This window comes from Danio aesculapii, chromosome 22, assembly GCF_903798145.1.
Source record: "Danio aesculapii chromosome 22, fDanAes4.1, whole genome shotgun sequence".
Lineage (NCBI taxonomy): Eukaryota > Metazoa > Chordata > Actinopteri > Cypriniformes > Danionidae > Danio > Danio aesculapii.
The window spans coordinates 14503134-14620633 of NC_079456.1; the positions used below are offsets into that span (position 1 = coordinate 14503134).

The 117500-nt window shown below is 35.5% G+C and overlaps 2 protein-coding genes across 4 annotated transcripts in view; one reads left to right on the plus strand and one right to left on the minus strand.

The window, feature by feature from the left end:
• s100b (S100 calcium binding protein, beta (neural)) overlaps positions 1-4032 on the minus strand; it is a 4267-nt gene extending 235 nt beyond the window's left edge. Inside the window, exons 1-3 of one of the 2 annotated variants that reach the window (XM_056448404.1) lie at positions 3965-4032; positions 3526-3694; positions 1-591 (exon numbers count right to left, since the gene is read on the minus strand). The exon at positions 1-591 is cut by the window's left edge and continues 235 nt beyond it. In XM_056448404.1, the coding sequence (XP_056304379.1) occupies positions 442-591; positions 3526-3663 (288 nt within the window). In that variant the 5' untranslated portion in view covers positions 3664-3694; positions 3965-4032 and the 3' untranslated portion in view covers positions 1-441. Of the gene's footprint in view, positions 592-3525; positions 3707-3964 lie in introns of both variants that reach the window. The other variant, XM_056448405.1, reaches the window with a different exon arrangement.
• Positions 4033-36466: 32434 nt separating this feature from the next.
• On the plus strand, positions 36467-90822 carry sh3bp4a (SH3-domain binding protein 4a). 2 transcript variants are annotated; one of them, XM_056448012.1, is made up of 5 exons: positions 36467-36560; positions 66262-66457; positions 66568-68930; positions 87408-87596; positions 89433-90822. In XM_056448012.1, exons 2-5 carry the CDS (start codon positions 66337-66339, stop codon positions 89655-89657), a joined length of 2898 nt encoding a protein of 965 aa, XP_056303987.1. In that variant the 5' UTR covers positions 36467-36560; positions 66262-66336; the 3' UTR covers positions 89658-90822. The 2 variants fall into 2 exon arrangements, with proteins under 2 accessions (XP_056303987.1, XP_056303988.1); XM_056448013.1 differs by having other exon boundaries at positions 66265-66457.
• The last annotated feature ends 26678 nt before the right edge of the window (positions 90823-117500 follow it).

A 117500-nucleotide genomic window follows, 5' to 3' on the forward strand; every position in this document is an offset into this window, starting at 1 on the left:
AGAGGAATAATTCGCTTTGGTGGGTCTTTTTAAAGCACAGTGTGATTTGTCTAAGGCCCCGGAACAATCCGACAAAAGTCAATAGCAGCCTAATAGTCTGAAGCTAATCAGAAAGAAAAAAAAAACATTTCACAATCAGCCTGGAATTGAAATGACAAGAGCACAACACCTGGATCCGCATTTCACTCGATGAGATTTATGATGGCCATGTCTTGGAACAAATGTCTAGGCAAAATAATAGAAGCATGCTTTGTAATAAATTACGAACTGGTTTTCGAGTCTAGCAGAAATAAGCTTAATTGTCAGACAAGCTGCATGTACATTCTGTCCAAACAAACAACAACAATAAAACAATTCTAATGCGATGTGAACAAAGTGAAGTTTACTGAAGAAATGTATTGAGACTCATTAAACTACGAAAACTACTTTCTTTATTTTGACTCATTCGTCTTCGTGGTGTTCGAAAAACTCATGGCAACAGATGGTGACCATGGTGACGAAGGTCATGAACTCCTGAAAATCACACTCCGAGTCGCCGTCGGTGTCCAAACTTTCCATCAAACTGTCCATTGTTGCTTGGTCTTTCACTTGCTGAGGGAGACAAACAGAGCAACCTTCAGAATTAAGAATATGGCTAATTCGCTTAGCTAAAAAAAAGTCAGTTTTCTGACACAAAAACTCAATTCTCTCAAAACTCAAAGTTATGGAACTCCCTGCCTTGGCAAATTTGCCAAGCAGACACTATTTCCCATCTTAAATCTCAGATAAAACTTTTTTGTTTAGCATAGCTTTTAATGATTTGCTGGTTTAATATCTTGTCTATTGCTTTTTACTGCTTATAATCTTATGATATGCTTGCAATGCACTGTAAGGTGTCCTTGAATGATTTGAAAGGCGCCTATAAATAAAAGGTATTATTATTATTATTATTATAAAATAAAGCTTTGATTGAAAATTATGTTTTCAGGAAGACGTGTGTGAAAAAAATTACTTCATTAAAAGTCATATATTCATGTTTATGCAGCTCCGTGATCGATGTTTCATTCGTCCACACTTTATTTCATTTTAATATACATTTATTATTATTATTATTATTATTTTAAAATACTTTGACTTTCTGACATTTGCTCACCCACTGTATTTATTATGTGAAGAAACGGTCTTTGTTCATTAACCATGATCAGAGCAGATTTGTGTACAATGGAAATAGTCGCAAACACAATAGATTTGTGTAGAAACTTAATTTTTTCCTGCACTTGACACAATTTTTTCATAATTACACACCAACTGACAAATAATTTGGCATAATTACAAACCAGGCAAGACAAAGTGAAGTTTATTTATAAACTAATTTCGAGAGGAGCACGTGATTATGACTGAACATGGCTGTTCCGGCATTAACTAATGCATGATTCACCAATCAGATAACTCACTATAAATAACTAGAGTTTCTTACTGCAGTTATCTTCGCCTTGAAGAATCCTGCCTTCCACCCCTACTCCTCCACCTTTCCCTTTATAGGGTGGCACAGTGGCCCAGTCGTTAGCACTGTTGCCTCACAGCAAGAACGTCACTGGTTCAAATCCTTAACAGGCCAGCTGTTGTTTCTGTGCAGAGTTTACATGTTCTTCCCGTGCTCGCATGGGTTTCCCCCGGGTTCTCCAGCTTCCTCCCACAGTCCAAAAACATGTGTCATAAGTAAATTGATCAGTCTAAATTAACACTATAGTCTAACTCTTAACCAGCAGTATATCTCTACAAAGCAAATTATGATCTGTCATCAGCTCTAAACAAAGGCGGGTGGAGTTCTCGAGACCTACCTGAGCTGAAACTCCCCTCTCGCCCTACATTTAGGAGAGAGCCCCGGGCTCAATGATCTTATGAGCTCAGGGGACAGCATGCCAAACAAGCTTTATAATCAATCATCAGCTAAGTGTGAACTCTTGAATTATAGTTTGGGGAAAACGAAATGTTTACCTCAGTAAAAAAGCAATGTTTCATCAATTCGCCCACATTCCGCTTCATGCATTTATTATTTTATATTTCATTTCAACTAGTTTTCATTTCAAAATTCAAATGGTTTGGCTTTCTATTTTATTATGAAAGAAAACATTCATTGTAGGGTCTCGTTTATTAACGATGATGACACTAAATTTGTGTACAATGGAAAGAGTCACAAACACCATATATTTGTGCAGAACTCTTTGTTTTTACATCTGACAAAATGCTTGCGTAAAACTGTGATTACAAATCAAGCATTCCTCATGTTTCAAGACAAAGTGTAGTGGAGAAAAAAAAGTTGACCTTAATAAAAGTCTTAAATTAAGCAGACACTTGATCAATTCAGTCCTTCCAAAATTTGCCAAAACACTCCTTGAATATTGTTTGTTTAGTATGTTATCTTGTTTCACTATCAAAATTTGTCCACCTAGTATAGAAACAGTAATTGTAGGGCGATATTCATTAAGGGCATAGTTCACCCCAAAATTAATCTTTATGAGTTTCTTTCCTCTATTAAACACAAAAGAAGGTATTTTGAAGAAAGATATAAACCTGTAACCATTGACTTCCATAGGTGGAAAAAACAAATACTATGGACGTCAATGGTTACAGGTTTTCAGCATTCTTTAAAATATCTTCTTTTGTGTTCACCAGAATGAGTAAACTTATAAAAGTTCTGAAACAACTTAAGGCTGAGGTGTTGACATTTTTATTTTTTTGGCTGAACTATCCCTTTAAGTAACAGATGTGTGTACTTTTTCTGTTGTAATCTGTCAAAATAAGTAATATTTTGACACAGATTTTCTTACGATTTACACATTTCAAGAGGAAGTGTACGGTGAAAAACAAAAAAAGTTTGCCCTAATAAAAGTAGAAAAATCAAGTGTGAGCGGATTCTTTAAGGGACTGATCACCCAAAACTTAACTTAAAATTTACTACCGTGGTTCTAAACTTTTACAAGCTTCTTTCTTCAGTTGAACACTACAAGTTAGATAAAAGAATAGTTAGACAACTTAAAGAATACTCTGACAACTTGACAATAGTTTGACAATTGAAGATAGTTCGAAGAATGTTGGAAAAAACTGTCATTGGCACCGATAATAGGAACAAAACATACTATGGAGTCAATGACATCCCCACAACATTCTTTAGTATATCTTTATACACACCCATTAAATCATTGCTTGAATATTATCTGTTCATTATTGTCCTTGTGTATATAGTATGTTTTTATAAATCAAACAGTTTGGCTTCAGTAATTTGTTCACGTTCTGGACGATTTTGTAAGGAAAAAAATCAAAGTCAAAGTCACCAAAGTCGTTCATTAAGCACAATCATAATAAATTTGTATGAATATTATACTTATTTAACACAAAAACAAAAGTTTATTAATATTTGTATGAATATTATACTTATTTAACACTCAAACAAAAGTTTTTTATAAACAGTTCTGACAATCACTTAATTATAAAACACATATTCCCAAGTTTTTAAAACAAAATGTAGTGTGACAAAAAAATTACCTCAGTGAGAGTCGGAAACTCATGCGTGAGCAGCTCCTTGAGTTCGCTCTTTTTTAATTTGTACTTGTCTCCTTCTTTCGACGAGTATTTGTGGAAGACTTCAATGATGGTTCCCAGGCAGTTCTCTAAGTCTGACATCTTAATGCACTGCAGCGGCGCTCGACGTTTCCTGGAATAATTACTAAAAATGTGAAAAATGTTTGATAGCAATTTCAAGCTGTTTAACTTTTTCCCCTCAAATGACTGCAAACAAGTTTAAGTGTCGGAGCAATTTTATAGACCATTAAGTTTCGTTCTTTCACTTTTGCAAACACATTTCTAGTCATTATGTCGTTTTTTTATTTATTTTTTGCAATTTCATCTGCAGTTTGGAAAAGCTTGGAGCAAAATAAGCTTTAAAAACATTGGAATGATGAATAAAAAAACGTAGTAGACTTACCAGCAGAGTTTGTCAGAAAGAGGCGATTCTGCGGAGGAAGATGAGAGTCCATTTATAGGTCTGAAAAGGAGGAGCTTGGAGATTTGAGATTCTGAGCTGTCAATAACTAGAGCTGACCAATCAGCATCTTACCTTGTTCTCACTCCACTAGACACACATTTAAAGTCCAATACAAAGGGATGAATATATTCACACACACACACACACACACACACAGAGTGTTACGCTGGTGACTTTTGCTAACATGCAATAACTATTACTGTATACTTTGTTTAATATTAGACTTTATATTCAGTGACTTTATTTTCCTTTCAGTTTTTTATTGTCCTTTCATGTTTTGTTTTCCAAAGTAATACCTTAAAGAAGCCAGTTCTGCACACCAAGGCTACATATATTTGACGGAAAACAGTAATGATTGTGAAATATTATTACAATTTTAAATAACAGTTTTCTTATTGAGTGTAGTTGCAAATTAAATTTATTCCTGTGATTCAAAGCTGAATTTCCATCATCATAACTCATCTTCAGTGTCACACGATCCTACAGAAATCCTTATGACTTGCTGTTCTGTTATGATCAGCTAGTACTATTACACAATCACTAATAGCGATTCTTATAATTATTAGTGCTGTTTTTTTTGTGTTTTTTTGTCTTCATAGTATTGTGGAAAATGTTATATATTTTACTTTTTAGGATACTTCAAAAAAAATTACGTTTAAAATAATGGCTTCTTATCGCACGTAAAACATTAACAAATCTGACTGTTTCCAAACAGGTTTATCCTTTTATTTCATTCAATCCTTTCGGTCTCCTCTTTTCAATACATACATTTATCTTTCTTGTCCTCTCACTTCAGGCTATAAGTAGGATATAAGAGTTCATATGCAAAAACATAACTCATATATTATTAATATTCAAATATTTAGTACTTATTCATTTAAAAAAATCTAATTTTTTATGTTTTTTTCCAAATGTATTGTTCACATTGTTTTCACCTATTTTAACAACTTTCTTTAATAATTAAAAACTTTGTTTTACGTTAAATGTATTTAGCAGCTTGTTCAGAAATATCATATTAAGTGTTTTTATTGTTTCTACAACACTTTTTTTTTATGATTCATTGTCTTTTCAATCGTCTTTTCCAAAGACATCCTTTTATATATACATAACTTTTGTCTTGTCCTCTCGCTTTAAGTAAAAAGAGTTATTTGCAAAAAAAAAGCAGCTCTGATTTATGAAAAATAGCTCTGTTTTTATTCATTTTCAAAAATCATCTTTTTTATTTATTCAAAATATAGTTTTTCGCGTTTGCTAATAAACTCTTCATATATTCATACTCTTCATCTACTCATATATTCATTTTTCTCTTTCTATTCTGATATGCAAAACATAACTTTTTAGTTAAGTCAGAAAGTGTGTTTCTGTATAATAAGTTACATTTGATGATCAGTTTATTGTTGTTTTTCAGTTTCAGAAACTTAAGCCTTGTATTGTGATGTTTCAAAGTAATCCTCTTTTCTATACCGTAATCTGGTTTTATGGCCATAAGAATGTATATGCTGTTTTTTCTTCTTCTTTCTCTTCTGCTTTTGATCTTTCCTGAAGTTCTGTTGCCCATAATCGCACACAAGTGTTTTGTTGTCAAGCGTCTCGGTGGACGACAATGGTGTGTTTGAGAGGAAGTGAGTGGTGTGGCATATTAATCAGACGATCCTTTTCTGTTATGGAATTGGCCAGACGTGTGTCCTAAACACCAGCGGACTATTAAACAGCTCTGACACTGAGACAAACACTGACTCACACACACACACACACACACACACACACACACACACACACACACACACACACACACACACACACACACACACACACACACACTATTCTGAAGGATGTTCTTTATATTTTCATGGACTTTTACCTTACACTGCTGGGTTCCACACAATCGATTTGTGTTGGGACAACATAAAGGAATTAAGTTAACTTATTAGATTGTTACAAATTTAAGTGGGTTGAACATAAAACAATTAAGTTGTCCTAAAAAAAACTCAAGAATTGTGTTGTTTCGGCTTAATTTATATAAGTGGTTTGAACAAACAGCAAGCGTCATTTTTTGTGTATGTATTCTTCTATTTTTGAGTGTATATATTATTCTATTCTATTATATATTCTTTAAAATACTTATTTCTTTTAACACTACTAATAATATTACAAGTCACAATAATAATCATAATAATAATGAATTTGAATATGAATAATGAATATTTCTTTTGTTCAATGCATATGTTCGTTGACTGAATAAATAATGATAATTATTATTATTATTATAGTAATTGCTTTTTAAATGTATTATTAATTATGGTATCTATAAATTTGATGTATGTGTTAATATATATTGCACAAAAATCAGCCAATATAATAATATATAGAATTTTATTGTTAATAATAATAGGCTATTAACAATATGGGTATCGCTTTAATTTGATGGTCCCTTTAACACATTTTGTAGAATTTAAATTGAATTGCATCTACATGCCAACTAATTGTCAATAGATTATTAGTAGAATGTTAGGTTGGGGTAAGGGTTAGGATTAGTGTAAATTAACAGGTACTTGCAAAGTATCTTATAGTCAGTTTTTGTCTGTTGAAGGAGCAGTATAACTCTTAGATATTAGGCAGACAGTCTACTAATACTCAAATGAGAAGCTATTGGCATGTAGTTGCAATGCAAATTTTGGTTAACAAAATGTGCAATAGGGACCATCAAAATAAAGTCTTACCATTATATATTGTATATATAACAGGCAATAACTATCTGATCAAACAACTGAAATTATTATTTGTACTATTATCGAATTCTATATTTCATATACATTATATATTCATTGATTTAGAATTTTCATTCAAATCTGATTTTTATATTAATTACAAAAATATATTTTAAGTGTTTATTTACTCACCATCTGAATAACAACATATTTTAAATAATAATAATAACTGTAATTGCTTTATAAAGGTATTATAATGTGAAATTAATGGTAATATAAATGTAAAATATTACATAAATTTATCTGAATAATAATATTATCAGTATATATATATATATATATATATATATATATATATATATATATATATATATATATATATATATATATATATATATATATATATATATATATATATATACTGTTTAAGTCAGAATTATTAGCCCCCCTTTGAATTTATTTTTTCTTTTTTTAAATGATGTTTCCCAAATGATGTTTTACATATTTTCACAGTATGTCTGATAATATTTTTATTTATTAGTTTTATTTCGGCTAGAATAAAAGCTTTTAATTTTTTTTAAAATCTAAGGTCAAAATTATCTAACTTGCCTAGTTAATCTAATTAACCTAGTTAAGTCTTTAAATGTCACTTTAAGCTGTATAAAAGTGTCTTGAAAAATATCTAGTAAAATATTATTTACTGTCATCATGCCAAAGACAAAAGAAATCAGTTATTAGAGATGAGTTATTAAATCTATTATGTTTAGAAATATGTTGAAAAAAAATCCTCCGTTAAACAGAAATTGGGGGGGGGGCTAATAATTCTGACTTTAACTGCATATATATATATATATATATATATATATATATATATATATATATATATATATATATATATATATATATATATATTTTATTTATTTATTTTTTTTTTTATTGAATTATATTTTCAGTATTTAGCATTATTTTATCATGATGTTTTATATAGTTGCACTGTTTACACCTATTTCTCTATAATTCTCCAGAATGAGTGAAATCTACAGTCATGAACTCCATTATAAAATAGAGGAGGCTCACAGGAATGTGGTCACAGGGCGCTACGATCCTCCATCCCACTTTTTTCCTGGCGTTCGCCGGATGCTTGCCGGTTGTTGGAGAGTCGTTTTTTTTTTTCCGCCATAATAAATGTGTCTTTGTGGCCTGATCCGCGTGGCACAAGCAAACTGTTGTTGACGGCAAACACTGTGTCTAGTGTGGGTCTGCTGTCCTGACGGCCTCTCTCTGGGGTCAGATGCATTTACCAGCCGTCAACAGATCAATAATCCATCTCTCAATCCGTCTCTATATGTGCCGAGTGCAGATCTGTTCATCAGAGTGAGTGTCTGTTCCATCATCAGCACCGTTGTGTTGTCTGACCGTGATCAATCAATCATCTTCAGCTATACAGTGTGTGTTTGTTTGTTGGTTGGTTTCTTGCTGACTGGTAAATGTCCCCAAACAAATTAATTAAATTTAAGTTTGAATTAAATAGATAGGGCACGGTGGCGCAGTGGGTAGCGCTGTCGCCTCACTCACAGCAAGGTCACTGGTTCGAGCCTCAGCTCAGTTGGCGATTCTGTGTGGAGTTTGCATGTTCTCCCCATGTTTGCGTGGGTTTCCTCTAGGTGCTCCGGTTTCTCCTACAAGCCCAAAGACATGCTGTATAGACCATTTCAATGTGGTGATGCCATTGGCCCATGAACATTTCCTGCTTGTTATCCAACTACTTCATAACTGTAATAAAAGACAATTTAATCATAACTTAACGTTAAAACAGCTATCATAACATCATTTATTAATATATGGACATTTTAAAAAGTAAACCAGGAAATACATTAGAACCATTGTTATTGTTTACATGCTTCAAAATGGTCAGTAGGTGAATTGGGTAAGCTAAATTGTCCATAGTGTATGTGTGTGAATAAGAGTGTATGAGTGTTTCCCAGTGTTGGGTTGCGGCTGGAAGTGCATTCACTGCGTAAAACATGTGCTGGATAAGTTGGCGGTTCATTCCGCTGTGGCGACCCCATATTAATAAAGACACTCAGCTAAAAAGAAAATGAATGAATGAATTAAATTTATCTAAATTAAACATACAAAATGTATAGGTTAAATAACAAATTATTAAAATAATATATATGATGGCATAATATGAGGCACGTTTGTATTGTTGTTGTTTGTTTGTTTGCCTGGCAAATGTCCCCAAACTGTTGAATTAAATGTAGGTAAATTAAATATTAAACAAATAGTGAACATTTTAATTAATATGAGGCACTTTAATAGTTAAACTTAATATATTGTTATATTAAATTAATTTTAAATATATATTTAAAAAGCTTCAAAAATTGGTTAATATCTTTAACTTAATTTATTATCCTTATTATTAAATATGAATTATATGTAAATAGAAATTATAACTACTAAAAAATAGGACTAATTTAATGTAATTTAAATATAACATCAAATTAAATGCAAATAAAAATATTATAATTAAAATAGTAAATTAATAATAAGAGGCCAGTTAAAAATTATTGTAATGTTAAAACAAATGAAATGTAAAGATGTTTTTATATACTTTTATTGCAAAATTCATTTTGAAATTAATAATATTATATGAAGGATAGTTACAGCTAATTTAACTTGATTTACAATAAAACTATATTTCATTTAATATTAAATCAAAACAAATTTTATACATTAAAATGAATAAGAAATCATTTAGACGATAAAATAATAAAACAGCTAGACTAAAAACAAATGAACAAAATAATTTATAATTAACAGTTAATCATTATTTAATTTTGATATTAGTTCATATTTACATAAATGTTTTTTAAATACATTTATACATTTAATACTTTTAATAATAAATTAATATAATGAATTATAAATAAATAATAACAGTATAATAGCATTATTCTTTTAACGTAATAAAATTTGACAAATTCAAATTATATTATACTATATTATATTATATTGTATTATATTATATTGACGTTTTGAAATACATAACTATAATATTATATAATTTATCATCATCATTATCATTATTATTATTATTATTTATAGCATTAGTAGTAGTAGTTGTGGTGGTAGTGGTGGTAGTAATACCACCATGACACAAAATCATATGTGTGTGTTGTTTGTGTTTGTCGTAGTCTGGCTGTGAATAATCGCCTCTGTAAAATCGAGTGAATAAATGAGCTTTTGTAGCGTCTGGATTCTGGGCTCCAGCCACGCTCAGCATCACATGCTCTCATTGACTACTGTTGCCCTACTACTGATATCTGTAGTCAACATGCCGTTACTCACTGTAAAAATCTACAAGTTTACTGCAAAATATAAAATTTTTGTTTTAGTACTTGAAGAGCGTAAAGGAAGATTATGTCATATGCACCATTTCATTGGAGTGGGTCGAGCTAAAGATGTCTTGGTGCACATTTCTTGCTGTGATTGGTGGGATTTTAGACACAAGGCCTTAATTAAACAATAATTGGTTTGAAGGTAGGCTGATGTGTCAAAGATTTACAAGTGTAGATTAAGGAAATGGTTTGCTTATTTTCTAGTTATAGATTTTTAATAACGTTTTTAATATCACATATTTTAGTTAAAACATACTCCATTATTAAAATGACTAAACTTAAAATTGTAAAAATGTTATGGAGATAATTCATCCTACATTATTAAAATGACTAAACATAACATTTTAAAACTGTTATAGATATAATTCTTACTAAATTATTAAAATGACTAAACTTAAATTGTAAAAAACGTTATTGATATTATTAAATCAAGATATAAAATCTGTGGTTTTGTGGCTGATGTTTTGTTGCTGTAAGTGTCCATATGAATTTAAAAAAGTCAATTATCAAAATCTATTTGTATGTCTTTGAAATCGTGTGTTTATCTATTTAAAATTACATTATGAGCATGTTTAACCATGTTAAAAGGTTTTTAGCACTTCTGAATACAAAGCATTGGTAAAATGCTGTGTAAAATGAATACAAACGTCTGAAAACAGCAACGTTTAGCTATTTTATGCTAACAGATTGCTTCAAATGACAACATATTTAAATAAAACATGATTTTTGTTTTATTCTGTAAACATTCAAATTTATATTAAAATGTTGTCATGTAGCCTTTATTTCAGACCAATACAATTACAAACGAATAAAAATAACTACAATCTAAATGTGAAAAAACTGAGAATTTTCAATTGGTCTATTTTTTTCTTTTCTGCAATACATATGTTTCTCTGAACTCATTCATTTATTCATTTTCTTTTTGGCTCAGTCCCTTTATTAATCCAGGGTCGCCACAGCGGAATGAACCGCCAACTTATCCAGCACATGTTTTACGCAGCGGATGCCCTTTCAGCCGCCACCCATCTCTGGGAATTTCTGAACTTATTGAAACTAATATACAAAATTTAACAAAAATAATATGTTTTGCCAAACAAGTAGCACTAGATAACCAAAGTCAGTCAGTGCTAATTAGCCCATATCCTACAGTGTATAATGCTAATGTTTAAAAACAATTCATTTTGCTACCTCAGATAGTAAACAACGCGTTCTCTTCTAATTTTAACCGATAAGACTTTCACAGCAAAGCAGTAAGGAGGACCAAAGATTTACAAAGACAATTACGAGCTAACATTTCACCGCCTGACCTTCTGAACGTTGATGAGGGGAGTTTGTGTGTTCTGTTCGCGGGTGGTTGATCTGACGGGAAATTTAGTATGTTTGGCCACATTCCCTCGCGTCCGTTTATTGTGTGTGAGGCGCTGAAAGCAAGTGTTCAGGTGAACTTTTCTCTCCATACAAATCACCCAGCGAGACTCACTAGCCTTCCTGTCGCTTTGGCTGTTGCCGTTGGCGATGACCTGTTGCCGCGCTGCAGTGGCGGTTTTTCCCCGCCTCTCGCTGAGCCAGAAAGGTTCGCCAAACGCTGAGTCATAGCTGGAAACGCGCCACGGTAACGGACGAGGGCAGATCTCCGGCTGCTGTTGCTGAGATTCCCGGTTCCCCCATGCTCTGATGAAAAAAAAAAAAGTCGTCCGTTTTAATATGAAAAGCTTTTAAAAATATCAAAGGTTTACATTTGCTTCATCCGAATCTTAGTTGAAAAAAATGTATTGATATATGACCACAAGGGGGCATCGTCACTATAAACACAACCAAGCTCTTTGAAAACAGTCCAAAAAGAAAACTATCAAATATTTTTTTCCATTATTTTCCTCATTTACAGAAACCATTTATATAAGTTGTAATGGTTTTGGTGGAAGTGTTTGTTTTATTCTTTAATGGCCCTTTAAGGTCTCTATGTTGTTGTTGTTGTTGTTGTTGTTTTGGCCTTTTTAACTATAGGTTGCATTTAAAAGGAATATTTAACCCAAAAATTTAAAATTCTGTCATCATTTGACTTGTTCCAAATCAGTTTGACTTTTTTCTTTCTGTTGAATGCTAAAGAAGATATTTTGAAGAATGTTGGAAACCGGTAACCATTGACTTCCATATTTGTTGTTCGTATTATTAAAGTCAACGGTAAATGGGTAACAAACACAACAGAAGATATAATGAAGAATGCTGGAAAGCAGTAATCATTGATTTCCATAGTATTTGTTGTTTGTACAAAAGCATGTTTCCACATTCTTCAAAATATCTTCCTTTGTGTTCAACAAAACAAAGCCGCTCATTTTTGAGTGAACTATCCTTAATTAAATCTAAATGGAATACGTCCTAAAACACATTACAAGCCATTAAATCCATGTACTTGTAAATTGATTACTGGTTAAAATTGATTAAATTGGTGGTTTTGATTTTTTTTATTAGAATTTGTTGTGGAAACCCTTAATTAAAATGTATTTTATGTTCTTTTTTGTGTCAATGTCTTAAAATATATTAATGTGCTGTTTGACAGCAATTACTCAGTTATTTAGGCTTTTTGATCGTCTACAATACTTGAGATAAACCACAAGGTGGCAGACTTGGCTTTTTTTCTTTTTTTTTTTTTCTGAATGCTGTGCAGGGTTAAGCACATGTCTGTCTGGACACGTAGGATACTAATCTGACCCGTATTTCCTACCTGTTGTGTTTCGTCTGGTCTGCTTCCACAGATAAACCATTCAGGCAGCAGAATCTATAAGCCATTTAACGTTGTAAAAGAAGCTGCCGCGTGGGAAGTCGTATCTATTACCGCGCGGAAATCACATGACCTGCCTAATGAGGGAAAATGGTGTCAATGTTTTTGGTGGTCATTATATTTTTTCTTTTAATTGTGTGTTATATTTATATAATGTAATAGCATTAAGTTAAAATTAATTTAATATTAAAATTATTAACATAATTATTTAAAGCATGACTAAAATGTATTTTTTTATTTATTTATTTTAGTTTTACAGCCAATTTAGCTTTGGATTGAATGTTAACATCATTCATATCTGTTTTTAAAAGATGTTTAAACTTATCTAAATAGCAGTTGTACTGTGACATAAAAGCTTTTTTTTCTGTAAAATTTGAGCATTTGCAGGTAACTAGCAATAATCTTAAATTATTTTTTTCGTATACATAGCTAATGATAAAAAACAAACAAACAAAAAAAAAAAACTGATGAAGCAAATGCTACAATGCTCTTTCCTATTTAGCAGAAAAAAAATCACCATTAGCAAGCACTAACTTAGCTACATTTTCAGATTTCTGTTGTTTTCAAAAAGTCATTGGCAAGTTTTGTCAAACATTCTGCGCTACCGGGGCAGTTCAACACTAAGCTTGCTGAGGTAAATATTCTCAACCAATTTTTTTTACATAACTGCTTAGGGTCAGAGTAGTTGGCTAAGTTTTATTACTAGCTTGTGCAGCGTTTTCAGCTAGAAGTGCTTAGCTTGACAAGATACCGCTTCCTCACCATTGGTTGATGTTAGCAAGGCTAGCTAGCTATAAGGTTTGCTATAACACAGGCTATATTTCACGTACCAGGTGTAATGGCATGCTGCTATAAAAATGAAATGAGAAATAGGAAATCGCTTGCTAGGTTCATGCTCTTGTTATTTTGAGGCCCTTAATATTCGTCCAGAGCTGCTGGGTCGATTGGCAGCACAATAGCCGGATCAATATCTGGCCCCGTTGTGCTACTTAAGGACGAGAGGTTTGAGCTATAGCATAGAATTGGTTTGGCATAGAATCAGGGGTCATATATTTGTAAACGGTCTTTATCCAAGTCAGTCACCTGCTGTGGTAATTAGAAACGGAAGACACACTTAGCGCTCTCAACTTCCCCGAGATTAACAGGTGAAGTTCAGCAAGAATCTGTCAGCGCAAACAAACACAGATGCTAACACATGGTCATCCATAATTAGCAGTGCTGTCGTTACAGTTTCACAAAACTGCAAAATTTAATGTGTTTTCATAGCAACTACATTATGCCAGCTAACATTTCTTGCTGACAGCAGCTAGAATCAAGCTGTGTACTATTTGGACATTTACCCTCCTAGACTTTGTCTCATTATCTTCCCGTAGTAAACAGGCTTTGCAAACTGGCAAAAGTAACACAGGCGCGGTAATTAAATTGGATTAAGTGGATTATGTGGCCCCTGTGATGAATTGGCAGCCTGTCGCAGTTTGGCTCCCGAAAACAGTTTGGCCTGTCCTCGCCTTACCATGTCAATCTGCACAAACCATACACAGACACAAGAACATTTTGTATGACCTTGTACTGGAACATAAACATCTCCACATAAGTGATTTTTGAAGGTATAAAGTAATTAAAAATAGTATATAATAATAATAATATACTATTAAGATATATTACTGTTTATTGTTATATATTATTACATGTTGAATATGATTGTTGATTTAGTTAAACATGATTACTAATAATCAAAATAAACATTGTTTCATACATGTTTATTTCATTATTATATTTACTATTCATTATTTATAAAAATGTATTATTACAACTATTAATAAAAAGTACAATGTAATAATAATAATAATTACAATAAACATTTTCTGATGAAACTGTCAAGTAAAATAAATACAATATATTCATACATTCATACCTTTATAAATTAATTAATCATTTTATTTATCTTATTAATTACAAATATTGTATTATTATAAAGTAATTGTATTAGTAGGTATAATGTAATCCAGTTTAAAATATATATTTTAAATGATATAACATGGGATAATTATATATTAATTATTATTTCATATAAATAATTAGTCGTTACTAATATTTAAAAAATGACATAAGCATTATTATTATAATAATAATTATTATTATTATTAGCATTAATAATACTAATACTACTACTACTAATAAAAAAAACGAATTATTATTATTATTATTATTATTGTTGTTGTTGTTGTAAGACCCTAAGCTGTGACATTGCGGCGCAGCCCAATGACTGCAGCCGTGTCTGGGTCAGAGGGCTGGGGCATATGTCAGCCACTCTTCCTGTAATTGGCAAGGACAGGAATAGTAAATCCAGGTCAGCAGGTCGCTGTAGTGTGGGGTCAGTTTTCTGGACAGACATAAGCGCTTTAGCCAGATCTCAACTCACTGGGACCTGCACTGCTCTCCCACTCACTCACACACAACACAACGTAAACATCACACCTACACAAATCAGCTCTGCACCCCATTAGTTGAGGTTAATGCTAATAAAGCTGATGTTTAGGATCAGATATCATACATAAAGATCTACGGTTTAATGCTAAAACAATATACTGAATATTAATAAGACTTTGGCAATTGATGAAAATATACAGAAAACCTTATTCAACACATAATCTAGGCTACATAGTGCTAACATGCTAATCTGAACCTAGCATAGGCACATCCCTACTGAAAAAAACAGCTTAAACCAGCCTAGGCTGGTTTGCTGGTTTTAGCTGGTCAACCAGCCTGGTTTTAGAGGGGTTTTGGCCATTTCCAGGCTGGTTTCCAGCCTGGTCCTAGCTGGTCAGGCTGGGAGATGACCAGCCAAAACCAGCTATGTCCAGCATAAACCAGGCTAGTCAAGCTAGTTTTAGATGGTTTTAGATGGTCATTTTCCAGCCTGACCAGCTAAGACCAGGCTGGAAATAGCTGGAAACCAGCTTGGAAATGGCCAAAACCCCTCTAAAACCATGCTCGTCAACCAGCCAACCAGCCTAGGCTGGTTTAAGCTGGATTTTTCAGCAGGGATTGTGGAGTAGAGTGTGGACATTATAATCTGAATTTAGTCTAGTTAGTAGGCTTTATTATGTGTTACAAAGTGCTAGCATGCTAATCGGAATATAGTGCAGGCAAAACCCCTTTTTAGAGAGTATGTTAACAATAATTACTAATTAGTCTGAATTTACCCTACTCAACAAATCAACTACAGAGTGCTAATATGCTAATTCAAACCTAGACAGACATCACATGCAGCATAGTCAGTATATTATGTGTGGAATGGAGTGCTAGCATTCTAATCTAAATTTACCACTGGCTAAACACCATCCATAGATATATACACTAGATATCGTATACAGACCCTGAGCATGCGTCAATAGCACCGCCACATTTGTACAGTGCTCCCAGGACAAATGTCATTCAACCGCACTAGTCAAGACAGTGTTACTACATGAAGATGGACTTTAGCGCTGTCTACGGGTGTAGTAACGAGCAAACAAGTACAAAGGTAGAACCTTTCTTTGGTATGATTTAGTTTTATACGTTTTTGTATGTTATGAACTTTTGTGCTAAACGGGTAACATTATTGATGACAATACAGTCACTTACTGCATTCACCATTAGGCAAAGTAGCACCAACTCGCACTAAATACTCGGCTTATGCTAGTTTTGTTGAATCAAATCAGCAAACAATGCAAAAGAAACATGACAACGAGATGCTGCGGTGCCAGATACTTGTATTATTGTGGCTAAGTAAATGGGTCGTTCATAATGGAAATTCGTTCACAAACGAATCACTCCCTCCGTCAGTATGAGAAGTGAAATCAGGAGAGGATTTCAGGCATTCAGATTTCGTGTTTCAGGACACGGATTAGATAAAATTTAACAGGGAGGGTGGATAGTACATTTCCATACACACAAACACAAGCTTTTTGTCAGGAATGCCTGTGTGATCAAAAAATAATAATAATTTTCTTAATTAAAAAAAAAATAAAAAATTGCATACTGACCTCTGGGAAAACTTCCGATCATAGATATATGTGTATATCTCTCGCTCTGGATGGTCACAGTCCTCCACTGCAGCTGGGTCCCGCATTCATTTCAAAGGAGCGCTACCCTGTACTAAAATGGAGGCTCTATTGATGCATTCCTTCCAATAGACAACAACAGGGTAAGCAACATCTAATGTATATATCTATGAACACCATATAGGAGTGATAGTATCTATGTTAGTCTGAATTGACCCTATTATACACATCATTTATGCAACAGAGTGCTAATATGATCAACTGAACCTAGCATAGGCATACATCACCTATAAGCTAAAGAGTGCTGATTGTCTGAATTTAGCTTAGTCTGTGTATTATCTGTGTTAAATGCTAATCAGAACATGGCACCTTGATTATTATTACACAAAATGAGAGTTTAATTATCGGACTAGAAAATAGCAACTTTTAATTTTCTGTCAGTCTTACTATAAGATGTAACTAAGTCTCAAGCTTTATAGGAGAAATATCAATCTCTTTGGTCATTTTTGAGAAAGATGCTAATGGTTTAATCTAATTAAATGATTTATGCTAAGCTAAAAGAGCTCCCAGCAAACCGTGAGTTTGACTGAATGGATAAAATGGAACAACATGAGGGTGAGTAAATAATGTTAAACTTTCATTTCTTAATACTGTATACTTGGTTTCTGCAGTGAAGTGGACATGTTCAGGCATGTTTGGTCTCATGATGAGTTCAAATTCTTGTTCTAATTGCAAATGTGGAAACAGTTCAAGAATGCTTAATGCTTTAATTCACCAGTACTTTATTTCAGCCATGGAAACTATATCAAAACATAGGCGTAATTTATTATTTAGCAGCAAAATATCTTGAGATGGAGCCAGAAGCCCGCAGAAAGGACTTCCATTACCTCAGAGGTATTAACACTGAACACTGCACCCGAAGCACCACAGAAAAACAACTCATTTGTTTCGAAATTGGTTCTGAAGGGAACACGATTCATTAAAGGATTGTTTGGAGGGCAGATGAGGTTTTTTTTTTTTTGGTTTGTTTGTTTTTATTATTCATCTCAGGCTTTTCAATTACCGTTCCCAATTTCAGAAAAACAAAGACAAACTAAATAAAGAAAAGTGCGTTATTATCAGCCAGCCATAAAGTGAATATTATCTAATGCAGGATGCTGACAGGATGTCATAAAAAAGAAAATGAATCGCAATTTCCCATTTATGCGTGTATTTTATATAATTATTATGTATTTGTTTTTTTTGTTTGTTTACATTGTTTATATGTAAGTGTGTACCTATAGTTTGTGATTTTTAATTTGCTCTATTATCTCTATTAATTTCCTTATTAATGTCTTTTCTTCTGTTGTTAATGGTTGTTATTATTATGGTTTATATTTGTAATATGGCTACAGTGTAAAATAAAAAAATACATTAAAAAAAGAAAATTAATCGCAATTGATAATAAATGTGGTCATAGCCATATTCATTTTCTTTTTAATTATATATATATATATATATATATATATATATATATATATATATATATATATATATATATATATATATATATATATATATATATACAGTGCATACGGAAAATATTCGTAAAGCTTCACTTTACAGCCTTATTCCAAAATGGATTAAATTTATTTATTTCCTCAAAATTCTACACACAATACCCCATAATGACAGTGTGAAAATTTATAAAAAAAAAAAAGTGTGTATATATATATATATATATATATATATATATATATATATATATATATATATATATATATATATATATATATATATATATATATATATACACACACATATAAAAGAATTTATTACATTTAAGTATTTATATTCTATATATAATACAATAACAATGTAACATTAACAAGAGTATCGTGTTACCATTAGTTAATGTACTATGAACTCACACATTAACAATTACACAACAATTACAATTACACAATTAACTGTATTTTTGCTAACTAACGTTAATAAAGGTAAATGCATGCTTTAAAAAACATATTTTTCATTGTCATTTAAGTTTAACAAATCCATCTATTAACAAATAATGTATTTATTATGTATATTTTTACCAAACCAACAAGGATTAGGCCTAAATGTCATTAAACTGCCTCTATTTTAGCATTTAGCAAATTAGGGGTGTAATACCTACGGATATAAACCTAAGTAGAATAAAAACAAACATCCATTGCTAACACAGACAGTAAATTGTGTGTAGTATCATAGTGTAAGCTGAAGATTTAACCTGCGACCTGCTTGTTCTCATTTGGCTTCATTTTCTTTTAGCTAAACTCGCTAAGTGCTGTGCTAATAACAGGGTTTTAATGTGGCTGTTATGTTTGTTTAATGACTCGTCGTAAAGTGTGCGAAATGGCCCGGTGACACCTTTTCTGCCGGAGTTCACTGTCCAAAATCTTGACGGGTTGCCAAAGCCGCAGTGAAGGAAATTTGCCTCGTAAGACAAAATGTTGCTAACTTCATCATAATTGCAGCTTTAATGTTTCCCATATTTTAGTCACGTAATGAAATTATTGATGGTTAATAAAGTCATAAAGCGTGGGATGAAGATGTATCATAGTGAGTGTCGGAGTGCAGGAAAATGCACCATAACTTTATATTATTAGCCTTTAATCTTGAATCAGGCCTGCGCGCAGATGCACAAACATACACATGCTTCTTTCTATTTTAATCACAATGAGTGTGATGTAACTGTAGCAGATGGCTGGATTCTCTTTATTTGTAAGCTCAGTCGCCTAAACAGCAAGATTAGTGTGTAGTCTTAGCAAAATAAACTGTTTGCATGTATTTAATATCTATTTAAATATCATACATCCAGAGTTATTATATTATGTGTATATATATGTGTGTGTGTGTGTGTATATATATATATATATATATATATATATATATATATATATATATATATATATATATATATATATATATATATATATATATATATATGTATATATATATATATATATATATGTATATATTTAATTTGATTTATTTTTACTTGAGATCATGCCCATTTCTTATAGTATCTTTTATTTTATGATGTTAGATTTGTTATTTTAATTTTTTTTATTTACCTTTATTTTTATGTAAACCTTCATTGTCGTTTTTATTGTATATATTATTATTTTATTTTTAAAAATTCTAAGTATTATTTTTACTTTGTTTTTTAAAGTCAAAATAAAGTCAAAGCCTGCAATAAACCAAAAATATCCTCCACAGAATAGCTCATTCTCTGTCCTATTCTTCTTCTCTCTCGATCAGAAAAGACACACCAGTGTCTCACCGTGTGTCTGCCAGAGCTGTCAGTAAGGTCTGTTTTATCAGGTCACATTGTCATGGGTTATGGATGTTCCTGACAGGACGGGATGTTTCGTCTCTATGTCTCTCCATCTCCCTCTCCCTCTCTCTCTCTCTCTCTCTCTCTCTCTCTCTCTCTCTCTCTCTCTCTCTCTCTCTCTCTCTCTCTCTCTCTCTCTCTCTCTCTCTCTCTCTCTCTCTCTCTCTCTCTCTCGCTCTATCTGAAGTGTGTAGTGCTTTCTGAAGGGTTCTTCTCTCTGCATCTCCTGCTCTCAGGCCGCTTCGCACCATCAAACAGCTGATAAAACGCTCTACAGAGAGAAAGAAAGATGGATGACTTTGCCTGAAGCAAATGAAGCAGATAAACTGCAGGAAGTGCGAATAAATATCTGCACCTCAAATAAATATTGTTCTTAAATATTAAAATGCTACATTAAGGAAGCTATAACAAACGCTTGAGTGGGTTTTGGATTATAGTGGATAGTTTAAACGGTCTGTTGTCAGAATACATTAATAAACAACATCTAATGACGCTTCAGTAATCAAAATTTGAAAACCAGCAAGCAGGACAGTTTAATAATTTTGGAAGAATCCCAAATGTGTTTTACTAAATAAGTGTAATATTTCTGGAAAATGCTGGCTGTTTGCATTCGCATTCACCTTTATGGGAAATTAACAAACAAAATGGAAGTCTGCATGATTAGACAGCCAAAGAAAACGTGTAATGTCTGTAATTTTTATTTAACTAACTAACTAAACAAATAAAAACTTTGAAAATGTAGTCCTCTATTACATTTTGGAACGGTATATATACACAGTTGAAGTCAGAATTATTAGCCCCCCTGAATTATTAGCCCCCCTGTTTATTTTTTCCCCAATTTTTTTTAAATGAGAAGATTTTTTTTAACACATTTCTAAACATAATAGTTTGAATAACTCATTTCTAATAACTGATTTATTCTATATTTGCCATGATGACAGTATATAATATTTGACTAGATATTTTCAAGACACTTCTATACAGCTTAAAGTGACATTCAATGGCTTAACTAGGTTAATTAGGTTAACTAGGCAGGTTAGGATAATTAGGAAAGTTATTGTATAACGATGGTTTGTTCTGTAGGCTATTGAAAAAAATATATAGCTTAAAGGGGCTAATAATTTTGACCTTAAAATGGTTTTTACATTTTTTTGCTTTTATTCTAGCCAAAATAAAACCAAATAAGACTTTCTCCAAAAGAAAAATTATTATCAGACATACTGTGAAAATTTCCTTTCTCTGTTAAACATCACTTGGGAAATATTTAAAAAAAGAAAGAAAATTCAAAGGGGGGCTATTAATTCTGACTTCAACTGTATATTGAGACAATCCAACATATTTAAGAACCTTTAAAAAATGTAGTACTTTTATATTTTGTAAATTTTGGCTAATCAGGTAACCAACTGGATCCTACTAGTTATATTTTGAACCTCCTTTAGTGACTAATATATTTTAAATATTCCGTATTTCACTTTTTAATCATATTTATCTCTTTGTTTATGTTTTTTACAGCAGTGATCTGTAAGTACTTGACTGTCTAACAGTCAGCAGATGGACTCAGCATGTGGAAATCATCTGGGCCCCACACATACACACACAATGCACTGATCGGAAGAGCTTTTGTCATCCAGTAATTGTTGCCATCTTCAGTCTCTGTCACTGAGTCGCTCTGGTCACTGATTTGAGTCTCCTTAAAGTGCTGGGTCTAAGAAATAGCCAACATCAAGGAAATGGTTATAGATTAGTTTGAAATTCTTTAGTCAAACAGGTTCGCCTAACATTTGCTGATGTTATTAAGACTCAAAGGTACAATGTTATGTTTTTTGTAGCAGAAAGTGGATAAACAAGCAGGCTAGTTAGTTAGCATTATGCTAATCTAGCTGTTCTGAGACCAGCTTTACTGTTTCATCAAAACCTTTGGCTTGAGAAACACATAAAAGACAGCATGTCGATAGATTAGCTGTACAAGTCTGCTTCACTGTTTGCCTGTTCAAAAACACTTCACCTTGATGTTTTGTAGATTAAAAACTGCTTTTCCAAGTCTCTTTTTGTATCTGTAGTAGTTAAACCAGAAGGCTAATCTGATTATCAGGGGATGCCACAACAGAATGAACTGTTCTGGCATATGGTTTAAGCAGGGGATGCCCTTCCAGCTGCAACCCAGTACTGGGAAACACCCATACACACTCATGCACACATATACACTACGGCCAATTTAGCTTATTCAATTCACCTATACCTCATGTATACTGTGGGGGAAACGGAGCACCCAGAGGATACTCATGCCAACACGGGGAGAACATGCAAACTCCACACAGAAATGCCAACTGACCCAAACAAGACTCAAACCAGCAACCTTGTTGCTGTGAGGCGACGGTGCTAACCACTGAGCCACCGTCCTGCCCGGCTAATCAGTTAGCTTTCTGCTATTTCATGTTATTTCCCAGTAATAATTTATATAGAGTTAAAATTGTATTTCTGGCCAGCCTTTGTAGCATTGGTTGTTAAAACAGCAGCTAGAGTTAGCCAATTCAACAGGTTGAAACCAGCTTTAGCAACACACAAATGTAAATGAACCTTCATTAGCTTGTTCAAACTTTTTCACTTAGATGTTTTCTGTAGTACATTGAAAAATGCTAATCTCAGTGGTCAGCGGCAGCTGAACTGAGAACAGCGTTATGTCTTCAACTTCAATTCAATTCAATTGCCCTTTGATATTTTCAACCCAGGCTCATTATTGATATGTACCCCCGTATACATTTCTGAATAACGTGAAATACATCCCAGGAGGTACGTTTTTTTGCTGTTTTTGTTTTCACGAATCCACTTGAGGCTGTGTATGCTTTTGAGATTTCAAATTTCTCTCATGAATGCCATTCGCGCCTGCTTTTCTTGTGTAAATCAACCAGAGGCCGCTGTCAACTGACTAACTGACCGACTAAAGGCTGATTTATACTTCTGCGTCAAGCGCACGCGTATGCTACGGTGCAGCCTACGCGTGGACGCATAGCCCTCGCCGTGGCCGTCGGCGTTGCTGACGCGCACCTCTCAAAAAACTTAACTACACGTCGCAACAGCGCATAGAGCAAGGTCTGTGATTGGTCAGCTTGGTAGCGCTGACGAGTGTGGGCGGGACGAGAGCCGCGCGAGTCCGTTGGGGCGAGTATTTACAAGTGTCGAGTCCCGTAAAGGAGCTCCAGATAAAAAGTCCGCCAGTTTCCGCCTCAAAATGAGCAAGTTTGAACCACTTGTACATTAAGGAAGCGTTCAGAAAAAACAAAACACCAGCGAAGAAACTTGACACAGAGAAACATAAACACCTCACTTCCAACTAGCATTTCGGAAGTGTTATTGCAGAGCAACAGAAACTGCACAGAAGTATAAATGCACAGCTACGCGCGTTGCATGTGCCTGGGTCACGCCGATCACTTTACGCAGAAGTATAAACCAGGCTTAACTGATCCCCCCCACCCGCTCCCTTTCCTAAATCCAGGGCTTAATTTGTGCTGGAACAAGCCGGATCCGGATTTGGCACCTCATTTTACTGATCCCCTCCTCACACGCCCAGCGTGACTCTTCCTCAACTCCCCAACCCTCTTCATTTTTGTCCGTGACACCCCTCAGTTACTTTTCTCTCCTCTGGTAACATGCTGAATCTGTAACCCCAATCTCTTCCAGGACCTTGCAATTTACAAATTAAGCACTGCCTAAACCCAACCGATAGTGTTTTCAAAAGCACCAACTGACCAGAAAACCCCCTTCCCTAAACCCAACCGACACTGTTTTTTACAGCATGATTTTTACCACATTTTCAGATCCAACCACATTCTCACCCTGTTATTACTTGATTATTTATTTTTTGCCTTTTGTTTTACCTGCTTTCTGAAACTGTTCTTTGCCAGACTCAAACCCCATCGTCATGGTCAACTCCTCTCTGCATCTTAAGTCCGTCGACATATGTGGCAAGCTACTGTGAAAACTGGTAACAGCGGAAATGCCGTCCTACAGGGGTAAGTGGTCAGCTGCCAGCGCAAAAAGAAACAGAAGCCGTCAGTGACATCATACCACCCCGTAGCGTTCGTTTTGAAGACTAAATGCATCCATACATTTGGTAGCTCTGGCTACATAATTCGGCCTCTCCAGAAATGTATACAGGGGTACGTTTATACAATGAGCCTGTGTTGCCAACAAAGGCTCATTCTGAAAACATAGCCCTATATACATTTCTGGAGATTGTGAATTATGTAGCCTGAAGTACATATAGCTACAGTACATATAGTACATATACGCTACGGGGCAGTATGATGCCGTTCCTTTTCGTGCTTTTTAAATTTGTTGGTTGGGTTTATGGCAGTGTGAGAATCGGTGCTTTTGAAAACACTATTGGTTGGGTTTAGAAAAAACTGCAAAAAAAAAAGGTACCTCCTGGGACATATTTAACGTTCTCCAGAAACGTATATAGAGGTATGTTTTCAGAATGAGCCTGGGTTGTCTGAATCTGTGTTATATTTAAATACTATAACCAATCCTACACTGTAAAAAAAATCTGTAATTTTACAGTTTATTTTTTACGGGGTGCCGGACATAAAATAAAATAACAGCCGTTAAATTACAGAAATTTACCAGAAATTCAAATTTCAGAAAATTTCTGTAATTTAATGTGTGTTATTTTACAGTAAATTTCTGTAGTTTAACAGCAGCCAAAAACAAACCCTAAAATTACAGATTTTGTTTTACAGTGTATCTAAGGATTTTTTGCATTCTCAGGAATAAAGGTACAAAAGCTGGTAATACCTTTTCAAATGGTACATTATTGTACCTAATGACCTGTTTCCACTCGGTACAGTAAAATATGGTACACATTTATTTCCATGAGCACATGTTTTGAACAGAACAAATTTTGTTTTGTGCTTTAAAAACATAAATAAAGGTTTTAAACACTTACTAATTTATATAATATATAGAAATTTAGAGGCATGTGAGGCATTTTTATGGTTTTATGCGTAGTATTATATATGTCCATGTATTTAACCCTTTGAGCACATCTAGGTTACTAAGGGTTAACAGAGCATTATTTTATTTTGAAGGCGATTAAATTATTGGTGGGGACATTTCAGTAATTGGTATTGGTATTGGTGGGGACACATCCCCTCTGTCCATGCTAAATCTACACCCTATATGTGTATATATAAATGCATATAAATGTGTAGAAAGCATAAGGGGTACCACTTCCTCTCTGTATTTGCACATGATTGCCACAGATCTTCATTTGAAATAAAGAGTTCATTATGATGCAAATGATGCAAAATGTAAACAGCCTATACATCTTTATTCTTCAAGATTGACTTTAATTGCATTGTTCTGGGATACACAATATACTGTTGGCAGTGGAAATGCAAGACTGATTGGGGTGAGCCATACTGAACTGTACTGTACTGTACTGTACTAACCGAACAATACCGCTCAATGGAAACAAATTATAAAGGGTCTTGCTTAAAAATGTACATATTAGTACTTAAAAAGTACAAGGGTCTACGTTTTAGAAAGTAACTTTATTGCATTTCTGAGATTGTATGTGATAGCAATTTTATTAAAATTTGTTCTGACTCATACAAGAATTCATATAAAGAAACCCTAACCCCTACCTCTAACCCTATAGAGAATTGAGTCTCTAGTGTTATTTATTCTGAACATGTGTCGCTTTTGCAGCTTCATTTCAGTTAGCAAATTGTTAGGCAGTAGACAGCAAGGTGGCATATTGGGGCTTAAAAAAGAGCTGAAGCCTCACACCAGACTCTGATTTCTGAGTAAAAACTGCCTATTTAGTATAAAAAATGCTGCAGGGTTGAAATGCATTGTGGAAGCTGGGGAATGAACATGCTGATTTATTCGATTGCTCTCAGTGCCATTTCATTTCCCTTTGTCAGAGAGGCACACACACTTCTGACAGATACAAGCCTTCGTTCCAGTGGCCGAGACTTCATAAAAACACAGGGAAAAAGGCTCAATACAGAACAGCCAGTATATTAGCATCATCTTAACTCAAGCAATCCTGGGATAGCTTTAAAGGTTTATATAATTAGATTTTCTTTTATAGTTAGCAATTTGTGGTACTTTAAATGTAGTTGTCTACTTCAAACCCAAAAACCATCCAGAATGTAATCGATTTCCGTCAAGTGTGATGTTTGACTTGAAATGTTTAGAAAATAAAAATCAATCTCTGGTTATCAGATTATATACTTTAGATCCATTGGCCTCAAGCTGGGAAGCTGCATGAAAACATTGATGGCTTTGTGTTCTCCTTTTGCATTTGTGATGTGCGTTGACATTTTGAAAGCTTCCTGGGAGGTGCAAACTCTCGGCGGAAGCAAGGTTATAGTGAAATATAAATAAATAACGGAGTTATTGTTGTAGATAGATCTACAGGGCAGTCTGCATGGTGTGTCCTTGAAGCTAAAAAGCAATGATTTGAAGTACTTTCTTTACCTTTAACCACCCAAACTCCAGGCTTTCAGATTGACTAGCCTAGCCTAGGAGTGATTTACCTCAGCTAAGATGTTGGCAGAACCACCCGCAGTTCTTTGGTGCGTAAAAAGATCGCTTCATCAAGCTAAAACAGTGGCCACAAAGCTGCTCTAAACATGCGGAGCCTGAGCCTCTTGTTCAATCTGTTGGCTAATTAGCGCTCGGGTCGCTATTTGTCCAGGGACGTTCAAAAGACCATTGACTGCCATGGCAACGTGAATATGTCATGATACAGGGCCTTTGTCTCTTTGCTGAAGCGTCAGTGGGACTGTCTCAATCCTAATTAGATACAGGGAGGACTAAGATGCAACTTTAGATTTGGAGTTGAGTGAGAGTGTAAGCCCTGAACACACATTAAATGGAGTTAAAAATAGCTAAATGCTTCACGGCTGTTTCACAACATATGTTATGGGCTAATTTTCAACTCACACCTTTTAATAAGGTGTCAAAACACATTAAAAATGAGCAGGCCATATGGCTGGTTTTAGATCAGTTTTACATTAGTGTAATGCTTTCTCGATTATGGTTTTTACAAAATTAGTGACTTGAAAATGCAGTTTGGATTGTGAAAAGAATATCAAGATGAAACGGGATGATTATCTATTATCCTGATTGATTAGCATAGTGCTAATTGATAATCTGGATTAAAAAAAGTAACCAGAAATAGTTTTGATTCTATAAGCAATAGATTTAGGCTAATTTCACTGGATCTCCTTACTTCCCAATGACATTTTTTTTAAAAGATTCTGATCCTAAAGATAAATTTAGATTTAAGTAAGTTAGTTAAGTTAAGTTCATACTGTAAATTGACCTACATACTTCTAAAATATTGTATGTTTTGATTTGGATAACTTTTTTACCAAGATTTAAATTATTATATTATTAGGTAACATATTTATTTGAGCATGCGATTGGAGAACGACCACATGTCTGACTAATTGCTGCCTAAAATAATTTATTTAATCTCATTTTATTATTTTTAACGTGATATATTTATTAATACTGGAAATGTTATTACTTAAAATGTAGGGAAGCACCTTACCAAAGTCCCTTTAAGGCAAGTCATTTCACTCGGCGGCCATCTTTGAAACGCCTCTCAGGCAGTATGCTCGGGCATTCTATTTGAATGGGGAAACATCAAATTCTCCAAAATTGCTTGCTTATGATTGAATTACATTTTAGGGATCACCAATGAAATTAAACAACAAGCGCCTCTTTAGCTTCAGTTCTAAACGAATGTCCAAATCACACAAAATCTGCAGAAACTCACGTCTAGTCTAAGCCCCTCCCCAAGAGTATCGTCAGTCTATAGCGATCGCTGATTGGCTCCTGTACTAGATGGCGGGCTTTTTTACCATATAGCGATCGCTGATTGTCTCCTGTACTAGAAGATGGGCTTTTTTTCACCATATAGCGATCGCTGATTGTCTCCTGTACTAGAAGATGGGCTTTTTTCACCATATAGCGATCGATGATTGGCTCCTGTACTAGTAGGCGAGGCTTTATTCGCCATATTGACAATTACACTTTTCCCTATTCAAAAAGATACGAGTGACACGTCTTGTGTATTCTATAATGTTTGACCTTACTCTCTGCTTTGGGATTGTAGAAAAAGATATGACAGCTCATAGATGGCCTTATTTGGAACATCACTATATACTTTATATTCATTTATACACACACTCAGGCACATAGGAAAGCCATTTCTCTCTCTTTTTTTTTTCTTCCTTTTAATAGCGGCCAGACATAACACTCTGTTCACCATGTGTGCCATGCCACACACATCTTTTTTGAACAACACCCACTACAACTAAGCAGCCCTGGATCTGTTTAAATTGTTAATTACAATCCCTTGCATCATTGTGTTGTGAGCGCATGTGCGTGCGCACCCTAGGTTTTTAATGTTAACAGAGCTGGAAATGGTTCAAACCTTTGACAGGAGCTGCCCACTGTGACATGTTTTACAGATTACTCTGGCTGTGGAAAAATTTCCAACCCCAACACATTACATTGTTAACTGACCTAAATGTTGCCATGAGATCTCCTAAGAGTCAAATTATAGTCATTTTATTCTGAAATGCCTTTGCATACTGTCAAAATTCTCACGTTTAGTGTTTATTTTGCAGCCAGGTGTGTCAACGCGTAACCGCACCACCATCACTGCTTGACCTCGGAGCTCAAATAGACGTCCAGATAAGGATGTGGCCGCCTGAATACCCCTGTGTGTTTCCCATAGTTCAGTTCCCAGACAGAAAAACCTCTGAGTCAATGCCTGAGAATGCAGAGCGGCCACTGAAACTACTGCCGTCTGCACAAATGCCCTCTGTTTGGCGATAGATGCAGATAATAACAACAGTAACAGCTTGAACCTTTCTCGCTGGTTTACAGATACAGCACATACCTTTAGCAGAACGTACTGAGTTAAATACAAGATGTGATGTGCTGCCAGTAACCACAGAAAATCCTTTCAACTCCTCCCTCGGTTTGAAAAACAAACCGTCATGTTTACATTCATCCGCGGATAATGGAAGTCAGAGATATGTTGCTAGTGATTTCAGGTAAATTATTCTCCATATAAAACTGTGAAAGTTAGCTTTTTTGATGCAGTAATCTTAGCATGCGTTCTCTACTGTGACGTTTAATATGATTTGCTTCTAGTAGTGAACAAACATTTGTTTAAAGGCAAATTTTGTCATGAGTTATTCAAATTCAGAAGAATCCAGCATTGCATTTGGACCCCATTGCGAATCATTAGCATGTTATTATGCTAGCAATGCAGCTCTCTGCATTATTTGATAATTAGCTTGTAATGAACTTAGAAAACATTCATTTAAATCGATAGTTCACTCAAAACGAATACTCTGTTATGATTTATTCACAGTCAAACTCAATGGGGTTCAACATTGTACCCCACTGTGAAACATTAGCATGTTGTTATGCTAACAATGCAGCTCACTACTGTAATACCTGATAGTTAGCATGCAGTGAATGTTGAAAACACTTGTTTAAATGCAAATTTTTGTCATGATTTAATCACAGTCAAGCCCAAGGGAGTGCAATGTTGTCGTTGGACCCCTTTGTGATACATTAGCGTGTTGCTATGCTAACAATGCAACTCTTAATTAACAATAAGCTTCTAGTGAACTTTTTCGTAACCCAAAATTAAAACGTCATTATTATTTATTCAAACTTCATTGCATAATGTGGCATAATTCCATTAGCATTCCGTTATGCTGAGAATGCAGCTCTCTACTTTAATATTTGATCATTTGCTTATAGTGAACCTAGAAACTATATTGAAAAGGCAGATCACCTAAAATGTATATTCTATAATGATTTATTCGCATTTAAAGCTTTACAGAAATGACATTAGGGTTAGTGAATAATGATTGTTTGGCTAACTGTCCTTTTTAAGACCAACAAAAGATAAATACAGTGTAGCTAATCTCATGCATTTGAACTTTTATATTTAGCAGCTAATTCATATTAATTTGTATGATCTCATTCATAGGCTACATTTTAGTATTTGCTCATACCCAATGAAAGGTAGGGTTATATGGAGCCAGATCAGTCTCAAAAATAACACATTTACAAAATAAAATTTATACACCCACAGCCCAATTCACATGTACAAAATCCAATTTGTAAATTCAAAACACAGTTCATAAACACACAAAAATTGGATTTGTTTAGAACTCAAGAATTGGATTTGTGTATTTATGAATTGTTTTGAATTTAAGAACTAGATTTGTGTATTTATGAATTGTGTTTTGAATTCAAGAATTGGATTTATGTATTTACGAATTGTTTTAAATTTAAGAATTAGATTTGTGTATTTATGAATTGTGTTTTGAATTCAAGAATTGGATTTGTGTATTTAAGAATTGCGTTTTGAATTTAAGAATTAGATTTGTTTGTTTATGAATTGTGTTTTAAATTACAAATTGGATTTTGTATATGTAAATTGTGCTGTACATGTATGAATTTTATTTTGTAAACAGGTTATTTTTGAGGCTGATCTGGCTCCATAGGGGTTAGGAGTGGAGTTTGAGGACACGCCTCTTTTTAAAAAAAATTCTGTTAAGTTATATGAATTTGTATGAATTAGCCACGTTTATGACATGAATTATTTATGTTTCCTCGTGAGATCAAGCTGGATAAATACCAAAATAGACTCATTCTGAAAATGTAGCCCTATATACATTTCTGTAGATCGCGAATTATAGCCAGAGCTATGTATGGCTGCATTTCATCCTTAAAACGAACGATACTGGGCGGTATGATGCCGTTCCTTGTCTCGCTTACCAGCTAACCGCTTACCTCCATATGGACGGTTTTCTCGCTGTGACCAGTTTGTCCAGTACACTGTAAAAAAAATTTGATCACAACATATGTTTTTAGGTCATTGTAACTTATGAAACTAAGTTATTCATGTTCAAACCTAATTTTATAAGTTACACAGGTTGTTTTAAGTCAGTTTAACATAATTTAAATTCAATGGACTCCTAAGGTTAATTTGATTCAGCTAAAAAATTTAAGGCAACCAGGATTTTTTACAGTGTAGCTCGACACGTACATCGACGGAATTGAGATGCAGAGCAGAGTTAACCGTGACAACGGGGTTCGAGTCCAGTGAAGAACGGTTCCAGAAAGCACTATTGGTTGGGTTTAGGAAAGGGGGTAGGCGGGTCAATCAGTGCTTTTGAAAACACTATTGGTTGAGTTTAGGGAAGCAGGAGGGTGGGGGGATCGGTTGATTGGTCACTCAGTCGGTCAGTTGACAGCGACTTCTGGTGGATTTACGCAAGAACAGCAGGCGCAAATGGCTCTTGCAAGAGAAATTTAAGATCTAAAAAAGCGTACACAGCGGCCTCTGGTGTATTTGTGAAAACAAAAATTGCAAAAAAATGTAGCTCCTGGGACATATTTTGCTCTCTCCAAAAATGTATATAGGGGTACATAATTATTACAGGAGCCCATAATAGTTATTATGCATTTGTATCCGCTTGCGCACTACATATTTACATAGCATCTGCATCGTGGCGTTGACATAAAGCTTACACTGAAGCTGTTATACAAACACATTTGGCGTGCCATATATTTTTTCATTCATGCGCATACACCTCAGGCTAAAACTCAGAATAAGAGTAAACAGGCCTGTGCGGAGACCTTACAAATGTCAACAAAAGGACGCATTCCCAAATAATGAGTTCTCCGCTTGCATGGCTCTATGCTTATTCCACACAACCTTTAAAACCAAACGGCTGCTTGCGAGTCTGCTTTTGGTTATGTTTCCCTTCAAAAGCCATCCTCTGAGAGCGAACTCTTCCTCAAACTTTGACATCATGTCAGGGAGGCTAATGAACTGTGTAGTATCTCTTCATGCGTAACGACGGGTGTCTGTCAAGCCAACCCACAACTCAAATGTTTGATCCTCGTCTGAACAAAGTGCATCACTGTCTATCTAATCATTTTATTTCGTTCATTTGCACCAAAAGAAGGTGGGATTTTTGGCACATGCACTGTGAAAGCACATATCATGTTGCGTTTCATGTTTTTCAATGCATTTTCTCCCTCTCTCGCAAAAAAAAACACCCTCTGGAGAATGCGGGGCATGATGCTCGCAGTGAAGAGGAGGCTCTTTGTTGTAGTCTCAAAGATAGCTGTGGCTCTCCGTTCCGTCTCTTGAAAATATTATCAAATTATTCCACAGGCCCCTTGAGCGTCACCCCACAGACCCCTCGCATATTTGTAAATATAAAGGTTTTGTTTTTTGGTAGCATTCTGAAACTTCACACTCCTAACCGTAGGCTTTTTGTCTCGTAGTGGGTTTTTAACTTTCTTTATCTCTCTCGCAAACACACACTGATGCACAATTCGCAATAACATACCATTAGTTAATGTATTTAGTGTTACGTAATCATGGTTAATGTTCATTTCAACATTAAAAGTTGTGGTCCACTACGATATCAAATTTTAAACTTTAGTTCATGTGTAATGTAGCTGTGTGAACATAAACAACATATCTGAATGTAATACGCTCAAACCTCAATGCAAAGGGAGACATTTGCTGCGTCCCAATTTTCACACTATCCGTCCTAAATAGTATTTGAAAGTAGAATTGGTATGTCCCAAATTGTAGTATGTTGAAAAGAGTATGCCAAAGGTTCCCGTATGGTTTACTATTTCCGGTTAAAACTCGAAGTGTAGAAGCGTCCATACTCTAACCTCTGATATTGCCCACAATACATTGCGCGTGGACGTGAATTCGATTAGAACTACAAACGCGGGTGAAAAGTGTACAAACTACAAACATGATGGATGCGTGAGACCAACCGTCAAGTAGAGAGGCTTCGGTAAAGATGTTTGTATGACTGTTGATTAATATCTAGCCCACTGGAACATATTTTAATCATATTTTCTGTGTTATATTTCATCTGCAACAACAATACAGAACTTATATGAAGACATGTTTGGACATTAACATCTGAATGCAGAATTATCCAAAGACCTGAGGAGATTTCTCTGCATGAAACACTCGTGAATGGGAGATTAACCTGCTGCTTCTCCAATAAGGTAGGGAATTAAATATAAAAGAAATGTGGATAATGTGTGGATGATTGACAGGGCTCATAACTAAACAACACAACGATCTGCTACCATGGAAATAGTATGTCCCAAAAACTAAGTATGCGAATTGGGATGCAGCAATTGGCTTTTAAAGAGTTAGCTTAGCAAAGCCTACAGCGAACGAATTTGGGGACTACAAAAAAATACATTGGCACTAATGAGATCACAAATGTTACAGGTTACGGGCATTCACTGCGCACACACCTCGCACAGCACAGCATTTTACAAAGGACAGCTTTCACAATTGGTCACAGTTAAGTACTGAATTCAGCCAACGATAAAAGAAGAAGCTGTGGATTGTGAGCCACAACCTGTCAGTACTTCTTTTTGTTAAAATGTATATCTTACGTGCATGGTTTCTAGCGTTCATTGTAGGCTACGTTGTAGTAAGGGCGTAAACCAGCATATAAACAACCAGAAACACGGTTTGTCACTAGCAATTATTGTTAGCAATTTAGCTCATGCCTGCCAACGTTTGTGACCAAATTTCCTAAGAACGGGGGGTGTGGGGGGTTTGGTGTGGTGGTCTCTGAGTAACAAAGTTGAGAACCAGGGGGATGGATGGGCTGCAGGCATAAGGGGTGTTATGTTTTCGGCCAGCGGCGATCAAATGCTACTACCAAAATTGAGCAGCACTACCTACTGTGCTACTGCGTCGCCTACACATTATCAAATAGAGAATTAATTGTAAAGTGTTACATCATTTCAGCAATAAAAACATGCTTTTATTAGCAGATTGTGTACAACATTTATGAGCTGCATATCAATTTCTTAGTACACTAGCGTATCTTTTACCTTGATGGCTCTGATATACAGCAGTTTTGTCCTTCAACTGAGGTAAAAAAAAAAAAAGTTGAAATAGGTTACCTTTGCTGTGGTGTATCCCAATGCTGCCCATGTTGTTGGCAACAGAGTTTATGAATATTTTAAATGTTGTGCACTTTCTTCTCAAAACACGCAGCAAAAATGACAGCATGAGAACAAAAGAGCTAGAAATACATCAGATCGAGGTTGATATGTTTGCTCAAATTCTGCAATTTGACAGTCATGTCATGTTTACTTGTGTTACTTGTTGTCTTTTACTTAATAGATTACATAACGAAAGCAGTTTAACAGTGTTATTTACAATGTTGCTTTCGAGAACAGTAAGATTCAAGTACAAGTACAGATTCAAGTACAGATTCAAATGCTACTATTAGCTCTCCAGTGTGCTTATCTATTTACTTGACCATGACAGACGGAACTGAAGAAATGAACAAGATTTCCTCATCAAAAAGGTGGTACCTCGAAGCCACCTGTTATGCAATCTTCATAGAACAATAATAAGTAGCCAGGAAAGTGGAAAATTTGCTTTCGATCTCCTGAAATAAACTCCAGAGATACGCTGTTTTAGTTGTATTTCATACAAAATATCTTCACACCAGTGTGTTCTTTGGTTTTGCTTGAATATGGGGCCTTAAACACCTGAAACATACTCCAAACTGAATAATTAAACCCCACTGTGAATCAGTAGCATGTTGCTATTCAATTCAATTCAATTTGTTTATTGTCATGTGCACAGTAAGGAAACAAGTTACCCTGTACAATGAAATTCTTAATTGCCATCCACAGTGAAGTATAATATACACATCATACACATATAACAATGAAATGTGTATATATATAAATATCTATGAATGTAAACAATATATAATAGTGATTGTGGAGTAATGTAAACAATGGCACTTATTATGCAAAAAGTGCCTACTGCCTAGTGCAATTAACTTATGTGCAAACAACAGTATAATGGCTGGAGCAGATTGAGTGCAATTGTATGCATTAGAAATGCATTGCTATATATATGCTATATATTCAGCTCTCTACTGTAATATTTATTAGTATTGAACCTAAAAACTTGTTTGTTTAAATGCAAATTTTGTTATGATTTATTCAGTCAAAATCAATGTACAGAATCCTTTGTGACACATTAGCATTTTACTAGGCTAACAATCTATTTCCCGACTCTATTTCATAATTAACTTGTAGTGAACTTATAAATCATTAGTTAAAGTTCACCCAAAATGAAAATGTTGTCATCATAATTTATTCAAAGTCAAACTTAGTTGGTATTTGGACCCCATTATGATAAAATATGGTAAATCATGGTAAAAATGAAGCTGTCCATTGTGTTAGAAGTCACCACCCTTTAAATTCCAGAAACAAACTGCAAACACACTTGTTTTGGCCTGTTTTTTGTTCAAAAATAATTCAACCTAAAATGTCCTAAAGGCTAAATAATTTTATTTTTTTAAGAGCTTTAAATTTATATAGCATGATCTGAAAACATGCACACTAGGCAAAATTTGACAATATAATATTCTTCATAATCTCTTCCATAAGCCTTTAACCAAAAAAAAAAAAAAAAAAAAAAAAAAAAACCTTTTCTTTTTTCCTCCCTCTCTGTAGCCTGTACATCTCTAAATGTCTGAAAGCTTGTTTTACCAGCACTTCTAATGATTATTTGTCATTTTATGATGAATTGCTTGTACTATTTCTCATTTGTAAGTCGCTTTGAATAGAAAAATCAGTTTTCTAATTATGTGTAAGTACTTTTAAATAATTAAAAAATAATAATACAAATATAGATTCTAAAAATTAGTCATTAACATAACAAAGTTTGGTATGATATTGCATTATATATTATTAGCTATATAATATATCACTTTAGAAATAAAATCAATCTGTGCTCAAGTTCATAAGTATGAAAGAGATGGAAAGCCTGATATGCTGGGGATAAAATTAATATCATCCCCATCAAATCATCACTCAGTCAAATTAATAATTGATTAGGCAAACTCTAGACGCCAGGGAAAAGTGATTTTCCTAGAGGCCCCCGCGATGACAGATGGCAAACCACCGGATTCCAGGCTCCGCCCATCACCCTCTTAAACCCCGCCCATCACTGTGACATCAGCCGCGCTCTTGGCCCCGCCCGGATGCGATGCGAGACGCGTTTTTGCCCAAGAGCCACAAAGGAGCACAAAGTGAAGTGAGCAACTCAACACTACAACTGCGGGGCTGCTTTGGATAAACATATCAGGAATGCAGAGGTGAGTTCATGCTATCCTTGCGCTTTTGTGTCTGTTCTTAATCCTCTAGGCTGCTTTAGAAAGGACTCGGATTATATTGGGAAACCTCCGAAATGTTTATGTTACAGTCTCGGTGTCAAGTAGAACATGCGTTTCTTCTAACATTTCATCGGCTTTCACAGCACTGAAGTTGTTGGGGATATCAGGTGAATTCAAGTGTTAAATGAATTAACTTGAAAGGGTGGATTATTAAAGCGTCGTGAATAATGTATATGGTTTTAAAATAGTACAATTAAACATGTTTTAGAACTAAGAATGATGCATTCAGTGAGTGAATGGACTTGTTTATTGGGAATTTATTGTCTTTTAATAGATTAAAGGTTTTATAATTCCCTTTGTCAACCCTCACTTATTTTTTGAGCGTGCGAATGAATAGATGTAGCCTATTCATGACTGTAATACGATATAAAATGTCTGTCTTTTTGAATATTTATAGTGGTTTGTCTAAGTGTGTCCCTTAAAGGGATAGTTCATTCAGAAATGAATATTTGCTGTTAATTTATACCCTCGCAGGACATCCATGATAGCTTTTCACTGAGGTAAAGTTTGCTTTATATTCGCATATTCAGACTTTCTCCTCAATAATATAATTTCAGAATTTTTTTTTGCCAAATTTAAATTGGGAAATCACATTAGCAGGCAATGACCATTAAAAGACATTGTTCACTGTCAGTTAAATAGTGCATAATGTTGTTTTGAAGTCATACTTGCATGCAATTTCAGACCGAATATTCAAATTTAGCATGGTAAACACTACTTTTTGGGACCGTGTCATGAGTTTTTACTGTTTAAAAATGAACGGATATGCAAATATATGAAACCATCTTTACCTCAGTTTGTTATTCTTAAGTAGAAAAGTAACAAAGATTAAGATTAATTTTAGTTGGAACTGTTGGGCTTTGATAATTCATAAAACATTAGTCCACGGCTAACGGCACATTGAGAATGAAAAAATGCTATACCAGCGACACAAATTTAATACTACTGGATCCTGACTGTACAGTAAGGTTTTGTGAGAAAAGCTGCTTCTTATTTACAACAATTAAAAAAAAGAAAACTTCAAAAAAAAAATAATAGTACTTTCACATGTTTTTATTTTTTGCTATACGAGCAATTCCATGCAAGTTTCAACCTTGCCATGAAAAAAAAAGTTTTCACCAAAACATGGAAACCGTTTAAGCGTTTTTTTTTGTGTGTGTGTGTAGGCTTGTATTTTACAGTACACTGTAAGAAAAAAATCTGTAATTTTACGGTTTATTTCCAGCAGCTCCGGCACCCCAGCTGCCAGAAATAAACCGTAAAATTACGAATTTATTTTACAGTGTACTTTAGAAATATAACAAACAATTCTATTTGATTTGATTTACCAAAGTCAAACAAGTGGCAATTTCACATCGGTCACATCCATAACGGAGAGACATCACGTTCATAACAAATCTTTTCCCTTATAAATACAAAAATGTCAAATAAAATAAATCCTGTTTGTTCTATTAACCTTATTCTTTAATGCGGAAGTGCACGCGTTTTTGCGATTGTTTTAGAACTTCCGATTCAGCTGCCTATGGGAGAAATGACTAGGAATAATAAACGGCAGAAAACGGTCAAACTACTTACTTTTACAAACAAGTGTTTGCATGACAATACAGACAAAGTAGAATAATATAATAAGTAAATAAGTTTGCAACACTAACGTTTAAAAATGAATGGAAGTGAACGAGACCGGAAGTTTCGAGCCAAAATGATTCAAATGGCTGCGCCCACTCGTACACGGAGAATAAGCTTAATAGAGAGACATAATTTGACCTTTTGATCAACATTATTACTTTTGATTTGTGCAGTTTAATTCACAGAATTTCTATAAAGTATGTTGTATACTGCAAATACTTTTTTGGTCACATCCAAAACAAATGTTTATTTTCCTCATTTAAAGTACAAAACATGTTTACAGATTGATATTTTTCTGGTCCCTTTACTCTGGTCAGTTGTTCTGTAAAATATAAACGGATGTTTCAGTTTATTGTGAACATATACTTTCTATGTGAACGTATGTTTTGAGTTTTTACTGCAAATGTCAAATGCATAACGCTGGAATTGCTTATACATCATTATTCGCCAAACTGTTGTCGAACATGTTAGAGAATTAATGTTCAATATCTTGCGCAGACTGATCATATAGCCAATCAGTCCATAATTTATCATCAAGATTTTATTTTAGCTGTACTTTTTATTTATTAATTAATGAATTTTTAGGGGTTTTTCACCTTTAATTTGAATAGTGAATAGGATAGTGGAGGTTACAGACAGGAAAGTATAGGGAGCAGAGAGAGGGGAAGGGTCGGCAAAGGACCTCGAGTCAGGAATCGAACTTGGGTTGCCGTGAGCACCATGGTGCTATATGTCGGCGCACTAACCACTAGGCTATTGGCACCGACTAGCTGTACTTTTTAACAATGTTATAAACCATCAAGTTTCTTTAAAGTTCTACCGAAGTACAAAAAAGATCACCAATATCTTGAATGGCCTGAGGGTGAATAAATTAAGCTTCCATTTTCAGTTTTTAGATACACACGCTGCAAATAATACATTCTTACTTAGAGTTTTTGCCTTTTTTTTTGTAGTCCAAATAGTAAGTTTATCTTTCTTACCTCAGTGGTATCATATTTTACTTGTTTAAAGGAAGAAATTAGTTAATTTTAAATATTTTTTTTGACGTAAAATGACAAAATGATTTGCTTGTCTAGAAAGTCAAAGTCAGCTTTGTTGTCAATTCAACCACATGTACTGGACACACAGAGAATCGAAATTGCATTACTCTCAGACCCTATAGGTGCCTAACATACAATATTAATTCAAACAGTTGAATTTTAAAAGAAATTACAATAAATACAATTACACACATAATATAATGTAAAAAATAAAAAATTGTAAACAAAATGCTTCTTGATTTAGGATTTTTGTATTAGAAACAAGACAACCTCTAAATAAGAAAAACCTGTTTGCTTGGCAAAAAGTCAAATTAAATTAATTCACACAGAGAATATCAACTACCATTCCTTTCTACTGAAAATGCAATGTATTTGATAACAATGGTTAATTTTAAGTCACTAAACTGCTGTAACTATGGTCACCATGGTGCATTTTCATTAGGAATGACTTGTTTTTTGCTTGACAGTTGGTTATTTGTTACCGTGGTTATCAGTGTTTGATAGTCGCGACCACCCCGGAGGTAATTTGAAACAGTGAGGAGGACATCCTATACATTCCCCCCTCCCTCTGCGCTCCTATTCCCAGCCGTCTATCGCCTCTCCTCGTCCTCCCTCCCTTTCCCACATTCCTTTCAGACTTTGAATGGAACCGGATTGACCTGTGGCATAACTCTGTCTCGTTTTTTTTTCCCCTACAAGACCTCAACCTCCCCCTGTTATATTAACAATTTATTTTCAAGTTACGTGGTGTTTTAAATATTCATGGCGTGGAGAACAAATGGCTGCTGCTACTTTACATCCCCCGCTGAACAAAAAACAAAAAGGTTGGTTTGTAATGGTTTTGATGGTTACGTTGGAAATTACATTGGGTTTTAATGGAATGGCTATAATGATTTCTTGTGGTCTCTGCAGATCATTTCTTGTCTTCTGTTGGTTGCACGTTAAAAGCAATAAGTCTTAATGGAATATGTCCCAAATATGCTGGCTTTAATGGTTAGAATTTTATGGGTTGTAATGCTTTTAATTGTAATTCATTCTGATAGTGTTCTGATGTTTTATTGATCTTTTTTACCCCAGCATATATTTGTGAGTGTGTTCGTGTTCGCTTGTGTATTTTAAATAACAAGGCTGTGTCACTTCCCTATAATAATGCTTTTATCATTGAATATAACAGTGGCTTCTTTTTCTAGGCTTGTTTGCAGTGAAACCACTTTTGTTGAGTCACAATGCGTTTGATTTAGATTTTTTATTTTCTCAGGGAATGTTCCAGATTCAATATAAAAGTAAACTCTGTCGGCAACCTGCTGTTTGTAACCACAGAGAAAAGGTCTTATTTGATTTTGGATGTTCTCTTTGGTTTGTAAATACAAATATATGATGCTTGCACAGTAACATGCTTGTAGCGTAACTAAAGATTTGCTACAAAACCATCATGAGCCTTCAACAGTTTCCTGAGAGTAAAATATAGATTTTTCTGCTACATTTATATTCAGTTAATTTCTGATATTTCATCAGATGTGTATAAAATCCACCTGTTTTTAATGCACATAGTAGTGTATTGCATAAAAATGCTTAATGGAAAGATCAAGATGCGCAAAGAACGCATGAACATAACTCTGTAGGATAAACTTTTTATCCGATGAGCAAAAATGCACATAAGTTATGAAACATATTTACTGAATAAATTCCAGAATGCACATAAAAAAGTGTTTATTGTTTTAACATATCATGTGGTAACAAAAATGGAAAACGATAGGTGTGTTTGACATGTACCATGGCTGCAGCTGGCAATCAACGAGATTAGCCAAGCGCAGGTGGGAGCGAAGTTGAAAATAAGTCCGTCAGGTCGGACAGTTTGTTTGCTGTAGTCAATTATAAAACAAAAGCTTTACATAAAAATAAAATCTATATTTTTTTATATTCTTATCTTATTAGCAAAATTTTATATACATAAATGTTACATTTTCAAACCAAAAACCTTTTTTTTTAATATTTTGCTTGCTGAAATGCAGTATTACTTTAATACAATTTATTTTACAAAAAATAAATTTGTAATTTATATAATCTTTTTTTTAATGTGTGATGTATATATCCCTTCTGTTTGGTTTTTTGTTTTTTTCTAATTGTTTTTTTTTCATGTTCTTTTATAATGTACTATGATTTGTATATTCTCACTTTTCTCTACAAACTATAGTTCATTTTCAACAAGGGAATTAACTATTTGAGTTGATATTTAATTATTCACTAAAAATGTCTAATTTAAATTGTTTATGGAGCTGAATACAGTAAATGGTCTGTAAAGTAAAAGGTCGAAAAATAAACCTGTGCAAATAAAAAAACGTTTATAATCAAATTATTTAACAATAAAGATGAATATTTGTAGTCTTTTAATAAACATAAGATGTACAAGATAGAGATGGCATAAAAAGTTAATTGTTTGTTTGGAAATTTGTGAGACAGAAGTTGTCCGAAAAGAAACTTGAAACTCATGTGGTGAATCCACCCAATCATGTAATATCGGTGTCGTCATCGTAGCTCCTGCAGTCACACTTCAAATGCTGCTCAGGCTAAGTCCGCCGGCTAATCTCAGAGCGCTGTCATAGTGCTTTGATGGCACATAATGTCACGTGGTGTCAATACAGCGTCAAGTCGGACACAATTTTTAACCAACATGCACTGCTTTAAGATCGGTCTGCACAGCGCTGCATGAAAGTCGAACACACCTATTAATAGACAAACCATCAGACCGACCACATTGCATTGTTTATCAGGAAGTAATATTGTTTTCTTTGACTCATTTGATGGGTCATAAAACATATTTGCAAATAAGTTCAGTTAGGATTTTTGATGTAAACAGCTATTGTCTGAGAAATTAGTTTTGCAAACTACTAAAAATTTCCTTTCGCTGCCATGTAAACGGTACCACGTCTATCTGGAAAAGATCAATTTTAATCCTCTTTACAACACAAACACTTATTTGTATTGTTACAATTTCCACTTTGGGGGTGGCACGTTGGCTCCTTGTTTAGCACTGTTATCTCACAGGTTTCCTCCAGGTGCTCCGGTTTTCCCCACAGACCAAAGACCTAGGCTATAAGTGAATTGGGTGAACACAATTGGCTTTAGTGTATGAGTGTGTGTATGGGTGTTTCCCAGTACTGGGTTGTGGCTGGAAGGGCATCCGCTGCGTAAAACTTATTCCAGAAGAGTTGGCGGTTCATTCCGCTGTAGCGACCCCTGATAAATCAGAGACTAAGCCAAAGGAAAATGAATGAATTTCCACTTTTCAGTATTATGTTTCCATTTGTCATTAGCATGTGGTCTGCTGAGAAGTATTTCACTTCCATCTGCTAACAACATGTCTTTGTCTCCCATGACCACTTGTTTTCAGATTTCATAGAGAACCCTTCCTTGTTGTTTTATCATGCTTCACAGCATCATTTTCACATGAGCACTCGATGCAACACATCAGAACAAATATGCTACTAAGACGCACTTGAATCAAAACAATAGATCTATTTGGAGCTCTTGACACCAGCTGTGATCAATCATGGTACGCCAAAGCGTGTTTATTTTTCCGCTTTTAGATCACATGCTCTCACATGCGAAAAGTGTTTCGGCAAAATAATGCATTTCTAAAAGATTATAGAAGATTATAAAAATCAATTCAAAACATTGACTGAACCAGAAACTTTGTGGCATGGAATTGCAGAGAAAATGGGACCCGGTGGTAAGGTTAATATTTTATTAAACTCCTAAGCATGATCGATGGTTTGTGTTTCCGGTGTAGTACCAAACTTTATCTTAATTTACTGTAGTATATCGTGCAGTCAAAGAGGTTGGGGAAAATGTGAGGACACATTCACAAGCGTAGGGGGGGGGGGGGAAGATAACCAGAAGGAGTGTTGTAGTGGGCAGGCTGCCAAAAAATGAATTTTTGTGGTCAGCGGCATCCCTTGAAGAGACATGAATTTGGCATATACAATCAATCACTTTGTTTTGGGTGTAAAAGCACAGTTTGCTGATGCCTTGGTTTTATCATGCCATGCTCCGTGTTAAAGGGCATTTGCGCAGCTTATGAGTGAGCAGGAAAGCTAATGAAAAGGATGGATGACAACAACTATTATGATTGTGATCTTTGTTTTGGAACAAAGCGACCAGAATATCTTATTTTCATGCACTTTCTTCCAACATGTCCCATATCAATCATCTGTTTCGTCAATAGACGAAGAGTAACCAGTCTTTTCTAGGAGTTTCAACTCCCACAACCACATGAGCATCTACACCATGAAAACGATTTGATCAAATGCGTTTCTGACAACCTCTGATGGTGGTCAGAAGGTGGACAAGTTCAAGATGTTTTAAGTGTCATTTACCCTAATGTGTTTTTGTTTTAAAATACATAAGATTTGTTATGGTTATGCCTAGTTTTCATGCTACTCTTCAACCCATGAGTGTCTTAAAAGGCAGTAAAGATCCTGTTTTCCTCTATACTCATCTAAGAGCCAATCACACAGCAGAAATGTGCAACAATGGTAATCTAAAAGTGTGTTTGAGAGATGTATCGAATTTTCAGCCACCAAAAATTTATCGGCCGAAAATACGTAACGCCATTTGGACCCTCTACTTTTTTGATAAAACTTGTATCGAAATATATATCGTTATTGTTCAATTCGGGAAAATAATTATTGAGATTGCGTTTTTGCTATGTCGCCCAGCCCTAGGTTAGTGTTGGTAAATGTTATCAGGTACTCATGGTCATGATGACAACTTTTAACATCTTAAATTTTCCATTTGAAACCTGTACAGCTATAACGTCTGATCAGTAAAAGTGATTTGCTAGAAAATATCAAATGTAAGTACATCATTCTACTATAAGAATCTTTAACATCTAAAGTCGAAAATAAAAGACCATCTAGATCAAATGTTTTGCCAATTGCGACAACATTTTACGCCAGCCTAAGTTCCATTTCAACCTAAGTTCCACAGAGTGTATCATTGATATATATATTTTTAAATGTGTTTATTTTAGTTTCCCCTCTTATTTAAAGCAGGTTTTTTTCTTCCATTGACCTCATCATATTCACTTCGTTGTATGCAACAGAATAATTTTTTTATTCCTAGAATTGCAACAGAAAGTGGCTGTAGATCCTTTCAATACAAAGCTCCTTCCGACTGGAACAATCTCCCTTCCTTTTTCAGATCAATTAAATCATTCTTTTTAGGGCTAATTTATTTTCTGTTTTGGAAACAACCTGCAAATGTTATTAATATTGGCTCCAATTTAAATGTTTATTATTTATTTGTATATCAATTTGTTTGTACTTTTGATTATATATTTTTTGTTTATATTGGCTTTAGATTGTGGGGAGTGTTTCCGGTGAATTGTACCGTTTGTTTGTTCGTTTGTTTGTTTTGTTAGTTGTATGTTTATGTGGTGTTGTACTCTGTTTGATTTATGAACTTTTTAGGGACCCCCTCGAAAATGAGATTCATCTCAAGAGGCTATTTCATTCAATAAATAAATTAAATTCAAATTCAGTTCAATTCAATTTTAGCATTCAAGAATCAACCCTAAAAACACCAAAACGAAACGATAGAACAGCCAACATGTTACGGATGCCATTCAAACCGCTTAACTTGTATCAAATCTCATACTTTCACAGAAATGCCCATCAGCTTAAAACAAAAAACACTCTTCCTATTATTTGCGTCTTGTCCACTATACATAAACCCCTGTTAGTCCAGCTTTGAACAGCAGTGTTAAAATCCCCCTCGAGTCAGATGACCATAGACTGTGAAAAAAAAGGCATAAAATGGCAGATCATTTTATGAGGATTTAATGTTTCAGACTTAGCCATCCAGAGAGATTACATTTGTAAGTAAACTGTGGCTTCTACAACGTTTATCCTGAGGCAACCAGGCCTGATCTAGAAACGCTTAACAACATCCAACTCCATTTCCACTGCTCTTCCCATCGCCCGCTCTTCCAATACGAGAGCAGCTATTATAGACATTCAGCCTTATGAGACTATATTTAAAGAAAGCCGCTAGTTTCAGTTGAGCTAAGGGTTAGCATTACTCTAAATAACCTAGAATTATACACTCTCTTTTGCTTTTGGTGTGTGTCGGGATGAGGGAGTGTATTGTTGATGGTATCAGTGGGTGTCTTGAGCCGGGATCAGGACCAAGACCTGGGCGGTTTGTTTTTGGGACTCAAAACATGAGACGCTGGACCGTCTGGGGCTCCAGATTAAGCCTGTTGTCTAACCATCTGATTCCTGGTGATTCATCGGCCGCAGATGTGTGTTTGTATAAACTAGCTTTCTTCATTTTTGTTCTAGCCATAGCTTGAAATGTGTTGAGAATTGCTCGTATTTTATATCCGAAATGTTTTTATTGGAGAAAAATAATGTTGAATTGGTATTTATTTAATGCACCATAAACTGAGTTTATTTAACATTTTTAAACCATTATGATCAGATTTAGTTGAATAAATGTAACTTTTCTAATCGCTTAAACTTATATCTGACTAATAATATTTAAAGAAGTTAAACTTTATATAGCTAAAATAAATAAGTTGGAACCTGATTAACTAAAGTAACAAATACATTTGTTATGATTTTTTGTTGTCTCAATCGGTAATATGTGAACTATACAATTAAATTAATTATTAAATAGTTTTTCGATTTTTATTTTTAATTTTTTAATTAATTTATTTATTTATTTTTTTTTTTTTTATATATATTGTCATGTGTGCTACCTAGTCCTGTCATGATGTCTATTTTTTGTTGTACGATATATCGCACCAAAATATATTGTGAAAAAGGATATTATTGTCATTTTTTGCCACTTATTATATACTGTAATGCGAGAGTGACAATATAATATTATCACAATGCAAGGACGCTCTTCCCAAGAACACCTAATATTTGATTCTTAAGAATGTTTAATTATAGTCATCTTAACAATTTAATAATTATGCATTGGAATCAGAATGTGAAAACACACACCCTAAATAAAGAAATAATAATAAATGTTTACAAAATAGTGCAAGGTAAAAAGTAACAGAGGCTGCGATATTGGCCACCAGATCTATTTTTAGTTGTCAGCCAGCCACATGAAAATATACTAAAGTAATTTATAGTAAATACTTTAGTGTTATTTAACCATACTGACACTGACACTTCCAATAGAGATAAAGATATTGCACAATCTGCTGAAATGTTGCAAGAATTGGTTTTTATGTATGGGCGATAAGGTATTGTTAGGATTTTATTGATTCCTTGTTCCGTTTCCATGTAAAAAATTTAACAAAATAAAAAGTAATTTAGGCTTTGTTAACGAGGAAATTCGGGTTCATTTTCATCAATCTGATCACAATTGGATGGGTAACACTTTACAATAAGGTTGTACATACTTTTTTTTCGACTTCAACACAAAAGATTATCAATGACGGAGTGTAAATCTGTAATTTCTTCGCTGTTTATGAATGAGCAAGTGGAGGAAATGTGCTGTTTAGTTTTACCTAAATGTATAAACAAACTAGCACCAAGCTGCTTGGCTACATGCCAAAAATTAAGCTTCATTCCCTCTAGGAGTGACTCGCAGCGGCAAAGCAACATGCGACCGTTCATTTCAATGGAGAGCGAGCAACTTCCGGCGACCTCAGTCTACACGAGTGACAGTGACTGCTGTATGTACCTAGAGAGACCTGCATTTGCAGCAGGTCACCACCCAGAGCGAAAGGCAGCTACAAAGTCACTGCTAGTCTGAATAACTTTACTTAAATGCACAACTCTTGTTGGTTGTACCCGGGATGCACAATGAATTTAACATGACGCATTCTTTTATTTCGATGTTTGGGAATCAACTGCAGATGCTTGGTCATGTTGGTAGCAACATGCTGCTTTCAACATGTTAGTTTAATGCAATGATTACACTTAGCTTTATTGTTTTTCACTACATGTAGCCTTTTAATTTGTTACAATGTCTATTTTTGTTCTTGGTGCAGTTACTTTCACGTGTCAAAGTTTCTAAATGGATCAAAATAGCTAAAACAAGTCTTGTGTGAGTAAACTCTCGTCACATTGGTCAGTTTCAGGGTTTATTTTCCAGTCCTGCTTATTTGAATTTATGGCAATTAAACATTAAGCGAAAAGCTGCGCTTTCATTTTGAATGGTTACACTTGCAGTGTATATAAATCAGAGGTAAGATTTCTCACACTTAGTTGGCTAGAATTATGCATTGTAGGCTTTATATTATGGAGAGAAGTGACTGCAGTTCAGTCAATTTTCCTAACAGATAAACAGCTCTCGTTAATGGTTCTGCATGCGTTCACTTTCGCTTTTAACATAAAACGCACATTTACCGGTAGGAATGACATCCGTCCAACTCATAAAGCTCTCTTCGTTTCAATCAAGCTGAGACGCACCTCCTTCAGGCAGTCTCGGGCTGATTGTTTTGGCGTGGATCTGAGCACGATTGCTGGTTTCACATATGCGAAACGAACTGCGCTAACTGGTGAAACGCACCAGCTTCCGAAACAAAAGCTTAGGTGTGAAAGCACCCTAAGTATTTGATTCCAGAATCGGTATCGATTGTCAATTGCCAACCCTAATGGCCGATATATATTGCATCACCAAAAATGATTGAGGTCGATATATTGATCATTGTGACAGGCCTAGTGCTGCCTATAGTGTAATGTATTCCATTAGAAAATGCTTAGAAGCTAATCCAATTGCAATGCAAAATGTATTAATGTTATCATTTATTTATATTATAATCATAATATGTTAAAATGATGTTGATTTAAGACTTTAGTATTATTTACATGCATACTGTCATGGACTGATTTTCTAAAAAAATTATTTATATATTCTTTATAATATGTAATTGTTAACAAACAATTTTTTGCTACATTTACATTTCATTAAACTTTGAGATGACATGTGGCATAAACAGTAAGATATTGTGTGTTGTTTGCATTCGGAAAAAAGTATCGTCTTCACCGTGGAATCACCTCAGCTGACTGACATGTGCTATCTATCTGCAGTTTGTCTGCGTTCTTTGCCGTTTCTGCTTCCTGTATTTGGCCTAGAGGAAGCTCCGGGTTATGAGTGAGATTCCTGTGCTGTTTATGTGCTATCAGCTGAGGAATGATATTAAATTCCAGTCGGTGGCGGCCAATTTCCAGATTTCTGGAGGGCTTCAGATACACACACACAACAGCAGGAGGCGGAGACGGGGAGCGACCCGAGCTACTCATCAGCCAAGCATTTCCTCTCTTTCTTTTTCTCTTTTCCTCTCTTGTCTTGCTTCTCTGTCTCTCCACTGCACTTCCTGTCATAGTTTGGCCATTTCCTGTTTTTGTAAACACCGTTGTTGTCCAGGAGAACGCCTGACCTTTCTCAAATACCTTGCTTATGTTTGTTTTTCTTATGCATAATATAATTCCTGGTATTTTTTTTTTGGTTGATATTTGAGCGAGTGGTCCAGTTCGCATTCCTAGCTCACTTCTCTTGGAAATTGGCCTATTTGATATTTGATTTGAGGCACAACACATTAGCTAATATCTGAAACAATACTATGATGCTAAACGTAAACTATAATGGCCTACATCACCGCTGTGACTTGTAAAACCAAATATGTTTGAGCATTTTGGATTTTTGCATATGTTTTGCATATGTTGCAATATCATATCCTGATTTGGGTTTATTTAGATGGTTTAGCTCATGTTGTGTTCATATTTTGGTCGAATCCTGACAAAGCTTGCTTGAAAGTGGACTCCAGATCCATGTTTTTAGCATTTTCAGTCAGCTTGTTTGGCGTACTCTTGAAGAATCACACCAGAGTTTGTTTGAAAGTACTGATAACCACATTTAAGGGTTCTTGGACAAATTTGGTGTGGTTCAGCTTGCAGTGTTCACACTTATTCAGATAATCCAACTATTCTAACAAAGAAATCCAGTTTACTACAGTTAAATATACACCACAGTTTGTTTGTAAGTAGACCGAGACCCTTTTCAAGCATTCTTGGTCCACTTGTTTGCTGCTTATGAAGTTTCTGATGGTAGAATTTACACTTCTTCAAATGAACCACGATAACAAAGTAAGCACATCAGGATTTGCTTGAAAGTGGACTTAATGCTGGATTCAAATCAAATATTTGTGCAAGTAGACTACATACATAGTTAAGCAAACAGAGGTGAGTTTCTGTCTGGCTGCAAGACTTTGCCAAAGTCTTCTGTGCAAGTTTAAAAAAAAAAGTTCTAAATTCTTTGGAGGTGAAAAACATCCCGCAAGTAATCTAGAGCAAGCGACATGATCACTGTGTTCTCTTCACATTTGGTGTGATCCCAGTTTAAGACCTACTTTTAAGTGTTGTTGGGTGTTATGTTAGTGTTCACACTTATTCAATTGAACCACGGTAGCATGTCAGTCGCTTAAGAATGGAAGTGAACTTTGGAAGCAGACTGAGACTCCTTTTTTTTTAGTCTACTTGTTTGGTGTGCACAAAGGTCCAGATGGTAGCATTCACACATATTCAAGTAAACCGCAGTAGCATGGAAGTCACATCAGAATTTGTTTGGATGCAGAAAAAGACCTCTCTTTTAATGTTTTTGGCCCTCTTTTTTTGGTGTACACCAAAGTTCGATTTGCAGCATTCAGACTTGTTCAGAGGAACAGCACTAAATAATCAGTAATAAATAAAAAAGAATCAGTTTGGTTTTATTTTTATTTTTTTTGCGTGTATTAATTTTGCAGATGCATTTATCCAAAGCAACTTAGTTAAAAAAGACTAAAATAAGTACTTCAAATCACTAGAGACCAGCAATATTTAGATTTCAGTACTGCACAAGGTTTTCTAGAAGTGTTTATAAGAAAGTGTATGGTGCATATGGAGAGGAAAGTAAAGTAGTGTTTTTTTTTTTCCTACAGGTTTTACCAGAGTTATTAACAGCGCATTTGCTCAAGCGTGTGTTTGAAAACAGATTAAGACCAATGTTTTCAGTAGCCTCAGTCTGTTTGATTGGATGGCAGCCAATCAAACACTTACTCAGGTAAATGGAGCAGTCACATCAGAATTAAATTGTAAGTGGGCACAGAAAGCCATCTTTAAGCATTCTTGGTCTACTTTATTGGTTGTCATCAACTAATAAAGTGCATTCATGCTTATTCAAATAAACCATACGCTTACTCAGATCAACCATACTGACAGAGCAATTACATCAGAATGAATCTAACCAAACCCAACCTGCAAAGTGTGAACGCGCCTGTAATCATGTTTTAGTAAACCAAACCAAAAGTTAGTCAGTTACTTGTCACTTTTGTGTACAGAGAAAGATGTCTTGTACTTAATTAGGTGAGTGACAGCTTTTGCTAACCACACTAATTATGTTTAAGCAGCATTTAATGAAGTGTTGCATAGTCGAAGCCACAGTGAGCAGACTCTGAAAGTCAGAGGTAAAGAATTCTGAAACATCGATATCGGAATGATTTTCATTTAATCAAAAGATCTATCCATTATCTTGCGGATTTCCATTTGTTATCTAGGCACAAAGGCCTAAAGGGAACGCATTGGTGTTTGAGGCAGACTGATATACACAGGCAAAGCACAATGCCTGTATTTGAGATGTAGGCTGTCTGATATCTGAGACGAAGAATCTTATTGGCTCCTACCGATCTGGAATTTGGCCAATTGGGTGCTTGATTCTGTCTGAATGACTGAGAGATTAAAGGGTCAACTTGAGCTTCATTAATGCTAGACTGAAAACACCATTTATTTTTGACTCTCTCACCCTGAGACACCCGGCTGAGTTGGAGTGTGCACATTTGTGTCAATCGATGTAGATTTCTTAGTGGTTGAACTGCACATAGCTTAATATTTTGATTTATCCTTTTTTTTTAAGGTTGATTGGCTATGGGATAAATGTTTATTTACTAGCATTACAATAATGTTACAGTATATAACATTAACATACATGTAATGAGTACCAGTAATGAGTACAAGTGCGATATGGCTGTATATTAGTGATGATATACAGCCACATAGCACTGCTACGAGTCTGATTTTGCGTTTATGCAACAGTTCGACGACATAATCGTGTGTATAAAAAAGAAAATCAAACATGGTAAGTCTAAAAATCCTTATGTATGAGGAACTACTTCCGCCATTCATTCACATCTGCAGCTGACGTCAGAACAGCAGAAATTGTTACTTCAGCGCTAGTATTTGAATGATTCTCTAGCGTAATATCTAAGGTGATGACAAATGGGTGATTTTTGCTGACATTTTAAGATTATGAAGCTGATCAGCATGAAATGCCCTCAGTCTACAGAGATATCTCCCAGTATTTCTCTGTTGCAATTGAGAAATCACAATAATTAACCCTGAAAAAGCCAAAGCAAAGCAAACACTACCAGTTTACTGTTGTGTTTGTGATAAAGAAAAATGCTAAACGCATGCGGGCGTCTCTTCTTTCTTTCTGTTTACTGAACTAGTCTGCAGTAACGAAAACAGAAGACGCATTAGAAACAAACAGATGGCCAACGAAAAAGTAACTCAGGGTTATGCAAAGAGTGACCAAGACAAAATACATACACACTACAGTTACTATGGTATAAATAGAGCACTACAACATACAAAATAGAGAGATCGACTTAGAAAGTCACCTACCAGTTTAATAATGATCAGCTGTATTTTAAAATTACACTGGGTTTTTCTTCCTCTAAGGGCCTGTTATGTGGTTTCTGTCACCATTTTGTGGATGGCGGCTGTATCTCCGAAATTATAAATATTTAAAATAGGCACTATCCTTATGAATAAACTGTAGTTGTTTAGATTGCACCTATGCATTCTTGCCTAAAAAGCCTCAAAAGTACATTATGTTGTCCAACAGCTGCGATATTTGTCAAAGTGTAGTAAGTTTATTGATCTGCTGTCACTCTCTGTGGGCGGAGTAATACAGAAGGGTGAGAAGGCTGTAGGAGTTCAGATATTGCAGAATATCACACGGTTATCATCCAATCAGATTCGAGAACCAGACAGAACTGGTGTGTGTGTATTTATATATAATTCAGTTTAAATTATTATTAATGTATATTGTTTTCAAATAATTGCTTTATTTAATATATGTAAAATATTTAAAACAGAAATAAAGAATTCAAATATTGCTGTTACAATTGCAGTTATATTTCATATAATTTGAAAATGATTAAAATGTTGCTAATTGTATAATATATTATTATTATTATTATTATTATTATTATTATTATTATTATAAATGACAAAATTATATATTTATGCTAAACTTTAAATATATTATTAATATGATAAATTAATAAATTATATTTATTTTAATTAATATATTAAAATCATCATAATAGATGTAAATATTTTAATATTTTTTAATGATTATTTAAAATATTTCTGAATTAAAATAAATCAATATTCTGCTTTTATTTAAATATCATCTATATGTAATGTGTATTACTTAATTTCCCGAGACACTTCATGTTTTCCTATCACAATATTGTGGTTGCATCATGAAATGGGGCGAATAAATCTCCATGCTTATGTGATGCAAGACCTGTGACGTGAAGACTGCACCACCCCAGTAACCAAACACACACAGTGACAAAATACACACACACATCCTGCGCATCAGGTTTTATTCAATTTCAGGCCACATTTAGTGTGTAATGTAAAATTTGATTCCACTGCACCATAAACATGTTAAATGATGAGCAGGGATGCTGGTTTACTGTCAGTGCTCGTCTCCAGAGAAGTCTGTCTGTGCATGTGTGCGTGTATGTGTGTGCGTGCACTATAATAATTAGGTTTGACTCCATGGTTTTTGCACGGGTTAGTCTCTGCAGGGATTCTCCTCCCTCCAAGGACTTCACTCTCTCTCAAATGCAGGTGAAAATTCTGAAAATAAATGATTACGCACTTGCTGAAGTGCTGAAATTGCATCCAGTAGGGGGTTTCATGTCAAACTACATACCAATAAAGCCAGAAACTATGCCAATACTCTATAAGCTAAAGGTATGCAAACGTAAACACCAGCAGTGTACATATATAACATTGTGTGTTCAGTTGTCCAACATCATAATTGTTGAAAAATGTTGATTAGACGTGAATTTTTGCTGACTGAACTTTAGATTTTTAGGGTGCACTCACTAGGCTACCCAAACTGTATCCAGGCGCATTTCCCGGTTCGTTTGACAAGTGTGAGTGCTCTGAATTGAACCCAGGCATGGTTCAGTTGGCCGGTGTCCTGTCGATTTGTCCTCCTTGTCAGATTGTTTTACCTCCCATTCCAAAAGTAGGTTGCATATTTTGATGACGCAATATGCTGCCCATCAGATTTTGCTAACAGTGTAAATTTTAATGTGGAGTTGTGTGTTATGAAGATGAAGTATCGCCCTAACCTACCTAATCCCTAACCCAAACCTCAGAACCATTTAAATACATTTTTGGTAGCATAATCTGATGGGTAGGATAAAATGTCAGGACACCGGCCCTGGCCCGGTTGGAAAAGGTGTGCCAGAGTGTGGTTCGGTTGGGCTTTGGCATTGTATGCTTGTAGTGCAAGTGCAAAGCGCACCTGGACCCGAAACTAAAGACAGAACATCACTTTTATGGGACTGTTTATATGGATTTAGTAATCATTTTTACTTTTCATTGAACGCAAACTGTTGTAGTTTATTAAAGATTCAAGCCCCTCTCTGCACCTTCAGCAAACTTCCTATTACGTGCAGCACGAGGACTTGGGTTATTTATGAGCGTCAAAAGTTGTGGATCTGTTCTGCAAAATATTTGACTGAGTGTCGCTGCATCCCAAACGACTAAAACGATATAACTAAAGAAATCTCCTCTTTGCTAAGCGAGAGCACTTCTCTTCCTGTTAAACTGAACAGTCGCATCGTCAACGATGTAAGCAAAGAGATTAGAATCACTAAGAGGCGACACTTAATAGAATTTTCCATTGCAACAGCAACAACCCTGTGATTCCGCCATTTTGGAGTGAAAGCGATTTAGCCGTCCATTGAATCTGATTGCTGTCGCGATGGCAAGCAGCTGCTTTTATTTTTTATTTATTTATTTAAAAAGCGTATTAAAGCTGAAATACAACCTGAAAAACGACAATACAACACGTACAATCAGAAGACTGGGAATCATCAGCACTTTTAATAGTTTCAAGAGTCCACACTTGTTTGGTGTGCTGTCCCGGGAGAGAGCCCTGAGCTCAGGGATGCTTTAGCCTCTTAGCATTAAGGTGGATTTATACTTTCCATAAAAAGTTACTATTACGTTACTTTTGAGTTACTTTGAGTTACTTTTTTTCTGTTTATAAATAGAGGAGCTCTGCAATGAACAACACACTGTATAACCTTCATTTACTTTTTAAAAAACATCCAAAAATGATTGTAGGATAAAGTTATTTTCAGAGAACTTCCTGACCCCAGAACTATACATGCCGTATATACAGATTAATTAAGGTTTAAAGCGATGTGTTTGCTATTTTTGTACTTTTTGTCTTATTAAAAAGTAAAACCATCACAGAAATGTAAGGCTTTGCCGTCTTCATTTCTGCCTGTTCCTGCATTGTCGTTAATTTTAATTTAGCAATTTATTTTTTAAAAGAGAATTCACCAAACAAAACTTAAATCAATTAAATTAACTTAAATATTATTACTTAATTGTCAAAAGTAATGTATTACTTTACTCGTTACTAAGAAAAGTAATATTTGTATAGAACTTGCGTTACTTGTAATGCATTACCCCCAACCCTGCATATTGCAGAAGGATTATCTCAATGCGCAAAACTGGATTATCGTATAAAAGATGTGTGAATAAAGCAGCGTTTCCATCCAATGAGTCAAAGCAAACAAAATCGTCACTTCCTGATTAACTGGCGCCAAATATCAACAGTAAAAACTGAATTTGCTGTGGTAGGAGAAGCTGCGTGAATCTTTTTTGCATTTAATAAATTACATACGTGAGACGTGGAGCATAGACACTCTTGATTCTGGAGGTCATTAATAATATAATAACACTAATACTGATGGTTTAAGGCATGTTAGAATGACCAAAACAACATTTCAGATGCTTTACAATGTGTTCAGCCTGATATTTTTATCATCACATGATCATTTAAACTTGACTTTTTTTTTTTATGCACATACTGGAATTTGTTCGGTAATAGTGTTTCCATTGCAGTTTAAGCGCATCTTTTCTTATAGAATAAAAAGTTTATCTTACTCAGCTATGCGCATATGTTTTTATGTGCATTTTCAAAATTAATGCTCATCTTGTCATTTCAATCAACTGTTTTTTATGCACATATCTAAAATGCACATAAAGAAAACGTAGCTAGTATCTACCAATTGAACCGAGTTCACATTTAAACCTCAAGGTTTCCATTTTGGACCTAAAAATATCTTTAAAATGCTTTCAGCCTAACAAATGACTTTTGGCATACCTACTGACAGCAGTGCAGTGGTGAAAGCTTGATTTCCGCCATGTTTGTACATTTTTACAACTTCTCCTTTCTCTGACTTTCTCCCTCAGGAATAGTACAAACCTAAAAAGCACACTCATCATCAGTTTCTTCAAGCACAATGCATTGTGTTTCATTATTAATGGGGATTCAGCATAAATTCAGTCTTTGTAATCCCCTAAACACCCCTGAGTCTTATGTTGGCAATGGAGGTAAATCTACACTGGCTTAAGTGGGACTCACCGGGGTTTATTTCTTTTTGTTGTTTTTCTGAAGATGGGACGAGGGTGAGCAATGTTAAAGCGAAGTCTTCATTGATATGTAGAGTGTTTCTTTGAAAGAAGGACTGACCTGACGCTAAACAACACAGTTCATTTATTCAGGACTTTGTTTAAGCCCCGACTAATCCAGACCTCCCGATAGGAATGAAATCTGGCATCGTTTGTCTTCTGCGTTTGATGGGGTGCATTTGGGAACGCAGTTTACTAGCCTTGAATTGTTTCTTTTTGCGTATTCATGTATGCAAATGGAATTCTGAGTGTAATTGAAACAGCAATATGATACCTTTTTTATTTGTACAGCTTTGGCACGATGAGCATGATGTGCTTGTACATGTGTCTAAAGATTGAATTTGGCTTGCAACATTTCTTAATTACATAAATAATTGATGGCGTTTTTTTTAATGGTTGATGTATGTTTTGGCATTTTTGTGTGGTTTTTTTTATTCATACTTACAATATATGTATGTGTGTGCGTAGTAATATTATTTTAACAGTAGTTTTATTCACATTAAATGTACAGTTAATCATTGATATACAAATATTAAGTAGAATATATCATTTTTTTGCTGCTTTAGACAATAAGTATATTTATAATTTGAGATGTATATTTTCAATTATTTACATGTTTATATTAATGTTATATTCAAAAAACATCCTCCCATTCATCCTCCTCTACATTCCATCCCATCCCACCCATCCTTCCATCCACCATTTCATCCATCCATTCCATCACTTAATCCATCGTTCCATCCCATCCATCCATCCCATCGTTCCACCCATCGTTCCACCCATCGTTCCATCCCATCCATCCATCCCATCATTCCATCCCATCTATCATCCATCCATTTTTCCGTCATCCATCAATTATTCCATCCATCACTCCATCCCATCCATCCATCCATGCTTCCATCCATCCGTCCCATCATTCCATCCCATCATTCCTTGCATTCATTCCATCCATTTTTTCATCATCCATCAATTATTCCATCCATCACTCCATCCCATCCATCCATCCATCCATCCATGCTTCCATCCATCCTTTACATCCCATCGTTCCATCCCATCATTCCTTACATTCATTCCATCCATCATTTCATCCATCCAACTATCCATCCATCCCATCATAACGTCACATCCCATCCTTCCATCCATCAATCCATCCTTTCATCCATCCATCCATCCTTCCATCATTCCATTCCATACTTCCTTTCATATATACTTCCATCATTCCATCCATCCATCCCATCATTCCATCAATCCTTAAATCACTCCTACCCATCCATCCATCCCATCATTCCATCCCATTATTCTATTCCATCCATCCATCCCATCATTCCATCAATCCTTTTATTACTCCTACCCATCCATCCATCCCATCATTCCATCCCATTATTTTATCCCATCCATCATTTCATTCCATCCCACCCATCCCATCATTTCTTCCATCCTTCAATCATTCCATCCCATACATCCATCCCATCCTTCTAGCATAGCCATCCCATCCATTCATCCTTCCATCCATCATTTCATCCCAGCATTCTGTCATTCTATTCCATCCATCCCATCATTCCATCCATCTGTCCCTCCCTCCATCCATCCTTCCTTCCTTTCTTTAGAAATTTAATTTTGATGCTCTTGTTAGTGCTTTGAGTCTGAGAAAAGTGCACTCTAAATAAAATGTATTATTATTATTATTATTATTATTATTATTATTATTATTTTACTAGAACCTTTTTAGGTAACATTTAAACTAGCATGAACATTTTTTTTAAACAAATGTTGCCCTTTCTAATTATGTAGTTGCTTGTTGCTCGTATCTTTTAATCATTCCTCTTCAGAAAGATCTAGTTCATTTCCGGGAAATATGTTTGACAAAGAGGCTTGTAATGTCAGACTCATTTGCGTTAGCTGAAACTTGTTAGGTAGAATGACCTATTCACGTAGAGACGATAAATGAAGCTGGTCATTTAATGGACTCCTGGAATTAGACTCTTATGGGCGCTTTGAAATATTATCCTCCACCCGCACCCCTCTGCACTTTACCTGAGTAAACCTTTTGTTTTAGAGTCGGTGGTGAGGTTTGGACTGGCAGGGCAGCGAAGGGTGAAATTGCTTTGTCCTCTAAATATGTCTGTATATACGAGATGGTCATATTTACCAAATGACGAGCAGTCGACGGAAATCCCACTCGCCTTATTCACCCAATTAGCTTGTCAAAGTAATATTAAACTCCTTCACATCATCATTGGACCTGATAATACAATTTTATACCCACAGGTCATAATGTGCCACATTATCTCCGTTATTGCACCAACGCCACATTTTGGAAATGTAATTATAATAATTCATTTGAAATGACAGGTGTTTTAACGTGCGGATCGGTCTGGATGTGGATGAAGCGACGTTTGAATTAATTAATTCCTCCAAACACTGGGTTTTATCTGCACAAAGCTGTCTGAAGGACGATGATTAAGGAGGAGTGCTTGAATTGAAACTCATGAGGTTTCCGCCGTGCTAACAATGTATCTGAGAGCATCTAAATTCCCCGGCCTCCAGCTTGAAGTGCTTTCGACTCATCTTCTGTGCCGCATCCGAGATGAGATGTTTTCATGTCTTATGGGACACCCGGGAGTCGTGGATTACCGGTGTTTCATGTTGTTGTAGACGGATGGCTAAAACATCTCTTTGGAGGATGGCACTGCATATGGGAATTGCAAGGTTATGGTTCCAGTTCCATTAAGAGTTCTTGTAGTATTTTGGATGTATTGTTTCTTTTAATGTTTCCAGCCATGTTGGGCATTTTGTAGAACTTTTAAGTGCATAGTTGACCCAAAAGTGAAATTCTTTGTGGAAAATGCTAACTTTAGCCTCATAGCATTGAAAACGCACATACCTACCTATAGGCATCCATAACCATGCCTCCTGAAGTCATGAACACACACCCAATAGATGACCATAGAGACTATTAACACTACATCATGAGTCATTCAATAGTGAGAGAAGTTTATAGCACTTTATAATACTACAATCCCAAATGTAAAATCCTTTTGGGAAAAACTGGACTATTTATAGTATAGCATGTTTTCTGTTGTGTAGCAAGCTAAACTTCTCCGTTTTAATATTATTGGTAACACTTTACAATACGGTTCATAAGTTAATGCTTTTACTAACATCAACTAATCATAAACAACACTTGTACAGCATTTATTAATCATAAATGAACATTTACTAATGCATTATTAACATCCAGGTCCATGCTTGTTAACATTAGTTAATGCACTGTGGGTTAACATGAACTAACATTGAGCAACTGTATTTTCATTAACTAAAGTTAACTAACATGAACAAATACTGTAGTAAATGTTTTGTTCATTGTTTGCTCATGTTAGTAAATGCGTTAATTAATATTAACCAATGAACTTTATTGTAAAGTGTGACCATATTATTTCTTGGATGCAAGGATTTTCACGATGATCATGTGGTTTGATCAGCTAACATCTATATGGAGATGAGCACTTTGTCTGATATGTGTAGTTGACACAGGTTGGCGGGGTACAAAAATTATTATTTTTTCAGTCATGTGTTTCTGATGACGAGCGAAATTCAGATGGAGGGCAGGGAGTAATGGTAAGTAACTAAATGGGAAAGACATAGGAAAGTCCGCATTTATTGCTCTTTATATCATATTTCCAAGGAGATATAATTAGAAAATAACCGCATATGTTGATCCTTATGTCATGAAGAGCGCTGTTTACTAAACTAAAATGTATTTGTCTGTCATCGAGGCGGTAGATGCTGTATAAGCTGTGTTGCATGAAAAAATACTATAGTAAATATTATAGTGTTTGGGAGCAAACTTTAAATAATTACTTGAACTAAACTATGGTAGTAATTATATTGTTGCAGTGTTATGACACTACTGTAGTAATAAACAAATTATTCTATTGGCTTCAGTTTCTATAATTAGACACAATAGCAATACATCACAGTTGTACACTAACTTTACAGTGTTTATCACAGTTTCTCTATTCTACAGTATTCAGTAGCGTTTATTAACAAAGAGTTGTACACATTACACCCTTTACTATGTGGTTCAAAAGCATGTTTATCATAGTTTTTTTTTCCCATGCGGATATCTTCAAGACCCGTAGACCCATATCTACATTAATATTTATTTATTTTTGTAAAGGAGAAACGGTGCACTACAATAATAACCGTTTAGTTTTGTTGCAAGCATAGTATTTTTTTTGTGTGTGTTTGGTCAATGAACTTGCCATCAACAAACATTTACCGCTGCTGCACAAATAGACGTTAACGTTACAGTTATTTATTCCACCAACACGCCAGTAAAGACTTGGATTATTGCAAAACAAGATGGAGATTTCATTGCAGAGATTACATGGGAGGGTACTTTATTTATATTCTCCTGGATTTTGTATAAGTGTGGTGGTGTTTGTATCAGATTTTTTTTTTTTAATATAAATTAACATATTATATAAAAACACATATCTAGGCCTGTATATAATCTATATTGGTGCTGTCAAATGATTTATCGCATTCAAAAACAGCTTGTACACATGGATGTATTGAATAAATGTTTCACATGCTGTCTTTTTTTCTGTGTTTCTTAAACTTTCCCGCTTTTTAAGCAAAGATTTTTGGAAGTCTATAAAAGCTGTCTGGCATTTTTTATTTTGCAAGATTTTAACAATTATAAAGTGATTCCTATGTAGAATAATCACTTCCTGCCCTCCATCTGAGTCTCGTGCGTCATCAGTAACATCATGTGACTGGACTGGATTAGCACAGAATGGAATGGTTAAGCAAACAGAACTGGTCAAACCGAAAGTGGAAAAGTGTTTCTGTCACTCTTTGTAAAGGGAACCAATCTACATAGGCTTAAAATACCAATTTAAAATATATTTCTACCTGTGTAAAAGAAATAATGCAACCATGTCGTCATCCATCAGAACTTTTGACCCCTGTAGTTGCCTTTTAGAACTGTGATCGTTTTTTTTTTTTTTTTTGTGGAAACAAGGGCTGTGGATGTTGGTATTTCAGGTTAACATAGTTTGCTTGCCATCATCACTGTCTCAGCACCACATTGCCACACTGATAGACAGTTTGGGTAGCATAATGTTCAGCCCGAACGATTTCACTAACTTTTTTTTTTGGTCATATGCCGTACCCAGAATATAAAAATACATAAAAATACATTCAGATCACTTGCTTTAATCATTACTATTGGAATGTGAAGATATATTGCAACTTTAACTTTGGCCATCTATAATGTCGGTGACTTTTTTTTTTTTTTCCATAAAGAAGGTTGTTGTGGTTCTTGGTGACTCAAGATCTAAGTGAGCTGCTACTTTTAATTTGGTGTATTCAATCATTTTCATCATTACAAAACTGACCTGGATGCATGAATGTATACATTTCTATAGTTAACCTTGTACCCAGACTGAATTAAATTGTGCCTTCTGTTATGCACACAGTCATATGCATATGAACATATGCTTTTAATTATATACCAAATCATGAGGTAGATCACAATGACAAAATTGCTGTTCAGCATTGCGAAAAGAATCATATGATACGAGTGTTCCAGCAACATATGTTTGTTGAATGCATATAATTGTTAATAGTCCATTGGGAGGAGGGATTTCCCACAAAGAACAAGTTAGAAAATAAGTGGAGAATCAGCTGATGAATTGAAAATGGTGCAAGTAATGTCGATTTGAGACTGTGGACTCAAGCAGACATGAGCTTTGTCTTCTTTATTGCTCAAACAAGAAATTATGGGACACTGGGAACTCATTGACTTTTTATTTATTTTTTTGATAACTGAAGAAATAAATTGCAATGACATTACAATGAAGGAAAAACCATACAAAATAGCTCAATAAAATAAATACGTGGCTACGGGTTTATGTGCCACATGCAAGATAAGGGTTATATCTTAAGGGACACCAGAGAGTCGTGGATTGCTAGTGTTTCATGTTGTAGATGGATGGTTTAAAGCATCTCTAACTGAATGTTACGCGGATGTGACTATATGGGAATTTCAAGGTTATGGTTCCAGTTCTATTAAGGATTTTTAGTACTTTTTATGAAGTATTGGGTGTTGTTTTTTTATTTTTCCATCAATGTTAGACCCACTTTTTTGAACTTTTTTTTCAGACTGAAAGATGAACTCCTATACCATACAGATTTACAGCTGATTTATACATCTGCATCAAGTAATCGGCATGACCCACGGCAGCTGCCTTGCGCGTAGCAATGTATTTATACTTCTGCATGCTGTTTGTGTTCCTCTGCAATAACACTTACGAAACATTAGCTGGCAGTAGGTTTTTGTGTTCTCTGTGTCATGTTTCTTCGGGGGTGTTTTGTTTTTTCTGAATGCTACCTTAATTTACAACTCGCTCATTCTGAGGTGGAAACCGGCGGACATGCAACAACTTTAATCATAAGGTTAAACACAAAACAAAAGTTTCCAACTAGAGCTAATTTACGGGACTCGACGCTTGTAAACACTTGCTCCAATGGGTTCGAATCCCCGCATCGTTGCGAAGTGTAATTACATTTTTTGAGAGGTGCGTCAACAATTGCTTTAGCCACTGTAAGGGCTATGTGACTGTGCTAAGGCTGCGGCGGAGCGTACAGTTGACACAGAAGGATAAATCAGCCTTTACAGTATTGCTAAACACTCATGATTACAGACATAAAAATAGTTGAAGAATCTGCTTCCTTATTCCAAAACACCTATATTGAAATAGAGGTTTGTGATAGACACAAAACATAATTTCTTTATTTTTCTATTTCTAACTATATTTTACTGCTGTTTTAAACTGAAAAGCCAGTGTTCAGCAAGACTCTGAAGTTGTCGGATCAGTGATTTAATAGCTTTATCACCAAAATCTGTGATAAGACACAAAAGGAAGGAATATAGCGGGATACAGAGGGATTATGGGAGGTAGACACTTGTCTTCAGTCATTGTAGTGCCCCAGGTGTCGTTATCAGAAACCATGATTACATCCTTGTCAGACCTCTAAGTTTCTAATCCATCAGTGCTCTTCTTTTGCCCCCTTATACCACCATTGACACATCCATCCATGCCAGTGATGGCTTTGTGAAGTATTAAATGGGATGTGGGTGCTGCTTGCATTGGAAGATCAATACACTGTAAAGGAACACTCCACTTTTTTGGAAATGGGTTCATTTAACAACTCCTCAAGAGTTAAACTGTTACCATCTTTGAATCCATTAAGTCCATCTGTTAGTCTGGCAGAAGCACTTTTAGCGTAGTTTAGCTTAGCATAAATCACTGAATCGGATTAGTTTTTATAATTTTCCTGTTTAAAGCTTGACACTTGTGTAGTTACATTGTGTACTAAGACCAATTTCAGGTGTAATAATCAAGAAACTTTGTTGCCATACCATTGCTGCAGCAGGTGCAATGATATTACTTAACCTGGTTTATACTTTTGCGTCGAGCGATCGGCGTGACCCACGGCGTCTGCCTTGAGCATTGCCATGCATTTATACTTCTGTGCGCTGTTTTGTTGCTCTGCAATAACACTTCCGAGACTAGCTGGAGGTAGGTTTTTATGTTCCGTGTGGAGTTTCTTTGCTGGTGTTTTGTTATTTCTGAACGCTACCTTAATGTACAAATGGCTAAAACTCCCTCATTTTGAGGCGGGAACCGGCAGACCTGCAACAACTTTAATCATAAAGTAAACACAAAACAAGAGTTTCTATCTGGAGCTCTTCATGGAATTCCACACTTGTAAACGGGTTCTCGCGGCTCTCTGTCCAGCCCACACTCTTCAGCGCTACCAAACCGACCAATCACAGAGCTTACGCTATGCATTGTTGCGACATGTAGTTACATTTTTTTGCGAGGTCAGCATCGTCCATGGCGAGGGGTATGCGACCTTGTAAAGGCTGCGCCGGACCATATACGTGCACTTGACACAGAAGTATAAATCAGCCTTGAGTGCGTTCATGCTGCATCCATGGTGTTCCATTGGTCTTCGTAAACCTTTTCTTTTGAGCATGTTGTTAATGGACACTTCAGATCCAATGATATATTCTAAGCGAAGTTAACGGTGCTCCTGCCAGACCCAGAGATTTTCTGAATGGATTAAAAAAATGGTTAAACTCAGCTGTGGGGAGCTCCCAACCTCAGATGATCCTGAAGGTGATCTTCAAAAAAAAGTGTTTCTTTAAAGTACTTCTCCAGGTCTTTATAGAACTGAGGGAGGTCAGTGCTGTAATTTTTACAGTTCATCAATTTCTGATGGATTGAATTATGAATAAAATAAAAGAATGAAGGAGATTTTTTTTTTCTTATAGGTTGGACTGAATGGAGTGAAAGCCAAGTGGTATTGCTGACCTAGTTTGGCATCTGTTAAAAGTAGATTAAAAGAAATGGACGTTTTAAAGGGAATGAATCCTTCCACCAGTCTTTTGTGTGAAAGGCTTTAAAAAACACACATGCCAAAGATGCTTAGCTCCCTTTGAAGGGTTCATTAAGCCTTTAAGTAACTGGCATGAAAGGTGCTTCAAAGGCCATCGTGTAAAGGAGACTTAAAAAAAAATTCACCTCCCAACTTTTCATTGCATTCGAAAAAGTACACTCTTGTGTCACTTCAACCCTTATTTTAACTTTTGTCCTGTAAATTGTAGAGCAGAAATTAAATTATTATCAGCTACTCTGCGTTATTTGGCCCTTTGGTTTTGTTTGATATTCCTTTCATGCTCCTGTGATTATTTAGTCCAACTAATTATAGCTTGTTTTACATATCTGTGTTGTTTTGCATGTCTGTCACGTCAGGACCAGATTAATAGTGCTCATCGTCTCAGACAGAAGTTGAGGCAATCATGCATGGAAATTGAGTCTGTTTCCTTCTCCCCCAAAGCCAAAGAGTTGCTCACCTTAAGAAATCATAAACCCCAATTGGAAAACTAGCATTTTTAATCCACAAGGTGAAAAAAATTTGATTGTTTTAAATAGACCTACAGGAATTTGAAAAAAATAAAATAAAAAAATGATTATTATAATTTTATTTTATTTAATTTTTTTCCCTTCTAATGGAACCACGCTGACACGAAGTAATGTATTCGCTTTTTGGATGGTATTTATTCATTTTCATCACCCAGTGGGTGTTTTAGTTGGTTTAATTGATGGAACCCCTGCTGCACCGTATGAATGCGATTTTTAGTTCAAGGTGTCCTTTGATATGCTTTGATATCTTCCTTTCAGATCCTAGCAAATCAAACGCTCTAACAGTGATAAAAGACAATTTCATCGGGATATTAGGTCTATAAATTCAGATCGTTTTACATTGCTGTTTCTATTTAGAATAGCTACCGTTTAAATTATATGAATTTATGTTGCAAATGACAAATATAAAAGTGATTTTTATTAGCTTGTTTGAGGTAGTGTGACATGCAGAGTGGAAACCGTGGAGGGATGTTGTTCTGTAAAGGCTTATGTATCTTTTAAAGACACTTTAAGTGCCTTTTTGTGCTGAAGGAAATTACAGTACATTTTATGGACACGCTGTTTACATCTGTCTTATTTCCAAGGGAAACAAAACATTCAAGATGAATAATGTAAGGGAAAGAGGAATTGGCGGTGTTAGCTGAAATGAAATGGTGTCTCGGAAGTGCAGAAACGCATTAAATTTTGATAAAAGACTGATGATGTTTGTGTTGTTGTTTGGAGTATAGTAAAATGTGAATGTGCAATAAATAAGTACATACATAAATAAATAGGTCAAGGGAAGGTCAAAGATTTAGCACATTCTTGTTTCAGAAGTCTCAATCATACAGAGAATAAAACACTATCTGAAATTTGCTTTTGTTTGACTTTAAAATGAAGTTTCCAACTTAAGATGACTTTTGCATAGCCTCTTCCAAGATAAATGAAAAATGTATAAACTGTAAAGATCTGGTAATCTCATGCATTACGTTTTGAATAACATCTAGTCCCCCTTTAGCTATATCACACCAATCTCTAGCTACAATCTTTCTGAAGAGTTTTGCTTTAATGATCCAATAATCTGATTGCAGCATGTCTTATTATTCTCAGTGCATCAAGCGTTTGTCCTGCTGCACAAAGCTAATCAAGATTGTCCCTGTCCTTTTTGTTTTCCCAGCAGGACAAAATGGAAATCTGCCAGTGTTTGATTATCAGGTTTGGAGGAATGGTGAAATAGCAAAACCGATGCAAGATGGCTGCCCACAGGATCAGAGTAACCAACAACAACAATGTGCTCCCTAGATGTAAATCAGAGGGCACTCTTATTGATATTGACGAGGGAGTGACTGAGGCCAGTCTCGTAGATGTCAAAGGTCAGTATATTGCACCGCTAATAAACCTACAGTACCTTTGATTTTGTTGTGCAATGTAAATCTCTATATCTGTATATCAGTAATTCATATAAATTTGTTTAATGTTACAGTGCCTTCTCCCAGTGCCTTGCGTTTGGCCCCCTCGACTTCGTTTGGGACTGCACGGGAAGTGGTTGCCATTAAGGATTACTGTCCATCCAGTTTTACCACCTTAAAGTTCTCCAAAGGGGATCATCTCTATGTGCTGGACACATCTGGAGGAGAATGGTGGTACGCCCACAACAACCGAGAGATGGGATACATTCCTTCAACATATGTCCAGCCGATAAACTACAGGAACTCATCTCTTAGTGACAGTGGAATGATTGACAATCTTGGGGACTGTTCGGAGGAGGGTGCAAAAGAGCTTGACCTGCTGGGGGAGTGGACTGGAGTGTCTCTGAAACCTTCCCTGCCTTATGACAACAACAACCCCTTCTCCATGCTGTCCTCAACCAACCCATTTTTAAATGGCTCTATGGATGATGTCCTCGATCAAAACAGCAACGAGAAGCCGAATCAGTGCAACAGCATGGATTTACTTTTCTTTGACTTGCCTTCAGCTCCTATCTCCACCACCAGCAACACAAAAGGTTACAGCAATAGTGGCTTTGATGGGACATCTACCAGCACTGATCTCGAAGCCTTGCAGATGCTTCGCAAGGACAATCCCTTTTTTCGGAGCAAGAGATCCTACAGTTTGTCAGAGTTATCAACCTTACAAGCTCAGTCAAATCCTCCATTGCCTTCATCTGGGTTTTTTACAGGACTTAAAGCTCCCTCACCAGAACAGTTTCAGAACAGAGAGGACTTCAGGACAGCGTGGCTAAACCACCGAAAGTTGGCACGATCTTGCCATGATCTTGAATCTCTTGGGCAGAACCCAGGCTGGGGTCAAACACAACCAGTAGAAACCAATATTGTTTGCAAGTTGGACAGCTGTGGAGGGGCAGTCCAGCTCCCAGATACGAATATAAGTATTCATGTTCCCGAAGGCCATGTTGCAGTAGGAGACACTCAGCAAATATCTATGAAGGCTCTACTAGATCCTCCCTTGGAGCTGAACAATGACAGATGCTCAACTGTCAGTCCAGTGGTTGAAATCAAACTGAGCAACATGGAGATAAAGTCATTCATTACCTTAGAGATGAAGGTATCAGTTATGACTAGGACGGAAAGTCCAATGGCGGAGATTGTGTGTGTGAGAAGTGATTGCAAAGAGGGTCCTTATTCTCCTGTTCCACAAGCTTACATTTATGGGGATACCATACAAGTTCAGCTGGACAACTTGGAGCCCTGCATGTATGTAGCAGTTGTTGTCCAGGCCAAACATGTTTCCTTCAGTTCAAATGTTTGGAATCAAATGGTGAAGAAAGTTACATTGGGCCTCTATGGGCCCAAACATATTCATCCATCTTTTAAAACTGTTGTGGCCATTTTTGGTCATGACTGTGCCCCTAAGACTCTTCTAGTAAGTGAGGTTGGGAAGCAAGCAAAATCTGCACCCCCTGTTTCCCTACAGCTGTGGGGAAAGCACCAGTTTGTACTTAGCAGACCTCAGGACTTGCTGATAGGCATGTATTCAAACATGTCGAACTACGAGGTCAAGGCAAATGATCAAGCTAGGGTTGTTCGTGGGTTTCAGATCAAACTAGGCAAGGTGAGCCGGCTCATCTACATGATTTCATCACGGAAAGCAGATGAGATTTCTGACTTCACGTTACGTGTCCAAGTAAAAGATGATCAGGATTGTATCCTCGCGCAATTTTGTGTTCAAACACCCCAGCCACCCCCTAAAACAGGAATGCGGAACAACGGGCAGAGGCGGTTCCTAAAGAAGAAGGAAGTTGATAAAATCATTTTGTCTCCTTTAGCAATCACCACCAAATACCCACAATTTCAGGAACGCTGCATTACCAACTTGAAATTTGGCAAACTGATCAAAACCGTTATCAGACAAACCAAGAATCAGTACTTGCTGGAATATAAAAAAGGGGATATTATCGCCATTCTCAGTGAGGAGAAGATTAAACTCAAAGGACAATTATGGACCAAAGAATGGTACATTGGATACTATCAGGGAAAGATTGGACTTGTGCATGTAAAAAATGTACTTGTGTTGGGAAAGGTTAAACCTATATACTTCTGTGGGCCAGACCTTACAACCACAATGCTGATGGAGCAAATTCTAAAGCCCTGCAAGTTTCTCACTTACATTTATGCCTCTGTGAGGACAATACTTATGGAAAATCTGGGAAACTGGCGAGCATTTGCTGATGCTCTGAACTACGTGAATCTTCCTTTGACGTATTTTTGCAGAGCAGAGCTGGATAGTGAACCCGAGAGAGTTGCCTCTGTGCTGGAGAAACTAAAGGAAGATTGCCTCAACATGGAGACCAAGGAGAAGAAATCTTTTCAGAAGGAACTAATGATGGTAAGCCTCCATGTGCATTAATTTGTCTGACCTGCGTATTGTGGTTATGTTTGCTTTCTGAATGCACTAGATCCTCTGTCCAAAATGGACAACTATTGGAAAATTGGTCACAAAGTACTTGATTTAAACCTCCTTTATGCAGTCCTGCTTATCTGTCTTTTCTCTTATTAATGCTTGGGGCTAATTCTGATGAGAGTGCACTTGCTCTTGTGAGCTGCTCTGTGCTGCCTTTCTTATCTGTACAGCTGTGGAAACCTGCAAGTACAGCAGCCAGAACCCTGCATGGTTTGCTCACTCTCTAACTGAAAGAAAGATTGTATTAGTTTTTTTTTTATCACTGGGCACAGGATGTTTAAGGCTGGTAATGTACAAGTTGCCTCCGTCTAATCTCTACAGTGTTCAGAAATACTAATTGTTCGGTGTCCTTTAAAGATTAGTTAATCTAAAAATGAAAGTTCTGTCATATTTTATTCATGTTGTAACTTAAATATATAGTGGTACTTGTGTGATGTTTTGGTATCAGTCTTCAGCCACTGTGATTAGATTAAAAAGAAAGTTGGATTAGACATTTAACATGAGTGGGTGAGTTGTGAACAAACAGCTTTAGTTCAAGGTGTTCTTTCCCACTATTGTGTTATTGTTAAGTTAGTATCTCAACATCACAGAAGTTGTGACGCCATTTTTACCTTGCATACACATTCTACTAGCATTACCGTATATCTCATTCATAAGTAATAAGTTTTATGCCCCACTTCTGCCAGCTCAGAATAAGTGGCGCACAGTGAAAGATAAATGTTATCGGTGGTTCAGGCTGAATAGTAAGAGAAAGGAAGGACGTTGTAATTTCAGTCTTATCTTTTTGCAAACGTTAGCTTTAACATCTTGTCTTGGATAAGCAACACAAATAAGCAACACATTTTAGGTGTTTTTGAAGGTCCAACTGGGGATGCTGGGTTGTTCCTGATATTAGTGTTAAAGCGATAGATCCCTGACAGGAGTCTTTGTTTTATTGTCCGCTACACAACAGCTTTTGTTGAAGTTAAATTATTCAAGACTCGAGTAGGTGGTAAGCGTCTTTTACAGGGTACAACACCTCAGCAATCATTCGCATCTCTTTCAGTGTGTTTCTGCTGGCTGAGAGGGAGCTTCATCTTTGTTTCCCTGCCGTGCTTCAAGTGGTGACACATTCATCAAGTGGAGATGAGGCTATTATTCCCAAGGCCTGACGTCAGAGGATAGTTGGTTGTCTTTTGTGGAAGAGAATCGATTTTGAAATTGCAGTCTGTAGTCCCTGATGGGCACACAGCCTCCCTCTTGCTATTATTTAGTGGTTTGTCATTTTGAGTTTGGTAATTACGGCCGATGATTTTTAGCCTGGTGACATTTGGAGCTGTGCAGACAATTGGATTGAAGAATTTTTGCAATGCGCCGAGTCTGACAGGCCAGCTATTAAGCTTAACGTAGCAATTTATAGGTCTCTCAAGCTAATACCCCCCTGTATTGTGATTTTTAACAATTTAGCATGCTGCCTCAATATCCTCACTTACTGTTAACGTTCCCCACACATGCAAATGTGCTTAGCCTAAATCCATAAATATGACTTTTCCTATTACATCAACTTTTGTCATGTCACAAATGGCAGCCTGCCACCTATACTCAGCAAGCTGTGCGTTTCCAAAGCTTGTTTAGTTGGTGGTTGGCAAGGCTTTCTGGAAGCTTCCAAAAGCTAAAAGAGCTTGGCAGCTGCCTCAGCCATATCTAAACACTCCTAAAATAAAACCAAACAGCAGGGGGGCACCCCAGGGCTGTCAGGCTAGTAAAGAAAAAGCTAAACTGAGCCATTTTAATGTGCTCGGTTTAAATATTTGGTGTATGCAGAACTGAGGTTATCGCCAGCTAACAGCAAGCCACCTGCTTTGGGTTTAGTGCAGTTGCTTTGTGTAAATGTCACTGTAGTGTTTTGTTGAAAGATAGCATATTTATATTGGTTTGTGCTAAAATTTACATGGGTGTTTGTGGAGTACTATAATCTCTAGCTGTTTCTGCAATCGATTAAGTGCATTTTATCTCAGGTTGCTGACAGCAAGCTGACAGTCTTGTGTCTCTGTCTGGTTCAAACTGGCTGTTTTTGCCCCCTAAGGGTTAAATAATGCATTTATAAGAGATTTCCGACAGCTCCTGCCTGAGGATTGCCTAAGCCCTGACATTTTTTTCCTCAAATAGCCTTGGAGTGGTCGGACACATTTTGCATGCTTCTTTAGAAATCAATGTGAAACACGACCTTCACCTCTCCCTGCCCTCTGGTAGCATACTTAAAATTAGATTATATTTCTGGGACTACTTGACCATAACTGCAACAATTGGTCTCATTTTACAGTCATTATTGTGAGTGGAAGTAGTGTATTGACATTTAATGTGGCCGCCCGCTACTGTATTCAAGACCATCATTGCTTTAGCTTTATTGCATTTCACAATGAAAAGCTGAAACCTCTCACCCTCTTTGTCTCTCACATACTCTCATTCTAATTTGCATACCATCTGTTCTAAATAGAATACAAGGTTAGAACTTGTGGATTCCAAATGATAGCATGTTAATATAAAATGGTATAACCAAGTAGATTGTCATAGTATGTTTCTTTGCATATGTTTTTATGTAAAGTTGCGTACAACTTCCGGAAATGATAAAGATAAATATGTGACTTTATAAAAACTTTAATAATATTAATAAAGCTGGGTAGCGAGATGCTATAATGTTTAGGATAGATTTAAGATGAATTTGAATGTTTATTCACACAGTTTTATTCGATTTTAGCTTAATGCTAACACATCATGCTAGTAATTTGTAAATATACATTTTTACATGTTTAATGTATAATGTTAAGAAATAATAAAAATAAAATAAAAATTTAGCTAGCTGTTAGAACACTAATGTAAACTTGGGCTGATATCGTTTGGGGTTATTTCCATACCGGTGCTAAATAGATACTTTTAAAATGATATCTGTGCCAAAACAGATTTTTTTTTGACAAAAAAATTTTAAGTATATGTTAAAGTATGCATCAAATCATATTGTATATATTTGAATTGCATTTAATATATTTCTTTAGATCATTTGTTTGTTGGCATGAATGCAAGATTTGCATTATGCAATTAGCATTACATTAGCTTACTACTAACCTGTAAAAAGGCTGTCATCAAAATCAGTGAGTGAGCTCTTTCTAGGGTTGGGGCTTGAGTCGAAACTGAGAACGTTAACATAGACACCAATACTCTGATTAGGGGTCTACATGTAAACAAAGATTTTTGATGACTTAATCCAACTAAAGTCATAACTGAGCTAAACATAAATCGAATTAAGACATGTGAAGTATGCATATTGTACTGACATTATTTAAGTGCAGTACAGACATGTAAACACCTTGGTCAAACTATTACTGTCATCTAGGGCGAAAAGACAGAAATAGTTTGAAATTAAACTAAACTAAACTGCAGTTAAAGTCAAAAACATAAAAATGAAACACCCAAAATTACATGAAACCCCGGAGGAAACATTAATAGCGTGGTGATGCAATGACATTTCAATAACGGTGCCAAAACAGAGGCTGAACTGATACTTTTGAGCCTTTTGAACTTTTTATTTGACAATTTTTTTTTAATCATTTTAATTGAACAGTATAAGTTTAAAGTATACATCAAATCATATTTTATATATTTGAATTGCATTTAATATATTTCTTTTGATCATTTGCAAGATTTGCATTATGCAATTAGCATTACATTAGCTTATTACTAACCTGTGGAAAGCCTGTCACCAAAATCAGTGAACTCTTTCTAGGGTTGGGGCTTGAGTCGTAACTGAGAACGTTTACATGGACACCAGTACTCTGATTTTAATACGATTAAGACTATATTCTGATTAACAGTTTACCATGTAAACATCGATTTTTGATGACTTAACTAAAGTCATAACTAAACTAAACCTAAATCAAATTATGACTTGTGAAGTATGCATATTTTTGCATTATTCAAGTGCAGTACATGCATGTAAACACCTTAGTCAAACTATTAACGAAAAGTCCTACATGACGGTAATAGTTTTAAACTAAACTAAACTGCAGTTAAAGTCAAAATTTTTTAAATGAAACACCCAAAATTATATGAAGCTCCAGACATTAATGGCGTGGTGACGCAACAACATTAATCGATCTATGTGCTATAACATGTACAATGAAATGATAAAAGGAACGTTCAAAAAGTACCTCATATCAAATTATTGTTTTATTCAGATTAAGGCAAATAATTAGATTACTCATGTCAATGTAAACGTAGTCACTTAAAGTGCGCGATGATGTTGCAAGTTGTCAAAAACAGTGCATTTGATTCCATATGTCCTCAAATGTTTCAGTTTGACATGTTTCCCACGCAACTTTTGTAAAGCATCTCCTGCACGTTGCTGTGGCAGAATCCGTGCTTGTAAAATATATCCATACTTTAGAACACTTACTTTTAGCAAATTTCATGAACTCGATCATGGGTGTTGATTAATCTGAAGGGAGTTGCGCAGCGGATGCGCTGTACTGCACGCTTTGGCTTCTATAAATTCCTAAGCAAAAAGAACAGATGCCTAACATCGCAGAGTTGTCCGTAACCCTCAAAGTTGTTTAGAATTAAATGTTTAGAGATGGAGTTATAATACGTACTAATCTGTGCCTTTTATGCACCCTTTGATGCTTCTTATGTCCTTGTCGCAAGACCAGTGGCATCAAAATTCATATGCTGATTCGGTCTGGTACATACCGGTTACATGGGTACCTAACCGTAATGTCAACATAGATGCTTATGTCCAAATTTTGTTATAAATGTGTACATAAGAGTAAACAAAGTTGTATAAAATCATTGTTCAGTATTGTTGAGTACACAATGTCTCATAGCTAAAAAGGGTTAGCATGTCCAATTAGCATTCATCACCCTAACCTTTTCACAACCACTTTCTGAGACTTTGACTTGTGCTAACCGCACCGCAACGTGATTGAATCCAAATCATTTACATTCATTGCTAAGATCCATCAAGGCCCTTCCTATTAAATAACATCTTACAACTGAGATCAAGCCGCTCTTGTCGACAGAGATCATTTGTTTCCCGGAGTTCCGTTTTTCCTCGGCACAGTCAGTTCTGACAGCAGACATTTGTTGTCAATTTATTTCCTGAACCCTGCAGTCTAGAAAGCACCTTTGCTTCGTGGCTCTCAGTCAGGACTGTCTGATCCGGCCGAGTTTTGTGGTGCCAGCGGTGGATGCTGGCAGGTATAATCTGTCTGATGATGGGGGGAAACCAGGTGATGGGAGGATGCCAAAGATAAATCTATAACTGCTGTGAGTCGTTTCCATTGCGTGATTGATGCCGTGATGGATCGCTCGGTAATTGAACGTTTGAGATATCTTGCCATCATTCCCTGAAATTAAACTTAATGGGAGGGAGTCAACTGGATCCGGAGGGCTCAGGAATGCTACAAATTCAGAGTTGCAGTGTGAAAATGACATATTAGGATATTATGTTATCACAGGTGCATGGAAAGCCTGAAATTGGTGTGGGAAATAAGTTCTGGAAATAGAAATTGTTGCTATTCTTGCCTTTTTGGGCATTACATTATCTGACTTGACAGTTTAAAAAATTCCCGATGATGATGATGATGATAATAATAATAATAATAATAATAATAATAATTATTATTATTATTATTATTATTATTATTATTATTATTATTATTATTATTATTATTACATTTATCTATTTGATTTAGTTTTTTTATTTTCTTGACCTTACCTAAACTTACTTGAGACTCTCTGGCAAAAGTCTAGTCACCCATCCAAGTTTTTAGGAACAACAAATAATAACTTGACTTCTAGTTGATCATTTGGTATCAGAAGTGGCTTATATGAAAGTCAAAGACCTCTAGATTATGGTTATTTTACCAAAATAAAATTAAATTGGATCATGCCTTGCCATTTTATTTAGTTAGGACTGTAAGGTCTGACTTTAATTAGACAAAAGTCTTGTCACTTAACAGAAATAATGTACAGCATAGAATATAACGTCAGAGTTCATCAATATTCTTTGGATTCATCTTTAATGACTCCTCCTTCATCTTACCCCAGACATGCTCAATAATGTTCATATTTGGTGACTGGGCTGGCCAATCCTGGAGCACCTTGACCTTCTTCGCTTTCAGGAACTTTGATGTGGAGGTTGAAATATGAGAAGGAGCGCTATCCTGCTGAAGATTTTGCCCACTGTGGTTTGTAATGTAATGGGCAGCACGAATGTCTTGATACCTCAGGCTGTTGATGTTGCCATCCATTTTGCAGATCCCCCATACTGAATGTAACCCCAAACCATGACTTTTCCTTCACCAATCTTGGGTCCATGCTGGTTCCAATAAGTCTTCTGCAGGATTTGTTATGATTGGGATGCAGTTAAACAGATGATTCAGCTAAAAAAAATCTACTTTCTGACACTTTCCAAATGATCAACTAGAAGTCAAGTTATTATTTGTTGGTCTTACAACTGGGATCAACGACCTTTTGTTAGGTAGTGTATTTGGAGAAGAGGTAAAGTGTTTAAAACATTACAGAATTTAAGTAATAATAATAATAATAATAATAATAATAATAATAATAATCTCTTTTATTATTTATTTTGTTCCCATTTTTCTAAATTCTCAATTTTGAGCTGATTTAGCCTTTTTCAATTTAGCGTGTAGTCTTTTTCAAAAGCTATCATTGATCTGCTTTTATATTTGGGATGTACTTGATTTAAATAAATAAAATACATAATTTTCAACACTATGAATCTTGTTACCGAAACTAAATTAGATTTTTAGTTAGATTCCTGCCTTGCATACCGTGTCTGACTTCTTTCTTTTGTTGCGTGGAAAGATATCCCTGTTTGCTCTCTGAATAAGTGATGGATTATCATTTTTGGCTAAACTATTTCTTCAATATGTTGGGCAGAATGCAGAACAAATCTGATATTATACATTCACCCGCAGAGAAGAAGAAAAAAAAATGCCTTCAACTAGAAAATAAACCTCCCCTCATTATTCTTCCACTGGTGAGAGAGAGAGAATATCCTTGACGGCTTTATTTTATTTGCTTTTACAGCTAAGAAAGAAGATCTTTGGTCTTCCTCCTACTCATCGGCTTCCCTTCCTCCCTGCTGTTTCTTTTCTTTCCATTTTTTTGCTTCACATCTCTATCTAAACTACCGAAATGCAGGAAGCCACAGCGGGCATCCAAAATAGTGGATGGGAGATGCCAGACTTTCTAAACTCACAGGTCAATTTCATCCGTCCTTCATTCCTGTCAGGTTGTCTCTGGGGAAAGCAGACACTTTTGCAATCCCATTTGAGAGCATGTCTTTTATAGTCAACCATTCAGCCACTGTTCCCACTCTCTTTATGGCTTTTCTCTCTTCTTTTTTTTAGAAATTGGAACTTTCCTGTAAAACCTGAAATTGGTTTGAAACTCGCTTTCAGGTCAGAAAGTCTGAGGAGAATTTCTGGTGCTTAAAGCAGTAGTTCACCCCAAACTGAACAATCAGTCATCATTTGGTCACCCTCAAGTGGTTTCAAAACATTTTGTTCTGTTTAACTTTGAATGTTAGAAAGAAAGAAAGAAAATCTGTGGAATTTGGGGAAACTGGTTCCTCCAAAATATCTGCGTTTATGTTGAGTAGGCCAAAGAAAATAAAATTCGTTTGGAACAAGTGCAAGGTGAACTAGAACCTAAAGTTTGCTGACAAACTTTGATGTTGGCTTAAGAAAAGTAAAAAGCCAGTAAGGGGGAGTTTGGTCCAATGTTAAGTCAATGGGATTTGAAGTCCTATGTTTTAAATGGACGTTTCTTCAACATTGTAAGTTTGCAAATTTGGGGCACTCTTGCACCCCAGGGATATAACTTACACCCCAGTTTAATATGTAGATTTACACAGCTCTTCAGTTGTGGAAGATCACAAAATTTGGTCCAATGTTAAGTCAATGGGATTTTTCTGAGTTTTCCGGGTCAGTTTCTACAAAAACCGAATGCCTGATCAGTTCGAAAACATATAGAAACTCTAGTAAGACTAGTCTAAAGGTCTGGCTGAAGTTTGGTGGTCATAGCATTAAAGCCCTAGGAGGAGATAGAGTATAGAAAAGGAATAGTTACACTTTATTTTGATGGTCCGTTTGTAGAATATAAGTTACATTGCATGTACATGCCAACTAATTCTCATTAGATTATAAGTAGACTGTTAAGGTAAGTTGACATGTACTTGCAGAGTTTCTTGTAGTCAGTTAAATGTCTGTTGAAGGAGCAGTATCAACCGATGTTAAGCAGACAGTCTACTAATACTCAAATGAACCATCAAAAAAGTGTTACCAAAGGAATAATAATAAGTTTAAGTAGCATAACTTGAGAAAGTCAACATAATAAATGGACAATTTCTTTTCTTTTTGTATGAACTAAACCTTTAAGCTGTTTAAAGGGAGTTGGAGTTAACAAACAGGGCTTAATATGTTTGGATTCACATGTTGGCTGTGCCTGCAGTTCAATGTATATTGGTGGTCTATTTTTATTTCAACCAGTATTTTTAGATCAGGAAAGGGATAGGTAGGGGGGGGTGTTACCTGGTTTCTGAAACCATCCTTTGCCGGATTCAAACCTCAGTTTACTCCGCTCATATTCCCAATATGGTGCCTTTTTCAGTGAGCTACCATTCGTTTTACACACAAAATGGAACCATATGTACCCACAAGCACATATTTATCAGTTCTCAAAAATTTAGCCCTGGGCGCATTTTCCCAATGTTGATCATGAATTGCAATAAACTGAACAAATTAATTGTGAAATCTTTAAATCATCTTTACAAATTCTGTATTTAACAGTCATTATTACTTTACTTTCATTGTAAAGTAAGACGTTATTTAATAGGAAGGGTCTTGATGAATCTTAGCAATGAATGTAAACGACTTGGATTCAATCACGTTGCGGTGCTCGTATGAGGGACTGAACGTATGTACATACAAATTATTTGAATATTAGCATTTAGCTAAAAAGAATGTTTTTATACAACTTTGTTTACTCTTATGTACACATTTATAACAAAATTTGGACATAAGCATCTATGTTGACATTACGGTTAGGTACCCATGTAACTGGTATGTACCGAATCAGCATAGGAATTTCGGTGCCTAACTTCGGTGACACTGACACTGGTATTGCGACAAGGATGTAAGAAATGTAGTAAATATGATTATTATTATTATTATTATTAAAGTCTTGTATACAATTGTAAATGAACCTTGTTAAATTTGATCTTTAAATGACGACAGATGTCTTGAGAAATACTATATGATATTTGTATGCATATTTCTTAATATCTGTCTTTAAATAAATACATTTTAGAGCTAAATTATGTTTGTGTTAGCATAAATATTTAATATGTATTCATTTACTAAATTATTTAAATAATCTTACCTCCCATATTTGCCATGCAAAACAACATCAATTCCAGTCATTTTCTCATTTCTATTTTCAACCCACTGACTGAGCTTGACATCTGCATTGTGATGTTTAAGAGCCTCTTTGACTTTTGATAACAGTGTGGTCGCAGCTCTAAGCCAGTTTATTTTAATGACGTTTACGTGAAACTCTGAAATTCACTCTATTCCTACCCCTGCCGACCGTTCCAGCTTCATTAAAATGGTAACATTCTGAACAGGTGGCCTCCGGAATGTTCAGTGTGTTCTAATTCCGGAACATTCCTTTGTGACGGACAGACTGAAGAATTCTGATCGAGCCGGAGGTCCCATTCCTTCACAATTCATCATTTTCTTTATTAACCAGGTAATTTTGGCCTGAAATGCTCTTGCTGCATTCCAAACTGCTCAGGATTTGACATTCCAGCGAGTCTGGAATCTGGAAAGGTATTCTGATGGGACAGTGTTTGCATTTTTTTTGAAGGCAGATTTTATCATAAGGATAGATAGAAAGGCAATTCGTTCGCTTCAGGTGAAATAAAAAAGGGGTTTCACTGAGGGGATTTGGGGAATGACTCCATAATTCAGAAAATACAGTGAACAGAAAGAATATCTGTCTACTGTATCTATCTATCTATCTATCTATCTATCTATCCATCTATCCATCTATCCATCTATCCATCTATCCATCTAAATAAATATCTAGTTTGCTGAAGTGGAGATTTATGGCTCAGTGTGGGAGAAAAAGCTAATTTTGAGAAAACAGGCTTTAAAAATAATCGATAAACCCTTAAAAGTGTGTTTTGGAGGTTTTATTTACTATAGTCTGATAAGAAAACCTAAACAACATTCTATGTTTTTGCCTGCAGTGTTTCATCTCAAGCATTTAACAGAATTTGAACGTTTATTTTTCCGTCTTTGTACCAAACGTTTCTATCAAAACAGCTTCTTTTCCTCATTTTCATGAGTTCTTGTACACCAGACTGCTTTATCAGTGGACTCTCTTTATGGTCTTGCCAGTAAAACAAACATTTTCAAGCGAAACGTCATTCTCATTGTTTATAGAGCTCGTTTCGGAAGGGCTTACGAAGATGAAAAAGTTCAGGAAGTGAATGCATAAATAAAAAATGGCTATTCGGAGGGCGGCATTTCACCAAACCATCTCTGGAAATAAACGCTTGACCCTGAGCTGACGAGACAGCATTCAAACAATAAATAAACCATCTATTTCAGAGCCAATTCTTTTCTTTCTGACTCCATTGGAGGCTCATTTGTGGAGGGAATTGCTATCAGTTGGTCTTTGACAAGTGGAAAGTCCATAATATTGCTGTTCAGATCTAAAAATGCTCCAAGTTTTCTCAGCGTATTTGGCAAAATCTGATTACTGGAGAAAAAAAGTATGGTTTCTGTTAATCAAAAGCATCATTCATCAAATTTGTAGTTTGACTCCCAATGGATGATTCTTTTGAACAAAATCTAAACACGGTGTATGCATTTATAGTTGGATTGCTAAGCAAATGAATATACACAAACATCACAAATGGAATGGTTATGTTTCCTAACAAATGGTTATTTTAGTAAATTCAACTCTATAATGTCATCTGATTCCTGAGCCAGTGATTCATATAAACTAGTTGTTAAGCGATTCAGAAACATACAATGCTGCTGATTTTTGATTTCCCGAATAAATGACTCTTTTGAACAGGATCTTTTTGATGAATTAAAAGACGTAATGTATATGATAGTCTAATTCTAAAGCAGATGAAATACAGCAAACACCTAATAAAAAGGACTTTTAGAGAATTCATAACCTACAACATGACTCCGGTGGTGCAGTAGGTAGTGCTGTCGCCTCGCTGCAAGAATGTCGCTGGTTCGAGCCTCGGCTGGGTCAGTTGGCGTTTCTGTGTGAAGTTTGCAGGTTCTCCCCTCGTTCGCGTGGATTTCCTCCGAGTGCTCCAGTTTCCCCCACAGTCCAAAGACAGGCACTATAGGTGAATTGGGTAGGCTAAATTGTCCGTAGTGTATGAGTGTGTATGGATGTTTCCCAGAGTTGGGTTGCAGCTGGAAGGGCATCCGCTGTGTAAAACAAATGCTGGATAAGTTGACGGTTCATTCCGCTGTGGCGACTCCAGATTAATAAAGGGACTACGCTGAAAAGAAAATGAATGAATGGACATGACTCCTGAAATGAACATTCTTATGAATCGATTTTTGTTTATCATGTCAAAAACTTACAGCAACCATCTTTAATTGTTTAATTCTTTAATCTGGATCTTTTTATGAATAAAACACAAAAACATATAAAAAAAAAATTATAGTTTGATTCTTGAGAGAGTGGCTCTTATTGACCCAGTTTTTAGTTAAAAACCAGAACTGATATGCCAAAGGTATGATTCTTATGGGGTGATTCTTTTTAGTGAATCAAAACACTAAACACTACCTGTGCAGTCTGACTGATGAACAAATGACTCTTTTGAGGCAATTGTTTTTAGTGAACCAAAACATGCAGGTCAAATCATGTAAATCATTCAGACTACTTGGGTAGTGTTGTATGTTTTGATTCACTCAAAATATTTACCTCAAAAGAGTCATTTGTTCATCAATCAGACTACACCGTAGTGCTGTACGTTTGGATTCATCAGAAAGAATCATCCCTTAAGCGTTACTTGGATATACCGGCCCCAGTGCTGTTTGGTTTATTAACTCAAACTGAACAGGTTAATAAGAGCCACTGTGTTTGATTCATGAGCAAATGACTCTTTAGTATTTATTTTTTATTTATATATATATTTTTTGTGAAATGTAGAGCTCTGACTGTGCAGTCTGATTGATGAACGAATGACTCTTTTTAAATGATTGTTTTGAGTGAATCAAAACACACAGCTGCAGGTGCGTAGTCTGATACTTAAACGACTCTTTGAGACAAATGACTTGAGTGAATCAAAGCACGCAGCTCAACCTGTGTACTCTCTTTAATGAGCAAACTACTCTCTGTCTAAATTTATTAATGAACTAATGGCTCTTTTGAGTCAATTATTCTTTAGTGAATCAAAACATCAAACCAGCTCTACCTCTAATCTGATTCATGAACAATTGACTCTTTTTAGGCAGAACAATTTTACTATATACAGCACTACCAGTTTAGACCAATTCATAAACAAACGACTCTTAAGCCAATTATTCTTTAGTGAATCAAAACACAACACTCTACCTGTAATTTGTTTCATGAACAAATGACTCTTTCAGGCAGAACAATTTTATATATACAGCACTACCAGTTTTGACCAATTCATAAACAAATGACTCTTTTGAGCCAATTATTCTTTAGGAAATCAAAACATCAAACCAGCCCTACCTGTAATCTGATTCATGAACAAATGACTCATTAGGCAGATCAAGTTTATATATACAGCACTACCCATTTATACCAATTCATAAACAAATGACTCTTTTGAGCCAATTATTTTTTTGTGAATCAAAACATCAATCCAGCTTTACCTATAATCTGATTCATGACCGAATGACTCTCTTAGGTAAATGTGTTTTATATATTATACACTACCAGTTTAGACCACTTCATAAACAAATGACTCTTTTGAGCCCGTTATTCTGTAGTGAATCAAAACATCAAACCAGCTCTACCTATAATCTGATTCATAAACAAATGGCTCTTTAGGCAGATTAATTTGATATATACAACACTACCAGTTTAGACCAATTCATAAACAAACAACTCTGAGCCAGTTATACTTTAATGAATCAAAACATACAGCTCTACCTACAATCTGATTCATGAACACATGACTCTTTTGAGCCAATTATTCTTTAGAGAATCAAAACAAACAGCTTTACAGGTATTTTTAATCTGATTCATGAACAAATGACTCTTATTAGGCAGATCAATTTAATATATACAGCACTGCCAGTTTAGAGCAATTCATAATTAAATGACTCTTTTGAGCCAATTAGTCTTCAGTCAATCAAAACCAAATACCAAGGCAGGTCATTTTGAGTGATTTCTACCGAATAACTCTTGGGAAATGGTTCATTTCAGTGAATAATAACACACAGCTCTTAGTTTGCGATATATGTCACAGAGGTTACGTTAACACAGGATATTTGCTGCCTTTTTTGTAAGTAATTATCAGAAAGACTCATTCGTCATCAGTTAAAGGTTATCTGGAGGTTGTTGTTAGCCGCAGTAATGCAACTCTGTGCATTTCTTGCGAACGTAAATGCGAGGTGAGCCTTCCAACAATAATAAATTACAAGGCCATTTGGCAAGAAAGGAAATTAGCAAGGGCTGTTCAGCCGAACGTATTTTTTCCCCCTTTAATGACTGTGACATTTCGCCATCTCATCCCAAATGTCAGAATCAGCAGACCTCTTTCTTCTGTCTGGCTGAAAGCGCAGAGGAGATCAGTCGGCGATCGGCCCGCAATCAAATTAAAGCGTGCAGAAAGAGACACGGACAGAGAAAGATGGAGAGGAAAAAAATAACAGAAGAAATGGAAATGGCTTTTCCCAGAATGGCAGAGTTTCATTCATTTGAATATAAGATTTGCATTCGGAGGTGTCTGATAGTGTTGCTGTAAATATGAGGCTGCCATCTCAAGAAAATGAATATATATATATATATATATATATATATATATATATATATATATATATATATATATATATATATATATATATATATGTATATATATATATGTATATATATATATATATATATGTATATATATATGTATATATATGTATATATATGTATATATATATATATGTATGTGTGTGTGTGTGCCTATATGTTGGTAACACAAGATTAAAAACTAAAAATACTTTTTTAATTAATTTTAATTTAGGTTTTTGTACATGCAAAGGAGGTATTTTTATATTATTATCTATTATTTATATTATTATCTATATATAAAGTGCATTACTGTCGCGTGTGTATTTGTGCGTGCGTGCGTGTGTGTGTGTGTGTGTATTATGTTAGTGAATTTAACACTATGTATCTAACATTTTTTGTATTTCTTAATTTTGTTGTGTTTGTTTTTATGAGTAAGATTTTATGTTTAATCGCTGGCTTAATGCACAAGTTTTTATTACAATGGTTTTGCAAACACGTTTTATACATGCATGCTGTATATGTGTATAATTGAGTACATAAATGAGCATAATTGAGTACACCCCATTTTGATAGTGAATATTTTTCTCCATTTCTCAGTTAATATAGGCAATGAATTTTGGTGCATTTGAACAAATCAGATTTATTTACGAAGAATGGACCCCAGACGCGGACATTCGAATGTTATTTTTTATGCAGCTATTCAGATGGCGCTTTCGGCGAGCGGCACATCCAGTGTGCGACCCCTTTTAGACTCTCCTGAAAAACTGAACTAAATGGAACTATTTAAACCATCTGGTGGCATTGTATTCGTACCACAATATATATTGCAGGGAAATAAAATATTGCAATATCAGATTTTTCTAATATCTTGCAGCTCTAATATAAACAGTTTTTGTTGTTGTTGTTGTCAATTTAGTTATATTTTCATTTAGTTAATCATGTAAATTTTCTTCAAAAATCCTTTTTTCATATACTTAAATATTTCTTAAGTGTCTCTCCTTTTGTCGCTGTTGTTTTTCTGAAAGTTTGTCATGTAGTTTTGGCCTCACCTAAGCTTTTCTGAAGTGGCTTCAATAAAGAATATTCCTGCATCTCTGGATTCAAACAATCCTCAGCGCTACAGCGGGAGAATAAATCTGAAATCCCCTCACAGCTTTATTGCTCTTTTGAAGTGATTCGCCGGAAGTTTCCGCCTCCCTCGTCTCTCTTATACACATCCAGCGTGTCATAAAGAAGAGGAAAGGAAGTCATTGACTTTATTTACCCATCAGGGGATGTTCTTGTGATTGTATACCTCTTCTCATCGCTCTGGGAATCTCCCTCAGCTCTGCTTCTGCTTTTCTTTCCTCATTTTTTTCCCTTTTGGGGTGGAGGGAGAAGAGAAGGGGATTACCAGACCCCAGGAGTCCCGGCTCGGTCCAGACATGCCTGTGTTTGCGAGGAAAAGGGGTCATTCGCTCACCTGTGGACTAGACTGCAGTTTCCTGACCTTGTGTATTTATCTTTTGAGCAGTTGTTGTTCATGACTTTGGTTTATTGTGGATTTGTTTTGAAACACATTTAGCTTTGCATTTTGCATTTAGCATTTAGCGCATTTAGCTTTGTTAAAGCACTTTCATTTGACGTCGGTTGGACGTGTTGTAACAAGTGGTTATTTGAGTTACTGCCTTTCCATCAGCTCAAACCAGTCTGGCCATTCTCCTCTGACCTCTGGCATCAACAAAGCATTTGCGCCCACAGAACAGCCGCTTACTGGACATTTTTTTTTTTCAGACCATTCTCTGTAAACCCTAGGGATGGTTGTGTGTGAAAATCCCTGTAGATCAGCAGTTTCTGAAATACTCAGACCAGCCCGTCTGGCACCAACAACCATGCCACATTCAAAGTCACTTAAATCACCTTTCTTCTCCATTCTGATGCTCGGTTTGAACTGCAGCAGATTGTCTTAAACATGTCTACATGTCCTTAATGCATTGAGTTGCTGCCATGTGATTGGCTGTTTAGAAATTTGAATTAATGGGCAGTTGTACCAGTGTACCTAATAAAGTGGCCGGTGAGTGTATATGGATGGATGGATAGATAGATGTTTCATGGTATATAACATCATATTAGAGTCTCAGAAATCACATCCTAATAACTCTACTAATATAACTCTCTAATGGTGTTATTATGAAATATAATGAAGATTTTATGCGAGGCCAGAGGGCAGCAGTAATGTTAATGGCATTGTTCGGGAAACATTAGATTAAACGAACTCAAACATTTAAGGCTGAATGTGATTTTTAATTACTAGCAAAACTGCAGGGCAGCATCTCAAACTGTGCTGTAAAAGTTCATTTTCAGCCATTTTCATTACCATTCAATGCACTCACAGGCCACATTATTAGGTTATTAGGTACACTGCAACAAATGCTCTTCTTACTCTGAGTTTTTGTCTCGTTTCTAGTGTAGTCAAATCTAGGCTAGTCAAATCTAGCCTGGTAAATACTTTAATCATGAAGCATTTTCTAGACATGTAATAAAATATTGTTTTGTTTTCAGAAATAATAGTTCGAAATTAAGTGAGTTTTTCCTTAAAACAAGCAAATGAATCTGCCAATGGGGTCAGTAAAATAATCTTATTTCAAACCAAGAAAACAAGGTTATTTTTCTTACGTCATTGTCAAGTAAATATGAACTGTTTAAGGAAAAGCCACTTCATTTTGACTTACTATTTAAACAAGATTAAAAACGATGCTTTTGTGATTTAAGATATATATATTTGGTCTAGAAGCAAGACAAAACTCTAAGAATTTTTTCTTAGGCAATTTCTTGCTAATGCCTGGTTTAACCTATAGACTGTAAAAGATATGGACATAATATACGTGACGTCACTCATCGGTTTCTGAAGAACCCAAAAGAAGCTACCAGTAGGCGTGGCCAACCATCGCCATTTTGTTCGCACGGCATCACACCAATCAGGGGATAATAAACATGGGCAAAGAGGCGGAGCATGAGCAGAGCTAGAGACACCTGCTACTATTATGCTTAGACAGGCTTTCCTATGGGAGAAATGCTTAAAACTTCATTACCTGCGACTCGTTTGTGTCTGACCACATGTTTGGTTGTATATAATATAAATAAAGTGTTTAGTCTTTTAAAAACACTTTTGTAATACATTAAGCCACTAAGCATTGTTCTTATGATGTTTTTCTACAGGAGGAAAACCCGAATTACTTCCAAACAATAGATATCTGCTCTATTATGGAGCCAGGACTAGCAGAATTTCGATGAATTGAAGTTTTAGTTACTTCCGTATTTGCTTCACGAGAGAAAGCGGGAGGTTGCCGCTTTGTTTAACCCCCTATTATCATAAGAACTGCCTTCGGCCCAATCTCAATTCTATTTATTTATCCCGTTCCACCTTGGCTCTTGAAATAGCTTGAAGGGGAAGGGCTTCAAATTTTACCCCTAAGAAAAGGAACACCACTATAACACCGGCACACATCATAAAATGTCATCGCGATCTCTTCTTTGAGATTGATGACAACACTGCTGTAGCTTTTCTAGTTGCTTTATTTTTTGGTATTTATCTTCAGGAAATGCACCGAAAGCAACGATATCATGTTATCATAACGATACAATGTGGCAATAAGATCGTAACTGTACTGTGCATTTACACCGTGGCCACATTCATCTATGTAAACACACAAAAACAACATTAGCAACGTTAACATTATACTAGACACTGTAAAAAAAGGTCCTTCCCAGCCACTAGACTTTTCCGAAAGGGTATTCGAGTATCAGATGTGTAAATATATTGTGGGACTGCTATCCATGAGTTATTATTAGGGATTATAGACAGTGAAATGTAGCAGGTTTTTTAAATGACGGTAAAACATGAACGCCATTATGAATGTATTAAAACATGTGCTTGTTTGTTGTAAAAATTTGTAATAATGACAAAAAGAATACAAATTTGTGCATCTCCTGACTTCCGTGTGCAGCCATTTTGCCATTGTAGATGGTGTATTTTGGAACATGTAGATGGAAATTTTCTTACCCCTTGAAACTGAAATTTTCCAGGAGCACACTCGAAACCAAAGGGTATCTAACCCTTCCCCTTAGCCCTACGCCTTCAAGCTAAAGAGAATTTGGACATTACCCCTTCACGTGAACGCACAAAACGAAGGGTAGGGGTAAGGGGTAGAATTGGGATTGGGCTTTTATTTCTTTGTAGCATCGATTCAACAAGCTGCTGGAAACACTTTTTATAAACACGTATTTTTAGTAATTATTATTCTGGAATGTAAATATGACATTTCTCTCTCTGTGTTTCTCATCCAGGCTCTTCTGAAAATGGACTGTCAGGGTTTGGTGGCACGGCTCATCATGGACTTTGTGCTACTGACGACGGCAGTTGAAGTGGCTCCTCGCTGGAGGGATCTCGCTGAAAAACTGGCCCATGTATCCAAGCAACAAATGGAGGCCTATGAGGCTCCACACAGAGATAAAACCGGCATGGTGGACAGTGAGGTGCGGACACAAATAGGACACTTTAAGGGGATAGATCACCTAGAAATGAAAGTGTTCTCACGATTTACTCGCTCTCAAGTGGTTGTAAACATTTGAGTTTCTATATTCTGTTGAACACAAAGGAAGATGTTCTGAAGAAAGCTGAAAATCTGGAAACACTGACTTCCATAGTAACAAATACTATTGATGTCAATGGTCACAGGTTTCCAGTTTTTTTTAAATATATTATTTAATGTTCTACAGAATAAAGAAAGTCAGACAGATTTTGAAGTGAAGGTTGAGTAAATTATGATGAATGTTCAGTTTTGGGTGAACAATCCCTTTAAAATGTTTATATTTTCCCCAAAATCCATTTTTCCCCACTTTAAATATTACCAATTGCATTTTAATACTTAAATAGAATTTCAGTAACATATGTAGAGATTAATTTATATTGTGAAACTTGTAATATTTAACATATTAAAAATTAATGCATTTTGTTTTAAATGAAATTCAGAAGTTTTTTTTATTATTATTATTATTCTGTTAGGGTTAGGGGAATTTTTGTGGATTTTTTTTTTTTTCATGGTGCAATTTCATTTTTATTTTAAAAAGTATGTCCAATTATATAAATTGAAAAACTTAAACATTTTTTTAAACCTTACATTAAAAGAGCTTTATTTATTTTTTTATACATATACAAAGTGAATTAATTCTGTATTTATAATATTCTTTATCAAAAATGGTGCTAATGATAATCAAATCTATGCATTAATTTAACTATTCTATTAAAATATTTTCAAATTCAAATTATTTTCTTTATTTTTAGTTAAAAAAACACTGTATAATATGTGGGTATGGAAAAAATAAAGAGACCACTAAAAATTATACGTTTTTCTGCGTTTACTTAGTTTATTTGGTGCTAAAAAGTCAATTGACATTTAACATTTTTCTTTTGAGTTAGGAAGTAATGTCATCAGTAGTAACAAAACAAATTGAGGTTTTACTCAAAAAAACGTAACTATAAAAAGTGAGTTACTTACTAGTTTTACTAGTGAGTTTTTGTCTCGTTTCTAGTCCAAACATCTAAAAATACTCAAATCAAGAAGCATTTTGTAAGTAAAAAGATAGTTTTCAGAAATAATAGTTCAAATTAAGTGAGTTTTTTTTCTTCTTAAAACTAGTAAAACAGTTAGCCAGTGAGGTCAGTAAAATAATATTATATCAAACTGAAAACAATATTTTTCTTTTTTTTTTTCATTGGCAAATAAATAATTCCAGTTTTTAGGAAACGTCGGCTAATTTGGACTGATTATTTCATTCATTCATTTTCTTTGGCTTAGTCTCTTATTTGTCAGGGGTCTCCACAGCGGAATGGACCGCCAACTATTCCAGCATATGTTTTACGCAGCAGATGCCCTTCTAGCCGCAACCCAGTACTCGGAAACACCCATAAACTCTCGTATTCACACGCAGACACTACGGCTAATTTAGTTCATATGGAAAGAAATTAAGAGACCACTAAAATTACAAGTTTTTCTGGATTTACTGAATTTATAAGGTGCTAAAAAGTTAATCTTTGTTTTGTTGTCAAGTACAATGTCCGTTGACATTTCGACATTTTTATTCTGATTTAGGAAGAGATCAATACTAGTAGTAAAACAAAAAATTATATTTTACTCAAACGTATCTATAAAAAGTGAGTTCTCTTTCATATATTTATGCACCGAGTAAAACAGGACTTTTATTTTGATAGGTTGTCATGAAGACCTGTGAAGTTGTCTGTGTATTAAATCTTTCAGGTTTTTACAGTTGTGAGTGAATGGCCGTTTACAATCTCCTTTTATCTCATTTCAGGCCATGTGGAAACCAGCTTACGACTTTCTGTTGACGTGGGCTGCTCAGATCGGCGACAGTTACCGCGACGTCATCCATGAACTGCACATGGGCCTGGACCGAATGAAGAATCCCATCACCAAGCGCTGGAAACACCTCACCGGCACCCTTATCCTAGTCAACTGCCTCGACTTGCTTCGAAGCTCCGCCTTTAGCCCCGCCCCTCAGGATGACTTTGCCATCTAAGCCCCACCCCCTCCAAATATTTGCTTTCATGTCACCTCAAGAAGACTGTGCTGAACTTTTATTGGATATTCACTTTTCTACTTCACCGTCAGCTGTGAGTTTACCTCAATCCATTAGCCACAAGGACTTCCTGTACCCGCCCACATCCATATAAGGGCATGCGGAAAGCCAATAAAGCCAAAACACAGAGTGTTTTACGTGTAGCTATTTTTCGAGATTTCCGAAAGTGTTTTTATCCATTTTTGTTCTTTGCGATATCTATATTTTTTTATATCGGATGGCACAAAATAAATTTTTACCATTTTTTTCAATAACAATTTTTTCTGATATTAAAACACATCAGATTACATCTTTGTTCGTTGCTGAAAACGAAGGTCTATTTTGTCACATTTAAATCATATTCGTCTTAGTCTGGCTGTTTTATTTTTTGTTGCCAAACGCTCAAGCCTTCCACATTTGTGATTTTTATTCCACTGATTTGACGCATTGGTTGCTTTGCACAAGAAAGAAGCTGGATTCGTTTTACAAGACACGTGAAACGCCACAAACTGGTTACACGAGAAGGAGCATATGGTTTCTTAATGAGATGGTAAGTTAAGACTGTCAGCCATGTGTTTTATTTTTGTCAAGCTTTTAAGACATTTGCATTTTGTGTGAGCAGATATCGCACAATGTATTAGGTATTAAACTGCAGTGTTGCTTTAGTTTAAACTACGATTCATTCATTCAGTGTTTTGTTGAGAATCAGATGCGGTCGATGAATTGATCATAGCATGATTTTCTTCCGTGTTCTACGTTTGTATTTTTGTACGTACAATCTTTCCCATTTTCGCATTTTTCTTTTGGTTCCTTTTGAATGATCATTTCTTTTATGTCCTGTACAAGTCAAGGAGATTTTTTTCGTGCTGTTTTGTGACGGCACGTAGGGAAAAAAGTGAATGTATGTATTTATATATAAATATATATATAATCTGTGATTTACAGTGGTCACATTCATAAGTTGTTTTTGTGTTAGCTCTTTGAGATCTTCGAGAGTAACTGTATGAAAAGGTATCATTCACGCGTTGTCTTAGTTGCAGCCAAATGTTTAGCAAGAAAACAAATTAAACATGCTGTCCCGTGTTGTTCCCATGGATTCAATAAAGCAGCTGAAAAATTTGAGAAAGCTGTATCTGTTGTATGTGTTTATCATCATTTGTAAAATCTTAATATTGCGTCTTTTGTGACTATAAATCTGGCAGTTGTGACCAGTGTTGGGGGGTTACTTTAGAACGTAATGCATTACTATATTGAGTAACTCCTCAAAAAAGTAACGGAGTGGATTACTTAGTTTTTATGGAAAGTAATGCGTTACGTGCTTGCGTTTTATTTTATATATATATATATATATATATATATATATATATATAGAGAGAGAGAGAGAGAGAGAGAGAGAGAGAGAGAGAGGGCTCTGCAATAAACACCCTGTAAAACCTTCATTTACCTTTAAAAAACACACACAAATTGATGTAGAATAACTTTCTGACCCCAGAGCTATACATGCCGTAAATACAGATTAATTAAGGTTCAAAGCAATGTCTTTGCTGATTTTGTACTGTTTGTCTCATTAAAAAGTAAAATCACTGTTCATTCAGGTAATTCGATTAGCCTTTTCCTCAATGTGCTCAAAATAATGAGAATATTTCCAACGTAGAACTGTAATGCTGTGTTCACACCAGACGCGGAATCTGCGAATAAATTGTAAATAAATTGTTCACGTAAATAGACACGTGAACATTTTGAGTTTACTCGCTTCATTCGCGCTTCAAATTCACTTCACAATAGATGCGGATTCGCATCATGGGCAGGGCTTCTGTCTGCCCGGTGACTCTAGCTTCGTTGCCAAAATGGATAACATGGATTTTATTGTGCATTAGTAAGGCTGAAAAACAGAGTATATTTGTTCTGCGCCATGTTTGAGTCCACTAGATCCTTTCAGAGGTGCACTTAGCTCTGCGAGTTTATCAACTCCTCCAGAAACTATACCTGGATCAACTCAACTTGCTACACTTAAATCATGCATGTCGTGTCATTCGCACAAAATGCGCCGCAGGATGTCTATTTGCATGTTTGCATCGACTTAACATGTAAATCACTCACGCTAGATGCTTCATGCGTGTAATAAGGCTAACAATAACGCAGCATGAGGCTCTGCTTTCTTCATTACTGTCTGTTCCTGCATTCTCATTCATTTTAATTCACAATTTGTTAAAAATGAATTTTCTAATCCAAAAAAAGTAACACAAATATTATTACAAAATTTTTAAAAGTAATGCGTTACTTCACTCATTATCATTGGATGAAACTCTCCAGATGTTTACAGTCTAGAAATGTACAAAAGACGTCCTTAAAAATGACCATGTGGCTTCAATAGTTCGAATAGAATATTATCAAGAAACAAGAATACTTTTGTGTGCACAAGAAACAAAAATAACTATATTCTTATATAACTTAAAATAAGTTTCTTCTCCTCAGTGTCAGTATAGGGTGCACGTTCACGACGTGTAAAATTCATTCACTTTCTTTTCGGATTAGTCCCTTTATTAATCTGACTTATCCAGAATATGCTTTACGCAGCGGATGCTCTTCCAGCTGCAACCCATCACTGGGAAACATCCATTCACACACACACACACACACACACACACACACTACGGACCGTTTAGCCTACCCAATTCACCTATAGCGCATGTCTTTGGACTTGTGGGGGAAACCAGAGTACCAGCAGCAAACCCACGTGAACATGGGGAGAACATGCAAACTCCACACAGAAATGCACATGGCCCAGCCGAGGCTCTAACCAGCGACCTTCTTGCTGTGAGGCGAACGTGCAGCCCAACATATAAAGTTTAACCATGTAATTGCAAATTTACTTCTTGCTGCAACTGTTAAACACAACTATTTCTAAAAATCACTACATTGCTTGTTATTGTCTTTACTATCATTTGCAATAATAAACTTAATTTCTCAATTGTGCCTATTTGTTAGTATTTTTACATTTTTCCCCTGAGGCAGCAGCATAGCCGTCTTAAAATGTTAAATCTAAAGGAATTAGATATGCTAATCCTCTAGTAATTAACTTTGTAAAGCATTCATAGTAGCACTTATGTGTTGTGACACTTTTTTTTTTTTTTGCTTACGGTTGAAGTCAGAATTATAAGCCCCCCTTTTTTTTTTCTTTTTTTTTCCCAAATGATGTTTAACAGAGCAAGGACATTTTCATAGTATGTCTGATAATATTTTTTCTTCTGGAGAAAGTCTTATTTGTTTTATTTCGGCTAGAATAAAAGCAGTTTTTCATTTTTAAGGTCAAAATGATTAGCTCCTTTAAGCTATATTTATTTTTTTCGATTACTCTATTCTGCCTAGTTAACCTAATTAACCTAGTTAAGCCTTTAAATGTCACTTTAAGCTGTATAGAAGTGTCTTGAAAAATATCTAGTCAAATATTATTGACTGTCATCATGCCAAAGACAAAATAAATCAGTTATTAGAAATGAGTTATTAAAATATTATGTTTAGAAATGTGTAAAAAAATCTTCTCTTGGGGGAAAAATAAACGGGGCTAATAATTTAAGGGGGCTAATAATTATGAATTTAACTTTATGTCGCCAACCTCTAAAATACTACGAGTCTGTCTTTTGTGTGTGTGTGTGTGCACCTTTGTTTCTGACCTCTGTCCAGACCGCAAGCAGCTTTCTGCATCTCTAAGCACTCCAATAGAGCTGACTGCGAAAAATCAATTTACACTATATTTAAATTGCTAAATTAATTACAAGCTTGCAGAATGTTGAATGGCCACTATAAAAATCAAGACTGTTTTATTACAATCATAATTAAAGACGGTAAAAAAAAGCATGATCATTAGAATCACTGAAGACGTAATGCAGAGCAAACACTTAGAATCTTAGTAGAAAATGCTGTATGCTTTATGAAGGACTGGGTAGACTAAATGCTGATTGGTCGAACCAGCATTTCACCTGTGCTAAATTAACAGCCATGATTCAAAACACCTGTTCACATTGTGAATAGTGGTACACCTTAAAAGGCAATTTTCATATTTTTATCACGCAGAATTTCCAAATGGTTTCAGAAGATGTTCATAAATAATACAAAATGGAGGGTTTATGTCATTTTCTGGACATTTCACTCACTTTTAGAGCTGGGAGTTGTCATGAAGAGCAAACTAAATCTTCAAAATAATGTTTTATCGACGAAAGGAAGTCATATAGGAACAACAGTGTGAGTAACTTGAATTTTTTATTTCTTTTTTTTTTCGGTTGGAAATTTTCTTTAACCTTAGTTTAAATCTAACGCAACATGTTTTCGAGATTAATGATTGTTCTTAATGTCCTTAATATGCTTATAAGAACTATTAATATAAATATTTTTATATTAGTTAAACTATTTTTTTTCCATAATGTTTTTATTTTTCGTTTTCAGTTTGAACACATTAAAATGCAACATTTTACAAACATTTTTTACAACAATTACCTTGTTGCGTTTACAAATTATACGAAATATAAGGACATTATATATTAATATTAAAAACTAAAAGACAAAAATAAATAAAAGTAAAACTGCTGCTCTTTTTGTCTTTAATGGTAATCTATTCAAACATGACAATTATAATCATAGCGAGTACTGGGTACAGCAAATATATATGTTAGAATGTGTCGGTACAGAACTATAAGACTGGAACTGCGTTGTCCACCAAAAATTATTCATCAACTTCTTCCTCTGTTAATTCCACTTTTTTGATATAACTTCTAAAAGGACTCCACATGTTTTCAAACATACACGCTGTTTAGCTTTTAGTATACGAGTTATTTTTTCTAATGGCAGGCTTGACAACATTTCTCTTCTCCATTAAGTAGCGTTTGGTCTTTCCATCTTTGTCCATAGCAAAGCTACACCTATTTTGGCACAAAGCAAACTGAGATCTATAAATACTTGTTCGCTTCTACAATAATTTGAGTGCTCTGGGTATAAACCCAGCAAAAAAAAGCTTTGGGTCGAGGAGGGTTTGTTTTGAAATGATCTTTTCACCTATGACTCTTACCTCTTCCCAAAATAATTTAATCTTTGTACACTGCCAAATACAGTAAAACAAGGTTCCTCTAGCTTCCAAACATTTTGTACAAATATCTGGTGTGTTTTTATTATATCTATTTCATTCTACTGGTGGGCGACGCAGTGGCGCAGTAGGTAGTGCTGTCACCTCACAGCAAGAAGGTCACTGGGTCAGTTGGCGTTTCAGTGTGGAGTTTGCACGTTCTCCCTGCGTTCGCGTTGGTTTCCTCCGGGTGCTCCGGTTTCCCCCACAGTCCAAAGACATGTGTTACAGGTGGGAAGGCTAAATTGTCCGTAGTGTATGAGCGTGAGTGAGTGTGTATGGATGTTTCCCAGAGATGGGTTGCGGTTGGAAGGGCATCCGCTGCGTAAAACATGTGCTGGATAAGTTGGCGGTTCATTCCTCTGTGGCGACCCCGGATTACTATAAAGGGACTAAGCCGAAAATAAAATGAATGAATGAATGAATGAATGAATTCTACTGGTGTTACATATGTCTGCATTATGAATTTATATTGTGTATATAATCTAATTTTACTCATTTAAATTATTTTCTGTTCATTATTTTCTGTAAATGAATTGTTTTGGAATTAATATCCTTTTGTTTGTGTCATAGTTTAAATAAATCACCAAATTCATTTGCAGTACAGTGTCAAAGCGTAGAAGCTTGGAGATTGCAGTAGATGAAAGTGAAGTGCTTTTCATTACAAAAAGAAAGCAAATTAAAGCGAACAACCACAGTTTGAGCAGCTGGAGACCCCGTTGCAAATATTTAGCTCTTTTCACAGGTGTCGAGGGCTCTGATGTGCTTGATTTCATTGTTTGCGACGTCTGCGGTGATCATGTCAAGTGCCACTGACTAGATTTGTTACGGCTAGAAACAGAGCAGGTTTATAAATACTCCCTTGAGTCCTGTTAACAGTTTTCTTTCATCTTTATTGTGCATTCTTTGAAGTTAGGCAGCTGTGTGTGTGTGTGTGTGTGTGTGTGTGTGTGTGTGTGTGTGCGTGCGTGCGTGCGTGCGTGTGTGTGTGTGTGTGTGTCAAGTTGTCTTAAACTTTTCTTTATACTATCTGATGTACTCCCAGTTCTCTGAATTGAGAAAAGCGAATTAGGTTATTAATTATGAGATGTGTATTGTAGTATTTTTTTTCCACATTTCATCTAAAATGTACACAAAAACTATCTCTAAATTTGAAGCAAGTATCCTTAAAGGGATAGTTCACCCAAAAATGAAAATGACCTCATCATTTACTCTGGCTTGTGTGGTTTTAAACCTTGAGATTCTGTTGAACATAAAAGAAGATATTTTGTAGAATGTTGGTTGCTGGGATGTATTGACTTCTATAGTAGAAAAACATTACACTGAAAAAAGTGTTGCATGCAAAACTGTTGCGAACAATTTAATTGTGTTGAATTTAAACAAACAAATTAAATTGTAATGTTCAACTCAATTTGTTTGTTTAAATTCAGCCCAAATAAATTGTTTACAACCACTTAACGTAAAAAAATTGAGTAAATCCAAAGAATCATCTTTGAATAATTTTTTTTTCAGTAAACAATGGAATTCAATAGCTGTGTTTTAATCCAAAGATGTGAATTAAACTTCAAAGTTAAAGAGAACAAAATTGTCACACACGCAGTTGCAATCTCCTGATCCCAAAAGTGCTCTATTAGATTGAGCTCTGGTGGCTGTGGAGGCCAGTTGAGTACAGTGAACTCTTTGTCATGTTCAAGAAACCAGTCTGAGAAGATTCTCGCTTTATGACATGGCATGTTATCCTGCTGAAAGTAGCCATCAGAAGATGGGTACACTGTGGTCATAAAGGGATGAACATGGTCAGCAACATACTCGGGTAGGCTGTGGTGTTGACATGATGCTCAATTGGTACTTATGTGCCCAAAGTGTGCTAAGAAACTAGTGCCCTCCTTGCTGTGAGACCACAGCGCTACCCACTGTGCCACCGTGTCACCTACCCATTCAGCATTTCTTAACTCGTTATTATAAAATGTGCATTAAAAAAGGTGGATATTGCTAAATATCTTCTTTAGAGTTCAACTGCTGACAGAAACTCATATAGTGTTAAACAAGTGAAGCATGAGTGAATGAAAACAGAATGTTCATTTGGGGTTGAATATTCCTTTCATTGGCGTGAACAAGCAAAGAGCTTGTTTTTATGATGTTTCGAACTTCTGTGAGAGAACAAAATGACTCCCCTTTAGGGAATACATGAAGTGAGACATGATTTAAAGGTGTCTTCTGCTGAAATATTAAGTTTTAAAAGCCGTTTGATCTGTTTTCCTCACAATCTAATGGAGTCTTTTCATGCGGGTGGCTTCAAAGCACAAGGACTCTCTGAAGAGTAAAACCTTGGTAAAAGTAAAAGATGCAGTGGAGGACGAGTTTCCAAAGCACTTCTGCACTTTTCTGTTTATTTTACATTTGTACACACTTTAAACTGATCCAAACGCAAATGCAAAACAAGCAGACTGGACCAGTGCAATAGAAATGGATCACCCTGCTGGAAATAAAAATAGCGGATGCTAGTAAGGTGGGATTCAATGCTGGTTTGCTTGTTCTTTCCTGGTTCTCTGACCAGCAAAGAACTTGTTTAAATTAGGTCAAGACCAGAAAGAACCATCTTACTTCAATTCATCTTTATTTCTATAGCGCTTTTACAATGTAAATTGTCAAAGCAGCTTAACATAAAAAAATTATAGTAAATTGAAACCGTGTCAGTCCAGTTTTCAGAGTTGAAGTTCAGTGTGGTTTAATTTTTACTGCTGAAATTCCAAACACTGAAGAGAAAATCCATCAATGCACAGCTCCACAAGTTCCAAACCAAGTAAGCCAGTGGCGAGGAACAAAACTTCACCAATTGACGAAAGTGAAAGAAAATTTGCTTAAGAGAAGCCAGGCTCAGTTGGGCACAACCATTTCTCCTTTGGCCAAACTTCTTGTGCAGAGCTGCTGGAGAACCTTGGACATCCATCGTGGACGTCCATCATCATCTCAACCCTCCTGTAACCCCCAAAATGTCCCATCACCATTTTAACAGCAAAAAAGAACTGTAAATCAGTTTTTCACTATGAAATTTGATTACCTTTTTCCTCCAATGACCCACCATTTTTTTTTAAAAGTTAACAATTTTCTATTTTTATATTTGCACAAATGTTGAACAATGATTGTGAGGGTCACCCATCAGTAACCTGAATTTAAACAGTTTTACCAAACAAAAACTAGAAGCATGTACTGGCACACACATTCAGGTAGCTTTACCATTAGAGAATTTAACCTTTTACCTTCGTCAAAAACAAGTGTTGCCCACCTTGATGAAATACTGCACACCGATGAGGAAAGACATTCACAAAGTTAGTGATGAACAATGAGATCGTTTCTTTGTGCAAAATAGATTTGACATTTTATTTTGCTGTTTGGTTTGAGCTTTATTGAATTTGGCCAGTTTTTGACCCTTAGGACAAACAGAATTCTAAGACCGTACAAGGCTAAACTAACAATACAGCAACAACTTACGTTACCAGCCATATATGGCAACACAGTGGCTCAGTGGTTAGCACTGTCACCTCACAGCAAGAAGGTCACTGGTTTGAGCCACAGCTGGGTCAGTTGGCATTTCTTTGTGGAGTTTGCATGTTCTCCCCGTGTTCATTTTTACTTCCTCCTGGTGTTCTGTTTCCCCCACAGTCCAAAGACATGCAGTATAGGTGAATTGAATATACTAAATTAGCCGCAGTGAATGAGTGTGTTTCCCAGTACTGGGTTGCAGCTGGAAGGGCATCCACTGGGTAAAACATATGCTGGATAAGTTGATGGTTGATTCCACAAATTCTTAGCTTTGTTAACGAAAAACAAAAGGTAGTTGACTTCATTCATAAAATATTCTTGTCATGCTGAACACCTTTCCTTTTAATAGGCCCACATTTCTGCTAATGATCAAACAAATACATCACTCTGATAGCGTAATTGTCTGTCACGGGCATCCTTTGCGAAATCAGGTTAATTAAACGTTGGGCCAATGCATTACGCATGATAATAGGCATCTGACACTGAGAGCTTGTGCGTATTTGCTGCAGCAACGCAAGGCCACACAGCGGGAAATGGAAGGGAAACATTCCAGGTGGTTGCTTGGATACGAGTGAATGCTTGAGGCTGATTGGCTTAGGGTGAAGAGGTCACTTTGTGAAGAAGCTGAACATCTAATGCAAAATGAAGACCAAAATAATGTGAAGCCGATTAGATTTGTGGTTTAAAGGGTGTGTGATACTAGACCAAAATGTTTTTGTTCCACTCTCCACCAACTGAAATTAAATGAACACAAATTTGTTTCCAGTAACCATTTTTACAGTGTTCAGTTACAAACCTCAAGGTAGTGATTGTAAGTTTTAGCTTACTTTGTGTGTGTTAAAAGTTAAAAAATAAGAAAAAAGACATTGTTAATATAAGAATACTTACTTATTAACGCTGTTTATTTTTTTCCAACATGGCATTTGAAAATATGGCTATAAAATACAACCTACTTGTACATTGTACGACAGGTTTCTAAGTAAAATTGTGAGCACTGTAAACAAATGAAATGTACATAACTGCATTTGTCCTCACTTAAACATCCTTATATCATGTGTATGTGTTGTCATAAACACACTTGTTAAAAAAAGCAAGTAGTTAGTTTACTGCCGTTTGTTCATATTTACCCCATAGGCAAATGAATAAAAAGCCCTACAAGCACTGAAAATAGCTTTCTTTCAAATTGAAAATAAGGTAAATATACACACACTGGCCACTTTGTTAGGTACACCTTACTAATACCAGGTTGGACCCCCTTTTGCCTTCAGATCTACCCAAATCCTTTGTGCCATAGATTCAACAAGGTACTGGAAATATTCCTCAGAGATTTTGGTCTATATTGACATGATGGCATCACCAAAGGTGAAACCACATCCCAAAGGTGCTCTATTGGATTGAGATCTGGTGACTGTGGAGGCCATTTGAGTACAGTTAACTTATTGTCATGTTCAAGAAACCAGTCTGAGATGATTCACGCTTTATGACATGGTAAATATCCCCTACACCACCACCACCACCAGCCTGAACATGTTGATACAAGGCAGGATGGATCCATTCTTTCATGTTTTTTATGCAAAATTCTGACCCTACCATCCGAATGTTGCAGCAGAAATCGAGACTCATCAGACCAGGCAATGTTTTTCCAATCTTCCATTGTCCAATTTTGGTGAGCCTGTTTGAATTGTAACCCCAGTTTTCTGTTCTTAACTGACAGGAGTGGCACCCAGTGTGGTCTTCTGCTGCTGTAGCCCATCCGCCTCAAGGTTGGATGTGTTATGCATTCAGAGATGCTCTTCTGCATACCTCGGTTGTAATGAGTGGTTGAGTTACTGTTGCCTTTCTATCAGCTCAAACCAGTCTGGGCATTCTCCTCTGACCTCTAGCATCAACAATTTTCACCACAGAACTGCCGCTCACTGGATATTTTCTCTTTTTCTGACCGTTCTCTTTAAACCCTAGAGATGGTTGTGCGTGAAAATCCAACGTAGATCAGCACTTTCTGAAATACTCACTCCAGCTCGTCTGGCACCAACAACCATGCCACGTTCAAAGTCATTTAAATCACCTTTCTTACCCATTCTGATGCTCCGTTTGAACTACAGCAGATCGTTTTGACTATGTCTACATGCCTAAATGCATTAAGTTGCTGCCATGTGATTGGCTGATTAGAAACAAGCAAATGGTGAACCTAATAAAGTGGCCAGAGAGTGCATAAAAATGAATTTAATATTTCATATTTTTTATACAAAAATTTTAATTCATTTAAATTGTATTGCCGGTTAAATAATTTAAGGTTTTTTGTTTTTTATTATAACTTCTGAGTGTCTACACTGAGAAAAATGATTCACTGGATATATTAAATGTTTTTAAGGTAAGTGGTTGTAAACCACTTATATGGGCAGATTTTAAGCAAAGAATTAAATGTAGTAATGCTTAATATGCAACTTAATATGTTTCTTTAAATTCAGATTATTTAAATAGTTTTTAACAATTTGCAAAGAACCATTTTTTTCAGTGTAGGCAACCTCACAATTAAGCAGCTTGCAGTGCTAGCACGCTAAACTCGTTATTTGACTAGTTTGTGTGTTTAGCTCTAGAAAAAAGTAGCATATAAAACCGAAAACGTTTCTTTTTTCCGTGATAATCGTTTTCTACAACATCCTGCCTCTATGCAGTGTTGCCAACTGTTTTCAATAAAAAGTAGATAAAGCCTGCCCAAAAAGTAGCTAAATGTTGCCAGATGATGTCACGCACTAAATAACATATCAGTGACGTCATTACATACTCTATGAGGTGCCGTGTATTATATTATATTAAAACATTATATCCAGATGTACAATTAATAAGATCTTAACATATTACTTTGCGTGATGACATCATTGCATAATTGCTACTCAAAACTACATCTTTATGTAGTATACAAAATAATTAATGTTTTCTCAAATTGACAGGCCATCTCAGCAAAACCATTATTTGAAATATGTCCATTTAGATTTGTATGAAAAAATATAGCTGACTACTTCTTTTTAAATATAACACTGAAAATGAACAGTTACACACTTTTTAAACAATCACAGCTTGTGTATTTACTCTTTAACTTGTGAAATTAACACATTTGTGAAAGTGACAACAATTATAACACTATTGGAATTTATTGCAACCTAAATTACCAACAATTATACATGTTAACAAATATCAGTAAATTAACAGGTATGAAAAACAATCTGAGCTAGCTATTTAATTTGTGGTATGTGTATTTAAATGTGATATGTGTGTGTTGAGTGAAACCTGCAGTCACTGCTCTTTTGAGTCACTTTTTAAAAATTGCCAAAAGTAGCCAAATGTACATTAAAAATTGCAAAATTTGTTGCTAGGTGATTTTTGAAAGTTGTTTGGGTAGTATGAAAAGTTGCTAAATCTAGCAACAAATTTGCTAAGTTGGCAACACTGCCTCAAGCGCTCCCCAAACATACGCAGAGCTTTTTGGGTTGTTGCTAGATCGGATACATTTGCGGCCGGAAGTTAATGAGGAATTATTTCTATTATTTATAAAATTTCCCATTTATTGTATTTTATTAACTTCTACCCCCAACACAACAGTCACAGTAACGTAAAACAGTTGTTGTACCGAGTATTATTTATGTTATCTATTAAATTACCCAATAAATTGTATTTTTTAACGCCTACCCCCACCCCAACCCTAAACCCAACCGTCACAGTACTGTAAAAATATTATGAATAAAAGCTATGAAAAAAGCTGCTTTATTAATGTGCATATCTCATCTCCGGCCGGTCGCATAGACTTTACCAGGTTTTTTGTCAGCCATGTGAGCAGTAACCGTTTCCTTTAAAGGATAAAAGCGCGCGAACACGCGCTCACAGCCTGAGGTAAAGGGGCGAATTTCCTTTCACTGAATTGAATATCCAGCATCCTGTGAGTCATTAACACCCGCTTGTCGCTGAGCAGCAATGGAAGGTGAGTAAACAGCCTCGTTTAGTACCCAATCTTGCAGGAAAACGGCCTTTAAACGTCTCCCGCGGGAGACGCGAACGTAAAGCATTACATTCAGGACCGTTCAGTCCTATGAAGGTGAATGATGTGCAGGTGGATAAACGGACGCGGAATGGAAAGTTAATATGAAAGAGTGAATGAGAGAGCTCGTCTTGTCCTTGCTCTTGAAGTAAAGCCCTTTAATTAACATTTCCCCAACCCAGAGAGTGAAGAGGACAGATAACAGTTCGAAGAATAAATCAATATCTCCTTCTGTTCCTCTCTGTGCGGATGAATCAATCTTCAGCAAAAGTTGCAAACGGTTGAATGAAAAGCAAAACAAACCACTAACGTTAGCTTTAAGTGTAAGTCTTTATTAAACGAGGCTTTCATAACTCCTATGTCTGTGATAGATTATGATCAGTGTTGTGCAAGTCCAAACTGTAATACATTCCAGATTACTAACATTATTTAAAAGTAATCCCGTAATTTAAAAGTAATCAATATCTCCTGCTCCTGTCCATGTGGATTTTCAAATTTAAAAGTACACAATTTTACTCAGAATTGTAATTATTTATATATATATATATATATATATATATATATATATATATATATATATATATATATATATATATATATATATATATATATATATATATATATATATATTTCTAATTAAGTTACTTTTACAAAAATAGGCCAAAGAAGTAACTTAACACAATATGTCAGTAACACACACTTGAACAATGTTGTATGTTTTGTGTTGTACTTGCATTATTCCAAATGATTGTTCTACGACATTTAAGCCTTTATTTGTTTCTTTACATTTATATGAAAAAGAGAAAAATGCGTCGTGGCTTAATAACCAGGGAAAATGTGGGTCCCATGGCCCAACCAGTTGAGATATTGACCTTATTCTTTCACATAAGAGCGGCCGTAACCATTGGAACATTAATTGGCTTGAGACTTTCATTCACTTTCATTGATTTTTATCCATTTAAAATGGCTCGTTATGCTGCTCGAGGTTACAAGGTAACATTTTCTTATTAATACAAAATACAATGTTAATTCAAATAAATAAGTAGTTTGGCTGTCAACTGCCTTTTGTTGTTGCTAGCCCTTTTCCCCAAATCAAAAGTCCTAAAATAATTGTAGAAAAGATCTATCTATCTATCTATCTATCTATCTATCTATCTATCTATCTATCTATCTATCTATCTATCTATCTATCTATCTATCTATCTATCTATCTATCTATCTATCTATCTATCTATCTATCTATCTATCTATCTATCTATCTATCTATCTATCTATCTATCTATCTATCTATCACCATCCTATTTGACTTGACTTATATTACTAATAGGATACTAATGAACATTAAGTAGTGGTCCCAAACTAGTTTTTGTACGGGCCACCACAGTTGTTTAAAAGTTGAATGCAGTTTTTTCCCCCTTATTTATTTATTTTTTTTCCTTAAATCTTCCATGTTTCCTTTTTTTATTAATTTGCTATTTTATTAATTTGCCGTTGCAATAATTTGCAATATATTATTCTGTAAAACAATATATAATTTTATATTGATTGATAAACTGATTGATTATCAATCAATAACACTAGATGAACCCAGATTAATACCCTGGTATTGGTACCCTTTATTTGCTTATCTGGTAATACCAGTTTTTTTTAACCCACCCTATCATTTTTATGCAATTAATAAGATACTACAAGATCATTAAACAAGCCATCATTACATTATCTTTCTAATGTAGATTAAACATGAAGCACATATTGCTTACATGATGCTAATAATTGTGCACAGTCAGTCTAAGAACTTTCACATTTCGGAAAACATTTGCATTTTAACAAACAGTTTTGACCTTTTTGTGATCATAAACATTTTAGTACAACAAGCATCTCCCCTCCGTTTCGTTTCCCCGTCCACTAATATCTGATATCTGCGATCTCGCGAATCAGTGGCAGGCTAGCGACGCTCACTCATTTCCAATTTCATGAGGTGTCCACATCGTGTTTGCAGAGTTGGCCGACAGCTCATTTCCATAATTACACCGCGCACACTTAAAAAAGATTGCCGACAATAGTATGAAAAGAAATGCTGCCAGAAACCTGCATCATTTCATCTGCAGGGAAAAAAATCAGCCTTTTTGTGATGGGGAAAGATTATTTTTATGCCCTAAGAACAACACAATCATATCAAGCAGAACAGAGAAAAACAGCACCATTATATCTGGAAAAAAACCTTTTCTTGATGTGTTGTTTGAATAAAGCACAATTTCTTCATTTTAATATATAGTACTGTACTGTAAAGTGTAATCAGATGATATTAAAATAATATTGGTTAATTGGCAATTATGCCAAGCAGTAAAAAGTTGCTGCCTGAAATTTCCAAGTTTATTTACTAAATAAATAAATTTTAGTACCTTAAAGTCTGTGAGAACAGGAAGCTGCTGCAGTTTTTCATTTCAGTATGAAGACATTACGGAAATTAATATGATTAGGGGGTGGGGTACTATTTTTGAGTTCCTTCTGTCATTTTTACTCCCAGCAAACTATTTACTGGAGGGGCATGGCTAAGCCTATTTCGACCAAGTTGTCAAACTGACATCATCAGAAAAGGACTGCCATTCCAGAGCAGAAGCACAAAGTCAGATCTTCATTAAAGATTAACAAAACAAACTTGTTTCAGTGGATTAATGGTTAATTGTTAATTTTAAGACTAACAATGTACACTAGCAAAAATAATAATTGTACATTTTGGTTGCAGATGTCAAAGCATCAAGTTTAATATCAATCAACCTAAAAAAATAAGCTGATACATGGTTAACTTTTACTATAAGAAAAAGTAACAAAAAAGTCATGATTTATTGATCATAACATTTTCAACGTAAATTACATGGTCAATTTATTTTGAGATTGTAATTAGATAGATAGATAGATAGATAGATAGATTTTTATCTTCTTGATTTTTATCTCCTTTTCAAATTATTGATCTATATTTTGCTATCATGATCATATGGACAATGCATTATGATAATATAAAACTGTTGAGTTAAATTAAATTAATAAAATTATTAATTTTGGTTGACCCAGTTGGCATTTCTGTGTGGAGTTTGTATATTCTTCCTATTTCCCTAATTCCTCCAGGTGCTCCAGTTTTCCCCACAGTCCAATGACATGAGTTATAAGTAGGCCCACACGGAATCTGCGCATTCAGAAATCTGCAGAGTTTTAGCTCATCATTGAGTCTATTTATTTACTTGTGTAAATGTGGATACATTTTTATTTATTAAATTTTTAAATAATTTCACTAATATTATTGTGATATTATTATTATTATTATTATTATTATTATTATTATTATTATTATTATAGTAATAATAATAATAATATAAAAAAATTTATATGATTAATTTAAAATACAGTTTGTAAAGTAATATTTTCTGTCTTTTAGTAGATGTATTATATCAGAGACTTGTTTTCTTTACCAAATAAGGGGATCTCATTGGATTTGCACTGTAAACATTAAATAAGAGTTAAAAATGTATTATTTTTTATTTCATATATAAAGATTTTAGTTATGATACTCGTAAAATCATCACGCATAAATCTGAAGATTTTTTTTTTTTTTTACAAAATTCTCTGCAGAAATAGCAAAAATTAACTAGGGCCAGACAAAATCTGCGGATATAAGTAAATTGGATTAACTAAATTGGCCGTAGTGTAAAAGTGTGTGTATGAATGCGAGAGTGTGTTGGTGTTTCCCAGTACTAGGGTTGCAGCTGGAAGGGCATCCACTGCATAAAACTTATGCTGGAATAGTTGGTGGTTCATTCCGCTGTAGTGACCCCTGATAAATAAGGGATTAAGCTGAAGGAAAACGAACGAATGAATGAATGAGTCATAATACGAATATTAATACTAGAATCTTTTGGTCTCTAATCACTGGTCACTGTCACCAATGGAGCTATCAGGAAAAACAAGGAAACTAAACCTCACTTTAGGTTTTACTACAAAAACACTTTATATTAACAATATAAAAACACTTAAAATTACTACAGCTTTTTTCATGTTAGCAGTTATACTTTACTACAGCAACACTGATTTCAGTCTCATCTCATTTGCTTTTAAATTGAGAAATCCTCCCCAAGGTCAGGTCATAAGGCCGGTGGACGTGTGTAAAAAATGATCTGCAAACCGATGTTTTTTTTTTTTTTTTCTTCCCTCCGTGTGTGTGTGTGTGTGTGTGTGTGTGTGTGTGTGTGTGTGTGTGTGTGTATGTGTGAGCGAGATAAATGAGCTCTCTTGTGCCCACAGTTTGTCACAGACACGACCCTTCAGGCCTTACTCTCACATCAGCTGATTAAATATGTATTTCATGCTGGCCTTTGTTCCTCACAGGCTTCCAGTGACGTGCTTTGATTTGTCAGACGACGAGGCCCAGTCGACTGTCCCGTCCTTCAGGGGATCGACTTGTGACTTTGTGTGTGGTGATGATATTTCACAAAGTCTACATGTGTCTGAAGTTTGTGTGTGTCAAATCGAGACCGGTATTTGACATTGATCAGAGGGAAGATTGGTACTGAAGCAAATGTTGACTTTGCAAAAGAAAGAAATTGCAAAGTTATTTATCATCGTTAACCCTAAAATTCTAGATTAGTAAATGCTTTTGCAGTAATTTAAGTCTTGACATTTAATTTGAATAAATGCTGGTAACATATTATAAAGAAATAACCAAAATAAAATTAGCAATGTATAAGGTTCCATAATTGTAAAATTAGGTGGCATGGTTGCGCAGTGGTTAGCACTGTCGCCTTACAGCAAGAAGGTCACTGGTTTGAGTCCCGGCTGGACTAGTTGGCATTTCTGTGGGGAGTTTGCATATTCTTCCTGTGTTCGTGTGGGTTTCCTCCGGGTGAATTGGATTAACTAAATTGGCCGTTGTGTGTGTGTGTGTGTGTGTGTGTGTGTGTGTGTGTGTGTGTGTGAAAGTGTATGGGTGTTTCCCACTACTGGTTGCGGCTGGAAGATTTTCGACTGCGTAAAACATATGCAACAATAGTTGGTGGTTCATTTCGCTGTGGTGACCCCTGATAAATAAGGGACTAAGCTGAAGGAAAATGTTAATGTATTTACAAACAAATACAATTAGCAATACGTTTACAGATTTATTCATCTTGGTTAAATCTAAGTAATGAAAATACAGACATTCGCCGTTAGTCCTTGTTAGCTCACAGTGCATTAACTAATTTTAACAAGCACAGCTTTTAATAGTGCACTAGTAATGCTGAAGTTCACATGAATTATGATTAATAAATGCTGTACAAGTTTTGTTCATACTTTAGTTTGCTCTATTAAATACATTAATGTATCCCATTAACTAATGAAACTTTATTGTAAAGTGTGTTCAAAGTGACAAACTGCATTTCTCGTTTCATCTTAAATTTTAATAAATATTGAAATTAATAACTTGCAATGAATAATCACTAATTTAAGTTTTCACCAACAACCTATAATTGTTTATTATATAGTTTATATCATGTATTATAATTTATAGTATAATCGTTGAATGTAAGTGAATAAATTTCAGTAAATGGATTTTAAAACTGACAGAAGTATAAATATTTTTCAAAATAGCATTAAATATATTTAGAAAACACAAAGTAGAAAATTACAATTGTATTTATTTTAAAAGTGTGAAATCTATTAATATATTTTGATGAGCTAGCTTGCCCAAGTGATAGATATACTAGAGGACGTTCATGCTATTTACTTTTTTTCTCTACATTTGAAATCCGACACTTTCACACAGATAAAATTGTGCTCATTAGTGACACATTTATCAAAGCATGCATTTCTTCTATTTATCTTGTGAGGTTGGGTTGCAGCATATTTACATTTAATGATTTCGAAAACGTGTTGTATCCCTGAGTGACTTACCAATGAGAAATCATGTGAATGATTTATTTAAATACTCTCTCATTGGCATATGCAGCAATGTCAGCTAATAAAACTGCGTTTGCCTCTTTAGTAAATCCCAAGAGTAGTTTAAAATATGTCTAAGTAGTACACTAAATAGCAGTACTTTTTCCACACATGGGCACCTGAAAAAAATAAAATAAATAATGCTGCATTGTGCACTCTAGGCCAGTAGGTGGCGATTTAACTTTATAAAGAAACAATATATGCCAGCATCGTGTTGGCTTTCAAGAACTCACGTGATTATATACTGAATACATAAATACACACGAGGCCATTGGTTTCACAAAATCCCATTTTAGAGTTTTTACTCAAAGATGATAATGGTGTTAATCTCAAACTCATTTTTTTTGAACAGACAAAACACCTTCCATTTTTAGTTGAAAACAACATCATGTAAACACACCCTCAGATTAGCGCTGCTATGCCAGTTGAAAATATCAATTATCGCTAAGTGTCTCATTTTATTTTTTGGCTTGATTCATTGCAATTTGGCACTGGCAATTAAACATGTTACTTAAACAAAACTCGCATTCAGTTTCGACTAAGAGGTGAGTGCCAAGACAATGAGCGTTTTTGCATGCAGAAAATTGATTACAAAGTTAATCATGAAGCAGAGGGAAAATTAGCAAGCGAAGTCTCAAGATGCCTGGATTCTTTTCCAGCATTTAATCCTAGATCTACATTTAAAATATGCATATTATGATGTTATGCATATTTTATTTTTCTCTCTATATTGACAATACAGACAGACTTCTAAGGCCTTGTTGCATGAATATGTGTGCCGAGTCACGTATGAAGCGACTGCTAACTTTAAGCACGCCACAAATTCTATTCCATCTGTTTGAAAAGCAGAATAATGAGTTTGAGAGGCGTCTCTGGTGTGCGCTTGCATCTGTTGTGATAAACATGAGTTTCCTGCTTGGCCGAGCTTTGTTGATAGCAGGTGGACTGTAATACACCTGAGCGAGTGTAGAGAAAAAGAAAGAGATCAGGAGATATTATCATGCTGGGAAAGAGAAAAACAAGAAATTAGCAATAAAGATATGGGCAGTTATGCAAGAGTTCAATGAAACTTTGCAGACAAAAAAAAAAAAAAAACCCAAAAAGTGTGAATATTGTACTATTGTTTACATATAGTGATGTATAACGGTGCTGATAAATTGATTCTGATTGGCTGATGAAGGGGCCATTCGCAAATAATGAACTCTGCCATGTTACCTTTGATCAAAATCATTAGAATACTTGCTGCTTGTAAATAGAAGCTTGTAGCACTTACGTCGCCTCTGAGATTCTCTGATTGGTCCACTGCTTTGGAACTGACATTGACTACGTTTACATGGACATCAGTAATAAAATTATCTGCCTTAATCTAATTAAGACCATAATAAGGTTAAGGCATTTAAAGGAGTTGCTTTTTGAATGTTACTTTCATGATCCCGTTTTACATGCTATAGCACATAATTCGATTAATGTCATCACGTCACCACGCTATCCGCATTTCCTCCGGAGTTTCATGTAATTTCGGGTGTTTCAATTTTAATTTGTCGACTTTACCTGTAGTTTGGCACTTTCACTTTCATTCGGGAACATTTCATGCATGCCCCCCATGACAAACGAGATATTGGATGCAACTATGAACTGCTGGAAGAGTGTAGTTGTAATAGAAGTTCATACCGCATGCTGAATGGAAGAAAAAAACCCTCTGCATTTCACGATACAGGTGTGTGTGGTCTGCACTGACTCAGTAGGTGCAAAAAGTGTCAAACAGCCGTGTGTGTGTGTGCTATCCTGACGGAAAATGCAGCGAAAAGTCCTACATGACAGTAATAGTTCAATAATGGACAATAATAGATTTTTATTTATGTGTTCCACGTCTGGTGTGAACACAGCATTAGATGTTCAATTTTTTTCAGGGAAACGCACAGCCAAAGTAGTTCCAGACAGGTCTTGACAGTTCCATATTACTATACTGAATGATTTCAGTTATTTCACATCTTACAACAGTCAAATCAATGTGTTTAGGCGTGGTAACCTTAATAAAAAGCTGAATAATTGACTCTGGTATGTTGAATTATAAGAATATTTATATAGTTAAATAATTATATTAAATAATAATTATTAGATAATATATCAAATAGGATGCATACAGCTTTATAGGGTAAAAATGTAAGTACTTTCAAAATAGCATCTAGCTAGCAGAACTGACTGAGATACAAAAGAGCTTTAATTTAAGACCGCAGTGGTTCCAGGAGGTTGATCTCCCTGATTTAATGTATGAACGACTGATCATGTCTTTGCTGATCTAACAGCGTCATCAAATACAAAATCAATGAGCCTCACGGGAGCTGAAACCAATTAGCATCACATCCCATTCAGGTCTGTTGCTCTTCGCATGCTAATGTACCTGATCCTTACGCAAGAGCTCTTGTGTGCAAAACAGACGGGAGATGAGACGATTCCGCTTATAGCAAATTTGTATGTCGAAGCACATTAACGTAAGAGGCAGCTTCGCATTCGGGAGAGCGAGAGCGTGTCTTAAGGGAGATAAAAATGAAATGGTAGGGTCTGTTTGCTCTCTGTTTTTGTGAAGGAACCTCAAAGGAGCTCCCCGAGGAGGTGCTGGGGTCTGTAGAGAACAAAGAGTGCTAGATGTTATGGAGCAGCTGGAGTTATATTAGCCCTGAGGATTAAGTCCCCTGGCATCTCTCAAATATTCAGCTGGAAATTATTCGTAAGAACCAAAATCCGCCACTGGTTTTGTCTAGCATGGAAAACTTTGCTTTGTTCTTTTGGAAAGAATGTGAAAAATGTAAAGCTAGTGATGTAGATATTGAGTTAAAGTTTTGGAATTTAGTTGCTTGTTTCTTAACTACCATCCATATTATTAAAATTTAAAGTGTAGTTGCATCATAATAATAATAATAATAATAATAATAATAATAATAATAATAATAATAATAGAACTATTATTCATTAAATCAGTAAATGGAGATGTAATGGAAGATAGGAGATCATAATTGGTCTATAATATAAAACTTAACTTGTCTGAAAGTGTAAACCATTTTTATAAAACTTCCATTTTGGAGGTTGAATACTGGAATAAAAAATGATAATATGAGTGGATGGATATGTTAATTAGATAAAATATGTTAGATTTATTACGTGGCAATTCCTAACTTTTTTTGACTCCGTGGCTAATTTGTAAGAAGTATGATCTCATTCATTTTTGTAGGATTTGCTCATTCTCCAGTGATGGTTGGGTTTGGGGGCCTCTTTTTAAAAATGGCATACATTGATACAAAATAAATCTGTACAAATTAGCCACTTTTCTGACAATACATAAACATTGGGTGGGTTAGATTTGATCAGGAATGTCCAAACTCAGTGTCCTGCTGAGTTTAGTTCCAACCCCAATTAGACACACCTGAACCAACTAATTAAGCTTGTAACTAGTCATACTAGAAGCTTCCAGGTAGGTGCATTGATGCAAGTTGGAGCTAAATTCTGCTGTACACAAGCCGTCCAGGACCAAGTTTGGACACCGCTAGTCTTCCATAGCTAGACCCCAGACTGTAGCCTGAAGGTCTGGGAGCTTTGGCCGCATTGAATTGTCAAAGACCACCCACTATGTTATATGACTGATAGGTTAAACAACCAATCGCATTTTGTTTTGTGCTGTTAGTGGTTGTGGAATTGTCTTCAGAATAACACTCCAAGACACAACTTTGCATCATTCATATACAAACGTCTTTGAAAGTATACAACATTGACGCATCAATATGACCTGTCAGCAAAACATAAAGTAAATGAGTAGGACATGTAGACTTTGTTTTGAGTGTAAGAAAAAAAGATGACAAAAAAAGTTTTATTCCAGAGTAGTAGTAACAAAATAGAGACTCCACTTTGGATTCAGAGGAGTTGGAATGAATCCCGATCATCTAACATGATAACATGTCAATAAGGTTTCTCTTTGAATGTAAATTAAGAAAATCAATCCCAGACCTGACATGGTGGCACAGTAGGTAGTGCTGTCGCCTCACAGCAAGAAGGTCGCTGGTTCGAGCCTCGGCTTGGTCAGTTGGCGTTTCTGTGTGGAGTTTGCATGTTCTCCCCGCGTTTGCGTGGGTTTCCTCCGGGTTCTCCGGTTTCCCCCAGTCCAAAGACATGCGGTACAGGTGAATTGGGTAGACAAATTGTCCGTAGTGTATGCGTGTGAGTGAGTGTGTAGGGATGTTTCCCAGAGATGGGTTGCAGCTGGAAGGGCATCCGCTGCGTAAAACATATGCTGGATAAGTTGGCGGTTTATTCCGCTATGGCGACCCCAGAATAATAAAGGGACTAAGCTGAAAAGAAAATGAATGAATGAATCCCAGATCTTTTAGTAGACCAGCTTAACGTGTTGATAAGGTACTGTATGAGATGGTTCTGTTTCCCACACTCATCCCCATTTTACCACTTTGCTCAAGATGTGATCATCTCAAATAATGCAGACAACAAATTGTTGACTTGTCTTCTCTATCACAATTCAGCCCTTTAGGGAAATGAGCATCAACACACCATTTAAAGTGGAAGTTGGGTCGAAGCAGACAAATTTCTTACATGAGATTCATTCACAATTTTGGTGACGCTTGGATCATTCAGACTGAGATGACAGATGTCTGAGTGAAAGTTTTCTATTCAAGAAAAGCAAGGCTTTGTTGAATTTGAGTAACCACCAAACACAAAAAACAGATACTGTTTTGAATGTTGTCTTTCTCTTATCTTTATGAGTAAAATGACTGAATATATATAAAGGGTTTCACTGCCGATAGAAAAAGTAAAACAAGATTATTAGCATAACTGCGTGTTTGTTGACATCACAGGTTGAAGAATTTATTCATCGAGTATTACATACTTTTAATAATCCAGGCTTTAAGTCAAATTGATAAATGTTCATCATCACAAATTATCCTCACAATAACAGACAGGTGTGGAGGCAGTAAATCACTGATTCATGGCTGTCTCAGAAAGATATACATTTATTAATAAGCACTGTCATCAATGTAAACAACTCAGCTTTTTTTATCTCTCATTTTCCAGGCGAGTTGATAAATATTGCTGCACACTCGACTTGTGGAAATCCTGTGTATTAAAATCAGAGGATAACTGCAAAAGTGTTTCCAGAAAAGTGTGCCATATGCACCAGATGTTTAGCCAAAGGTCAGTGGGCAGTGCTTGTCATGATGGCTGAGACTAGGACCGCCCTGGATTAGATATACTGTATACAGATAGTTTAAACTGGACTAGTTAATAATTGAAGTGAATCATCACCTTTCATTAAAGTTGTCCGAAGACTATTGAACAACACCCATTCTTGTTTTTTGACACCCATTTTTGATTGGAAAACCTTTTTTATTTCAAATGTTTGCATCTATAGGCTAGACGTGATATGTTAGACTCAACAGACAAATGGCTAGATACAGTTAATATGTTAAACTAGATTTGTTGACACTGAGAGATACTGTATATTTGACTAGATCCGGGATGGGCAACCTTGGTCCTGGAGAGCCAGTGTCTTGCTGAACCAGCTAATCGGTGTCACCTGAACAAGCTAATCGATGTCTTACTACGTATGCTTGAAACTTCCAGGCAAGTTGAAGCTAAACTCTGCAGAGACACCGGCCCTCTAGGACAGAGATTGGTGACCCTTGAACTTGGTAGATATGCTTGATTAGATATGTAAGACTAGATAGAAAGATGAGGTAGATAGATGGATAAATGTGTTAAACTAGACAGATATGCTAGGCTAGATATGTTAGACTAGATGGACAGATATGTAAAGACAGATTTATACTTTGCTATACCCAACGGCGCATACCTTGCATGTAGTACTTTTGCATTCTCTTCATGTTGCACGACAATCACTCTTCCGAAAAGGTAGTAGGAAGTTTAATTTCAATGTTCCCGTTTTTATGTTGTATTTTTTCTGATGTTTTGGGTTATGCCTAAACATCAGATGTGCAGGCAGTGCTGCTTTTGAAATGGCTTGAACTCATTCAAGGAAGAAAAAGGCAGGAACAAGTGAACGTTCCACAATCAAAAATAAACACAAAAATTATATCCATATCCAAAACCATCAAGAGTTCCACTACAGGACTCAAGACTTATTAATAATTGCTCCTCCCCACTGCTCTCATCCACCCACACTTGTCACCACTACCAAATTGACCAATCACAGATCTTGTGCTCTGTGTCAATGTGTGGTTACAATGTTACAATGTGTGGTTAAATTTTTCGACGCGTGAAGGTATGGTGAAGGGTGTGCTACTTTCTGAAAGTTACACCCCAGACCAACTGCATGGATTTCATGCATAAGTATAAATTGTCCTTTAAACCAGACCGATGTGTAAATTAACACTATCACATAAATATTATATATATAAGTTGGCAATTTTTTATGAATTTGTACCATATGGATTCATGCTACAAAAAACGGAGGCTCTATCTAAATCAACATGTCAATCGAACATAAGCAAACTGTATGAAAATGTATGGATGACTTTGGCAAATTCATGTTTAATTCTTGTGAATTCATACAAAGCAAAAAGTAGCTATGGCTTTTCAAGTTAAAGGTTAATAGAAAAAAAATCCAAGACTAATTTCTAGTACTGTAAAGTGTTTTTGCAAATCCTTTGCTCTACCTGGGAACATTTTTTCTGATGCTGACAGATAGGATAACAGTGATTTCATGTTGACTTTCAAGGTGAGATTTTGCATAGTTAACATCTGCAGCGATGAGACCACTTTGGCTCATTTTGTGTGTGTGTGTGTGTGTGTGACGAAGACAGGAATAGAAACAAAGTATGTTTTTGTTGTCCTGTTCTCCCCCACTGCTGGATGTCGAAGCAGCTGTCGGAGCGGACAGGAAAAGGACTAAAGGGCATGGACCTGTTTGAGCTCATTTATAACAAGGTGCAACCTCAGGCGAGTCTCAGCATCCTCTGTCCTAAAACACTTCCCCATTACTTCACTTCCTGTCTGAGTCAATACCTTCTGTGGGGAATGGATAATAAAAATCGGTAAAACACTTTGCTATCCCACACTTTTAGTATCAGGCTGTGCTACATTGTAGAGATCATTTACAGTTTTAACCCAAAGAATGAGCAGTCTGTCAAGATATAGCCAGAGTCAGAGATTCAAATAAATAAATAAAGTTTTACTGAAGATAGTTTGCAGTTTCATCAGCAGAAGCCAGCTTCAACACTCTTAATGAGTTCCTAGGCCGCTCTGCTTACAATCACAAATCAATAACAATTATACTCTCTACACAAGACCAGAAAGGGTGTGATTCAGGTAACCAGTTCCGATTGGTTAAAACAAAGATAGACCATTGTAAATATGTATGTCAACGCGGGGTCGTATCTGAATCCAGATAGGGATGGCGACAAGAGGCTTGGGTCAAGTTGCCCGTAGACAATTAAGAGCTGGTCTCAGACCTATAGAACTGACCCATCAGATGCATATATGCATGCAAGAGACAATCTTATAAAAACCCAAGGTTGTTTCTTCGTACTCTCAGCTGTCTTATCAAACTAGTAAAAACAGCATTCAGACTGCTATCTTACTACACAAAGTCTATCTTGAATAAAAAGGAAAATCGCTTTAAACTGAATATACACATAACAATAATATCAAAACCACTTTAGACCGTATTAACACATAATTATACAAATAGGATGAATTACCGATAAGGTGTTTGGGGTTGAAGTTGTGTTGTGTTGAACCTTTATTTGAACTGCTAGCATATACAGTAGTAATGTAGTACATTTTTAAAATGTACAAAAAATACTCATTGTAAATAGTGATTGGGTAAAGCTGCCAGCTATATTTGTTCAGTAACATGTTAGCACATTGCTAAGCTAACAATGTTGTACTCTAAATCTATAAACTACAACAATACTTGTACAATTTAGTCAAAATGTCCCTTAGTGCATTCTGGGTCTTTTTCTTTGTATGTGACCAAAACGAGGTTTTGAATGTAGTGTAATACTGTTCGTTGCAGGTAAACTGCATGCTAGGTTTTGCAACACATGTATGTAGAATATTACTAAGGCACCATTTTTTTTTTTTTTTTTTAACTCTCGCTCCTTTTTTGGGCCCATTTAAATGTGAAGCGGGCTTTGATCTGGATTGAATTGTTCGGTCACAATAAAGCATTTGAGTTCCTCTGAAAGACACGCATACCCTTTCCTTCCTCTCGGAGACTGCCAGAATGGCAGGAACAGGACTTGTTTTTTTTTTCACTAAATCCTTTTTATATTGACATCCTTCCCGCATGCATTCTCCTCAGACTGACTGGATCCAGTTGACTTAATGCTACCTGAGTGAACTTGTTTTGACTTAAAGACAAATGCTAATAATTCTTCTGTTAAACTGTCATGTAAAAAAACAACAGGAGCAAATATTACAAAGGCAAACATGAGTAAATGTAGACCCATTTCATTAATTTTCTTTCAGCTTAGTCCCTTTATACATCAGGGGTCGCCACAGCACAATGAACCGCCAACTTATCCAGCATATGTTTTACACAGCGGAAGCCCTTCCGGCTGCAACCTAGGAAAGTGACCCATTTCATAAAACTCAAAATGAGCACTATTCAAACATTTAGTAATTTGGATTTTATTAAATTGCACATATTGGTGTGGATTTAATGTTTTAGTCTTAAAATAATGCGTGCATATTGAAGAAAATTGTTAGCTTGTTTAGGGAGAGATTCTACTGAATCCTACAGTATTCTTCTGCAATCCTGACATCTAGTGGTAGAAATCTAACATTACTCTTTTTGCAGTCAGATGTCTTGTTTTCTTTTGAATCTGTAATTACACACACACACGTAAAACTACATACTAGTTAATGTATATAATTACTTAAACTATGAACAGTATATTCATCTTAATGGAAATACAGATGTTCATTGTTTGTTCTTGTAAACTCAGAGGGCATTCATTGAACATTAATGTAACAAACAAACAAAAAAAAAATTCTGAACTAAAATTAATGAACTAATAGAACTTTAGCACTGTCGCCTCACAGCAAAAAGGCAGCTGGTTCAAGTCCCAGCTAGGCCAGTTGGCATTTCTACATGTTCTCGTCGTGTTCGCGTGGCTTGCTC

What these genes read in the sequence shown, in the direction of transcription:
- sh3bp4a (XM_056448012.1), top strand. Translation starts at nt 66,337, where the DNA reads ATGGCTGCCCACAGGATCAGAGTAACCAACAACAACAATGTGCTCCCT. An exon ending in CAGTCTCGTAGATGTCAAAG is followed by an intron (nt 66,458 to 66,567) that starts GTCAGTATATTG and finishes TTAATGTTACAG; the next exon opens with TGCCTTCTCCCAGTGCCTTG. An exon ending in TTCAGAAGGAACTAATGATG is followed by an intron (nt 68,931 to 87,407) that starts GTAAGCCTCCAT and finishes TTTCTCATCCAG; the next exon opens with GCTCTTCTGAAAATGGACTG.